General features: G+C 45.8%; 4 protein-coding genes and 1 non-coding gene across 8 annotated transcripts; 3 read left to right on the forward strand and 2 right to left on the reverse strand.

The window, feature by feature from the left end:
- Nucleotides 1-335: 335 nt before the first annotated feature.
- ankrd54 (ankyrin repeat domain 54) lies at nt 336-28,735 on the reverse strand. 2 transcript variants are annotated; one of them, XM_070861691.1, is made up of 8 exons: nt 28,600-28,735; nt 23,396-23,443; nt 21,898-21,996; nt 14,746-14,817; nt 11,340-11,387; nt 10,746-10,870; nt 3,099-3,206; nt 336-1,007 (listed from the first exon to the last, which is right to left on the reverse strand). In XM_070861691.1, exons 1-8 carry the CDS (start codon nt 28,628-28,630, stop codon nt 933-935), a joined length of 606 nt encoding a protein of 201 aa, XP_070717792.1. In that variant the 5' UTR covers nt 28,631-28,735; the 3' UTR covers nt 336-932. The 2 variants fall into 2 exon arrangements, with proteins under 2 accessions (XP_070717792.1, XP_070717791.1); XM_070861690.1 differs by lacking the exon at nt 28,600-28,735 and adding an exon at nt 28,334-28,552.
- Nucleotides 28,736-33,316: 4,581 nt separating this feature from the next.
- eif3s6ip (eukaryotic translation initiation factor 3, subunit 6 interacting protein) lies at nt 33,317-98,732 on the forward strand. Of its 2 annotated transcripts, XM_070861692.1 has the most exons (16): nt 33,317-33,475; nt 42,745-42,798; nt 54,781-54,823; nt 62,747-62,957; nt 67,262-67,341; nt 71,889-71,950; nt 72,606-72,675; nt 73,862-73,935; nt 75,212-75,383; nt 76,058-76,212; nt 84,787-84,957; nt 88,162-88,295; nt 92,947-93,120; nt 94,569-94,758; nt 96,358-96,438; nt 97,918-98,732. In XM_070861692.1, the coding sequence occupies exons 1-16, from the start codon at nt 33,443-33,445 to the stop codon at nt 97,951-97,953; spliced, it is 1,740 nt and encodes a 579-aa protein (XP_070717793.1). In that variant the 5' UTR covers nt 33,317-33,442; the 3' UTR covers nt 97,954-98,732. The 2 variants fall into 2 exon arrangements, with proteins under 2 accessions (XP_070717793.1, XP_070717794.1); XM_070861693.1 differs by lacking the exon at nt 42,745-42,798.
- A 4,734-nt stretch (nt 98,733-103,466) lies between these two features.
- LOC139230669 (U2 spliceosomal RNA) lies at nt 103,467-103,666 on the reverse strand. The gene has a single exon (XR_011587957.1). It is a non-coding gene; the product is annotated as a U2 spliceosomal RNA (small nuclear RNA).
- Nucleotides 103,667-112,550: 8,884 nt separating this feature from the next.
- On the forward strand, nt 112,551-122,274 carry LOC139229989 (mitochondrial ribosome and complex I assembly factor AltMIEF1-like). 2 transcript variants are annotated; one of them, XM_070861696.1, is made up of 3 exons: nt 112,558-112,631; nt 113,099-113,250; nt 121,991-122,274. In XM_070861696.1, exon 3 carries the CDS (start codon nt 122,062-122,064, stop codon nt 122,272-122,274), a length of 213 nt encoding a protein of 70 aa, XP_070717797.1. In that variant the 5' UTR covers nt 112,558-112,631; nt 113,099-113,250; nt 121,991-122,061. The 2 variants fall into 2 exon arrangements, with proteins under 2 accessions (XP_070717796.1, XP_070717797.1); XM_070861695.1 differs by lacking the exon at nt 113,099-113,250 and having other exon boundaries at nt 112,551-112,631.
- A 5,449-nt stretch (nt 122,275-127,723) lies between these two features.
- Nucleotides 127,724-134,381, forward strand: mief1 (mitochondrial elongation factor 1). The gene is made up of 4 exons (XM_070861694.1): nt 127,724-127,867; nt 128,662-128,845; nt 130,211-130,464; nt 132,342-134,381. Exons 1-4 carry the CDS (start codon nt 127,724-127,726, stop codon nt 133,146-133,148), a joined length of 1,389 nt encoding a protein of 462 aa, XP_070717795.1. The 3' UTR covers nt 133,149-134,381.
- The last annotated feature ends 9,441 nt before the right edge of the window (nt 134,382-143,822 follow it).

The raw sequence follows: 143,822 nt of genomic DNA on the forward strand, positions 1-143,822 counted from the left end.
TTGCTCAGTAAATAAACTGTTGTTTGACCTCATCGACCTGAAACATTACCTCTGTTTCTCACTTGCCACAGTGCTGCCTGACCTGCTAAGTCCCAGCAGTTTCTGGGTTTATTTCAGATTTATAGCATCCAGGTATCTTCTGTTCGTTGTTTGCTCAGTAAATAGACTTTGAGATTTAAAGTCCCGTCCTGCCTCCAGCTCACTGGCTGCCAGTACTTACTTTGCTCATTTAATTCCTCATGCTGTTCAGTACAGTAGCTGTTCCTTTTAAAAAAAACGAAATAAACCCGAGATTAAAGGGTCTGTTACAATCAGTTTCACCAAAACTATGTAACTCAGTTTCTTGCACTTTATTTCATACACTAAAATAGTACATCGAAAACCTATTTACCATCACGACGTTTAACATTCCTGTGATTGATCACTGCACATGTCACAAGTAGGGGGAGCAGACCGATTCTGAAAGTTAAATTCAAAGGTTGTTGGTTTGTTAGTCAAACCACTGCCACCGGCAATAAAATAAGAACGCTTGGAAACAAACAGTTCCTTCTGCTTTAATACAGTCATGATAAATTTCTTCACTGCATAGAAGGGGTCATACTTGGCCACGAAGGCTGCTAGTTTTGTTGAGGCTAGTCCACATTGTTACACATGAATAAAATTCTCACCACAGCCAACACTTGCTGCATTGTGGTGCTGGGATTCAAAGCTTGCTTCCATAAAGATTTCATCGATAGTTTTATTGCAATAAAACATTTGAATTCTGTTAAGTTTCCAAAACAAAAGATCACAAGCGGTTGGAGAAGATAAAATGGTCACCAATGCAGCTCTATAAAAATCAGGCATTCTTACATTGCTTTCACAAACATGGATTAGTTTTTACATCGATTCCTGTTGAATTCTGTCAGTGGCAGTGGTAGGACTGTGGCCAGCTACCTGTTACCCAGATTGTGTATTTGTAAGCTGAGTGTTGTGAAGCTGGAAAGCAGATCTGCAACTTCATCGACCTGCGAGGGGAACAGGGGGAGCAGTCAGACATTAGCAAATTACAAAGCAAGTCATTCAGACATAAAACCACAAAATTCTGCAAATACACAGCGTGTGAAGGAGAAAGAGAAGTTCACTGTTTTGGGGAGAAGCCATCATTTAGAACTACCTGAAACTTTTACATCAATAGTTTCAGCAGTGGCTCAGTGGGTAACCCCTTGTCTCTGGATCAGAAGGTTGTGGGTTCAAGTCCCACTCCAGGCCTCGAACACAAAAGTCTAGGCCAACACTCCCAGTGCAGTACTGAGGGAGTGCTGCACTGCCAGAGGTACCATATTTTGAATGAGACCCCATCTGCTCTCTCAGTTGGACGTAAAAGATCCAATGACACTATTTTGAAGGAGTAGGAGAGTTATTTCCGGTGTCCTGGCCAATATTTATCCCTCAACCAACATCACTAAAACAGATTATCTGGTTATTATCACACATTGCTGTTTGTGGGAGCTTGCTGTGCACAGATTTGCAGCCGCGTTTCCTACAGTACAACAGTGACCATACTTCAAAAGTACTTCACTGGCTATAAAGCACTTTGGAAAGTCCTGAGGTCGTGAAAGGCGCTATATAAATGCAAGTCTTTTAACAGCAAAGCACTGCAGAGTGCTGAAAATTTAAACAAAATCAGAAAGATTCTGGTAACAAACAGCAAGTCAGTCAGCATCTGTGGAGGAACCAGGCAAGTTTACGTGTTGGGCGCAGACCCTTACTTCAGAACACTATTCTTGCAAGCTGAAACAAATCGGGTCTACCAAGATGGTTCTATTTGGGGAAGGAAGAGGGGTTAGAAACTCCTGGGTTAGGGAACTGTGAAGTTGGAGGCAGTCAGCTGGGAATATCTCCAAAAGAGATGAGATCAGTCACAGTTTGGGAAATAATGGCTTGCTGTTTGGTAATGGTCCAGAGTTAGAAGTCATTGTCAGCGAGCTGGGGGTATAAACTGCCCCCTGCTCAACACGCTCCCGCCCCGTTTCGATGTTTTCTTACCGCAGCTGCGCTTCAGCTTGTCTCTTTTCACAAAATTGCGCTTTGGGTTTTTTTTTTGTTTTAATCTGGAAGTCGGTCACCCAAGAGGGGGTGCCAGGCTGCCAGCCGAACTCGAGGGCATATTTGTTGGGCCGACCTAAAAATAAACATGGCGGGAGTGGCAGTAGGCTCTCCCCTTTAAGGGGAGCCGCAGCGCTGCTGTAGAAGGCCACAGCCTCACTGGATCGCCGGGCGGGCCGAAGATTTTCGGAGGGGAATGTCGCTGTCGGGGGCGTTAGATCCAAGGTGCGCACGGTGATGACGCGCATACTTCGGATCGGCAGCGGTGGGGGGGGGGGGGGGGGTTGGGCGACGGAGATCGGGGCACCACCGGGAAAACTCAGGAGGGCAATTGGGCTATCAGCGGCCATTCCACTCCGCAGCCATGGCTGCCGATTTGCAGTGGTAACAGGCCTTAAGAAAAGGTGCAATTTAGGCCCCCTGGTGTTCAAAACCTTAACCTGCGGACCAATGTTCCTTCTAAGCTTCCTGCGTGCGGGGCCGTGGAATAATCTGCAAGGTAACGCACAGGCCGCTCCAACTGGATGGCGGCGATTTTAACCCTACTCGCTCAGTAGAAACTCGGCGGATGGGCAGTTAAAATCGCCCTGTCTCTTACCTGTCCAAAAGCTGCCATGATTGCAACATCTGCAATTTTAACCTGCTCTCCTGAGCAGGCAGCAAGGACAAGCGCCCGGAGCCAACAGGGTCCTTCTTTACATAGGAATGTTGCGGCCCGGTGACATCATTGAGACCCGACTGTAATTCTAACTCAGGCCTGAGCGGGGAATCCATCTGGCCAACATGACCTCAAAAGGCTAGAGGTGGCCACTCAACAAAATACTACCTCACCCCTCCTCCTTAGCCATCCTACACACGCTTCCCCTTACATCCGCATGTATTGAAATCAGTGCTATGGGAACTGGCCTGACACCTAGTCTTCTCAATAAGAACTAAAATCCATCTGTTTTCAGTCAGACTGTCCTTACTAATCGTTGCCTGCCTTTCAGAAAAATAATTTCGGGCCCTACCTGTTCTTTCGTGCTAGTCATCTGAAGTTTTGTACAAAGATCATCCAACTGCTCAGTTTCTTGATGGTTACCCAGTCTTTCTAAGTACTCACGCAGCATCTGAATGATCTGAAGAAAAGTAAAAGTAATATTTTAACACATTTAGACTCCCAATACTGAAAATGTAGCACTTGAGTGACTGTGGCCCACAGCAGGATGCAGCATTAAAGCAGCGAACATCCAGTTATTGTTGAAACACTCCCATCTGACACAAGGCACAAGATGGGTATGATTTTTTTGACTCGTTAATTACTGTACATACAGAACTCGGAACCCCCTACACACAGCTTAGTTGGTAAATGTGCCAGGCAGTATGGGAAATGAAAATAAGAAATTCCCAGGTAAAATTAGCTAGAATCCTGTTCTTCATTTCTATCCTGTGTATGTGATTAGGGTTAGAAACATAGAAAATAGGTGTCGGAGTAGGCCATTCAGCCCTTCGAGCCTGCACCACCATTCAATATAATCATGGCTGATCATGCATATCAGTACCCCATTCCTGCTTTCTCTCTGGGCTCAGTTATGGTGCTATCTCAAACAGAGTGACTGTATTGCATAGGGTTAATCACATAGGGTTAATTATGATATTTAGTCACTCGCAGTATGTCTCTGCTCCATGCTTTGTGGATTGTTGTTGCTATATAGAGAGAAAAAGTGACCTTGGGACGCACACCAGCTTGTTATGAGATGGTCCGCGGCTCGAGATCTCATGCTTTGTGGACAAGCACCTGGGGCCTTACAGATTAGGAGTTGGCCATAAGCCACATGCACCCATGTTTAGTTCAATAGTATGTTTATTTGGTAGTATAAAGGTACAGCACTGTCCCCTAGCTTTGAACTTCACCTTGGACCGTGATTCGCGAGCGGTGCCGGGACCCCCAATGCTCCAGACCAGCCGTCGCTGCGGAGTTCCCGACGGGCGGAAGGCCGTGAGCGTTGTTGCATCTTATCATACATTTTACGAAGAAAAGAGAAGTATTATTAATGTTTATTTTCTCTCAGTAAACGGTATCTTATACTTTACTTCATTTGTCTTGTCTCTTATTTAACATTCATCCAGATCCCGAACTCGTTTCTATTATTATTGATCCAAAACATTTTGGCGTCACGAACAGGATCTGGTAAAATGTTTAAGAGAAAAGACAAGAAGCAGTCTCCTCCTGCGGGAGAGAAGTATAGAATACCAGGGTGAGGCACAAGGGATGAGGGTTTTGGCTCTCTTGCCAAGGTGCTCGCCCGATTTGGACCCCCGCAACATTACGCCGTTATTGGACAGTACCCCACGCGGTACTGTCTCTCCTGGAGGAAGCAGGCTTCCTACAGGAGAAAAATAGTCTCCCACAAATGGGATGGATTTTGGAATTTTGGAAGGTTTTGGAAAGTCAAAACTCGACCCTGATTGAAGCGGTCCGCAGTGCACAAGAGCGGGTGGACAAGGTCAATGAACAATCAGAAACTTTAATATGCCGTCTGGCGACAGTACAAAATAAAAAAGCCAGACCATGAAAATTACAGATGGATTTGAAATATATCATTTGTACTGCACTGATTTGCTGCTTCATGTGGTTTGGACTTGCTCAATCAGACCCCAGTGGGTGTTTAAAAGCCAATGCAAAATCATGTGGGGAATGTATACAAGCTGGAAAAAAATGGAGGGGGGGGGGGGGGGGGGAAATGGGAGGAAATTAAAGGCCCTCCCCCATACAATCCGAGCACAGAAGCTAGACCCCTTATGACAAATAAGACGAAACAGCAAGATGGGGAACAGCCGGTAACCACTAGAGGGGTGCGTGACTTCACCACTAGTGAGTTACAAGAAGTAGGGTCCCGATTTCGTCAAAAACCCGGGGAATCATTGTCAGAATGGCTAACCCGGATTTGGGACCAGGGAGCATCAGGTGTAATACTTAACTCCGAAGAGTTATCAAAAATGGGGACTATGATTACAGACCACCATATCACAGCAGTGCTACGGAAAGTCCAGGGTACAAGTTCACTATGGGACATGGTTACTATAGGGGTCCGGCAAAAATATCCCTCTGCCGTTGATTGGGAAGGGGAGGTAAAATCTTGAAATACTATGGCGGAGGGTGCGATACAGTTGCGCAACATGGCAACACAGGGAGGAATATATCACCAACAATATGGGGGGCCAGATCAGGAGCTCTTTACGGCAGGAATGCGGAGCAGGCTGATGAAGAGTGGCCCTCCTATGATGAGGGGTGCGCTACTCGCATTATTGGAACCAGCCCAAGGGCAGCGGGTGGGGCACGCCTGCCTATTGTTAGGACAGTTAGAGGATGTAGAAGATCCCCTCAACTAGAGGTGTGGCCGGGATCCGGGAGCACTCCCTGTTAGAACCACATCAACCCAAGCTCCCGAGGATCGGAGGCCACACATTTCGATTACTTACCTGGCAGGGGAGTAACCATAATAAGCTTTGTTGAATGAAGAAAGACTTTGTGAATGTCTGTGAATGAAAGTACTTGTGTGATTTTTTGACTGCGGAATGAATTTTACATGTGTCTGAAAGCCTGTTTGGAAAGGTGGTGGAGCTGCCCGTTTGTTTTAGCTGCACCCAAGTTTTCAAACAGAGTGAAGGTTTTTTTAATCCTTTGTAGTGTTGTCCTGTATATGGGAAGTCTTCAGAAAGTGTGAACCTTACAGGGGAAACCATACAAGGGCTCTTGGGGCGGGTATCATTAGACATGCGGTGTCCCCCTACAATAGCCCTGTTTGGCCTGTGCAGAAACCCGACGAAAGTTGGAGGATGACTGGACTACTGACAACTGAACAAATTTGCCCCTCCCCAGGCAACCACAGTCCCAGATGTAGTACCTATAACAGAGTGGCTGTCTGAAGAAGGTGCAGAGTGGTATGCAGTAATCGACCTGGCCAATGAGACACACAAGGTCGGGCGAGCGCAGCAAAGCTCCATAGTGCGCTGGAAATGGTATATCACAGACAGAGCAAGTAAAGGAAAAGAAGGAATCACCCGATTACAAGAGCATGTGGCTGAATACCCACAAACAGCTGAGAGTGAACTTACGCAGTCGTCTGTCAGTTTAAACAAAGAGTCACCGATCTCCTGGGGCGTGTCTTTTGAACAGTTAACACCTGAAGAACGTAGCCATGCCTGGTTCATAGATGGCTCAGCGGTCTGGCGAAACGGCCTTCGGTGATGGCGAGCCGCTGCCTTCAATCCAAAAACCCAGACAATTGTGCATGATGAGGGTGTGGGAGGCTCCAGCCAGCTAGCAGAACTAACAGCTGTAGTCCTTGCGTTAGAAGAGGAACAGCAACAAGTACTGACTCATGGGCGGTAGCCAATGGCATGGCGAGCTGGATGCGAAACTGGCATGAAAATAACTGGCAAATACTTGGGAGTGGGAGAGGAGAGAGGGGGAGGAGAGGAGAGGGAGGGAGTGGGGGGAGAGGAGAGGGGAGGGAGGGGAGGGGGAGGGAGAGGAGAGGGGGGCAGAGGAGAGGGAGGGACGGGGGGGGGGGAAAAGAGAGGAGAGGGAGGGAAGAGAGGGGGGGGGGTGAAAGAGTGAGAGTGGGGAGAGGAAGGGAAAAGGTGTAGCATTTTCCCCTACAACGACAACCCAGTGCCCATATTAAGAGAGGGACTCAACCAGCACAAATATAGCAAGTTGATTATGTAGGACCTTTACCATTGCAACAACGGTTCCAATATTTGCTCACTGCTGTTGGTACCTATTCTGGACTTTTGATAGCTTATCCAGTGACTAAAGCGAATCAACAAAGTACGATTAAAAGGACTGGAGAATTTAATCACATACTAAGGTGAGCCAACAGAAGTACAGTCCGATAATGGGTCGCACTTCACACATCAAACAGTGCAACAGTGGGCGGTAGACAACGGGATCTATTGGATGTTTCACACACCTTACTATCCACAAGCTGCAGGATTAATAGAACGCATGAATGGACTACTTAAGCAACAGATTAAAATATTAACTCCCACTAACACATTGCAAGGGTGGTTAAAGGTCTTACCATAAGCAGTGCGCAATCTGAATCACCGACCATTACGGGGGGGGGGGGAACTCCCATAAGCCACATGTTAGGCAAAGTTAGTGTCCCTACTATTGAAAAAGAAAATCAGACTCGGGACACAGTTTGTGAAGGAGGAAAAGTGTGGGTGCAGTACCCCCAGAAACCCTTACAAGCAGCGGAAATCTTAGCGAAAGGAGAAGGAAATACTTATTGGGTGCTCCTGACTAGTCAAGATATTCCTTTCTGTGTTGACAAGGGTAAATTGACTAAACGGGGCTGAATTAACATACCTATGCTTCCTCTACAGGAATTCTGCCCAAAATGGCGACTTACCAACTCGTGCTGGCCAGTCTGTGTCTCGTTATCTGTGACTGTGCTACTTCCATCCTCAAACACAGCATGGGATGGCCAAATATGGTTGCGGTTAGCTAACACTGATCGGAAGCAAGACAATTACTAACCTTCCTGCCACTGCAGACCTAACTCGTTTAGCTCAATTTCTAAAAGCTAACACTGATCGTTGTTTTACTCGTCGCGTTATTACTCCTTGTGTGTATTCTTAGGTGTAGATTGCGGGCGTTGCTTGATGCATGTAATTGATGCATTACGCCTTCAACTTGATTATATTACTTAGAATGTCTAAATATCAAGGGTGGATTGTATTGTATAGGGTTAATCACATAGGGTTAATTATGATATTTAGTCACTTGCAGTGTGTCTCTGCTCCATGCTTCGTGGATTGTTGTTGCTATATAGAGAGAGAAAAAGCGACCTTGGGACGCACACCAGCTTGTTATGAGATGGTCCGCAGCTCGAGATCTCATGCTTTGTGGACAAGCACCTGGGGGCTTACAGATTAGGAGTTGGCCATAAGCCACATGCACCCATGTTTTGTTCAATAGTATGTTTATTTGATAGTATAAAGGTACAGCACTGTCCCGTAGCTCTTTGAACTTCACCTTGGACCGTGATTCGCAAGCGGTGCCGGGACCCCCAATGCTCCAGACCAGCCGTCGCTGTGGAGTTCCCGACGGGCTGAAGGCCGTTAGCGTTGTTGCATCTTATCATACTTCTCTTTTCTTCGTAAACTGTATTATTAATGTTTATTTTCTCTCAGTAAACGGTATCTTATACTTTACTTAATTTGTCTTGTCTCTTATTTAACATTTATCCAGATCCCGAACCTGGATCTATTATTATCGATCCAAAACAGTGACCTAGATGGGTGGGAAATGAGAGTGAGAAAGAAAGAAAAGGAGAGAGAGAGTGAGAAAGAGGGAGACTGACATGGGGGGCGGGGGTTGATGGAGAATCAAAGCATGAGCACGAGATGGGGGATAGAGAGACAATTTGAGAAAATGAAAGAGTCGCACACACGGAGGTTGGTAGAGAAACAGAGACAACAGAGGTTTGGCAAAGAGAGGGGAGGGAAAGCGAGAGAGAGACACACACACACACACACACACATACACACAAAAAGAGATGGAAGAGTGAGAGAAAGAGATGGTAGTTTGGGAAGAGGGGAAAGAGAGAGAACTTGGAGCGAGATTAGAGATACACGGGGAGGGAGAGGTGTTTACAGTGAGAGGATTATGGAACGTCCTCCTCTGTTTCGGTTGCTCCCAAAAGTTTGTCACCATCCTCCGCCTGCATGCCGTGACATGCAAGCCGTGATCCTGACCAATGGATCCACCACAAACTGGGGTCAAGCAAGGCTGCGTCATCGCACCAATGCTCTCTTCGATCTTCTTTGCTGCAATGCTACATCTCACCCTTAGCAAGCTCCCCACTGGAGTGGAGATAAATTATGGAACAGATGGGTATCTGTTCAACTTCCGCCACCTCCAGGCTAGATCCAAGGTCGTCCCATCCTCCGTCATTGAACTACAGTGTGCAGATGATGCTTGCGTCTGCGTACACTCGGAGGCCAAACTCCAAGCTATCGTCAACACCTTCACCGAGAGCATGGACCTTATGCTAAACGTCCATTAGACAAAGATTCTCTACCAACCTGATCCCATCACACAGCACTGCCCCCCCGATTATCAAAATTCACGACGAGGCCTTGGACAACGTGGATCACTTTCAGTACCTCGGGAGCCTACCGTCAGCAAGAGCAGACATCGACGACAAGGTCCATGGCCGCCTTCAGTGGCCAGCGCAGCCTTGGGTTGCCTGAGGAAGAGAGTGTTTGAAGACCAGGACCTCAAATCCGGCACCAAGCTCATGGTCTACAGGGCAGTAGTGATACCGCCCTCCTATATGGCTCAGAGACGTGGACCATATATAGGAGACACTTCAAAAAGCCGGAGAAGCGCTGCCTCCGCAAGATTCTGCAAATCCACTGGCTGGAAAGACGCTCCAACGGCAGTGTTCTCGCTCAAGCCAACATCCCCAGCATCGAAGCACTGACCGTGCTCGATCAGCTCCGTTGGGCGGGCCACATTGTCCGCATGCCCAACACGAGTCTCCCAAAGCAAGCGCTCTCCACGGAGCTTCGACACAGCAAGAGGAAATGCTTCATGGACACCCTCAAAGCCTCCTTGAAAAGTGCAACATCCCCACTGACTCCTGGGAATCCCTGGCCCATGGCCACCCAAAGTAGAGGGAGAGCATCCAGGAAGGCGCTGAGCACCTCGAGTCCCATCGTCAAGAACAAGCAGAAACAAAGCATAGACAGCGGAAGGAGCGTGATTCAACCCAGGCTCCCCGACCGCCCTTTCCTTCAACCACTGTCTGCCCCACCTGTGATAGAGTTTTTAGGTCCCTCACTGGACTCCTCAGTCAGAACTCACTCATAAAGTGGAAGTAAGTCATCTTTGACTCCGAGGGACTGCCTATGATGATGATGGAGCTCAGAGAGGGGCCATGAGAGCGCAGCGGAGGAGAAAGATGTGGGAATTGAGAGAATGAAAGAAACAAAGGGGAATTTGGGGTGGAGAAAGAGAGAAAATAAGGCTTGGAATAGGGAGGGGTCGAGACAGAGAGGGATTGAGAAAGAGAGACAGACACGAGACTGAGAAGGATTGAGAGAGACAGAAAGAGACAGAGAATGATTCAGAGACAGACAGAGAGGGATTGAAAAAGAGATACAGAGACAGAGAATGATCGAGAGAGACAGACAGTGACTGAGAGGGATTGGGAAAGAGAGGCAGACAGACAGAGAAGGGGAGATGATGGGTTGAGAGTGATTAGGTGGAGGTTATTTGACAGTGTATATGAGAGAGAGAGAGAGAGAGAGAGAGAGAGAGAGAGAGAGAGATACAGGAGAGAAAAGGGAACAAAGATATTGATAGATGGGAACTAAATTGTGGGGGGCGGGGGGGGTGTTGTATGAGATGAAAAAGGACAGGATATGTTGTGGTATGAACAATACATGATTGAAATACAACAATAGGGACAGAGTTTAAACTTTAGAATGGGGCTGAATTGTGTCTTGTTCAATTTCTCCCAGACTTCCTCTGGTCTGGCCCCTCATGTGCAACACCACGGGAATTAACTAGTTAAAAAAAAAATCAAGAGCATTAAATGATTTGAAAATGGAGTATTTAACCTGGAGCAGGCACCCCTGCTGGCTTTGTGCCTCACCTGCTTCACCTCCGACCGGAGAGCCTCCAGGCTCCGAGAATGTCCATCCTGGAGGATGTTCAGTTTCGATCGGGCAAGGTGCAGCGGAGTCCTTCCTGCTCGGTCAAGGGCATCCACCCTGGCACCTGAGGGGCACAAACAGTAAGATTCTAGTTAGCCTTGTCGCACTACCATTGCCGAGAATTTCTAGCTGGCCTGACACAACCTGTTGCTGTGACATTGTAGGAATCTCCCTGGCGGTTAGGCCATCAGAGGTAAGGATTTGCCTACTGCCCCCAGTCGATGGACTCACAAGTTATCATTTCAAAGAGAATCATTCTCACCACGAAGCAACCTTTGACTTCATTAATCGGAGTATCACAGAGTCAGGGCACAGAAGGAGGCCATTCAGCCCAATGTGCCAGTTAGAGCGGCAGAGGTCTAGGACCGGGAGCGAGTTGCCCGCTTGTCCATTTAGCCAAGGATGGTGTTGTAGTATGGAAAGATAGATTTACAAAATCTTGAAAAGACCCTTCTGAATCAAACCAATTTGTAACCTCCCCACAAACACACACTGTAATAATAAGCTATTAAAATACAGTAGTGAATACTCACCTCCTCTTAAGAGTGTAGTTATCACAGGTACATGATTCGTACAGGCAGCTGTGAATAAGGAACAGAATCAGATGCTTAATAATGTTAACGTTTACAACATAGAGAAGTGAAGGGCCAGGAACACCCTAATCCACACACGCGGAAGTCAATCAAACCACTGCCCAACTAATGATTTAGTCAACTCATCATAGACTAGGGATGGAACCTGTTGACACCATCTTGGTCCATATGGCTCAGAATCAGTACCACATTATTCTGTTTTATTCATTCTTTGGATGTAGGTGTCGCTGTTATCTCGAGTTGCCCAGAGTAGGCGACGATGGGATTCTTCTTGAACTGTTACAGTCCGTGTGGTGAAGGTACTCCCACAGCGCCTTTAGGGAGTTCCAGTATTTTGACCCAGCGACAATGAAGGAATGGCAATATATGTCCAAGTCAGCATCGTGTGTGACTTGGAGGAGAACTTGGAGGTGATGGTGTTCCCATGCATCTGCTGCCCTTGGTGGTCCTTCTAGGTGGTGGAGGGTGCAGCTCTAGGAGACGCTGCCAAAGAAGATTTGCCGATAGTACACACTGCAGTCACAGAACTTGAGTGATGGAGGTGGTGGATGTTTGGCTCGAGGATGAGGTGCTGAATGCTTTATCCGTGATAGTGTCGAGCTTCTTGAGTGTTGTTGCAGCTGCATTCATCCAGGCAAGTGGACAGTATTCCATTACACTCCAGACCCTGTAGACCCCTCATGCTCATGGTCTATAGGCCCTCCTATATGGATCTGAGGCATGGACGATGTATAGGAGGCACCTCAAATCGCTGGAGATATATCACCAAATGATGTCTCCGTAAGATCCTGCAAATCCCCTGAGAGAACAGTCGCACCAACATCAGTGTCCTCGACCAGGCTAACGTCCCCAGTACCGAAGCACTGACCACACTCGATCAGCTTCGCTGGGCAGGCCACATAGTTCGCATGCCAGATACGAGACTCCCTAAGCAAATGCTTTATGCGGAGCTCCTTCATGGTAAACAAGCCAAAGGAGGACAGCGGAAACGTTATAAGGACACCCTCAAAGCCTCCCTGATAAAGTGTGACATCACCACTGACACCTGGAAGACCCCGGCCGAAGATCGCCCGAGGTGGAGAAAGTGCATCCGGGAGGGCGTTGAGCTCTTCCGAGTCTCAACGCAAAGAGCATGAAGAGGCCAAGCGTAGGCACCGACTCCTTCCTGCGACGAATGTCTGTCCCACCTGTAACAGGATCTGTGGCTCTCGTATCGAACTGTTCAGCCATCAAAGAACTCAGTTTGGGAGTGGAAGCAAGTCCTCCTCAATTCCAAGGCATTTCCTCTGATGATGATGATGACACTCCAGACTTGTGCCCTGTCGGTGGTAGAGGGGCTTTGGATAGTCGGGAGGTGAGCCAGTTGCCGCAGAATACCCAATCTTTGAGCTGCTCTAGTAGCCACGGCATTTATGTAACTGGTCCAGTTGAACTTTGGTCAATGGTGACCCCACCCTCCCCAGATGTTAATGGTAAAGGACTCAATAATAGTTATGCCATTGAATGTCAAGGGTTTGGCGATGGTCAATGCCTGGCACTTGTGTGGCACGAATGTTACTTGCCATTTATCAGCCCAAGCCTGGTAGTTGTCCAGATCTTGCTGCAGTTGGTCATGGACTGCTTCATTATCTGGGGAGTTGCGAATGGAACTGAACGCAGTACAATAAACAACAAACAGCTCCACTTCTGACATGATGGAGAGAAGGTCATTAATGAAGCTGCTGAAGATAGTTGGGCTTAGGATGCTGCGCTGGGGCAGGGCTGAGATGATTGGCTTCTAACAACCACAATCATCTTCCATTGTGTGGCAGGCAGGCACTGGAGAGTTTTCTCCTGATTCCCACTGACTGTGGTACCAAGGAGTAGTAGTAAAACTGCATCATCAAATGCTGCCTTGATGTTCAGGGCAGCGACTCTCATCTCACCTCTGGAATTCAGGTCTTGTTTCTTGTTTCCACATTTGAACCAAGGCTGTAATGAGTTCTGGAACCAAGTGGTCCAGGCAGAACCCAAACTGAGCATTTGTGAGCAGGATATTGGTGAGTAACTACCTCTCGATAGCACTGTTGACAACTCCTTTCATCACTTTGCTGATCGTGGAGACCCGGCTTATAGGGCAGTAATTGTCCCGATTGAATTTGTCCTACTTTTTGCGGATAGGACATACCTGGGCAATTTTCCACATTGTCATATAGAGGCCAGTGTTGTTAATGTACTGGATTTGTCCAACTTTTTGTGGATAGGATTGTCATGTAGATGCCAGTGTTGTATATGTACTGGAACAACTTGGGCAGGGGTGCAACTAGTTCTGGAGCACAGGTCTTCAGCAATAAAGCCAGGATATTGTCTTTGCTGTGTCCAGTGCACTCAGCCATTTCCTAATGTCACAAGGAGTGAACTGAATTGACTGAAGACTGGCATCTGTGAAGGTGAGGACCTCAGAAGGAGGGCGAAAATGACCAACCACTCGGGGACTTCTAGTTGAAGGCGGTTGCAAATGCTTCAGCCTTGTCTTTTGCATTCAGGTGCTGTGCTCCGCTATCATGGAGAATGGGGATGTTTCGGGAGGCACCAATGGGTGTACATTGGTCATGTCCTGATTCGATGCCTAGGTCACAGCCGAGTGGTACATCCAGTTTTATTTTGTTGCTCTTTGTAGTGGTTTTTGATACAACTGAGTGGCTTGCTGGGCAACTTCAGAGAGCAGTCCAGAGTCAACTACATTATGTGATTCCAGTTCTAACACCATAGACTAGACTGGGTAAGGACTGTGGTTTCCTCCCCCAAAGGACCTAAAGTAGGGTACGGCAGTACAGTGGTCAAGTGTCTGGACTAGTAATCCAGTTGGGTTTTTAATGACAATACCATTTTTTTTTTTAATTTCCAGATAATTTACAAACTGAATTCATATTCTCAAACTGCGGTGGAGTGATGTGAACTCGAGTTCTCTGGATTACTAGTCCACTCACATGACCACTACATGCCGTACCTCTACATGACACATTTAGGCACCAATCAAATTGCGAAGTGGGAATAATATTTAAGTGCTAGTAACTGGCAGTCAGGCTGAAAGATGCACTGTTGAACATCCTGTACAGTAACAGTACCCTATTTAAGAGTCCAGCTACTTCCAAGCACATTTAAAATCCGATTTTCAACATAAATCATATAAAAATAGAGGAACATTTTTTTTTAAACCGGAAAATATTCTGAATGTGCAGAAAAAGAAAATGCAGTAGCTGGAGATCCTTAGCAATGCTAGTTAGTATCATTGGCTCCCCAACCACTCACAACACAAGCTCATTACCAGTTTCAGAAATTATCAATCTCCTGATCTCTACCGTACCCAGGTGCAATGCTGTGTTTCCCAGTCCATCCCTCTGGTTAGGGTCTGCTCCGTGATCCAACAACAACTGTACTATAGCGGGAAGAGAAAGCGAGGCCGTTAGGTTTCAGTCAGTTCCAAAAGGCGGCATCTTTAAACTGGAAATGAACAATGACTCCTCATTAGATCAGTTACCTTCTTACCCCCGATTAACTTTAGGCGGCATAGCACATATCAGGCGTTAAAATAACTGATAGAGAATTCAAGCTCTGCAGCCAGGCTGCATTTAGACAGGCTGTGAAAAAACACAGGCCACATTGCATTAAGTCATCAATCAACTTGACATTTTCGGACCTTGGGTAGCAAGCCAATTAAAACGTTAAAAGACTATTAATTGAGCCAATAAGGTCAAAGAAGGCGAGTTCTTTTCTGTAAATTGAACTCGGTATAAATACAGCCATTTTGACCATGTGGTTTCGGTAAGACAAAGGAACTGGCAATCAGCCAGCCGCTTGTTGCTCTCTGCCAAGATTAAAAAGTTAAAACTACCATCAAAGTTCCTATTTCATTGGAAATTAAGAGATCTAACAATTTTGGCGCTGCGAACAGGATCGCTGAGGAAAGAAACTGAATTTTGGACATCGGACCTACATATTGAGGTAAGGACACCTCTTTTTAAAACGTCCTCGGTCAAAAGTCTAAATTCGCCTCTCCTTCTACGCGATTCCGAAAGCCTCCAGTTTGCGAACCCTCCGGTTGGTAGTCGGCTCGAGGTCCCATAAACGTCTAAACTTCGGCGGTGTGTTAGTTAATTAATCACCGACTTATTGATCGGCTGGAAAGCTTACGACTCGAGACCCCAGTAAAGAAATTATGGCAGCAGGAGATAAGAGCAAAGAATTGCCTACAACTGTTAAAGGTGGGCAAGCACCACCTGCAGTTTCGCTAGATTTAATTCTCGAACAGTTGAAAGAATACATAGAGTAACAATTCAACTTATCTAAAACCTGTATTAAGATCGAACAAAAGTACGGAACCTCCAAAGGACAATGGTCCTTGGACGAGATTAAAAGGGTCTGGGGAAAAACGACCCGTATGAAAAATAAAGAGCGAACTAGATGGTCCGTCGCGGTTATGGGCCAGATTCGAAAGCGGAATGAAATTATAATGCGTTCCCAACATGATCGAGAACTGACCAGTATAAAGGATCAATTGCAAGCAGCTGCGACAGAAAAAGCTTGAACTTGAAAAGCTGGAAGCGGAAGTTAAAGATCTTAAAGGTGAAATTAAAGAATGGAAAAAATCATTAGGTCAAGAGACAGTAATAGGAAAAGGAAAATGTATTGATCAATTCCCAGGGTACCCATGTTTGGATAAATTAAAAGCGCAAACCCGAAGACACGACCGAGGAATAGATACGGATTCTGAATCCTCCTACAATACAGTGTCGGAGGATGACGAATTAGGGGTGCGCTTTGCCCCGTTTAAAAAAAGACGAGTTGTAGTCAAATCAGAAGAGACTGCGGATGAGGGCGGAACCAAAAAAACAAAGAGAAGGGTGTATGCAGAATACTTAGTTCATGCTCCGGCAGACCCAGCGAAAATTGATAAATGGTCCAAGGAATTGGCCAATGCAAAGAAAGGGGGAGTAAAAACGTGGGACCAGTTGGACCGCTTAAGAAATATATATCAACTTCATCCCTGGGACGGAGTGCAAATTTTGACCATAATGGTGCCAAAAACACAGGGAAGAAAATTGCACGACAAGGTAGATGAAGCTTTGGGGCAGAATGAGCAAGAATTAGACGCAGGATGGGAGGCGATTAAACACTGGCTGCAAGCCTTCAGTCCAGCTAATACAGACTGGGGAAAAATTGCAGCTTGCCGACAGAAGGAACAGAGGAGGTCCTGGAGTATGACGAGCGGTTTTGATGCACGTGGCTAGAACATTCGGGTATGAATAATACGGATGAGGAAATGGATGAACAAGTGTTTGGACCCCTGAAAGTAGCTTTCGTGGCAGGTCTAAAGCCAGAACTGTCCAAAATGCTTAAGGTAGTGTTACCGGACTGGGAAGGTAGAGGAACTACCTTTGCAGCATTGGTGGATCGATGTAACCAATTAGACCGGGATATGGGAACTAAAGTCCGAGTTGTACAGGCTATGGGATGGAAATCCCAGGATTCCGATAAACAGTTATTAGGAAAATTACCCGGAAAATGTCATTATTGTGGGAAAGAAGGTCACTGGGCCAAGACGTGCAAGGCAAAACAGAAAGGTCGTGGCTGGGGAAGAGGACGTAGCCAGGGATACAATTCAGCCAACAAGCCAGGCTTGTCACAAGATAACGACCTCATAGAAGCATTTAAGCGACTGACAATACAACAACAGAAGGAGTTACTTGGGATAGCAAAAAACGATTAGAGCCCACCCTGGCCCCCCTCCTCGCACTAATACAACAAAGGGGAGATGGGCTATATATAATAACTGTGAGGGTGGGCGATAAGGATGTGGACTGTCTTTTAGACACTGAGTGGAATTAACATGTTTACCCCTACAATATGGAGACTTTTTGCTGTTGGATGGTAGGGCACGTACAGCCTATGGAGTTGGGGGCCATAAAATGGAAATTAAAAGGACAACATCGGTACTTATAGGGCTGGGTCCACATGAATAAACCACACCAGTCTGGATAGGCCCAGCCCCCTTTTGGGAATGGACGTTCTAATCCAAGTAGATTCATCGTTGCATTTCGAGGATGGTCGGGTGACATGGTCAATTAGAACTTTGAAGAAAGAAGAATTGAAGGAACACCTGATATGGGCTAAAGATAAGAACGGCTGTGGCCTACTCCAGATGGAGCCTGCGTCATTTACAGGGACCAAGCCTCCATGTACTAAACAGTATCCCATCAGTCCAACTGCCATCGCGGGAATCTTCCCGGTTATTCAGCAATTGGAGAAATAAGGGGTGCTTATTAAAACGCATAGCTCCTCCAATAGCCCCGTGTGGCCGGTACAGAAATCTAATGAGACTTGGCGTTTGACTGTCGATTATAGGAAAGCTAACCAGTGTATTGATCAAAAAGCTCCTTTGGTCGCAGATCCCTCCACCATTTTTAATGCCCTCAAACCGGAACATAAATATTTCTCGGTTATAGATATGGCCAACGGATTTTGGTCGGTGCCTCTGGCACCGGAGGTTCGACAGTGGTTTGCTTTTACTGTCCAAGGACAACAGTATACTTGGACCCGGTTACCGCAGGGTTTCCACAACAGCCCTACGGTATTCCACATGGCTGTACAAAGCCATTTGCGAGAATTACCTCCCCTGTCATCCACAGTCATCCAATATGTAGACGATATCCTGCTAGCTTCAAACACGGAAGAACAGCATGAACAAGATTTACGAGCTTTGCTGGATCACCTTCGGCTGAAAGGACATAAAGCCAGCATCGACAAAGCACAAATATCCCAAGAAGAGGTTGTATACCTGGGACAAAAGATTTCACAAGGAAAGAGAGAACTTACCCAGGATAGAACTGCAGCCATTCGGGCTGCTAAAAAACCCACCACTATTCAGGAACTAAGGTCTTTTTTGGGGATTGTGTAACTTTAACAGAAATTGGATTGACTCCTTCACACAGCTTGCTCAGCCACTGAATGATATTTTAAAGGGGAAACGTGCCTCTAAAGAAGCCATCGCCCTCACTAAAGAACAGCAAGAGGCCTTCCTGAGTTTGAAAAAGGCTTTGTGTTCGGCACCGACTCTGGGAATCCCCGACAGTGGTAAGTCATTTACCCTGTTTGTCCATGAGAAAGAAGGATATATGACAGCTATACTGACACAAGAACAGGGGGGTCGGCAAAGACCTATTGGCTATTATTCGGCAAAACTGGATGCGGTAGCCTTCAGATGGGGAAGTTGTCTAAGGGCCATGGAAGCTACATGTCGAGCGGTAATGATCACTGCGGGTCTAGTCCTCGACCAAAAGCTGATTGTCAAGTGTCCCCACACCGTACACGCTTTGCTGTCTATGAATAGAATGTCTCAGGTGACGGCAGCAAGATGGACCCGCTGGACAGCAGTTTTGGAAGCTCCTAATCTCTATATCGTCCGGGCCAGCCCGCTTAATCCCGCAACTATGCTCCCGATGTCAGAATCGAGGGAGCAAGAGGGGGGAGAATGTGAAGAGCATGACTGCGTGGAGATTTTAAAAGAAACAGAAGAAGCAGCCTTAGCAGCAGAGGAGCCTCTGCACAACCCAGACCTCATCCTGTTTACAGGTGGTTCCTCCTTTGTTGACAATGGTACCAGAAAAGCAGGATGGGCAGTTGCAACCTTATATGAGGTAGTGGCAAAAGGATACGTCAGAGTTACGGGCCCTGTCAGAAGCATGTCGAATAGCAGAAGGACAGACGGCTAATGTCTACACAGATTCGCGTTATGCTTTTGGAGTCGCTCACGACTTTGGTATGTTATGGCGGAAAAGAGGATTCCTCACTGCTGCTGGTACACCTATCCGAAATGGAAAAGAAGTCCGAGACTTACTGGAGGCCATACAATTATTTCAGGAAGTGTCCATCCTGAAGTGTAAGGCCCATACCAAGGAAAATACCACAGAAGCACAGGGAAATGGCCTAGCCGACCAGGCAGCTAAAGATGCCGCCTCACAGGGCGTTCCTCCAGAAGAACCAACACAGATGTGCAGATTGAAAGCACTCAGGACTCTTGACACGAGACCTTCAAACAATGCAAGGCGAGTGCTCCCGAGAGGAAAAATGGACATGGATTGAGGCAGGAATTAAGCTATGCGAAGATGGTGTCTGGAGACAAAGAGTTGCCGGCAAGCCAGTCGCGCCACAAGCGCTTATGCCTTTTTTAGCCCAACAGATCCACTCGTGGGGATACTTGGCCTCACAACAGATGACGGCACGGTTCCAGAAAAGCTGGTGGGGTCGGGGATTTAAAAAACATGCCCCGCTGGTAACAGACCGCTGTGTGGTCTGCCAGAAAAATAATTCTGGACCCATCACGGTAATGCCCCAACTGAGGCCCACTGCCCCTGTCGGACCATTCCAGCATCTGTAGGTTGATTATATATCGCTTCCTTCATGCCAAGGATACACTAACATTCTTGTCATGGTCGACAGATTCTCTAGATGGGTAGAAGCTGTCCCAACTAAAAGAGCCACAGCTAATCACACTGCAAAGGTCTTGTGTAAGGATTACATTCCCCGATGGGGAGTCCAGAGTAGCATTGACTAAGATCAGTGAACACACTTCACAGGTGCTGTGTGCCAAGAAGTCTGTAGGTTACTGAACATTACGTGGGATTTACACTGTCCTTATCATCCACAATCATCAGGACAAGTAGAACGAATGAATCGAACTCTGAAACAACGGCTTGCCAAATATCACCAAGAAGGAACACCATGGCCCCAGGCACTACCAATAGTGCTATGTAGCATTAGGGCAACCCCGAACAGAACTACAGGTCTAAGCCTATTTGAAATTATAACAGGAAGACCCATGTCGCTGCCAGGAACTATCGATTTACGGAAAGCTGATGTTCACTTAATGAGTGACACTTTGTTATCATACTGTCAGAACTTAACCAATGCTATTAGTTCTGTTTCCCGACAGGTATCAGCAGCTTGGGGTAATCCACCCGAAGGAGGACACGACATCATCCCGGGAGTCTGGGTTTATGTGATAAAGTTGCATAAAGAACCTTTGGGTGCCAAGTGGGAGGGACCTTATCAAGTGTTATTGACCACCCAGGCAGCTGTTAAAGTCCAAGGAAAGAAAGCATGGATCCACGCTTCACACGTTAAACAAGCACCCGTAACTGAAGCTGAAATCTAATAAGGCAATTACTTTTTGTGAAAATGTATAAATTTACTGTATTATTGATTGTAGGTATTCTAGGCATAGGCCTACTTCTTACTAGCCGACCCTCTGCACCAAAAGGAAATAGTAGGGTAGCAAGGGAATTACATGTAAATACCTTTTATTTTTATATTGTTTATTTATGTTGATTAAATGTTGTTGCGACCAGGCGGCTGTAGCTGCTGTCCCGCAGGTGAGACACCTTGCAGGTCCCAGCAGACCGTCTGTACGTGGCACAGGGGTATGTTCTGCTCAAGGAAAGGTTGTTTACTGGTTGAATTAAGATATTGATTTGGATTAAATTGGAATAAGGTTAATTAACCTACTAAAACCAGACTTCCATTGTGGTCACGATGGAACTCGGGTTGGTGTAAATTTGTGTGGAAGCTACTAGTCCGGACATGTGGCGAAACACATCAACAAATTTTAGAAGGAAACTCTATTAACATGTATAAAATTATTTTGTAGAATGTTTAACCAGTGATATCTGAAGTTTTATGATTCAGTTTGTGAAAGAATCAAAGGGGGGATTGATAGAGAATTCAAGCTCTGCAGCCAGGCTGCATTTAGACAGGCTGTGAAAAAACACAGGCCACATTGCATTCAGTCATCAATCAACTTGACATTTTCGGACCTTGGGTAGCGAGCCAATTAAAACGTTAAAAGACTATTAATTGAGCCAATAAGGTCAAAGAAGGCGAGTTCTTTTCTGTAAATTGAACCCGGTATAAATACAGCCATTTTGACCATGTGGTTTCAATAAGACAAAGGAACTGGCAATCAGCCAGCCGCTTGTTGCTCTCTGCCAAGATTAAAAAGTTAAGACTACAATCGGAGTTCCTATTTCATTGGAAATTAAGAGATCTAACAATAACCATCAAGAAATAACTCAGCTACAATTTTTTTTTTAATTTAAAAAAAAAGACAACTGTGCATCACATAATAGCATTGATGACAACTACAGAGAATGTGGAAACCGAGGTCATCCTTTCCTCTAACCTATGGACAATGCGAAAGCAGAAAAGACAGTCGTATGGAGGAGGAGAAACGGGTACAATAAATATTTGGACCAAACAACTGCTTTGTCGCACTAGTATTAGAAGTACTGGGTATAACAATGTTGGCATTGTATTCGTGAAATATCGCAGTAGGTTACGAAGATACAAATACTCATGTCTTTTAATACAGGCCAAAAATATTTAATATTTATAAAAACATTTGCTGCTCCTTATTTGTGTGGCTAGCCAGATGTTAACTTTGCAGATAAAATGCCCTACTCACCGACTGAGCTGTTTCCATTACAAGAGGCGAAGTGAAGGGCAGTCCTGCCTTTGTCATCAGCTGCACATGGATCCGTGCCACCTTCAAGTAGTTGGCTCACTGAATGAAACAATAACGGCTACTTTACACTGAGATCAGACCAGGTCAAATCCATGACAAGCATTCTGTATGCATTTCGAACTCCCGTAATCCTCATCCCAATAATTTAAGATTACAGCTCGTCAACAAGGACTCAAAAGCTCCATTAGTTTGAAGTCTGTAACGTATTTGCTTCATGGGTTCATTGCTTAAGAATTCATAGCAACACATTGCTATTAAGAACTAGTTGGTTTATTAGCAACGTTTTAACAAATCACACTACACATTACCAGTTCATCCAGCAGGCTTACAACCCACCTGCCTCATCGTGGACCCCCCGAACCCAACTGGCTGGGGTTTTATTGAGTCTTGTGACTATCACGAGTCTGGCTAAGTCGCTCAGAGCTCAACACTATTTTGGTGAGAACTTTAAATCAAGCACCCCCGCCCCCCCCCCCCCCCCCCCGCTCTTTGTAAGGGCACTAGAACGCACAATGCCCAAATTAGCATGGGAACTTTACCAAATGAAATTAAAATGAGTGATAATGCATTCCAGTCCCTCCGGTGCCCACCTCTCGCAGAAGGCCGCGAGCGTACCAGTGGACACCGTATGCTCCATCTCCAGGGGACACCCTGGCTCGAAAGTAACCGCGGAAAAGAGGCAGCCAGTCGGGCTGAACGACCCCCTCGACCGCCCGCTGCCTGGACCGGTTAATTGGCTCTTTGGCCATGCCCAGGCGCAGTCCTACGAGGGGGCCTTCCGACTTGCCCGATCCCCTCCGCACAGGATGTCAACAGCTCTACAAATCTTTGAGCATACTCATAGGTGCAAACATTACAAAGTCCAAGAATTATTTTATGAGGAGAAAATATTCTTGTGCATAAAATGAAGGAGGCCAGCACATACAGGGCGGTCTGGAAGCCTTGGCTCTTGCCAATCTGCAGCGAAGCTCTCTGGGCTGAAGCACATGAGGTGCGTCCCCATGGGAGAAAGTGGGTCACATCAGGCAAATGGAAACTCAAGTTGTGTGGGAGGCTCAGTAATTTGGTTTGGAGGCTCAAGCATGGTGATGAGCTTGCACAAGCCAACTCTAGACTGAAGCCAAGGAGAGATTTTAAACTCAATGGACTGGGGACAGTGAGGACAAGGGTGATGACTGAGCAGGACATCATACAGGCAGCTGAGTTTCGGATGACCTAAGCAGAGGACAGGAGGCTGGCAAGAATTATGTTGGAAATCAAGTCTACAAAAGGAAAAAGTGTAGATAAAAGAAATCAGCAGAAAGTTCCATCATTTGTAATATAATGAATGGTACCAGATAGGATTGGTTCCCATTTCAGTCAATGGACCCAAAAGGACATCAATAGGCAAAGAATCAGCTGTATGAAGACACGGCACAGAAGACCAACCCAAACTTACCAATCTCGACCTCGTTCGCATTTGCAGCTTCTCGTAAACGCTTCTGAGCTGAAAATAAACAGAAATATTTGTAAAACACGAGCCATGAAAGAACAGTGACAGGCAGAGCCAGCGAAACAGCTCCAACTGGTAACAGTTAATATGAAGATAGCTGTTTATTTCTCCAGCCTTAGGAACATGCAAACTGCTCCTGATCGGTTCAGTTAACAGCCAGTGCACAAAATGGTTTCAAATGTAAGTGGCTCTGCGTCTATCCACTCCTGGTAATCTGGAATCCGTTGCATTTACATTGCAGGTTGATGTCATTGTACTGACAGAAGTGCACATGTACAAGTTGGCTTCAAAAGTATTAATTGTGGCTTTCACTTTCAGGACATGCATACATCATGATGAAGCTGATGCACAGTTTCCTGGCACTTGGCTCTGTCTTCATCAAGGTAGAGACCTTTTTCAGAAGGTTACCAAACTCCAATGCTATTAATATTTGTGCAGGGAAATCACTGCCTTGAGGTGGAATTGCATGCCTCAGGGGCAGTAACACCATCTCATTTCCATTCCAACACAGCAAGGAAAATGTTGCGATTTCACAGTGCGCGCTCGCATATATGGTGGACATCACAATCGAGTTTGGGGAATTGGTGGGACTGTACTAATGGCCTGAGATAAGCCATGAGCCAGATCATTAGAAATGGGGAGAAATTTGAGAAAAGCAGCCAATGACATTAACAAACCCATTTTCTATGTAGCGTTACGTAAAGGGATCCAACATAAAAAGAGGTCAGTGCCTATCACGAGAAGTAAGTCAGAAATTATGAGTTTTGAGTTTGGTAACCTTCAGAAAAAGGTCTCTACCTTCATGAAGACATAGCCAAGTGCCAGGAAACTGTGCATCAGCTTCATCATGATATGACTGCAAGCCTGCTGCCTCAGTGTGTGAAAAATTACTGATGGGGCGGGGGGAAATTATCTTCTATTTTGACGCACGATTCGGATGATATTTGGCAGCATTAAGTGCGTGCTGCATTACCCTTGGGCTGAGCCATTTAAACCAAGCACCGTTCCAATTGTTCACATGGATGCTAAAGATCCCATGTTTCAATGCAAAAACTAGGCAGGTCTCCCGATGCTCTGACCAACATTTCTCCCATAGGCAACACCATCAAAATAATTTACCTGCTCAGCCATCTCATTGCTATTTGTGGGACCTTGTTGTACAGAAATGGGTTGCTGTGTTTGCCTATGCTACACTTCAAAAAGTAATTCATTTGCTGTGAAGCGCTTTGGCACACCCTGGACGTGAAAATTGCTATTCAAATGTGAGGGCTTCTTCTTCCACATTGCTCTGGCACTGTCAGTAACACAGAAGAGTCACCAGCATCCAGGAGCTCCATCTATGTTTATGACATTAAACTGAGGCCCCGTCTGCCCTCTCTAAGGTGGACATAAAAGATCCCATGGCACTTTCCTGCTCTGCTTCAAAAATAGTGCCATGGGATCTTTAACTCCAGCCCTGACGGCAGACGGGGTTTAACGGCTCATCCAAAAGATGGCACCTCCAACATTGCAGCCCTCCATGAAGTGTCAGCCTGGATTACGTGTTCAAGCATCTTGAGTGGGGCTTGAACCCACAAACCTCCTGACCTCTGAGCCAAGGCTGACTTTCAGGTGAGGAGGGAATTAGAAACACCTCTCAACCCATCCCAACCTCATTCCAACCACCCACACTAAGCCATGTCAACCAGCCAAGCCAAGCCAAGCCACGCCAACCCAATCCAATGCTATCCATTAATAAAAGAAGATTATCTGGTCATTATCACATTGCTGTTTGTGGGAGCTTGCTGTGCACAAATTGGCTACGCATTTCCTACATTATAACAGTGACTTACTTCAAAAATTACTTCATTGTCTAATATTACTTTGGGATGTCCGGTGATCATGAAAGGCGCTATATAAATGACAGTCTTTTCCCCCCAATCCAATCACCCAACCCAATGCTATCCAATCCTATCCAGTCCAGTCCAATGCTATTCTATCAAGTCCAATCCAATGCCAGCCAATCCATTCCAGTCCAGTCCTATCCTGTCCAAGCCAAGCGAATATTATCCTGTCCAGTCCAATCCTATCCTGCCATCATCATCATAGGCGGTCCCTTGAATGAGGATGACTTGCTTCCACGTGAGTTCACAGATGTTTCAATGAAGGACCCGATGTTCCAGTCCTGAACTCCAATTGAAGGGTGGAAGATGCCTGTGCATGGATTTTTTAAATGTGTGGTCGTTGCACACCAGCCACCACACGGGCTTGACAGAGCTAGGCCTTTATCCAGTGGCAAGGGTTAATCAGGACGACTGGAGACCAGTTCTGCTGCACGGACCTAGTATGCGCACATATCGCAGTGTGGACTGGTTCCCCTATTCCCCCATTTACTGGTGCCCCTCTCCATCTCCCATTTACTGGTGCCCCTCCCCTAGCCCCTATTTACTGTGCCCTCCCCTATCCCCCTCCCCCATTTACTGGTGCCCCTCCCTATCCCTCATTTACTGGTGCCCCTCCCCTATTCCCCCCCCACCCCATTTAAACATAGAAAGTAGGTGCAGGAGTAGGCCATTCAGCACTTCGAGCCTGCACCACCATTCAATATGATCATAGCTGATCATGCAACTTCAGTGCCCCATTCCTGCTTTCTCTCCATACCCCTTGATCCCTTTAGCCATAAGGGCCACATCTAACTCCCTTTTGAATATATCTAATGAACTGGCCTCAACAATTTTCTGTGGTAGAGAATTACACAGGTTCACAATTCTCTGAGTGAAGAAGTTTCTCCTCATCTCGGTCCTAAATGGCTTACCCCTTATCCTTAGACTCTAGTTCTGGACTTCCCCAACATCGGGAACATTCTTCCTGCATTTAACCTGTCCAATCCCATAAGAATTTTATATGTTTCTATGAGATCCTCTCTCATTCTTCTAAATTCTAGTGAATATAAGCCCAATCGATCCAGTCTTTCTTCATATGTCAGTCCTGCCATCCCGGGAATCAGTCTCGTGAACCTTCGCTGCACTCCCTCAATAGCAAGAATGTCCTTCCTCAGATTAGGAGACCAAAACTACACACAATACTCAAAGGTGTGGTCTCACCAAGGCCCTGTACAACTGCAGTAAGACCTCCCTGCTCCTATACTCAAATCCCCTCGCTATGAAGGCCAGCATGCCATTTGCCTTCTTTACTGCCTGCTGTACCTGCATGCCTACCTTCAATGACTGTTGTACCGTGACACCCAGGTCTCGGTGCACCTCCCCTTTTTCTAATCTGTCACCATTCAGATTATAACCTGCCTTCGTGTTTTTGCCACCAAAGTGGATAACCTCACACTTATTCACATTATACTGCATCTGCCATGCAGTTGCCCATTCATCTAACTTGTCCAAGTCCCCCTGCAGCCTCCGAGCATCCTCTTCGCAGCTCGCACTGCCACCCAGCTTAGTATCATCTGCAAACTTGGAGATATTACATTCAATTCCTTCGTCTAAATCATTAATGTATATTGTAAATAGCTGGATCCCAGCACTGATCCCTGCAGCACCCCACTGCCTGCCATTCTGAAAAGGGCCAGTTTATTCCCACTCTTGGCTTCCTGTCTGCTAACCAGTTCTCTATCGACGTCAATACATTACCCCCAATACCATGTGCTTTGATTTTGCACACTAATCTCTTGTGTGGGACCTTGTCGAAAGCCTTCTGAAAGTCCAAATACACCACAGCCACTGGTTCTCCCTTATCCACTCTACTAGTTACATCCTCAAAAAACTCTAGAAGATTTGTCAAGCATGATTTCCCTTTAAAAATCCATGCTGACTTGGACCGATCCTGTCAGTGCTTTCCAAATGCGCTGCTATTACATCTTTAATAATTGATTCCAACATTTTCCCCACTACCAATGTCAGGCTAACTCTGTTTTCTCTCTCCCTTCTTTTTCAAAAAGTGGGGTTACATTAGCTACCCTCCAATCCATAGGAACTGAACCAGAGTTTAAGAATGTTGGAAAATGACTACCAATGCATCCACTATTTCCCAGGCCACTTCCTTCAGTACTCTGGGATGCAGACTATCATGCTCTGCGGATTTATTAGCCTTCAGTCCCTTCAATTTCCGTAACACCATTTCCTGACAAATAAGGATTTCCCTCAGTTTCCCCTTCTTACTAGACACTCTGTCCCCTAGTATTTTCGGGAGGTTATTCTTGTCTTCCTTAGTGCTACCCTCTCCCCCATCCCCCTATTTACTGGTGCCCTTCCCCTAATCCCCCCATTTACTGGTGCCCCTCCCCAATCCCCCCATTCCTGTACTAGCCAGGCAAATCATGTCCAGTTCAGTCCAATGCTAGCCAACCCAGTCCAATGCTAACCAGTCCAGTCCAATCCTGTCCATGCCAATGCTAGGCAATCCAGTCCAATCCAATGCTAGTCAACCCAGTCCAATGCTAACCAGTCCAATCCAATCCAAACCAATGCTCGGCAATTCAGTCCAATTCAATGCTAACCAATCCATTCCAATCCAACCCAGTCCAATGCTTGTCAACCCAGTACAATGCTAACCAATTCAGTCCAACCCAATCCAGTCCAATGATAGTCAACCTAGTCCAATGCTAACCAGTCCAGTTAAATCCAATCCAGTCCAATACTAGTCAACTCAGTCCAGTCCAATGCTAGCCAATCCAGTCCAATCCAACCCTGTCCAATTCAATCCAATCCAACCCTATCCAATCCTATCTTATCCAGTTCAATTTAATTCAATGATGCAATGCAAAACAATCCATGCAATGCAATCTAACCCAATCCTATCCAATCCATGCAATGGAGTCTAACCCAACATTATCCAATCCAATGTAACCCAACCCAATATAACCCAGCCCCCTCCCTCCCCAGCGGGCAGACTGACCGTGTGCCTCCTTGCCCAGCGGGCAGCTCTTGCGGTGGGCCTTGCCGTGACGCTTCAGCCGGTTGACGGACAGTTTGCCGGTCAGCTGGTCCCGCGGGCCGCCCGTGTCGCCGTGCCGCTGCCACATGAGCTGCAGGTAGCTGAGGGTGTCGGCGCGCTCGCGGCCCAGGCCCAGGCCGGCCAAGCGGAAGGCCGCGCCTGCCGTCCGCGGGTCCGCCGCCCCGGCCCCTGCCGCCGCCGCCGCCGCCGCCGCCGCCACCACGTACTCGCCCTCCGAGCTCGACCGGTCCGACACATTGTTGTCGTTGTCCTCGTCGTCCGAGCCGGCGCCGGCGACCGCCGAGCAGCTCATGGCGGCCTCACTCCGCGACCCCCGACACCATTTTGTTTTCACCCCCCCCTTCCCCTCTCAACTCAACACAACAAAACAGCAGCCCCGCTGATCGACATCCCGTCTGACCATTCGGAGCCTGCGGCGGCAGCCGGTGATGTCACCTCTATCCAATCACCGCTGCGAGCTCCAGGAAAGTGGGCGGGGTCCTTCGAACGGTCGTTAAGGCGGCCAAGACTTGGACTGATGACCAAAAAAAAAGGAAACTTGACCAGTTTTACATAAACACGACTCTGTCAGTCTTTATTTTATCACACTTGTATCCTACTGGGAGTTACGTTTCTCACTCCTCCCCCAAAAAGTTTTTTTTTCCAGATTGTCAAGCCCCTTCACACTCTTCATCATTATCCCCAGCATCATCATCATCCCCAGCATTGACCACGCTTGACCAACTCCGTTAGGCGGGCCACATTGTCCGCATGCCTGACACGAGACTCCCAAAGCAAACGCTCTACTCGGAACTCCAACGCGGCAAGCGAACCCCAGGTGGGCAGAGGAAACGTTTCAAGGACACCCTCAAAGCCTCCTTGATAAAGTGCAACATCCCCACTGGCACCTGGGAAACGTTGGCCCAAGAACACCCAAAGTGGAGGAAGAGCATCCGGGAGGGTGTTGAGCACCTCAAGTCTAGTCGCCGAGAGCATGCAGAAACCAAGCGCAGGCAGCGGAAGGAGCGTGCAGCAAACCAGGCTCCCCACCCACCATTTCCTTCAACCATTGTCTGCCCCACCTGTGACAAGAGACTAATTCCTGCATTGGACTACACAGCCACCAGAGAACTCATTTTTAGAGTGGAAACAAGTCTTCCTCGATTTTGAGGGACTGCCTATGATAATGACTATTTAAGAAAACCCCTGCATCAGGAGTAGTAGTGTATTTGCCCTTCAACCATAATGGGGTTGGGGTGATTCTCAGACCTGCATTTTTCTAATTTACATTGAGTTACATAGAATATACAGCACAGAAACAGGCAATTCGGTCCAGCCAGTCCATGCTGGCGTTTATGCTGCACTCGAGCCTCCGCCCGCTTATCTAACCTCCCCTTAAATGCATCTATGCTATTTGCTTCAGCCACTCCCTGTGGTAGTGAGTTCCACATTCTCACCACTCTCTGGGTAAAGAAGTTCCTTCTGAATTCCCTATTTGATTTCTTGGTGGCTATCTTGCATTGATGACCTCTAAGTTTTGCTCTTCCCAGCGGGTGGAAACATTCTGTATCCACTCTATCAAAATCTTCTCTATTAGGTCACCCCTTAACCTTTTTTCAATAGAAAAGAGACCCAGCCTGTTCCTCCTTTCTGATATGTATACCCTCATTTATGGTATCATCCTTGTAAATCTCTCTGCACCCTCTCCAATGCCTCTATATCCTTTTTATAATATGGCGACCAAAATTGTACGCAGTACTCCAAAGTGTGGTCTAACCAAGGTTCAATACAAGTTTAGCATAACTTCACTAATTTTCAATTCTATCCCTCTAGAAATAAACCCTAGTGCTTGGTTTGCTTTTTTAATGGCCTGTGTTGCTACTTTTAGCAATTTATGTATTTGTACTCAGTGATCCCTTTGCTCCTCTACCCCACCCAGACTCGCACCCTCCAAGTAATAAGTGACCTCCCTATTCTTCCTACCAAAATGTAATACCCCATATTTATCTGTGTTGAACTTCATTTGCCAATGATATGCCCATTCTGCAAGGTTATTAATGTCTTCCTGTAATTTGTTGCAGTCCTCCTCAGTATTGACTGTCTTCCACCGCATCATCTGCAAATTTAGAAATTATGTTTTTGATTCCAAAGTCTAAATCATTAATATAAATTATGAACAGTGACCCCAGCACTGATCCTTGTGGAACACCTTCTGCCACTCTGAATAGCTACCAAAGACTCTTTGCTTTCTGTCTTGGAAGGTTGTGGGTTCAAGTCCCACTCCAGCAACTTGAGTACATAAATCTAGGCTGACACTCCAGTGCAGTACTAAGGGAGTACAGCACTGTCAGAGGTGCCGACTTTCGGATGAGACGTTAAACCGAGACCCCGTATACTCTCTCAGGTGAACATAAAAGATCTCACAATGCTATTTTGAAGAAGAGCAGGGGAGTTATCCCCGGTGTCCTGGCCAATATTTATCCCTCAATCAACATAACCAAAACAGATTATCCAGTCATTCTCACATTGCTGTTTGCTGTGCAAGTTAGCTGCCGCGTTTCCTACATTACAACAACCGAGGCCTTTCCCCCACCCACTTCACACCACCATTGGGCTAGAGTCTAAGGCTACTTTCGTCCCACTTTGCGGATGTCCTTTTCTGCCCTGCCGCCTCCATCCTCTCGGCTGGATGTAAAAGATCCCACGGCGCTTTTTCGAAGAAGAGCAGGGGCGTTTTCCCCAGTGTCCTAGCTTGTTTTCTGCATGCTCTCGGCGTGCTCTGAGACTGAGGTGCTCAGCACCCTCCCAGATGCACTTCCTCCACTTAGGGCGGTCTTTGGCCAGGGACTCCCAGGTGTCGGTGGGGATGTTGCATTTTATCAAGGAGGCTTTGAGGGTGTCCTGGAAACATTTCCTCTGCCCATCTTGGGCTTGCTTGCCGTGTAAGAGTTCCGAGTAGAGCGCTTCCTTTGGGAGTCTTGTGTCAGGCATGCGAACAATGTGGCCTGCCCAATGGAGCTGGCAGAGTGTGGTCAGTGCTTCGATGCTGGGGATGTTGGCCTGATCGAGGACGCTAACGTTGGGGGCGTCTGTCCTCCCAGGCGATTTGCAGGATCTTGCGGAGACATCGTTGGTGGTTCTACTGTTGTAATGCAGGAAGTGCGGCAGTTAATTTGCACATAGGTCTCCCATTGGTCGAGGGGGTCATTCAGCCCAACTGCCTGCCTCACTTCCACGGCTATGTTTGCGCCCAGGTGTCCCTGGAGATGGAGCACGGGGTGTCCACCAGCAGACTCGTGGCCTTCCACGACCGGTGGGCACTGGAGGGACTGGATTGTATCATCACAATAGGGAATAAAATTTTAATTTGATTTGATAAGGTTCCTTTTAATTTTATGTTAATTTACAGTTGTTATTTGTTGTGCCTCTTTAAAAGGGGCGCCTGGTTGACTTTTAATTGACTATTGCCGACATGAAGAGTCAACAACCTCCCACAGACGGCAATGTGATAATGACCAGATAATCTGTTTTTTTTTAGTGGTGTTGGTTGAGGAATAAATATCGGCCAGGATACCAGGGGGAGAACTCCCCTACTCTTCTTCGAAACAGTGCCATTGGATCTTTTATATCCACCTTTTACATCTTTTTAGAGAGATGAAAATAAAAAGTATAATAGGGAGTGGAAAGTCAACTTCTTCACCCAGAGAGTGGTGAACCTGTGGAATTCTCTACCACAGAAAGTAGTTGAGGCCAATTCACTAAATGTATTCAAAAGGGAGTTAGATGAAGTCCTTACTACTAGGGGGATCAAGGGGTATGGCGAGAAAGCAGGAAGGGGGTACTGAAGATGCATGTTCAGCCATGAACTCATTGAATGGTGGTGCAGGCTAGAAGGGCCGAATGGCCTACTCCTGCACCTATTTTTCTATGTTTCTATGTTTCATGGAGTATAATTGTAAAAAAAATCTTTCACATTAAGACTACATTCTATTTTGCTGAATAGCGTGGTGGCTCCCGCCTGCGAGAGACCATCAGCGGCAGGTTGAGGCCATAAAAGGAGCATACCGCTGTAAGGTACAGCGCGAGCCGGTCCGGGAGGGCAACAGCTGTGAAGGAGACGACTGGGTTGGACGTCACCATAACCCAGGTCGGTGATTGGAGCGTGGGCAGGTACAGCTGGAACGGCGAGGTCGGGGCAAAGGAGCGGCGAGTGATCGTGGAGCGACGCGATCGGGGCCCAGGAGAGGCGTGAGTTCGGGGCCCAGAAGAGGCGAGGGTCCGGGGGCAGCACGGGTCAGCCCACATTGCGATAGTCGTGTGCACTCGGTTCATGCAGCAGAGCTAGTCTCCAGTTGTCTTGGTTAATCCTTGCCACTGCACCAAGACCTAGCTCTGTCAAGCCCGTGTGGTGGCTGGTGTGCCACGGACACCACAGGTTAAAAAAAAGTCCACGCACAGGCATCTTCCACCCTTCAATATGCAGATCGGTACCTGGAATATTAGGTCCTTCATTTAAACATGTGTAAACTTAGCCCTTTTTGGCGTGGTATTCGAGAGACTGCCTAAGAAGAAGACATTCCATTATGACTGCAGAGAAGTTAAACCGAGGCCCCATCTTCTCTCTCAGGTGGATGTAAAAGATTCCCTGGCACTATTACGAAGAAGAGCAGAGGAGTCACTCCAGTGTCCTGGTCACTATTTATCTCTCAACCAACATCACAAAAGCAGATTATCTGGTCATTATCACATTGATTTTTGTGGGGGCTTGCTGTGCACAAATTGGCTACTGTCCTTCCTGCATTACAACAGTGACTACACTTCAAAAGTGCTCCATTGGCTGAAAAGCACTTGGGGAGTGCCCCGAGGTCGCTATAGAAATGCAAGTTCTTGCTTTGAAGCAACTAGTACTTTTTGGGGCGGAACTGTTGTTTGGAGCTGGAGCTGGAGCTGGAGCGGCGCGGGGGAAGCTTTGTAGCGGGGCGCCAGGGGCCGGCGGGTTTATGGTCGCGTGTCTCTGAGGAAAATTCATTTTAAAATAAAATCTGAAGGAGAAAACTCGCTTCGCGGAAAATGTCGGCTTTCACGGAGGAATATACGGCGGAGGTGAGATAGTAGCGAGAGTCGGGTCATTCCTGATGCAGTGGTTATTCAGTGTCCCACACACATGGCTGCTGCGGCCTGAGGCCCAAAGAGCTCAATCCAACCAAACTCTTCATCTTGTCTTAATATTACTTTTAAATCTAATGTCTTACATTATATTTTAAAATAATATATTTAATTTAAATATTGCCTTTAAAATATATTTTTATATCTTTATCTTTAAATATCTTACTATATTAAATATATTAGTTTTAAATACGTTATCTTTAAATATATTAGCTTAAAATATATACGCTTAAAATATTGATATATTATCTTTGATATATTTATTGTCTTTAAAGTTCGAGGGGCCGAATGGCTTACTCCTGCCCCTAATGTTTATGTTCTTTATCTTTAAAGATATTAACTTTAAATATATTTGCTTCAAAAATAACAATATATTATCTTTTTATCTTATTAATATTGTCTTTAAAAATAATGTCTTTAAATATATTTTTAAGTATCTAAATCTTACTATATTATCATTGTCTTTAAATATATTGTCTTTAAGGCTTGAGGGGCTGAATGGCCTGCTCCTGCATCTAATTTTATGTTCTTCAACTTTAAAGATATTAGCTTTAAATATATTAGCTTCAAAAATAACGTAATATATTATCTTTATTTTATAAATATATTGTCTTTAAACTATATTTTTAAATATTGTCTAAATATATTATCTTTAAAAATGTGTTTATTTATTTTCCCTCGCACCAGAATCAAAGGAAAGGCGAAAAATATTCTGCTTCTTTCAAAAACAGTACTTTTTTTTAACGGTTTAGATTTCCAACATTTGCTTATCTGCAATTATTTATTTTAAAGTTTAATCATTGTACTGTATTTGATACCTAGACACTGGCGTTTTTCTGTTTTTTGTTTCTCTTCTCTCCCCTCTTCAGATTCGCAGTCTGTAAGCATCACTGTTGCTGGTGCAAAGTGGAGTTTAAGTTAGTTCCCAGAAAGTTCTTTATAAGTTTTTTTTAAATAATGTTCACCAAAGAGTTGAATTCTGCTTCTTATTCAACAGAGCAACATGGCAGTATAGAGTAAAAACAGAAAATGCAGGAAATACTTGGGCAGCATCTGTGGAGAGAGTTAACATTTCAGGTCGTTAACCTTTCGTCAGAACACACACTTCCAGTATTTTCTGTTTTTATTTCAGATTTCCAGAACCCACAGTATTTTTTGATTTTGTATGGCAGAATAAATTCTGCTTCAGAATGTACTTGTTGCATCACTGCACCTCTGCAAATGAAGAAAAGTAGGTGACACCTCTTTAAAGAGCGAGTTTGGGGAGTTCTCCCAGCATTTTATTCTTTTAGCCAGCGCTCATTGAACCAGATTTGCTAGAAACTGGGAAATCTGACTTGCCCGTACAACTTCTCCAGCACTTTCTGACCTTGTAGCAGTCCTCTGGTTCACGAGATGCGTCCTGGTAACTTGTATTTGGCTCATCATAGGCAGTACCTCGGAATCGAGGAAGACATGCTTCCACTCAGAATGAGTCCTTAGGTGGCTGAACAGTCCAATACGAGAGCCACAGTCCCTGCCACAGGTGGGACAGACAGACAGTCATTGAGGGTAAGGGAGGGTGGGACAGGTTTGCCGCATGTTCCATCCGCCGCCTGCGCTTGTTTTCTGCATGCACTCGCCGATGAGACTCGAGATGCCCAGCACCCTCCCGGTTGCACTTCCTCCACTCAAGGTGGTCTTTGGCCTGGGACTCCCAGGTGTCGGTGGGAATGTTGCACTTTATCAGGGAGGCTTTGAGGGTGTACTTGTAACATTTCCTCTGTCCACCCTTGGCATGAAGGAATTCCGAGTAGAGCACTTGCTTTGGGAGTCTTGTGTCTGGCATGCGAACAATATGGCGTGCCCAGCGGAGCTGATCAAGTGTGGTCAGTGCTTCAATGCTGGGGACGTTGACCTGGTCAAGGACACTAATGTTGGTGCGTCTTTGGCTGCAGCCTGTCATTATGCCACCTAATACTAAAAAGAAAATGTCCTGTAAACTTCAACTTCACATTTAATAACTTTCTTTTTACTTATTAGTAAAGATGGTTTAAAATCTGTTTGGATTAATAACGCTATTTGTTTAGTGCCGTGCAATGATTATATAGACTTGGTTTCCAATCTTGTAAACTGGGTCGGAACATTGTAAATTTAGAATTATTTTGGTAGATGCAAGTGGTGTAGTCTACAGCATTCATTCTAAAACCAATAAGATCTCTTAATTACATCGAATTTACAGCACCGAAATTGGCCCCACTGGTCTCTGTTGATGTTTGTACTCCACGGGAGCCCTTCCACCCCTCTTCATTTAATCCTATCAGCATATCCTTCTATTCCTTTCTCCGTCAGGTACTTATCTAGCTTCCCTTTAAATGCATCTATGCCATTTTTCTCAACTACTCCCCTCTGGCAGCAACTTCGGCATTCTAACCACTCTCTGGGTAAAGACATTTCTCCTGAATTCTTTATTCGGTTTATTAGTGACTATCTTGAATTTATGTTTATATTTGTACTACTGTGAATATTTGCTTACAAGCCCACAGTGAGAAATTCTTCATTTTACCAAAACCCTCCATGGGGATATGGTACTTTCTGCTGCTTCCGCCACTCATTTGTCTTCCCTGCAGTATTGTTCCAACATCCCTACAATACCTTTACAATGTCTCTCTTCTTCTACCTCATTCTATCCTATGACCTCAAAGCTTACCTCCCTCAATCTTTTCTCCCACAAGCTATAGGCTTTTAAAATCTAAAACTTGTCATCTTGCTTGTCTGACATCCAGTATTGGATGAGCAGAAATATCCTCCATCTGAAATGCTGGGAAGATGGAAGCCACTGCCTTCAGCCCCTGGCACAAACTCTGTTCTCTAGCCACCGAATCCATCTCTCTCCCTGGCCACTGTCTGACGCGGTGAACCAGACTGTTGTCAACTTTGGTGTTGTATTTGACCCCGAGATGAGCTTCCGACCATATATCCCCGTCATCACTAAGACTACCCCTTTCCATCTCCGGAACATCACTCGACTTCACCTCTGCCTTAGCTCATCTGCTGCTGAAACCCTCATCCCTGCCTTTGTTACCTCTAGACTGACTATTCTAACGCACTCCTGGCCGGCCTCCATGTTCTAACCACCATAAACTTGAGGTCAGCTAAAACTCTGCTGCCTATGTCCTAACTCGCACCAAGTCCCGTTCACCCATCACCCCTGTACTCGCTGACTTACATTGGCTCCCGGTTCAGCAACACCTCAATTTTAAAAGTCTCTTCCTTGTTTTCAAATCCCTCCACGGCATCACCCCTCCCTATCTCTCTAATCTCCTCCAGCTCCACAACCCTCTAAGATATCTGCACTCCTCTAATTCTGGCCTCTTGAGCAGCCTCGTTTTTTGTCGCTCCACCATTGGCGACCGTGCCTTCAGCTGCCGAGGCCCTAAGTTCTGGTATTCCCTCTCTAAAACTCTCTGCCTCTTTACCTCTCTTTCCTCCTTTTAAGGCGTTCCTTAAAACCTACCTTTCACCTACCATCTTATGTGGCTCGGTGTCAAATTTTGTTTGGTAACGCTCCTGTGAATCGCTGCTGGGTTACTACGTTATATAAATGCAAGTTGTTGTTGACCTGAATTATCTCAGCTGCTCCCCAACTCTCCAGTCTTGGTGTTCTGCACTGTGGGCCTTGGTCCGTCACTTAGGATTCTTTGGTACAATTGAGTTTTGGATGTAGGGCTCCTACAGCAGAGGAAAAAAAAAATCATGTCATGCTTTTCTGATCGACTTATCCACAGTCCCATCCTTCAGCAGAATCCACAAAAACCAATTACTAAGGTATTATATTGAATAGAGCTCTAGAACATCAGACTAATATAAAATGGCGGGGTAAACAAAATGATGCAAACAGAGAACACAAGAAAAAAAAACACTATTTTCAATTTTTACTGAGCAAGAATTTGGGAAATCAACTAATAAAATGGTATGCAAACAACTTCATCTCTCGGTCTTGTGCTGTTACTAGATATACATTCCCCGTTGAAGTGCCTTGATATTTCTAGCATCCACCATAACAAACGAATGGGACTTCTGTTTAATGGAATGGAACCTCTACTAATACACCGCCCCACCAGTAGTGCACTGGAGACTCCGGCTAGACCGAGTGTGAGGTTTGAAGCTCCAGAGGCCAGAGAACTATCAGCTAAGCTTAGCTGATACTGATGAGCACATCGTAGATAAATGTGTGGGAGTCAAGATCAGATGGACCTAGTAGTTGCATATTCCCATTAACTTCCTGCTTTGTTGTGCTATTCAGTGTTCTTGTATTTGAATGGATTTTTCCCCTCCTGACTCTTGACCACTCCAGGCACCCACTTACATAGAATGGACAGCACAGAAATGGCCATTTGGCCCAACTGGTTCATGCCGATTTTTATATTCCTAATGAGTTTTCTCCCACCCCTCTTCATCTCACCCAATCAGCAGAACCTTCTATTCCTTTGTCCCTTGAATGCATCTATGCTGTTCGCCTCAACTATTCCACATGGAAGCAAGTTCCACATTCTAAGCACTCTCTGGGTAAAGACATTTCTCCTGAATTCCCTATTAGATTTATCAATGACTATCTTGTATTTACAGCCCCTAGTTTTGGTCTCCTCCACAAGTGGAAACGACATCTTCTCTATATCTGCTCTATCAAAACCTTTTGATAATAAGAACATAAGAAATAGGAACAGTAGTAATCCATACAGGCCCTCGAGCCTGCTCCACCATTCAATAAGGTCATGGCTGATCTGCTCATGGACTCAGCTCCACTTCCCCGCCCGCTCCCCATAACCCCTTTTCCCCTTATCGTTTGAGAAACTGTCTACTTCTGTCTTAAATTTATTCAATGTCCCCACTTCTACAGCTCTCTGAGGCAGCGAAGAAATTTCTCCTCATCTCTGTTTTAAATTGGTAGCCCCTTATTCTGAGACTATGTCCCCTAGTTGTAGTCTCTTCCATCAGTGGGAACATCCTCTCAGCATCCACCTTATCAAGCCACCTCATAATCTTATGTTTCGATAAGATCACCTCTCATTCTTCTGAATTCTTATGAGTAGAGGCCCAACCTACTCAACCTTTCCTCCTAAGTCAACCCCCTCATCCTTGAAATCAGCCTAGTGAACCTTCTCTGAACTGCCTCCAAAGCAAGTACAGGCAATTCTCGATTATCTGGGTCCCTCAGGGATTGAGCTATTCCGGGTAAACTATTTTGCCGCTAGGTGCAGTGCATGTCTCAGAGCTGAAATTTGATGGTGATAGAACCAACCACGAAGACTTAGTTCATGTTATCATAGCGTGAACGTAATAAAATACGTGACAATGGATTCATATCGTCTCGAAATTATAAAGTGTCAGTTGCGAAGTGAGAAAGGAGTGCATGCCTGAGTCAATTTATGTGTGATTGACACTTGAGGTGATCGAGATATTCACGTGTGCGACAGTTTTTTAAAAAGCCGTTACAGCGGGTTCTCCGTAGATCCGTGTACGAATAATCTAGAGTTGCCTATATATCCTTTCATAAATATGGAAACCAATACTGCGCGCAGTATTCTAGGTGTGGCCTCACCAATACCTTATATAGTTGTAGCAAGACTTCCCTGCTTTTATACTCCATCCCCTTTGCAATAAAGGCCAAGATTCCATTGGCCTTCCTGATTACTTGCTGTACCTGCATACTAACCTTTTGTGTTTCATGCACAAATACCCCCAGGTCCCGCTGTACTGCGGCACTTTGCAGTCTTTCTCCATTTAAATAATAATTTGCTCTTTGATTTTTTTTTCTGCCAAAGTGCATGACCTCACATTCCGACATTATACTCCATCTGCCAAATTTTTGCCCACTCACTTAGCCTGTCTATGTCCTTTTGCAGATTTTTTGTGTCCTCCTCACGCATTGCTTTTCCTCCCATCTTTGTATCGTCAGCAAACTTGGCTACGTTACACTCTGTCCCTTCTTCTAAATCGTTAATATAGATTGTAAATAGTTGGGGTCCCAGCATTGATCCCTGCGGCACTCCACTAGTTACTGGTTGCCAACCAGAGAATGAACCATTTATCCCGATTTTCTGCTCTCTGTTGGTTAGCCAATCCTCTATCCATGCTAATATATTATCCCCAACCCAGTGAACCAACTCCAATCTTGTGCAGTAACCTTTTATGTTGCACCCTGTCAAATGCCTTCTGGAAGTCCAAATAGACCACATCCACTGGTTCCCCTTTATCCACCCTGTTCATTACATCCTCAAAGAACTCCAGCAAATTTGTCAAACATGACTTCCCCTTCATAAATCCATGCTAACTCTGCCTGACCGAATTTTGCTTTTCCATATGTCCTGCTACTGCTTCTTTAATAATGGACTCCCAACATTTTTCCAACCACAGATGTTAGGCTAACTGGTCTATAGTTTCCTGCTTTTTGTCTGCCTCCTTTTTTAAATAGGGGCGTTACATTTGCAGTTTTCCAATCTGAAAGACTTCTATCGGGTCATCCCTCAGCCATCAGACCCAGAGCCCAATTTCAAGCCATTTAAATATCACAACACTGGTGGAGCAGAGCGACAGCTGATAGGAATGTAGTGGTTGAAGTGAGAAAGGACTGAGAGAAAGTTATTTGTCGGGACCGGTTGACACAGATGAGAATTTTGGTGGCTACAAATCTTGGAGGAGGGCCATGGATTTTTTTTCTTTCTTTTTCGGGTGGAATTTTGGACGAAGATTGCCCTATATCTGGTATTTGATACAGGATTACAGAATCGTTGGCAGAGATGTGCTGTGTCTTTGGTCTTTGAAACCTGCAATGCCAACCAATAAGCAAAAAACAAACCTAAGTGATCTCCCTTTAAAGGGGCACAACTAATAAATAACTTGAAGACAAAAAAAACTTCTAAGTTTAAATTGTTAGTGTCCACCGGCTGTGGGAGGCCTCAAGTGTACCGGGAACACACCGCATACTAAGGGCCACCCAGGCAAGGCCAAGAATGCAGAAGAGAGGCAGGCAGCCAGAGCCACCAACTCCCTGGGCTGCACCCAACCTGGACCTGTAGATGGCCACCTTGGCCAGGAGCAGACCCACAGGCAGGTCCTCCGCACCAGTTGATCAGGAGCGTGGGATTGAAGTGGATCCAGAAGTTACGGAAGAGGTGCTCCAATCTCTCACATTGTGAAACCTGGAATGTAATTGAGGATATTTTCAGTAAAAACAAACGCCTTATCTGGGTGTGAGTTTTCTCTGGCCATACCTCTGCATTGAATCTACAGAAACAGGCCATTCAGCCCAACTGGTCTATGCCGGAGTTTATACTTCACATGAGCCTCCTCCCGTTCAAATAACCTCTTTCCACCCTGTACCCCTATCTTCTCTTCTGTCTAATGTATGCTTCAAGAGTCCCTTTAATTACATCTCTGCTATCGGCTTCGACCATTCTATGTGGCAGTGAGTTCTGCATTCTCACCACGCTGTGTAAAGAAAGTCCGTAAATTCTTTATTTGATGTGTTAATGGTGACCCTGTATTTATGCCCCATTGTCTGGACTTAGCCACAATTGGAAACAGTTTCTCCCCATCCACCTTATCGAACCCCTTCGTAATTTTAACGGCAAACATTTGACGGGTTTAGTTTGTGGTGCATTTGCCCAGGAGAGTTAAACGTACTGTTTGGCAAAAAGAGCGGTGGGTGTCAGTCCCATACGAAACACAATGACCAGTGGCTGTTTGACCAGTGCCCTCTACTGTATGTACTGGCTGGAATTATGCAGAAGACAGAAATTAACTTTAGGATCTTATCAAGCTAAAACTACATTTGAAGCAGTAATACTAATAGACAGCAAGCTGGAGGGAGGGCATCATGCACGACTGCTGTTCAGTAGAGGCCTTCCTCTTGGCTGAAGGTGCAGTGTTTCTTTTTATTTTAAATCCTTTTCTGATAGCTGTGTTGGGGTTTGATTCCAGAGGCACTGTCAGCCCTAGAGCATCTTGCCCTAGTGTCCATTCTTAACGTGTGAACCTAGACGATGAGGCTGCTTAATTCTAGGAACCATCGTAGCTGAGCCAAATCCTGTGCTTGTCTGATGTGGACATTTCAGTGGGCCACTGGATGTACCCACACTACAACAACAACAACTTGCATTTATGTAGTGCATTTAACCTAGCAAAACGTCCCAAGGTGCTTAAGAGCGAGATCAATAAAACTTTTTTGACCCCAAGCCACAGGAGGAGATATCAGGACAGATGATCAAAAGCACCGCCAAAGAGGTAGGTTTTAAGGAGCACCTTAAAGGAGGAGAGAGAAGCGGAGAGATTTATTCGGGAATTCCAGAGCTTCAAGCCTAGACAGCTGTAAGCGTGGCCACCAATGGTTGAGCGATTGAAATCGGAGGTGCACAAGAGGCCAGAATTGGAGGAGCGGAGAAATCTCGATGGCTTTAGGGCCGGAGGAAATTACAGAGACAGCGAGGGGTGAGGCCATGGTGGGATTTAAAAACCAGGGTGAGAATCTTAATATTGAGCTGTTGTTGGACCGTCTACGCCTGGTCGCTTGCGCAACCCCGATTTTTATCGCCTCTTAACTGTTTTGGCAGTGTGCGGGCCATTTAAAATACCGCGCATGCGCGATTTTTACATTGAAAAGCCGGCTGCACGGGGCCTCGAGAGCATCTAACAGCTACGCAGCTTGCAGGAAACATTGCCCATAATTGGCGGCCGTGCCTTCAGCTGCTTCGGCCCTAAGCGTTGGATTTTTTGCCCTAACCCTTTTTGCCTCTCCACCTTTCCCTTGTCTCTTAACTCGTTGCTTAAAACCTACCTCTTTCACCAAGCTTTTGGTCACCTCTCCTAATATCTCTATGTAGTTCGTTGCCAGCTTTTGTCTGATAACAATCCTGCGAAGCGCCTTGGGACATTTTACAGGCGCTTTATAAATGCAAGTTGTAGCCGCCCTAAAGCCAAATGCAATGGCTCCACTGCCACCTTGGCTAAGACAGCATGACTCCTCACCGACAAGGGTGAAACTCGAGACCTTTCTGGTTGATGCACCACACGGTACCCTTGCCTATTGAGGAATCAGGCGGGGTACCCTTTCTGTCTCTGAATTGATAACGGAAGCTCTCAGTTCCAGTCCCACAGTACGCTGCAGTAAACCAGCCATAATGTAATTGCAATGCCTTGTATGCACTGATAATTATTTTGTATTGCAGGCTGCAAAAGATGACAATACACATTCTAAAGGGGAAGGGAACACGAGTAGCAAAGTAAGACAGTTTCATTTTAATATTCAGTCATTTCTGTATTATTCTCTGGTAAGGTCTTATTAACGGCTGTTTGTCATGGTAGGTTTATTAAGGGGTCGGCCATTTTGGACTGAGATGAGGAGCAATGTCTTCACTCAGAGGGTTGTAAAGCTCATGGTGTACAGGGCTGTAGTAATACTCGCCCTCCTGTATGGATCAGAGGCATGGATGATGTACAAAAGATACCAGTCGCACGAGATATATTACCAACGATGTCTCCGCAAGATCCTGCAAATCCCCTGGGAGGACAGGTGCACCAACATCGTGTCCTTGCCCAGGCTAACATCCCCAGCATTGAAGTACTGACCACACTCTATCAGCTTCGCTGGGCAGGCCACATAGTTCGCATGCCAGACACGAGGCTCCCTAAGCAATTGCTCTATGCGGAGCTCCTTCACAGCAAACGAGCCAAGGTGGGCAGCGGAAACGTTAGAAGGACACCCTCAAAGCCTCCCTGATAAAGTGCGACATCGTCCCTGGCCGAAGACCGTCCTGGGTGGAGAAAGTGCATCCGGGAGTGCGTTGAGCTCTTCGAATCTCAACGCCGCGAGCGTGAATAGGTCAGGCGCAGCAGAAGGAGCGTGCGGCAAATCAGTCCCACCCACCCCCCTTCCCCGACGACTCTCTGTCCCACCTGTGACAGAGTCTGTGGCTCTCGCATTGGACTGTCAGCCACCAAAGGACTCACTTTAGGGATGGAAGCAAGTCTTCCTCGATTCCGAGGGACTGCCTATGATGATGATGTAAATCTTTGGAATTCTCTACCCCGGATGTTTATGGAAGCTCAGTCGTTGAGCATATTCAAAACCAGAGATCGATAGATTTTTGGATATTAAGGGAATCGAAGGATATGGGATAGTGTAGGCAAGTGGATTTGATCTTATTGAATGGTGGAGCAGGCTCGAGGGGCTATATGGCCTGATCCTATTTCTTATGTTTGAGAGGTTGAGTGGAACAGAAACATAGAAAAATAGGTGCAGGAATAGGCCATTCGGCCCTTCGAGCCTGCACCGCCATTCAATAAGATCATGGCTGATCATTCCTTCAGTACCCCTTTCCTGCTTTCTCTCCATACCCCTTGATCCCCTTAACCATAAGAGCCATATCTAACTCCCTCTTGAATATATCCAATGAACTGGCATCAACAACTCTCTGCGGCAGGGAATTCCACAGGTTAACAACTCTCTGAGTGAAGAAGTTTCTCCTCATCTCAGTCCTAAATGGCCTGCCCCTTATCCTAAGACTATGTCCCCTGGTTCTGGACTTCCCCAACATCGGGAACATTCTTCCCGCATCTAACCTGTCCAGTCCTGTCAGAATCTTATGTTTCTATGAGATCCCCTCTCATTCTTCTAATCTCCAGTGAATAAAGGCCCAGTTGATCCAGTCTCTCCTCATATGACAGCCCATCCATCCCTGGAATCAGTCTGGTGAACCTCGCTGCACTCCCTCGATAGCAAGAATGTCTTTACTCAGACTAGGAGACCAAAACTGAACACAATATTCCAGGTGAGGCCTTACTAAGGCCCTGTACAACTGCTGTAAGACCTCCCTGCTTCTATATTCAAATCTCCTAGCTATGAAGGCCAACAAACCATTTGCCGCCTTTATCGCCTGCTGTACCTGCGTGCCCACTTTCAGTGACTGATGAACCATGACACCCAGGTCTCGTTGCACTTCCCCTTTTCCTAGTCTGCTGCCATTCAGATAATAATCTGCCTTCGTGTTTTTGCCCCCAAAATGGATAACCTCAAATTTATCCACATTATACTGCATCTGCCATTTGCCCACTCACCTAACCTGTCCAAGTCACCCTGCAGCCTCTTGGCGTCCTCCTCACAGCTCACACCGCCACCCAGTTTAGTGTCATCTGCAAACTTGGAGATATTATACTCTATTCCTTCATCCAAATCGTTAATGTATATTGTAATGGGCCCATCCTTTCTGGAGTTTAGAAGAATGAGAGGTGATCTCATTGAAACATGTAAGATTCTGAGGGGGATTGATTAGATTGACGCTAAGAGGCTGATTCCCCCTTAGTGGAGATTCTAGAATTAGGGGTCGGCCATTTAGGACTGAGATGAGGAGGAATTTCTTCACTCAGAGGGTTGTCGCTGAGTATATTCAAGGCTGAGATTGAGATTTTTGGATATAACGATCGGATGGGAAAGTGGAGTTCGGGTCGAAGATCAGCCATGATCTTATTGAATGACGGAGCAGGCTTGAATGGCTTACTCTTGGTCCTATTTCTTACGTTCTTGGGTTTCACAACACTCAAATGCCTTTTATCCTGGTCTGTCATGTCACCATCATTCCTCATTGGATAAAATCGTCACTGAGCACTAATTTAATATTTCTGAAATTAATATGACAACTGGATAACTATTGAGGGAGTAACAGGCAGAAATTGTTAAGCGTCGTCCCAGACTTCTCCCCTCCCCCGGATTTCCGAATGTCCGTGCTGTCCGCCTGAATCGTGCATTGGGTCCCTTGACCACACTAAACACCTGTTCCAGTACCCTCCTCCCAGTAACTGAATTTAAATTCCCCAGCTGCCATGGTGGGATTTGAACTCGTGTCTCCGGATCATTCGTCCGATTCAGAGTGCAGTGTTAACCATTGTCACTTGGATGGATTATTTTTACATCATTTTATTTTTGCTGTGTTCATGATTGTGTTGCCTGAAAAATACATGCACCTGTCGTTTCTCCCTGAAGATAATTCGGGCGGTCCCGCACAGGCCGCTCACTAGCTCTTGTCACTGGAAAAGATCCTAAATTATTATATCTTAAATAAAGCAATGTAACGGAGTACTGTAGACGTGAATAAGTGTGACCTTAGTCTCTTTATTCTAACTCGAGTGTTCGTACAGCATGAGAGGCCTACTTACATACAGTGCTCCCAAGAAATGCTGGGGATCCCTTGGGATTCCCAACAGATACGCCCTCTGGTGGTGGTATAATGCGGTTACATAATGTTGCGTACATAACATCACTCTCTCCCAAAGTCAGTAGTACACTTGTTTACAGGGTGAGATGATCTGGGGCTTTCCAATCCCTAGTCGATCGTCTCGGTACAAATGCAGGAGCAGGTGAGTTGGTTGGGCTTTCGCTGGGCTGCTGGGTGTGATACATTCACAGAGCACAGCGCACACAGCTCCTAATATGGCAGGCAGCACTGTCGGAAGCCTCCGGAACAGCCTGGTTCTGTTTATTATTAACTCTGCAGTTGCAGTACACAATACGTCCACATCCACAGTGTGGCGCTACAAACATTACAAGCTTACAGACATTACACTTCTCCCTCCTTAATGAAGAAGTTATTATAACAAACATCATACATAACTTTCATTTTTATACATAACACAGGATATAGACTTTTTTTTCCATATTTACAAATGTAACTTTACCACTTGTTTTCTGTTTCGAAGAGGATACCTTCGCTCTCTAACAGAACCCCCCAAACATGGTGTCGATTTCACACTCGTTCGAGGCTCATCCCGAGGAATGTTTTCCTCCACGGAATTTTCTTGATTTTCTTTTGAACTCCCTCTAACTTCAAGCTCTTTGTTTCCCTGACTCGGACTCCGACTTTAATTCTGATTCTCTCCTGGATTTGTTTCCAGTACATTAGATTTAGGATTTGCTACTGGTATGTCAAAACTATCTGATGGAGTCAGAAATAATTGAATCATTCCCACCTTCAACTCCTTCCATGTCTGTAGGTAAAATATGATCAATATGAACAAACCTAACCTGTCCATTATCAAACATCTTTACCAAATATGCGCGGGGACCACATATCTTCACCACTCTTCCTAGTAATGGTTCTTCACTCTCACCACCTGGTTTAATTTCACACTTCTCTCTTTTACTCTACTTCTATCATGATTCTCTTTCTGTCTTAATTGTGTCTTTTCTACGGACTCTGCCAAATTTGGTTTTAACAACGAGAATCTGGTTCGTGGCTGTCATTGGAGAAACAACTCTGCTGGTGTTCTACCAGTAGTTGTATGAGGAGTATTTCGATATGTAATCAAAAAATTAGCCAATTTGTGATCCAATGACAACTGTCGTTTCCTTGGATTTGGATCTAACATTTATTTTATGAGGGCACGTTTTACAATTTGTACAGTGCGCTCTGCTGCACCATTCGAGGCAGGGTGGTACAGTGGAACCTTGGTATGTTTCACACCATTTTTGCTCGTGAACTGTGAAAATTCTTCTGAACGAAATTGTAGTCCATTATCCAAAGCAATTTCTTCTGGGAGGCAGAAAATAATTTTCGTAAAATGTCCAATGTTTTACTTGTTATTTTCCACATTGAATGGCTATCAATCACAATGAACAATTGTTGTCCTTCTAGCTCAGCAGATTCAATATGTAGCCTTTGCCATACCCTGTGAGGCCATTTCCATGGTTGTAATGGTACTGATGGTGGTTGCTTGCTTACCAATGGACATGTCATACACTGACTCACGATGTACTCTATATCTTTATCAAGACCTGGCCGTCATAAATAACTGCGTGCAAAACTCTTGGTCAAGCACATTCCCAGGTGCTAGTCATGGAGGTCTCCTAATAATTTGGACCTGAATTTATTTGGTATAACCACTCTTGCACCCCACATGTTACAATCTTTATCAACTGATAATTCATTCCTACGAATAAAGAATGGATGTGTATCTTTGTCTGTTACCTGGTTTGGCCATCCATTTGCAATTTACTCATACACCTTTGACATCACTGGGTCACGTTTGGTTGCTCTACCAATCTCTTCAGCTGTGACTGGCAGTTCATCAATGTATGGAAAATAAAACACTTCTTCCCTATCGGATGTAACTTGTGATGGGGAAGGCAATCTAGACATTGCATCAGCATTACTGTGATCAGTTGATCGTCTGCATTTAATATCACATGTATATGCTGACAAAATCAAAGCCCATCTCTGCATTCAGGCTGCAGCTAATGTTGGAACTGGGGACTTTGGATGGAGGATTGCTGTTCGGGGCTTATGGTCCGTAACGATGGTAAACTTACAACCATACAAGTATTTGTGAAACTTCTTGACCCCAAAAATTAATGCCAAAGCTTCCCTTTCAATTTGCCCATAATTACTCTCGCTGGAACTGAGAGTGCGTGAAGCAAAAGCAGTTGGTCTCTCCTCTCCACTTTGTGATACATGAGCGATCACTGCCCCAACTCCATACAGAGAGGCATCACATGCTAGCTTAATCTCCTTAGATATGTCATAGTGAACTAACATGGTGCTCTCTACCAATTTGCTTTTACACTCCTTGAATGCTGTATCGCATTCTTTTGACCACTTCTAATGGACCTGTTTTTTCAAAAGTTCATTCAGTGGATGTAATACTGTAGCCAAATTTGGTAGGAACTTCCCATAATAGTTCAAAAGACCCAAGAATGAACAAAGTTCAGTGACATTCCTGGGAGTGGGTGCATTTCTGATTGCATCCAGTTTTTCCTTGGTCGGATGTAAACCATCTTTGACTACTCTGTACCCTAAGTACTCCACTGAGTTTTTAATTAACTCACACTTATGAGCAGACACTCGTACTCTGTGCTTCTCTAGCCGTTTGAAGATTTAATTCAATATGTTATGAACTTGCCTATTTGGTGCTGAAGTTAGTAGGTCATCCAAATAACATACTACCCCTTCAGTACCTTGCAAAATCTGGTTCATCACCCCTTGGAATATGGCAGGGGCGGAAGACACTGCAAACTGTAGCCTATTAAATTGATATAGGCCTAAATGAGTATTTATAGTCAAACATGACTTGGACTCCTCATCGAGTTCAAGCTGTAAGTAGGCATTTGTAAGATCCAGTTTTGAGAAGTTCTGACCACCTGTCAGTGTTGTGAACAAATCTTCTATATTCGGCAATGTATTGGGGACAATACCCCCTGGAACCTGGTTTACGGTTACTTTATAATCGCCACACAATCTTACCTTACCATCGGACTTGGGTACAACAACAATGGGTGTGGCCCAATTACATCGATCAATCTTACAAATAATGTTCTCAGTCTCTAGTCTTTTGAGTTCTTGCTCAACTTTCTCCTTGAGTAAATATGGTATGGAACGTGGCTTGTAGTAAACCAATCCAGTGTCCTTCTGTACCCTGACACTCGCCTTGAAGCCTTGGATCGGACTGCCCGTTTCGCAGAACACCTTTGAATACTTCTTGATAACCTCATCCGTTGATGAAAATCTCGCTTCCACACGGAAAATCTCAGTCCAATCCAGCTTCAGTGATCTCAACCAATTTCTTCCTAGTAAGGCAGAAATTGTCTCCTTCCACTACTATTAGAGGGAAGTTCTGAAATTGATCCTTGTATTTGTGATACGACCTACCACAGGAATTTTCTCTCCCGAGTAGCCTCGCAGCTCTATCTTGGATTTCTCCAGTTGGAAATCACGCAATTTGTCGCGGTATAGTGACTCTGGTACTACACTCACGGAAGCACCCGTGTCAAGTTCCATTGGTATCTTGAATCCCGCAACATCTATGGATTTTGATGCTTTCCGAATCGCTGTCTGTTAACCTCGTGCTCCTGATGACGTGTAACAAACGTCCTGTTGTTGTTTTTCCATGCTATGTAGTCTCTTGGGATTTCTACTCGTAGCTTTGAACGCTGATTTACCCTTCAGTCGGCATGCCTTCGCAAGATGCCCAGTCTTTCTGCAGAAGAAACACTCTGCCTTGACATATGGACAACTTTGAGCAATGTGATGTCCCAAGCACCTATAGCACGACTTCGACGCCCTGTTAGAATTTCCAGTTTCTGAGACTTTGGGCCCTCACTGCCTTTTACTTTGAACCTGCAGGCGATTTACCTCGGTTGACTGACGACTGTAATTATTATGAAATTCTTGGGAATATTGTTCGGCCATGCCCATCGACCTCACTGTTTGACAAGCTTTCTCAAAAGTCAAGTCATCCGTCGTCAATAACTTCCTTCTGATCGCATCATTTGTCACCCCACAAACAAAACGATCCCGAAATACTCGGTTTTGAAAGTTTCCAAAATTACAGTGCATCGATAGCTTTTTTTAATGCTACGATGCAATCACTGATACTATCATCAATCTTTTGATTCCAAATCCCGAAACGATAGCTTTCAGCAATTTCTAACGATTTGGGGTTAGAGTGCTGCTCCAGCTTCGTTAAAATCTCTTTAAGCGTTGTGTCCTTTGGCTCGTCAGGCACAAGCAGATTTACCAGCGTTTCATACAATGCCAGACCTGCCTCCGATTAAAAAGATCGCTATCCTACGTTCCAACACCGTCTGGTTCTGGACTGCATTGTCTGGAACTTCGATTATGTTATTTGCAGTGAAATAAATTTCTAGCCGATCCACATACGCTTTAAAATGTTCCCGGTCATGTCTATATTCACCCAAATGTCCCATCATACCTCCCATTTTAATCTCTAGCTGTTCACACCGTGTGCTGTATTTCACCTCGGATTTTTGTAGCTTTTTCCAAAGACAGAAACTTCCAAAGTCTCTGTCGACTGGCTGAATCCTTCGCTAACAAAATTTAAGCTTTAAATCATCCGAAAAATTCCATCTCATCGCCAAATGTGATATATTCAGAGCACAGCACACACAGCTCCTAACATGGCAGGCAGCTCTGTCGGAAGCCTCCAGAACAGCCTGGTTCTGTTTATTATTAACTCTGCAGTTGCAGTACACAATACGTCCACATCCACAGTGTGGAGCTACAAACATTACAAGCTTACAGACATTACACTGGGGACGATGAGTTCAGCTTCGTGGTCAACCGTGATGCGGTTACCACGTGTGTGTGTCGGAGGGTCGAAGTTGATGGTGTCCTCTTCAGGTTGCTCGTGGCAGACTGTAAATCACAATTTGGTTTGGTCCAAATGCTTTCTGCAAGTTAGTCCCTTTGCGAGTTTGACCTGAAACACACTACTCCCTTCTTTGTCTATGACCGTGCCAGCAAGCCATTTGGGACCATGTCCATATTTGAGTACAAATACAGGGTCATTGACTTCAATATCGAGTGACAAATTTACACGATCATGGTACATGCTTTCTTGATGTCGCTTGCCCTCGACATGATCCTGGCGATCAGGGTGGACTAGAGAGAACCTTGTTTTGAACGTCCTTTTCATGAGCAGCTCGCCTGGGGAAACCCCAGTGAGCGAGTGGGGTCTGGTGCGGTAGCGGAGCAGGACTCTGAACAGGCGGGTCTGCAGGGAGCCTTCCGACACGCGTTTTCAAACGTTGCTTGATGGTTTGGACTGCCCGTTCTGCTGTTAGATGCGGGCTTGAACGAGGCAGATGTGATGTGCTTGATCCCATTGTGGGTCATGAATTCCTTGAATTCAGTGCTGACGAGGATATCAGGCAGGCCGTGCGTGGCAAACATGGCTCATAGGTTTTCGATGAAGGTAGTGGACGTGCTTACAGACATTATTACACGCACAATCCATTTTGAATAAGCATCCACAACAACCAAGAACATTTTGCCTAAGAACCGGCCAACAAAGTCAACATGGATCCTAGACCACGGTTTGGAGGGCCATGACCACAAACTTAACGGTGCCTCCCTGGGTGCATTGCTCAGTTGAGAGCAAGTGTTGCATTGGCGCACGCAAGACTCGAAATCTGAGTCAATGCTGGGCTACCACACATGGGATCTGGCTATAGCTTTCATCATTACTGTGCCTAGGTGGGTGCTGTGTAGGTCGCGTATGAACGTTTCCCTGCCTGCCTTGGGTAAATCCACGCGATTACCCCACAAAAGATAGTCCGCCTGTATGGACATTTCGTCTTTACGCCGTTGGAACAGCTTGATCTATTCCTGCATCTCCGCTGGAATGTTGGACCAGCTCCCATGGAGGACACAGTTTTTTTTTTACAAGGGACAGTAAAGGATCCTGGCTGGTCGACGTCCTGATCTGGCGGGCCCCATTGGGTGACTTTTCGTTTTCAAATGCATCCATCACTAAGAGCAAGTCTGCAGGCTGTGCCATTTCCACCCCGGTGGTGGGCAGTGGTAGCCGACTGAGGATGTCAGCGCAGTTCTCTGCCTGGCCTGTGGCGAATTACATCATTATATGCAGACAGCTTGAGCGTCCATCTTTGGATGCGAGCAGAGGCATTGGTATTGATACCTTTGCTCTCTGAGAATAGCGACATGAGCGGCTTGTGGTCAGTTTCTAACTCAAACTTTAGCCCAAACAGATACTGATGCATTTTTTTAACCCGTATACGCATGCGAGAGCTGATTTTTCAATCATGCTGTAGGCCCTTTCGGCCATGGACAAGCTCCTAGATTCATAAGCGACCGGGTTGCAATGTTCCCTATTCGTTCGCTTGTTGTAACACACATCCGACTCTGTACGAAGACTCATTGCAAGCTAGCACTAAACGTTTACATGGACTATATAAGATGAGCAGATTGTTGGAACATAACAGATTTCTGGCTTTTTCAAAAGCCATCTCTTGTGATTTCCCTCATACCCAGTCATTTCCCTTGCGTAGCAATGCATGTAGAGGTTCCAGCAAGGTGCTTAACCCGGGTAGGAAATTAACAAAATAATTGAGTCCCAGGAACGACTGCAGTTCCGACACGTTCTGTGGTCTCGGCGCGTTCTTGATGGCCTCCCGTCTTGGCGTCAGTGGGTCTGATGCCGTCTGCTACAATTCTTCTCCCTAAGAGCTTGACCTCTGGCGCCAGGAAAACACACTTCGAGCGTTTCAACCTGAGTCTCCCGTGATCTAGCCGACTTAAAACCTCCTCCAGGTTCTTCAGGTGTTCGATGGTGTCCCCACCTGTGATCAATATGTCATCCTGGAAAACCACGGCACGCGGAACCGACTTTAGTAGACTCTCCATGTTCCTTTGAAAAATCGCCGCGGCCAATCGAATCCCAAATGGGCATCTATTGTAGATAAACAGATCTTTGTGCGTGTTGATGCAGATGAGGCCTTTCGATGATTCTGCCAGCTCCTGCGTCATGTAGGCCGAGGTCAGGTCCAACTTGGTGAACGTCTTTCCTCCTGCCAGTGTCGCAAATAGGTCATCTGCCTTAGGTAGCGGTACTGTTCCTGCAGCAAAAAACGGTTAATCATTACTTTATAGTCCCCACAAATTCTGGCCGTGCCGTCGCCCTTGAGAATCGGAACAATCGGACTGGCCCACTCGTTGAACTCCACCGGCGCGATGGTGCCCTCTCGTTGTAGCCTGTCTAGCTCGATCTCCACTTTCTCTCGCATCATATATGGCACCGCCCTTGCCTTGTGGTGGATGGGTTGTGTACCGGGAACCAAGTGGATCTGCACCTTCGCCCCCGAGAAGCTTCCGATGCCTGGCTCAAACAACGATGGAATCTTGCTCAGAACCTGGGCACATGAGGGACGAAAGCGCTCGGATGTCATCCCAGTTCCAGCAGATTTTTCCCAGCCAGTTTCTGCCGAACAGTATGGGGCCATCTCCTTATACAATCCATAGTAGTCGTTTGTGCACTGCTCCATCATAGGAGACTTTTACTGCTGCGCTGCCAGTTACAGGGATGAGCTCTTTAGTGTAGCTTCTCAGCTGGTATGAATAAGGCTTGGGCCTTTGTGCATTGTTGCACCACAGCCTGTCGAAGGCCTTTTCGATCATGATGGACTGACTCGCACCCGTGTCCAGTTCCATGGATACTGGAATTCCATTCAGTTTGACTTTTAACAATTTTGTGGAGAAGGTGTGTAACCCGTACACTTCTGCCTCCTCAGTTTGAGTTTCTAGTTCAATTTGATCCGCCATGGATCGGTCTTCCTCTGCAACGTGGTGGTTTGCAGGGTTTGCAGCTCGTCTGAACATTTGCTGGAGGTGTCCCATTGTTCCACAGCCTTTGCACGCATAGTGTTTGAAACATAGAAAATAGGTGCAGGAGCAGGCCATTCAGCCCTTCTAGCCTTGAAGCGTCATTAATGGGCTCGATCACCTCCGCAGCGCCAACAAGGTGTCAATTGCCTCGCATTAACGCTTGATTGCGGACTCTGGGTCATCTGAGGTCCTGCAGCTGCAGGCATGTACGTTCTGCCATATGCATTCCTGCCTGAAAACGACCTTCCTTTGTGTACAGTACTTGCCAAAACATCTTTATGCTGCGAAATTTGTTTGGCGTTATTGCTGGTGGACATAAATTCCTGGGCTATCGTTATGGCTTGCTCAGGTTCGATATTTCAACAGTCGATAGTTTGCAAAGGATAACCTCATGGCCAATGCCAAGCGCAAAGAAGTCTCTTAGCATTTGCTCCAGGAATCCATCGATTTTGCAATGTCCTGCAAGGCGCCTTAGTTCGGCGACGTAGCTCGCCACTTCCTGGCCTTCAGACTGTTGATATGTGTAAAATCGATACCTTGCCATCAGAATGCTCTCCTTCGGATTTAGGTGCTCCTGGACCAGCGTACACAGTTCTTCATACAATTTGGTTGTTGGTTTCACCGGAGCAAGAAGATTCTTCATGAGGCAATAGGTTGTTGCCCCGCAGACAGTGAGGAGGATCGCCCTTCGCTTGGCAGTGTTCACACTCCCTTCCAACTTGTTGGCCATGAAGTATTGGTCGAGTCGCTCCACGAAGGCCTCCCAATCGTCCCCTTCTGAGAATTTCTCCTGAATGCCAACAGTTCTCTGTATTTTCGCGTGATGGTTCGTTATCTCGTCGCTAGTTGTTATATCTCAAATAAAGCAATGTAACTGAGTACTGTAAACGTGAGTAAGTGTGACCTTAGTTTCTTTTTTCTAACTCGAGTGTTGGTACAGCATGGCAGGCTTATATACAGTGCTCCCAAGGGATACTGGGATCCCTTGGGACTCCAACAGATACGCCCTCTGGTGGCGGTAGAATGCTGGTTACATAGTGTTGCATACATAACAATTTTCTCTCTTTTCCACAGTACGATCCGTATGCCTACAATGCCGATTACGACCTTCACACCGGTAAACCTTAAATTTTAATTTTTTATTTGGTGCTCTTGCTTTGGAATTATTGACTCCCCATGCTGTTCAAGTCTGCAGCCATCAGTGATTATATGTTTGAGCTGTAGAGAGGAGCTGAGCAAAACAGAGTCGAGCCTTCCTTACAGAGTGGGTGAGCTGTCCGTGAGCGCGTCACATTGGCCTCGATTTTAGGCGGGAGTAGAGGGGCGGGGTTGGCGGTACGTTGCGCGAGAGCCCCAAAGTAGGCAGTGTGGCGGGGGGGGGGGGAAGAACACGGAGGCCCAGCTGAAATTAACGGCCAGGCCCCATTTGCATAAATGTTTAAGGAGTCCTGGCTGATCATGGGCTCTCTGTGCTGGGAGGAGCCTGCAATTGGTGGGCCTCACTGACCTTAAATGTGAGTATTTGGAGGCCATGGCTGGCGCAGTCGGTGAGCACACCACCTGGTATAGTGCCAAGCCAGGTAGACTCAGACCATCCAATTATGCACAAGAGAGGGTACAGAGGAGATTTACAAGGATGTTGCCTGGACTGGAGAATTTTAGCTATGAGGAAAGATAGGATGGGCTGGGGATGTTTTCTTTGGATCAGAGGAGGCTGAGGGGAGACCTGATTGAGGTGTATAAAATTATGAGGGGCCTAGATAGAGTGGATAGGAAGGACCTGTTTCCCTTAGCAGATGGGTCAACAACAGGGGGCATTGATTTAAAGTAATTGGTAGGCAGTTTAGAGGGGATTTGAAGAGAAATGTTTTCACCCAGAGGGTGGTGGGGATCTGGAACTCACTGCCTGAAAGGGTGGTAGAGGCAGAAACCCTCACCACATTTAAAAAATATTCGGATATGCACTTGAATAAGGTACAAGAACTGGAAAATGGGATTAGGCTGGATAGGTCTTTTTCGGCCGGCATGGGCCAAAATGGCCTCCTTCCGTGCTGTAAATTTCCATGGCTCTATTCTGGGTTTGACATAGAAATTTAGAAACTAGGTGCAGGAGTAGGCCATTCGGCCCTTCGAGCCTGCACCGCCATTCAATGAGTTCATGGCTAAACATGCAACTTCAGTACCTCATTCCTGCTTTCTCGCCATACCCCTTGATCCCCCTAGTCGTAAGGACTTCATCTAACTCCTTTTTGAATATATTTAGTGAATTGGCGTCAACAGCTTTCTGTGGTGGAGAATTCCACAGGTTCACCACTCTCTGGGTGAAGAAGTCTCTCCTCATCTCGGTCCTAAATGGCTTACCCCTTATCCTTAGACTGTGACACCTGGTTCTGGACTTCCCCAACATTGGGAACATTCTTCCTGCATCTAACCTGTCTAAACCCGTCAGAATTTTAAAAGGTTCTATGAGGTCCCCTCTCATTCTTCTGAACTCCAGTGAATACAAGCCCAGTTGATCCAGTCTTTCTTGATAGGTCAGTCCCGCCATCCCGAGAATCAGACTGGTGAACCTTCGCTGCACTCCTTCAATAGCAAGAATGTCCTTCCTCAGGTTAGGAGACCAAAACTGTACACAATACTTCAGGTGTAGCCTCACCAAGGCCCTGTACAACTGTAGCAACACCTCCCTGCCCCTGTACTCAAATCCCCTCGCTGTGAAGGCCAACATGCCATTTGCTTTCTTAACTGCCTGCTGTACCTGCATGCCAACCTTCAATGACTGATGTACCATGACACCCGGGTCTCGTTGCACCTTCCCTTTTCCTAATCTGTCACCATTCAGATAATATTCTGTCTCTCTGTTTTTACAACCAAAGTGGATAACCTCACATTTCTCCACATTCTACTTCATCTGCCATGCATTTGCCCACTCACCTAACCTATCCAAGTCACTCTGCAGCCTCATAGCATCCTCCTCGCAGCTCACACTGCCACCCAACTTAGTGTCATCCGCAAATTTGGAGATACTACATTTGATCCTCTCGTCTAAATCATTGATGTACAATGTAAACAGCTGGGGCCCCAGCACAGAACCTTGCGGTACCCCACTAGTCACTGCCTGCCATTCTGAAAAGTACCCATTTTACTCCTACTCTTTGCTTCCTGTCTGCCAACCAGTTCTCAATCCACGTCAGCACACTACCCCCAATCCCATGTGCTTTAACTTTGTACATTAATCTCTTGTGTGGGACCTTGTCAAAAGCCTTCTGAAAGTCCAAACACACTACATCAACTGGTTCCCCCTTGTCCACTCTACTGGAAACATCCTCAAAAAATTCCAGAAGATTTGTCAAGCATGATTTCCCTTTCACAAATCCATGCTGACTTGGACCTATCATGTCACCTCTTTCCAAATGTCCTGGGGCATTGGAACAGGTTCTGAGGGAGGTGGGACCAGTACAAACCGGACGGTCTGCACCTGGGCAGGATCGGAACAAATGTCCGAGGGGGAGTGTTTGCTAGTGCTGTTGGGGAGGAGTTAAACTAATATGGCCGGGGGATGGGAACCAATGCAGGGAGACAGAGGGAAACAAAAAGGAGACAAAAGCAAAAGACAGAAAGGAGATGAGTAAAAGTGGAGGGCAGAGAAACCCAAGGCAAAAAACAAAAAGGACAACTGAATATAAAGGGGCTGTAGGAGGGGTCACAATTAAAAATCATGGTTTAAAAACTAGGATTAAAACACTACCTAAATGCACGCAGCATTCGAAATGAGTTGACGGCACAAATCATTACAAATGGGTATGATTTGGTGGCCATTACAGAAACGTGGTTGCAGGGTGGCCAAGACTGGGAATTAAACATATAGGGGTATCTGACAATTCGGAAAGATAGACAAGAAGGGAAAGGAGGTGGGGTAGCTCTGTTAATAAAGGATGATGTCAGGGCAGTTATGAGAGACGATATTGGCTCTAATGAACAAAATGTTGAATCATTGTGGGTGGAGATTAGAGATAGTAAGGGGAAAAAGTCACTGGTGGGTGTAGTTTATAGGCCCCCAAATAATAACTTCACGGTGGGGCGGGCAATAATCAAGGGAATAATGGAGGCACGTGAAAAAGGAACAGCAGTAGTCATGGGGGATTTTAACCTACATATCGATTGGTCAACTCAAATCGCACGGTGTAGCCTGAAGGAGTAATTTGTAGAATGCATACGGGATTGTTTCTTAGAACAGTATGTAACAGAACCTACAAGGGAGCAAGCTATCTTAGATCTGGTCCTGTGTAATGAGAGAGGAAAAATAAATGATCTCCTAGTAAAAGATCATCTCGGAATGAGTGATCACAGTATGGTTGAATTTGTAATACAGATTGAGGGTGAGGAAGTTGTGTCAGAAACGAGCGTACTATGCTTAAACAAAGGGGACTACAGTGGGATGAGGGCAGAGTTGGCTAAAGTAGACTGGAAACACAGACTAAACGGTGGCACAATTGAGGAACAGTGGAGGACTTTTAAGGAGCTCTTTCATAGTGCGCAACAAAAATATATTCCAGTGAAAAAGAAAGGCGGTAAGAGAAGGGATAACCAGCCGTGGATAACCAAGGAAATAAAGGAGAGTATCAAATCAAAGACCAATGCGTATAAGGTGGCCACGGTTAGTGGGAAGGTAGAGGATTGGGAAAATTTCAAACAACAGCAAGGAATGACTAAAAAAGCAATAAAGAAAGGAAAGATAGATTTCGACGGTAAACTTGCGCAAAACATTAAAAACAGATAGTAAAAGCTTTTACCGATTATATAAAACGGAAAAGAGTGACTAAAGTAAATGTTGGTCCCTTAGAAGATGAGAAGGGGGATTTAATAATGGGAAATGTGGAAATGGCTGAGACCTTAAACAATTATTTTGCTTCGGTCTTCACAGTGGAAGACACACAAACCATGCCAAAAATTGCTGGTCACGGGAATGTGGGAAGGGAGGACCTTGAGACAATCATTATCACTAGGGGGGTAGTGCTCGACAGGCTAATGGGACTCAAGGTAGACAAGTCCCCTGGTCCTGATGAAATGCATCCCAGGGTATTAAAAGAGATGGCGGAAGTTATAACCGATGCATTCGTTATAATCTACCAAAATTCTCTGGACTCTGGGGAGGTACCAGCGGATTGGAAAGCAGCTAATGTAACGCCTCTGTTTTTTAAAAAAAAAGGGGGCAGACAAAAGGCAGGTAACTATCGGCCGGTTAGTTTAACATCTGTAGTGGGGAAAATGCTTGAAACTATCATTAAGGAAGAAATAGCGGGACATCTAGATAGAAATAGTGCAATCAGGCAGATGCAGCATGGATTCATGAAGGGGAAATCATGTTTAACTAATTTACTAGAATTCTTTGAGGATATAACGAGCATGGTGGATAGAGGTGTACCGATGGATGTGGTGTATTTAGATTTTCAAAAGGCATTCGATAAGGTGCCACACAAAAGGTTACTGCAGAAGATAGAGGTACGCGGAGTCAGAGGAAATGTATCAGCATGGATAGAGAATTGGTTGGCGAACAGAAAGCAGAGAGTCGGGATAAATGGGTTCTTTTCGGGTTGGAAATCGGTGGTTAGTGATGTGCCACAGGGATCGGTACTGGGACCACAACTGTTTACAATATACATAGATGACCTGGAAGAGAGGACAGAGTGTAGTGTAACAAAATTTGCAGATGACACTAAGATTAGTGGGAAAGCGGGTTGTGTAGAGGACACAGAGAGGCTGCCAAGAGATTCGGATAGGTTAAGCGAATGGGCTAAGGTTTGGCAGATGGAATACAATGTCGGAAAGTGTGAGGTCATCCACCTGGGGGGGGGGGGGGGGGAGAAACAGTAAAAGGGAATATTATTTAAATGGGGAGAAATTACAACATGCTGAGGTGCAGAGGGAACTGGGGGTCCTTGTGCATGAATCCCAAAAAGTTAGTTTGCAGGTGCAGCAGGTAATCAGGAAGGCGAATGGAATGTTGGCCTTCATTGCGAGAGGGATGGAGTACAAAAGCAGGGAGGTCCTGCTGCAACTGTATAGGGTATTGTTAAGGCCGCACCTGGAGTACTGCGTGCAGTTTTGGTCACCTTACTCAAGGAAGAATATATTGGCTTTGGAGGGGGTACAGAGACGATTCACTAGGCTGATTCCGGAGATGAGGGGGTTACCTTATGATGATAGATTGAGTAGACTGGGTCTTTACTCCTTGGAGTTCAGAAGGATGAGGGGTGATCTTATAGAAACATTTAAAATCATGAAAGGAATCGACAAGATAGAGGTTGTTTCCACTGGTAGGGGAGACTAGAACTAGGGGGCACAGCCTCAAAATACGGGGGAGCCAATTTAAAACCGAGTTGAGAAGGAATTTCTTCTCCCAAAGGGTTGTGAATCTGGAATTCTCTGCCCAAGGAAGCAGTTGAGGCTAGCTCATTGAATGTATTCAAGTCACAGATAGATAGATTTTTAACCAATAAGGGAATTAAGGGTTACGGGGAGAGGGCGGGTAAGTGGAGCTGAGTCCACGGCCAGATCAGCCATGATCTTATTGAACGGCGGAGCAGGCTCAAGGGGCTAGATGGCCAACTCCTGTTCCTAATTCTTATGTTCTTATGACATCCTTAATAATTGATTCCATCATTTTACCCACTACCGATGTCAGGTTGACCGGTCTATAATTCCCTGTTTTCTCTCCCTCCTTTTTTAAAAAGTGGGGTTACATTGGCTACCCTCCACTCCATAGGAACTGATCCAGAGTCTATGGAATGTTGGAAAATGACTGTCAATGCATCCGCTATTTCCAAGGCCACCTCCTTAAGTACTCTGGGATGCAGACCATCAGGCCCTGGGGATTTATCGGCCTTCAATTCCATCAATTTTCCCGACTAATAAGGATTTCCCTCAGTTCCTCCTTCTTGCTAGACCCTCTGACCCCTTTTATATCCGGAAGGTTGTTTGTGTCCTCCTCAGTGAATACCGAACCAAAGTACTTGTTCAATTGGTCTGCCATTTATTTGTTCCCCGTTATGACTTCCCCTAATTCTGACTGCAGGGGACCTACGTTTGTCTTTACTAACCTTTTTCTCTTTATATATCTATAGAAGCTTTTGCAGTCCATTTTAATGTTCCCTGCAAGCTTCCTCTCGTACTCTATTTTCCCTGCCCTAATCAAACCCTTTGTCCTCCTCTGCTGAGTTCTAAATTTCTCCCAGTCCCTGGGTTCGCTGCTATTTCTGGCCAATTTGTATGCCACTTACTTGGCTTTAATACTATCCCTGATTTCCCTTGATAGCCACGGTTGAGCCACCTTCCCTTTTTTTATTTTTACGCCAGACAGGGATGTACAATTGTTGTAGTTCATCTATGTGGCCTCTAAATGTCTGCCATTGCCCATCCACTGTCAACCCCTTAAGTATCATTCGCCAATCTATCCTAGCCAATTCACGCCTCATACCTTCAAAGTTACCCTTCTTTAAGTTCTGGACCATGGTCTCTGAATTAACTGTTTCATTCTCCATCCTAATGTAGAATTCCACCATATTATGGTCACTCTTCCCCAAGGGGCCTCTTACAACGAGATTGCTGATTAATCCTCTCTCATTACACAACACCCAGTCTAAGATGGTCTCCCCCTAGTTGGTTCCTCGACATATTGGTCTAGAAAACGATCCCTTATGCCCTCCAGGAAATCCTCCTCCACCGCATTGCTAACAGTTAGGTTAGCCCAATCTATATGCATATTAAAGTCACCCATGATAACTGCTGCACCTTTATTGCATGCACCCCTAATTTCCTATTTGATGCCCTCCCCAACATCACTACTACTGTTTGGAGGTCTGTACACAACTCCCACTAGCGTTTTCTGCCCTTTGCTATTCAGTAGCTCCACCCATACCGATTCCACATCATCAAAGCTTAATGTCTTTCCTTACAGTTGCATTAATTTCCTCTTTAACCAGCAACGCCACCCCGCCTCCTTTTCCTTTCTGTCTATCCTTTCTAAATGTTGAATACCCTTGAATAATGAGTTCCCAGCCTTGGTCACCCTGGAGCCATGTCTCTGTGATGCCAACCATGTCGTATCCGTTAACTGCTATCTGTACAGTTAATTCGTCCACCTTATTCCGAATACACCTTGCATTGAGGCACAGAGCCTTCAAGTTTGTCTTTGTAACACATTTTGCTGCAAAGTGGCCCTTTTTGTTTTTTGCCTTGAGTTTCTCTGCCCTCCACTTTTACTCATCTCCTTTCTGTCTTTTGCTTCTGTCTCCATTTTGTTTCCCTCTGTCTCCCTGCATTCTGGTGTGTCTTGAGATCTTTACAATTAGCTTCAGCATTAAGGCTAGGTTATGAGGAATTCAGCCCCAGTGCTGACTCATGACCCCTTACTGCAAGTATGTGTATGGGGTGTGGACAACGCTCTGCTCAAACATCGTCTGGCTTAAAATAGCTCGTTTGGGTGAATTTCATTTTTTTCATTCATGGGGTGCAGGCATCACTGGCAAGGCCAGCATTTATTGCCCATCTCCAGCTGCCCTCGAGACGATGGTGGTGAGCTGCTGCAATCACCTGTGGTGACTTTGTTGTAGCGGTTTTGGTACAACTGAGTGGCTTGCTAGACCATTTCGGAGGGCAGTTAAGAGTTGCTGTGGGTCTGGAGTCATATATAGGCCAGACTAAAGACATATTTCCTTCCCTGAAGGCCATGTGTGAACCAGATGGGTTTTTACGACAATCCGTTAGTTACATAGTCACCATTACTGATACAAGCTTTTTATTCCAGATTTATTTAATTTAATTAACTGAATTTAAATTCCCCAGCTGCTGTGGTGGGATTTGAACTCATGTCTTCAGATCATTAGTCCAGGCCTCTGGATTACTAGTCCAGTAACATAACCACTATGCTACCATTCAAAGCTACCTCAATGTATTCAGCATCTTTTTAGGATGGCATAGGGGGGAAAGAACATGAGGAAGGGAATACAAGTATTTAAAAAGTTCTCTGTTACATTCTCAGGTGATCCCAAGCAGGACCTTGCTTATGAGCGGCAGTACGAACAGCAAACCTATCACGTGATCCCGGAAGTAATAAAAAACTTCATCCAATACTTCCATAAAACCGTTACCGACCTGATTGACCAGAAGGTCTACGAGTTACAGTCTAACCGTGTATCCAGTGATGTGATTGAGCAGAAACTTTATGAAATTCAGGATATCTATGAAAACAGGTACTGATAAAATACACGCTGTGTGCCAGTAAATGCAGGACTTAATGTTACGGCACATATAATCAATGTTCTCGTAAATTTTTGGGGGGCATGCGGCCCCTTTAAGGGGGAGCGCGGGCCATTCAAAATACCGCGTATGCATGATTTTTCCTATTTAGTAGCCGGTTGCGTGGGAGCTGCAGATGTTTGCACGGCCGCGCTGCTTAAAGGGAACATTGCATATAAGGTTTGTCAAACTGCTTTTATGCTAGGCTACATCTTTTTATTAAAAAACAGGCTCTGGTTTTCTGCCCATTGTTACTTTTGATTTTTGTAGGTGGGAACATCATTAACAGTGAGCAACCACCTCTTTTTAAAAGAAAAGTCCAGTTTTTCCTGGCTTATACCATTGTTATCCTTCTCCTTTGCTGAAATTGTTGACTTGCTCACTGGAGTAGAATTCTATGTGGCACAACCTCTGGTGCCTTGCCAAACTAGCTGTTAATGGGAGAGCCTTGATGGTGCATGTTAGCTGAGTCTTGAAAGAAAGAAAGAAAGACTTACATTTTATATAGCGCCATTCACAGCCAATGAAGTACTGTCACTGTTGCAATGTCGGAAACGCGCCAGCCAACTTGTGCACAGCAAGCTCCCACAAACAGCAAGGTGTTAAATGACCAGATAATCTGTTTTAGTGATGTTGATTGAGGGATAAATATTGGCCCCTGGGCACTGGGGATAACTCCCATGCTCTTGTTGTTGGCCTGTGGGGTTCCCTGCCATGGAGAGTTGTTGATGCTAGTTCATTGGATGTGTTCGGGAGGGAGTTGGATGTGGTCCTTGTGGCTGGGGGGGGAGGTGATCAGCCATGATCTTGTTGAATGGCGGTGCAGGCTCCAAGGGCCGAATGGCCTACTCCTGCACCTATTTTCTATGTTTCTTCTTCGAAATGGTTCTGTGGGATATTTAACGGCTCATCTGAAAGACGGCATCTCCAACAGTGCAGCGCTCCCTCAGCACTGCACTGGAATGTCAGCCTAGATTTTTGTGCTCAAGTCTCGAGTGGGACTTGAACTCACAACCTTCTGACTCGGAGGCTAGAGTACTACCCACTGAGCCACAGCTGACACTTAAAACATAAGAAATAAGAGCAGGAGTAGGCAATTTGACCCCTCGAGTCTGCTCCGCCATTCAATAAGATCATGACTGATCTGATCTTGGCCTCAACTCCACTTCCCTGCCCGCTCCCCATAACCCTTTATTCCCTTATTGTTCAAAAATATGTCTATCTCCACCTTAACTATATTCAGTAACCCAGCCTCAATAGCTGTCTCGGGTAGAGAATTCCAAAGATTCATGACCCTCAGAGAAGAAATTCTTTTTCATCTGTTTCAAATGTGTGCCCCCTTATTCTGAGACTGTGTCCCCTAGTTCTAGATTCCCCCATTAGGGGAAACATCCTCTCTGCATCTACCCTGTCAAGACCCCTCAGAATCTTGCATGTTTCAATAAGATCACCTCTCATTCTTCTAAACTCCAATGAGTAAAGGCCCAATCTGCTCCTCTTCATAAGGCAACCCTTAAGGCATCTTGGAATCAACCTAGTGAACCTTCTCTGAACTGCCTCCAATACAAGTATGTCCCTCCTTAAATAAGGATACCAAAACTATACGCAGTACTCTAGGTGTGGTCTCACCAACGTCCTGTACAGTTGTAGCAAGACAACTGTCGTCATCATGGGCAGTCCCTCGGGATCGAGGAGGATTTGCTTCCAACCTAGTGAGCTCTTTGATGGCTGAACAGTCCGATACGAGAGCCACAGACCCTGTTAATAGGTAGGACAGACATACGTTGAGGGAAGGGGTGGGTGGGGCTGGTTTGCCACGCTCTCCTGCGCTTGGCCTCTTCTTGCTCTTTGTGTTGAGACTCGAAGAGCTCAACGCCCTCCCGGATGGACTTTCTCCACCTCGGGCGGTCTTCGGCCAAGGTCTCCCAGGTGTCAGTGGTGATGTCGCACTTTACCAGCGAGGCTTTGAGGGTGTCCTTATAACGTTTCCGCTGTCCTCCTTTTGCTCGTTTACCATGAAGGAGCTCCGCATAAAGCATTTGCTTTGGGAGTCTCATGTCTAGTATGCGAACTATGTGGCCTGCCCAGCGAAGCTGATCGAGTGTGGTCAGTGCTTCAATACTGGGGATGTTAGCCTGGTCGAGGACACTGATGTTGGTGCACCTGTCCTCTTGTGGAGACATCGTTGGTGATATATCTCCAGCGACTTGAAGTGCCTTCTATACATTGTCCATGCCTCAGATCCGTACAGGAGGGTGGGTATTACTACAGCCCTGTAGACCATGAGTTTGGTGGTAAATTTGAGGGCCTGGTCTTCAAACACTCTTTTCCTCAGACGGCCGAAGGCTGCGCTGGCGCACTGGAGGCGATGCTGAATCTCCGCATCAATGTCTGCATTTGTTGATAAGAGGCTCCTGAGATATGGGAAATGGTCCACGTTGTCCAGGACCGTGCCGTGCCGTGGATCTTGATGATTGGAGGGCGGTGCTGTGCGGCAGTGACAGGCTGGTGGAGGACCTTTGTCTTACGGATGTTAAGCGTAAGGCCCATGCTTTCATATGCCTCAGTGAATACATTGACTATATCCTGTGTTCAGCCTCTGAATGTACACAGACGCAGGTGTCGTCCGCATACTGCAGCTCAACATCAGAGGTTGGGGTGATCTTGGATCTGACCTGGAGGCGGCGTAGGTTAAACAGCTTCCCACTGGTTCTGTAGTTTAGTTCCACTCCAGCAGGGAGCTTGTTGATTGTGAGGTGGAGCATGACGGCGAAGAAGATTGAGAAGAGGGTTGGAGCGATAACGCAGCCCTGTTTGACCCCGGTCCGGACGTGGATTGGGTCTGTAATGGATCCGTTGGTAAGGATCACGGCCTGCACGGCAACTGTACAACTTGAGACAATCCTGTCCTCATCCTGATGTCCACGTACCTGCACTTGCCAGCAGGGGTCACTATAGGAGGCAGGAATTGTAATGCTCCCGAGCAGCCCGAGATAAATTTAAAAACTGCACACATTGGGAAACAAACATGGCATCTTCCTGGTCTGATGGCTCAGATCCATCAGGAGGAGACAGGAACATGGCCCCCTGAGCTTATTCTACATCTCAATGACTTTGTTTTATGCCAAATAAATTTTGAAAATATGGCCAAAACAATATTCACCATAAGTGCTTGAACATGATTTATTACATCGCATTCTAACACCCTTGCGCCTTGCCTGTTTTCAAACTTGGCTACAATGTTCCCTGTAATTTTATTTTGGTACCTTTAACTGACATTTAATTTTTCGCACATGCGTAGTTATTTCTATTCAAAGCCGGTGATTGGCCGCTGTGTGGCCGCGCAGCTTAGCGGGAGCATTGCTTGCCGACATTATCTTTGCTGGAACGTGTGCATGTGTCAAATGAGGGCAGGATCTGGATCGACTGCGGTGCCTCAAACAGTCAAATCGCCTTCCGTCATCATCATAAGCAATCTCTTGAAATCGAGGAAGACTTGTTTCCACTCAACACATACATGGAGACTGACCTCTTGGGGAAAGCCACCAGAAGGTTTCCTGGTACCTTTGTTGGCATCATAACCCAGCAAGTGCCAGCAGCTTCCGGAGAGATTACATAGAATCTACAACACAGAAACGGGCCATTTGGCCCAGCTGGCCTTTATGCTTCACACGAGCCTCCTCCCAGCGATGTTTCTTCTAAACTGCGCGGGGCCATATAGTGATCTGCAAGCTGCGGCTCGCAGGCTATTCCATCTGAAGTACCATGTGCAGAAATTTAAAGGGACGCATTGAAATAAACAGGCTGCACACAAAAAAGACAATTTAAAGTGAACATTGCCTCCCATTCCTCTTCTTCTCACCCTATCAGCATATCCTTCTATTCTTTCCTCCCTCATGTACTTATCTAGCTTCCCCTTTAAATGCATCGACACTATTCGCTTCAACTACTCCATGTGGTAGCGAGTCTCACTTTCTTACCCTTCTTTGGGTAAAGAAATTTCTCCTGAATTCCCTATTGGATTTATTAGTGACTATCTTGTATTTATGAGAGGAGGAGAGAAAATCTGGAAGACAGAAAAGCTTTTTTACAAAAAATGTCTTGTCACTAAAGCACCCATCAATTCAACCAATAAGGTGCTTCATAATTCACTGGACATCGTGCCTGTGGTTTCAAAATGATTCAGTTGCATTGTGAAAACGTACTGAAACAGTTTGAGTAACATCTTTTAATTCTCCCTCTGTTTCTATTACCTCAGCTGGAACAAACTGACAGAAAGGTTCTTCAAAAACTCCTCCTGGCCAGAGGCAGAAGCTATTGCATCGATATGTCGGAATGGTACAGTTCTCAGCTTGTACATAATGTTCTTTGTTAATGTACTGGATCATGAACTCTTGCCCTGTATAAGTAGTAAAATTAGACTTGTAGTTTAAAAGTGTATTCGGTACATGTTTGCGTTGTTTTTTTTTGTTGATCAGCCAAATGTCTGGCATGCATGGGAACCCCTCGAAGTGCTCTGGAATCTCCAAACCCAATTGTTGGGAACGCCACACAAGTGGAGTTGAAACGGCTAAAGCCAGACACAAAGCACTGCTAAGTTTCCACTGTGTGTCCAGCTAGGATCACCCTCCAAAAATGTTCCCCCTAATTTTGTTTGGAGCTGCGTGGCCCCTTTAAAGCCATTCAAAATACAGCTTATGCATGGCTTTTGTATTGAAAATCAGGCTCTGCGGGTTCACTGGAGCATTACTGGAGCCGAGCAGCTTACAGAGAACATTGCCCCACACCCATCATCATCATAGGCAGTTCCTTGAACAAGGATGACTTGCTTTCACACCAAAAGGGATGAGTTCATATATGTTTCAATGGAGGACCCGATATTCCAATCGTGAACTCCAGGGGTGCAAGATGTCTGTGCGTGGATTTTTTTTTTAACGTGTGGTGACCGTTGTACATCAGCCACCACACGGGTTTGTCAGAGCTAGGCCTTTATCCATTGGCAAGGGTAAACCAGGACGACTGGAGACCTGCTCTGCTGCACGGGCCTAGTGCGCGCACACATCGCAGTGTGTGCTGCCACATGGCCCTCGGCTCTTCTGGGCTGGGCCCTGCAACCTCATTTGCTGCACCTCCGCCACGATCTGTCGCCGCTCCTCCACCACAAAACATTCGCTGCACTTCCGCCACGCTCTCATACCGCACCAAACATTTGCCGCACCTCTGCCACGATAACTCTCCGCTTATCTCTTGTCATATCTCGGCCACGATCGCTCATAGTTCCTCCGCCTCCATCATTCGCCGCACTTCCACCACGATCTCTTGCCGCTCATCCGCCCCGACCTTCCCGCTCCTCTGCTGTAACTGGGCCCCGCCGATGTTCCTGCCCACGCTCTCACCGGCAACCTGGGCCCTGATAACGTCACCTAGTCACCCACCTCGAAGGCGCCGCACACTTGGGACGACTCGCACTGGAAGTTGTAGTGGCATGCTTTTTATACTCCCGGCTTGTGGTGGTATCCTCTCGCAGGTCAGGGTGGCCCACACCCATTAGGACATTGACTTGCATGATTATCTGAAACAAATATTCACCGCACTTCCACCATAATCTCTCACTGTTCTTCCGCCATGATCTCTCGCTGCTGACCTCTCACCACTCTTCCGCCACGATCTCTCGCCGCTCCTCCATTGGGGAGAATCTTTTTTCCCCAATCACCCCCCCCCCCCTCCTGCCCCCCCCCCCCCCCCAAGTGGTAGGTTTGCCTGAGCAGTTCTCATAATTCTCTGGGCCAACTGTCATTGGGCACCATTGTGCAATACTGCAGACCTGCCTGGTTCAGCTCTCAATTACTAAGTTTGTCACAAAGAATCGGTTCTCTTTAAATCTCCCATCACAAAATGTGTTATCTTGGTCCTAAAAGACGCCCGCTTACTTCTACACACATATACCCCACCCTGAGACAAGATAGTCATCAGATTTGAGGTACACCAGGCTCACCACCATCTTCTCCAGGGCAATTAGGGATGGGCAATAAATGCTGGCCTTGCCAGTGATGCCCACATCCCACGAACGAATAAAAAAAAAATGGCGGTATAAATTCAACAAGTTGTGTCCAGTATCCAGGCGTGAAATGGGTGCAGCAATAACCAGTTCAGCTGCGCAGTGGCCCGTGCCTGATGTGCACCAGCATCAGGCCACTGCTAAACTGGTCGGGGTCTTTGTATTTTAGGCGGCCGTGACTTCTGCCTGAAATGAACAGACGCCTCGCTTCAATATTGAAAGGAGGCTCCTGCTCCTGCTTCCATTTCCAACCAGATGCCTAAATTAGTTTGCACTTCGCGAGCTGCGACCAGCATTTCTGGGTCTTGAACTGCCTAAGCAGCGATCCTTCGAGTACTTCTCTTGGATCCGTAAAACAATGGAAGGCATCTGACAGAGCACCCTCTTTCCCCCCCCCCCCCCCCCGCCGCTTTCTGATGACCTCCACCAGCCCCATCTTGCACAGGACTTAAATGAGGGCCCCCCCACGCGCGCACACAGGCAAGCTGTGTTGTGCCATCAGACTGGTGCCCGCAGCTCCCCCGGATTGTGATTGTGAAATCTGAGGGCAAATTTAGCCGGTCCTCGGGCCTCTCCAGCCTGGCATGCCGTTGCCGGTTCCGGGCGCTGACGAAGCTGGGCCTAATTGTCACGAGAATGCCCTGTGAAATGTTGTCATTTGAACAGAACCTTAATCTGTTAGTTACCTTTATGGGCGAGAAAAGATAAAATGTATAGATTTAAAAAGCCAATGGATCATTATTTTTAAATGTTTGTGCCAGTCCCTCTCTGATGAGATGCAACATAGAAAATAGGTGCAGGAGTAGGCCATTCAGCCCTTCGAGCCTGCACCACCATTCAATATGATCATGCAACTTCAGTATCCCATTCCTGCTTTCTCTCCATGCCCCTTGATCCATTTAGCCGCAAGGGCCTCATATAACTCCCTTTTGAATATATCTAACGAACTGGCCTCAACAACTTTCTGTGGTAGAGAATTCCACAGGTTCACAATTCTCTGAGTGAAGAAGTTTCTCCTCATCTCCGGTCCTAAATGGCTTACCCCTTATCCTTCGACTGTGACCCCTCATTCTGGACTTTCCCCAACATCGGGAGCATTCTTCCTGCATCTAACCTGTCCAATCCCGTCAGAATTTTATATGTTTCTATGAGCTCCCCTTTCATTCTTCTAAATTCCAGGGAATACAAGCATAGTCGATCCAGTCTTTCTTCATATGTCAGTCCTGCCATCCCGGGAATCCGTCTAGTGAACCTTTGCTGCACTCCCTCAATAGCAAGAATGTCCTTCCTCAGATTAGGAGACCAAAATCGTACACAATATTCAAGGTGTGGCCTCACCAAGGCCCTGTATAATTGCAGTAAAACCTCCCTGCTCCTATACTCAAATCCTCTCGCTATAAAGGCCAACGTGCCATTTACCACCTTCACCGCCAGCTGTACCTGCATGCCAACTTTCAATGACTGATGTACCATGACACCCAGGTCTTGTTGCACCTCCCCTTTTCCTAATCTGTCACCATTCAGATAATATTCTGCCTTCCTGTTTTTGCCCCCAAAGTGGATAACCTCACATTTATCTACATTATATTGCATCTGCCATGCATTTGTGCACTCACCTAACCTGTCCAAGTCACCCTGCAGCCTCTTGGCATCCACCTCACAGCTCACACTGCCACCCAGCTTAGTGTCATCTGCAAACTTGGAGATATTACATTCAATTCCGTTGTCTAAATTATTAATGTGTATTGTAAATAGCTGGGGTCTCAGCACTGAACCTTGCAGTATCCCACTAGTCACTGTTTGCCATTCTGAAAAGGACCTGTTTATTCCTACTCTTTGCTTCCTGTCTGCCAACCAATTCTCTATTCACGTAAATACGTTACCCCCAATACCATGTGTTTTAATTTAATCTCTTGTGTGGGAAAGTCCAAATATACCACATCCACTGGTTCTCCCTTATCCACTCTACTAGTTACATCCTATAAAAATTCTAGAAGATTTGTCAAGCATGATTTCCCTTTCAAATCCATGCTGACTTGGACCGATCCTGTCATTGCTTTCCAAATACGCTGCTATTTCATCCTTAATAATTGATTCCAACATTTTCCCCACCACTGATGTCAGATTAACCGGTCTATAATTACCCGCTTTCTCTCTCCCTCTCTTTTTAAAAAGTGGTGTTACATTAGCTACCCTCCAATCCATAGGAACTGATCCAGAGTCTATAGAATGTTGGAAAATGACCACTATTTCTAGGGCCACTTCCTTAAGTACTCTGGGATGCAGACTATCAGGCCTTGGGGATTTATCAGCCTACAATCCCATCAATTTATCTAACACAATTTCCTGACTAATAAGGATTTCCTTCAGTTCCTCCTCCTCGCTAGACCCTCGGTCCCCTAGTATTTCCGGAAGATTTTTTGTGTCTTCCTTAGTAAAGACAGAACCAAAATATTTGTTCAATTAGTCTGCCATTTCTTTGTTCCCCATTATAAATTCACCTGATTCTGACTACAAGGGACCTACGTTTGTCTTCACTAATCTTTTTCTCTTTACATATCTATAGAAGCTTTTGTAGTCAGTTTTTATGTTCCCTGCAAGCTTACTCTCACACTATTTTCCCTCTTCCAATTAAACCCTTAGTCCTCCTCTGCTGAATTCTAAATTTCTCCCAGTCCTCAGGTTTGCTGCTTTTTCTGCCTTTCCTTGGATTTAACACTATCCTTAGTTTCCCTTGTAATTGACACTTATTATGCTGAATGGCCTATTACTTCTGTGGGTACAAGTATTACCTGAGTGTATTCACCTCCCAAATGGTCTCTTCCAGATGCTGTGTTTCTTATTCTGTACAAGGAGCTCTACTACAGACACATTTATGCTAAAGTCAGCGTAAGTCTTAACCTCCACATTTAATTCATTTGTCGGACATTTTAACTATTAAACGTATAACATTTTACATGCTATTTTTAATCAGTTCTTGCAGACACGCAGTTTTGCCTTCTAGTTTCTCGTACCAGTGCTCATTAATTTAAAACATAAAGCAGTAACTTGGACCTTTGTTCCTGTGTGTTGGAAGTGGCACACAGACTTGCATTTTGCTTTTCAAAATTTTAAACGGGTGCACATATTCTATTCTATAAAAGTGAAATTGGATTAAAGACTTGTCATCACTCGTCGCACTCGTTGATTTATATAATGTACAGTATATTCCATTTCAGGCTTTTTTGGGCGATTTTAATTTTGATTCTAGCTTGGGTTTCTGTGAGTGCTCCGTATACTCCGATCCTGATGCCTAATGGTAGTTGCTCAGAAAAATCAGTGGTCAGGATGCCATTATCGCAGATTTATTGAGAGCTATCATTAATTATTGGGAATGCTGCAGTCAGTAGTTTGGTATCACATGGTCAAAAATGTTGTTGCACAGAGTTGAGTATTGATGGACTTTAAGCTTCTGTACAATTCCCAGGGTAAACTATACATTAAGCATAGTTTAGGGAACTCTGAGGTGTTCCTGTGATACTCAGTGATTCTCTTTGTTTCCTAGGGAGGACCTTCATTGGAGCAGAGGTTTGAATCTTACTACAATTACTGCAATCTGTTCAACTATATTCTCAGTAAGTACATTTGTTAGTGAACTTCATTATTTTGTTCCCATGTTCTTTTTCTCATCTCCCCACGTCCATCCGCTCCCACACCCCCTCCCAAACTCGGGAAGGGGGAAAGTTGGGGAATGCGATCATTATTACTGCGTGGTGATATTCGCTCGCATTATGGTAGAAGAGGGGGTGCACGAGGACCTGAAAGCACGAGCCTATTAACGTATGTAAAAGATTATTGCAGTGGGGCAGTGAATAGACATTAAAACAAATTGAAGGTGAACAGCGTCTGAGTTGTATTGTGACAGAGTCTATGCCCCTCCCTATCTCCGTAATCTCCTCCAGCCCCACAACCCCCCCCCCCCCCCGCCGCGATGTCTGCCCTCCTGAGCATCCCTGATAATTGCTCAACCATCAGTGGACGTGCCTTCTGTTGCCAAGGCCCCAAGCTCTGGAACTCCCTGCCTATATACCCCCGCCTCTACCTCTCTTTCCTCCTTCAAGACGCTTCTTAAAACATCTCTCTTTGACCAAGTTTTTGGTCACTTGTGCTCATTTCTACTTATGTAGCTCTGTGTCAAATTTTTATTGCATAATACTCCTGTGAAGCGCCTTGGGACCTTTCACTATATTAAAGGTGCTATATAAATACTTGTTGTTGAAGCATTAGCCAACATCTCGGCCCCTTCCAATATCAGCAGCCCCAATACCAATAACATAGAATGTGCAGCACAGAAAATTGCTATTCAGCCCAACAGGCCCATGCCAGTGTTTATGCTCCACACGAGCTTCCTCCCACCCTACTTCATCCAAGTGAGGTCTGATGATATGATTGGACATCATGGAAAAACCCAAAAATGCATGGCAGCTGAATTAAAGAAGCTATTGTGACAACGTGCTGAAGTATTCTGGGTTTCCAGTTATATTGACACGAACAGTAATTATTCAGAAATATTGTTACTTAACTGCACTCGGAATGTGAATCTTTGAGGGAGGAGCTCAACAAAAATGATTTGGGAACCTGAGGTAGAATAACCAGCTACCAAAAGATAGTTGGGGAAGAATAATTCTATAATGTATGACTTTTTTTTGATGAACAGTCTGAGGTCGCTGTGATTAAAAAAAATTGAGACTGAAGTGTTGAATTTTCAGATCTATAGATTCTACTCATTTTAAATCAATACAATCTTTATCGTCTCTTTAGATGCAGATGGCCCAGTTCCTCTAGAGCTCCCAAACCAGTGGCTGTGGGACATCATTGATGAGTTCATTTACCAGGTGACTCTCTGCCTTCCCTTTAGTCTGAGTCTCAACTGTGAGTGTTACTTTCCCGTTTCAGAGGGGCTTGCGTGTTTGCAGAACAGACTGGAGGGGCTGAATGGCTTACTTCTTGTTTCAGAGACTCAAACATAGGAAGAAGTGACAATTCAGTCTTGGCCTCTTACTGCCAGTTCTTATCTAGACCGTAGGAGCACGTCGTGGTGGGGTGGGGGGGGCGAGTAAGAAATCAGCAGGGAGGCTTATCCATTCTTGCAAGGTGCATGTTCTGTTTGCTGTCCTGTGCTCTAACCTTAATCTATGAGATCAAAATATAGAAACAAAGGGTCATTTTTAACACCATGAAGTGAGTCCAGATATAGAACTGAGTAATTTCAGTTTATTTGCAGATGCACCTTGCTCCTTTGCCATTGAACTATCCCAGTCGAACCTGGTGTTATGAAGAGAAGTGGCAAGACAACTGGGTTATTTAATCTATTTGCCCTAGGCTTTGTACTGGAACAAACCATGTTGTACACCATTTCCTTACGACCTGCAACAACAGCACTGGTGCAGTGTAAACGTGGGCCCAGTGAAAGAGCAGAATTGTTTTTTTAAATTCATTCGCAGGATCTGCGCGTCGCTAGCGAGGCCAGCATTTATTGTCCATCCCTAATTGCCCTTGAGAAGCTGCATTCGTGTGGTGAAGGTGTTCCCACAGTGCTGTTAGCGAGGAAGTTCCAGGATTTTGACCCAGCGACTGTGAAGGAACGGTGATGATATATTTCCAAATCGCGGTGGTGTGTGACTTGGAGGAGAACTTGCAGGTGATGGTGTTCCCATGCGCCTACTGCCCTTGTCCTTCTCGGCAGTAAAGGTCGCAGGTTTGGGAAGTGCTACCGAAGAAGCCTTGGTGAGTTGCTGCAGTGCATCTTGTAGCTGGTACACAATGCAGCCATGGTGCACCAATGGTGGAAAGAGCGAAGGTTTAAGGTGGTGGATGGGGTGCCGATCAAGCGGGCTGCTCTGACCTGGATGGTGTCGAGCTTCTTGGAGTGTTGTTGGGGCTGCACCCATCCAGACCTTTGAGCTGTGACCCAGCAGAGATTCAAATATTAGGAATAAGCCATGCATTTATTCGGAGTACAGATAGAAAGGTGCCTTTGCTCCGTTGCCCTGCAGCAATTTCCAGCCACCTCTATATTGCCACTCCCCAGAGATTTGACCCCAAATCTAGCCAATATTTTAGAGTACGATCCATCTTCCATTGTAAGCTTTTCTCCCTTTCTCCATACAGTTCCAGTCTTTCAGTCAGTACCGCTGCAAAACCGCTAAGAAGACTGAAGAGGAGATCGAATTCCTGCGGTCAAATCCCAAGATCTGGAATGTTCACAGTGTCCTCAATGTCCTGCATTCGCTGGTTGACAAATCCAGCATCAACCGGCAGCTGGAAGTGTACACCAGTGGAGGCAAGTGCGGCGATTCTGCATTCTGTAAAGTTCCTGGGGGGTTAATTTTCCATTGATGCTTCCCCCCCCCCCCACCCCCATTTACCGATTTGGGGCTGGTATCTCGGGAAATCTTGGTTAAATGTTTTTAGCTTTTCCTGCTAAATTTATTCTACACTGAAAGCTAATTTCTTTTGGCAGGTTGGCTTTGCGATGTGTGTTTAACGTAATTTTAAAACTTTTTTTTCTTTCACACGTAGACTAATTAGCATTCGAGAATGTTGGAGCACCTAGCTCTATTCCGAACCAAAATGTTACTTTACATTTTGCAGGCTCCTGATTGACTTGCTGCGCCTTTTCTGTTTTTAATTCAGATTTTAGACATTAGCCTTTTTCCATCAATTGTATGAGTCACACTTGCATACACATGATATCCCTATTTTTGTGAAAGAAAGACTTGTATTTACACACCACCTCACGACATCCCAAAGCGCTTTGCTGCCAGTGAAGTACTTTTTGAAGTGTAGTCACTGTTGTGAAGAAACACGGCGGCCAATTTGCGCACAGCAAGCTCCCACACACGGCAGTGTGGTAATGACCAGATCTTCTGTTTTTAGGTGTTGGTTAAAACTGACTGGTCTGGACACCTGCGTTCACTCTTGTATTAACATCTGCTACTGTGCATCTGGTTATAGGAGACCCCGAGAGTGTTGCTGGGGAGTACGGACGTCACTCCCTGTACAAGATGCTGGGATATTTCAGCTTGGTTGGGCTTCTGCGTCTCCACTCGCTCCTCGGCGATTACTACCAGGCCATCAAAGTACTCGAGAACATTGAACTCAACAAAAAGGTGCGTCCCACTGTGGCACGTTCGTGCTACTTAACTGAGATTAGATAGCGTGCCAACTTTTAACTCTAGGTTTGAATCACTTCAAAAGACTTGGATTTATATAGCGCCATTCACGACCACCGGATGTCTCAAAGTGCTTTACAGCCAATGAAGTACATTTGTAGTGTAGTCACTGTTGTAATGAGGGAAACACGGCAGCCAATTTGCGCACAGCAAGCTCCCAAAAACAGCAGTCTGATAATGACCAGATAACCTGTTTTTGGTGATTTTGGTTGAGGGATAAATATTGGCCAGGACACCGGGGATAACTCCCCTGCTCTTCTTCGAAATAGTGCCATGGCATCTTTTACATCCATCTGAGAGAGCAGACGGGGCCTCGGTTTAACGTCTCATCCGAAAGACGGCACCTCCGACAGTGCAGCGCTCCACTAGATTTATGTGCCTCAGCCACTGGAGTGGGACTTGAACCCACGACCTTCTGACTCTGAGGCGAGGGTGCTGCCCACTGAGCCACAGCTGACACCAGACACCAGAGGGAACATTGATTATAAGCCAAACATAAACATTGGGACTAGCCTCCTAGACTGCAAAGGTCTTTTCAAACTTTTGTCATCAGTCAAGAGTTTTCAATATTTTAATTAATTGAGGGGGTGAAAAGACAAAAGGAGTGTATAAATCAGCAATAACGTTTTTTAAATGAGTTTTATTTCCTTCAAGCTTTGTTTTTTTTCTGGCCTTGCTTAGGGAAACTTCAAAAGCCCTGTGCCTCCGCAACTGTTGCATGCTGAGAACTACGTTGTAAATTCTATGCGGAAAAGGCCTGGCCTCGATTTTGCTCCGTCCTGTTGCGAAACAGGTTGAGTTTGGAAACTCGCTGCATAAAAGTACTGGGAGGCAACAATTCCTGTTGCACCATCTTGGTGCACTCTCTCAAAGCCCAGACCTTGCCCACTGTTCTTGCTTTTTAGCATAACTTTTGCAGTTCCCTCAATAGCTCAGTGGGAGTACACCGTACATAGCTGAGCCCTCTTCTTTTGTATGTTAGTAGCAAATCAAATGTCAATATTGAAGTCGGATATCCAGGCCAAAGCTTCCAGTGTAACAGCGTGGATATCTTGTAGGCTGCCTGCGAATTTCCTCTTAGGGCAGTGCTCAGTGATGTGCTCCAGGGTCTGATTAGGAGCTCCACAGTCACATGATGGGGATGCTTTAATCTTCCATCCATAGAGAAGGTGGCAGCATCGGTTCTGAGGTGGTCACTGTTTGCGAGGCAGATTTGCTCCTTCAAGTGAGCCTTAAAGACCAGAAAAAAAGAAAGATTTGCATTTATATAGCTCCTTTCACGACCACCGGACGTCTCAAAGCACTTTACAACCAATGAAATACTTTTGAATTGTAGTCACTGTTGTAATGTAGAAAAAGCAGCAACCAATTTGCACACAAGCAGCAGTGTGATAACCAGATCTTTTTTTCTTGTTATGGTGATTGATATGTTACCAGGACACCAGGGATAATTCCCTGAAATAGTGCCATGGGATCTTTTACATACACCTGAGAGGGCAGACTGGTTTAACGTCTCATCCGAAAGACCGCATCTCTGACAGTGCAGCACTCCCTCAGCATTGCATTGGAGCTCCAGCCTAGATTTATATTCAAGTGAGCCCTAAAGGCCAGGAAGATCCTGGCTTTGATGCCCAGGCTATGCTGATTCAACTGTTGTAGTTGGGGGTGTTGTAGTTGCTGTCAGTACCTTACGGCCAGAGAGGGGAAGTTTTCCGGGGATACACTTTCTGATTACTGGCCAGTGACTCCTGTGTGGGCATTGGCTTGAGATCTGGCTCTACTGTGATCCCCTCCAAGGTTGAATAGCTACCAATACCCACTGTTGAGGGTCACAAATAATGGCCACTTGGGTGAGGTATGGAAAGGTGCCCATGGAGCCGCACCACATGAAGTACGTGTTGTCCGGATGAGAGGGCAGAAAGGTGGAGGATAAGTTGTTCTTGTTTGACTTGCAGTCTTTAGTGGAGCAATCGATGCTTACTACTGGATTTAGCAAATTTAGATGCATGGTGAAATGAAAAATAAGACTCCGTGAGTTATATTAACAACTTGGAAGAAAGGACCGAGTGTAACATAGGCAAGTTTGCTGACGATACAAAGTTTGGAGGAAAAGCAATGTGTGAAGAGGACACAGAAAATCTGCAAAAGGACATAGATAGGCTAAGTGAGTGGACAAAAATTTGGCAGATTGAGTATAATATTGGAAAGTTGAGGTCATGCACTTTGGCAGAAAAAAAAATCAAAGAGCAAGTTATTATTTAAATGGAGAAAGATTGCAAAGTGCTGCAGTACAGCAGGACCTGGGGTACTTGTGCATGAAACACAAAAGATTAGTATGCAGGTACAGCAAGTGATCAGGAAGGCCAATGGAATCTTGGCCTTTATTGCAAAGGGGACGGAGTATAAAAGCAGGGAAATCTGGCTACGGTTATACAGGGTATTGGTGAGGTTTTCCTACGCCTCAGTAAATATGTCGACTATGTCCTGGAGTTCAGCCTCTGAATGTGTGCAGACGCAGGCGTCATCCGCGTACTGTAGCTCGATAACAGAGGTTGGGGTGGTCTTGGATCTGGCCTGGAGGCGGCGAAGGTTGAATAGCTTCCCACTGGTTCTGTAGTTTAGTTCCACTCCAGCGGGAAACTTGTTGACTGTGAGGTGGAGCATGGCAGCGAGAAAGATTGAGAAGAGGGTTGGGGCAATGACGCAGTCCTGTTTGACCCCAGTCCAGACGTGGATTGGGTCTGTAATGGATCTGTTGGTAAGGATCACGGCCTGCATGTCGTCGTGGAGCAGGCGGAGGATGTTGTTACAAAGAAACATAGAAAATAGGTGCAGGAGTAGGCCATTCAGCCCTTCTAGCCTGCACCGCCATTCAATGAGTTCATGGCTGAACATGAAACTTCAGTACCCCCTTCCTGCTTTCTCGCGATCCCCCGAGTAGTAAGGACTTCATCTAACTCCCTTTTCAATATATTTAGTGAATTGGCCCCAACCACTTTCTGTGGCAGAGAATTCCACTCTCTGGGTGAAGAAGTCTCTCCTCATCTCGGTCCTAAATGGCTTAACCCTTGTCCTTAGACTGTGACCCCTGGTTCTGGACTTCCCCAACATTGGGAACATTCTTCCTGCATCTAACCTGTCTAAACCCGTCAGAATTTTAAACGTTTCTATGAGGTCCCCTCTCATTCTTCTGAACTCCAGCGAATACAAGCCCAGTTGATCCAGTCTTTCTTGATAGGTCAGTCCCGCCATCCTGGGAATCAGTCTGGTGAATCTTCGCTGCACTCCCTCAATAGCAAGAATGTCCTTCCTCAAGTTAGGAGACCAAAACTGTATACAATACTCCAGGTGTGGCCTCACCAAGGCCCTGTACAATTGTAGCAACACCTCCCTGCCCCTGTACTCAAATCCCCTCGCTATGAAGGCCAACATGCCATTTGCTTTCTTAACCGCCTGCTGTACCTGCATGCCAACCTTCAATGACTGATGTACCATGACACCCAGGTCTCGTTGCACCTTCCCTTTTCCTAATCTGTCACCATTCAGATAATAGTCTGTGTCTCTGTTTTTACCACCAAAGTGGATAACCTCACATTTATCCACATTATACTTCATCTGCCATGCATTTGCCCACTCACCTAACCTATCCAAGTCACTCTGCAGCCTCATAGCATCCTCCTCGCAGCTCACACTGCCACCCAACTTAGTGTCATCCGCAAATTTGGAGATACTACATTTAATCCCCTCTTCTAAATCATTAATGTACAATGTAAACAGCTGGGGCCCCAGCACAGAACCTTGCAGTACCCCACTAGTCACTGCCTGCCATTCTGAAAAGTACCCATTTACTCCTACTCTTTGCTTCCTGTCTGACAACCAGTTCTCAATCAATGTCAGCACACTACCCCCAATCCCATGTGCTTTAACTTTGCACATTAATCTCTTGTGTGGGACCTTGTCGAAAGCCTTCTGAAAGTCCAAATATACCACATCAACTAGTTCTCCTTTGTCCACTTTACTGGAAACATCCTCAAAAAATTCCAGAAGATTTGTCAAGCATGATTTCCCCTTCACAAATCCATGCTGACTTGGACCTATCATGTCACCATTTTCCAAATGCGCTGCTATGACATCCTTAATAATTGATTCCATCATTTTACCCACTACTGAGGTCAGGCTGACCGGTCTATAATTCCCTATTTTCTCTCTCCCTCCTTTTTTAAAAAGTGGGGTTACATTGGCTACCCTCCACTCCATAGGAACTGATCCAGAGTCAATGGAATGTTGGAAAATGACTGTCAATGCATCCGCTATTTCCAAGGCCACCTCCTTAAGTACTCTGGGATGCAGTCCATCAGGCCCTGGGGATTTATCGGCCTTCAATCCCATCAATTTCCCCAACACAATTTCCCGACTAATAAAGATTTCCCTCAGTTCTTCCTCCCTACTAGACCCTCTGACCCCTTTTATATCCGGAAGGTTGTTTGTGTCCTCCTCAGTGAATACTGAACCAAAGTACTTGTTCAATTGGTCTGCCATTTCTTTGTTCCCCGTTATGACTTCCCCTGATTCTGACTGCAGGGGACCTACGTTTGTCTTTACTAACCTTTTTCTCTTTACATACCTGTAGAAACTTTTGTAATCCACCTTAATGTTCCCTGCAAGCTTCTTCTCGTACTCCATTTTCCCTGCCCTAATCAAACCCTTTGTCCTCCTCTGCTGAGTTCTAAATTTTGGGGGCATCTGAAACTGAGGAGGACGCTCCAGTCTTTCGCGGAGCAATCAGTGCTTACTACTGGATTTTGTAGGTCAAAGGCCGCCATGTATAAGGGCTGGTGCTGCTCCCTGCATTTTTCCTGCAGCTGTCACGCTGCAAAGATCATGTCCGTTGTGCCCAGTAGGGATCGAAACCCACCAAACATCCGTAAGACAAAGGTCCTTCACCAGCCTGTCCTCGCCGCACAGCATTGCCCCCCCACCCCAGTCATCAAGATCCACGGCACGGCCTTGGACAACGTGGACCATTTACCATACCTCAGGAGCCTTTTATCAACAAAAGCAGACATTGATAAGATTCAACCCTGCCTCCAGTGCGCCAGCGCAGCCTATGGCCGCCTGAGGAAAAGAGCATTCGAAGACTAGGCAAGCTCACGGTCCACAGGACTGTAGTAATACCCGCCCTCCTGTATGGCTGAGACATGGGCCTTCCGGATATAAAAGGGGTCAGAGGGTCTAGTAAGGAAGAGGAACTGAGGGAAATCTTTATTAGTCGGGAAATTGTGTTGGGGAAATTGATGGGATTGAAGGCCGATAAATCCCCAGGGCCTGATGGACTGCATCCTAGAGTACTTAAGGAGGTGGCCTTGGAAATAGCGGATGCATTGACAGTCATTTTCCAACATTCCATTGACTCTGGATCAGTTCCTATGGAGTGGAGGGTAGCCAATGTAACCCCACTTTTTAAAAAAGGAGGGAGAGAGAAAACAGGGAATTATAGACCGGTCAGCCTGACCTCAGTAGTGGGTAAAGTGATGGAATCAATTATTAAGGATGTCATAGCAGTGCATCTGGAAAATGGTGACATGATAGGTCCAAGTCAGCATGGATTTGTGAAAGGGAAATCATGCTTGACAAATCTTCTGGAATTTTTTGAGGATGTTTCCAGTAAAGTGGACAAGGGAGAACCAGTTGATGTGGTATATTTGGACTTTCAGAAGGCTTTCGACAAGGTCCCACACAAGAGATTAATGTGCAAAGTTAAAGCACATGGGATTGGGGGTAGTGTGCTGACGTGGATTGAGAACTGGTTGTCAGACAGGAAGCAAAGAGTAGGAGTAAACGGGTACTTTTCAGAATGGCAGGCAGTGACTAGTGGAGTGCCGCAAGGTTCTGTGCTGGGGCCCCAGCTGTTTACATTGTACATTAATGATTTAGACGAGGGGATTAAATGCAGTATCTCCAAATTTGCGGATGATACTAAGTTGGGTGGCAGTGTGAGCTGCGAGGAGGATGCTATTAGGCTGCAGAGTGACTTGGATAGGTTAGGTGAGTGGGCAAATGCATGGCAGATGAAGTATAATGTGGATAAATGTGAGGTTATCCACTTTGGTGGTAAAAACAGAGAGACAGACTATTATCTGAATGGTGACAGATTAGGAAAAGGGAAGGTGCAACGAGACCTGGGTGTCATGGTACATCAGTCATTGAAGGTTGGCATGCAGGTACAGCAGGCGGTTAAGAAAGCAAATGGCATGTTGGCCTTCATAGCGAGGGGATTTGAATACAGGGGCAGGGAGGTGTTGCTACAGTTGTACAGGGCCTTGGTGAGGCCACACCTGGAGTATTGTGTACAGTTTTGGTCTCCTAACTTGAGGAAGGACATTCTTGCTATTGAGGGAGTGCAGCGAAGGTTCACCAGACTGATTCCCGGGATGGCGGGACTGACCTATCAAGAAAGATTGGATCAATTGGGATTGTATTCACTGGAGTTCAGAAGAATGAGAGGGGACCTCATAGAAACGTTTAAAATTCTGACGGGTTTAGACAGGTTAGATGCAGAAAGAATGTTCCCAATGTTGGGGAAGTCCAGAACCAGGGGTCACAGTCTGAGGATAAGGGGTAAGCCATTTAGGACCGAGATGAGGAGAAACTTCTTCACCCAGAGAGTGGTGAACCTGTGGAATTCTCTACCACAGAAAGTAGTTGAGGCCAATTCACTAAATATATTCAAAAGGGAGTTAGATGAAGTCCTTACTACTCGGGGGATCAAGGGTTATGGCGAGAAAGCAGGAAGGGGGTACTGAAGTTTCATGTTCAGCCATGAACTCATTGAATGGCGGTACAGGCTAGAAGGGCTGAATGGCCTGCTCCTGCACCTATTTTCTATGTGCAGAAGACACCTCAAGTTGCTGGAGAAATGCCTCCGCAAGATCCTACAAATCCCCTAGGAGGACAGACGCACCAACACCAGTGTCCTCATCCAGGCCAACATCCCCAGCATTGAAGCACTGATCACACTTGATCAGCTCCGCTGGTCAGGCCACATTGTCCGCATTCCAGACACGAGACTCCCAAAGCAAGCGCTTTACTCGAAACTCCTTCATGGAAAATGAGCCAAAGGTGGACAGAGGAAACGTTACAAGGACACCCTCAAAGCTTCCCTGATAAAGTGCGACATCCCCACCGACACCTGGGAGTCTCTGGCCAAAGACCGCCCTAAGTGGAGGAAGTGCATCTGGGAGGGCGCTGAGCGCCTCGAGTCTCATCGCCGACTGCATGCAGAAGACAAGCGCAGGCAATGGAAAAAACGTGCGGCAAATCTGTCCCACCCTCCCTTCCCCTCAACAGCTGTCCGTCCCACCTATGACACGGACTGTGGCTCTCATATTGGACTGTTCAGCCACCTAAGGATTCATTCTAAGAGTGGAAGCAAGTCTTCCTCGATTCCGAGGGGCTGCCTATGATTGATTGATTGGTTGAGGCCACACCTGGAATACTGTGTACAGTTTTGGTTTCCATATTTACGAAAGGACATACTTGCTTTGGAGGAGTTCAGAGAAGGTTCACTAGGTTGATTCTGGAGATGAGGGGGTTGACTTACGAGGAAAAGTTAATTGGAATTTAGAAGAGCGGTGATCTTATCGAAACGTATCAGATTATGAGGGGGTTTGACAAGGTGGATGCAGAGAGGATGTTTCCACTGATGGGGGGAGACTAGAACTAGGGGTCATAATCTTAGAATAAGGGGCTGCCCATTTAAAACTGAGATGAGGAGAAATGTCTTCTCTGAGGGTTGTAAATCTGTGGAATTCGCTGCCTCAGAGAGCAGTGGAAGCTGGGACATTGAATAAATTTAAGACAGATCGACAGTTTCTTAACCAATAAAGGATTAAGAGATTATGGGGAAGCGGGCAGGGAAGTTGAGCTGAGCTCATGATCGGATCAGCCATGTTCGTATTAAATGGCGGAGCAGGCTCGAGGGGTCGTATGGCCTACTCCTGCTCCTATTTCTTATGTTCTTATTAAATGCATTTGGCTGTCAGATCAAATATTGTCTTTCCAAGTCAGTCCAGCATTTAATTGCAAGCACTCACTCGTCAGCATTTCCCCCCAGGTTTTACTTGCTCTTGAAATATGGTTCATCTCAACCGTGAGGGAGAGTAGCAGAATACTCCAATCACTCTTCTATAGATTTCACAACGTCTGATGTACTGGTAACTCCTCTCTCATGCTGGTTACTGAAAACTTTCCAACTGCTGTCTCGTGCTTCCCGCACTGATCTTGTAATGATTACAACTCTCCAGTTCCTAGTTGTTGAACCTAATTCATCTGCTGTCCCCTCATCATCCCAGACAAAGTAATTCACTGAGGCTGGTAGATCTACAGAGACCGTACAAAACTTGGTCTTCACAGGGAGAGTTAAATGTTGGATTTCTACGCCTGTGTGCCTGGTTGTGGGAGTTGGATTCCTTGTTCTAAACCTGCTTTGTGTTGTGTCCAATTCCATTGCAGAGCATGTACTCCCGGGTGCCAGAGTGTCAGGTCACGACCTATTATTATGTGGGCTTTGCCTACCTGATGATGCGACGTTACCAGGATTCGATCCGTGTGTTTGCCAACATACTGCTGTATATTCAGAGAACCAAGAACATGTTTCAGCGCTCGACCTACAAATACGAAATGGTAAACCCAAAAGAAAAACAATGTTTATGGGGCTTTGTATATACGATCTACTCCTCTTCATTTGAAGTTGTTTAATTTAAAAATGTTTGCACAAGAAAGTGCCTCCAGGGCTGTTTTTTATTTAAATTAAATTATTAAACTACTGGATAATTAAAAAATTTTTTCAATCAGCAAAATTACTTTGAATTAGCACGAGTAAATGGTGTTTTTTCTTCTCCAGTTTCTCACTGCCTTTCCTGACACTTCCGATTCTTAATGGTTCCCCCAGCTCACAAGAACCCTCCTGCCTCACCGAAATGACCATTTTGTATGTGTAAGCTGAGCCAGTGAGTGTCAACCAGTCAGGAAGGGCATCAGCCAAGCTCAAACTTGTTCTTACTCCAGTGTCCATAGGTGATGACCTTCCAGCAGGAATCACTGGGTAGCGATTGAAAGACTTGCATTTCTATAGCGCCTTTCACGACCTCAGGACGTCCCAAAGCGCTTTACACCCAATTATGTATTTTTGGAGTGTAGTCACTGTTGTAATGTAGGAAACGTGGCAGCCAATTTGCGCACAGCAAGCTCCCGCAAACAGCAATGTGATAATGACCAGATCTGTTTCAGTGATGTTGGTTGAGGACTTAATATTAGTTAAGACACCGGGTAGAACTCCCTGCTCTTCTTCCAAATAGTGCCTTGGAATCTTTTACGTCCATCTAAAAGATGGCACCTCCAACAGCTCCCTCAGTACTGCACTGGGAGTGTCGGCCTAGATTTGGTTTTGTGCTCAAGTCTCTGGAGTGGGACCTATAAAATCCTAGAATGCTTACAGTACGGACCATGGAGTCCGTGCCGGCTCTCTGCACGAGCACCTCCGCTAGTCCCACTCCCCCGCTCTTTCCCCGTATCCCTGAAATTTTTTTTCTTACAGCTACTTATCCAATTCCCTTTTGAAAGCCACGATTGAATCTGCCTCCACCACCCTTTCAGGCCGTGCATTCCAGATCCTAACCACTCGCTGCGTAAAAAAAGTTTTTCCTCATGTCCCCTTTGGTTCTTCTGCCAATCGCCTTAAATCTGCGTCCTCTGGTTCTCGACTCTTCTGCCAATGGGAACAGTTTCTCTCTATCTACTCTATCCAGACCCTTCATGATTTTGAACACCTCGATCAAATCTCTCAATCTTCTCTGCTCCACGGAGAACAACCTCAGTTTCTCCAGTCTATCCAGGTAACTGAAGTCCCTCATCCCTGAAACCATTCTCATAAACCTTTTCTGCGCCCTCTCTAAGGCCTTCACATCCTTCCTAAAGTGTGGCGCCCTGAATTGGACACAATACTCCGGTTGAGGCCAAACCAGTGTTTTATAAAGGTTCATCATAATTTGCACACTTTTGTACTCTACCTTCATTCATGAAGCCCGGGAAGCTTTTTGAACTGCTTTCTCAACCTGCCCTGCTACCTTCAACGATTTGTACACATATACCCCTAGGTGTCTCTGTTTAGGATTGTACTCTTTAGTTTATATTTCCCCTCATTCTTTTGACTAAAATGTATCTATCACTTTGCATCTTTCTGCGTTAAATTTCATCTGCCATGTGTCTGCCCATTCCACCAGCCTGTCTATCTTCTCTTGAAGTCTTTCACTATCCTCCTCACTGTTCACTATACTTCCAAGTTTTGTGTCTTCTGCACATTTTGAAATTGTGCCCTGTACATCCATGTCCAAGTCTTTAATATATATCTAGAAAAGCAGTGGTCCTAGAACCAACCCCCAGGGGAACACCACTTGTACCTTCCTCCAGTCCGAAAAACAACCCTTCGTCGCTACTCTGTTTCCTATCACTTAGCCAATTTTGTATCCATACTGCCACTGTCCATTTTATTCCATGGGCTTTAACTTTGCTGGCAAGCCTAATTGCCTCTTTGTCCAATTCCTTTTAGAAATCTATGTACACCACATCAACCCCATTGCCCTCATCAACCCTCTCTGTTACCTTATCAAAAAACTCGATCAAGTTGGTTAAACATGATTTGCCTTTCACAAATCCATGCTGGCTTTCCTTAATTAATTTTGTCCCTGATTATTGTTTCTAAAAGCTTCCCCCCTACCCAGGTTAAACTGACTGGCCTGTAATGCTGGGTTTATCTTTACATCCTTTTTTGAACAAGCTTGTAACATTTGCAATTCTCCAATCCTCTGGTACCACCTGTGTTTGTCAGGAGGATTGGAAAATTATGGCCAGTATCTCTGCTATTTCTTCCTTCACTTTCCTCTGCGTCCTAGGTTGCATCCCATCCGATCCTGGTGATTTATCTACTTTAAATATAGCCAGCCTTTCTAGTATCTCGGCTTTATCAATTTTTATCCCATCCAGTGTCCCCTCTGCCACCTCCTTCCTTGCTAAAGACCGATGCAAAGTACTAATTTAGTAGCTCAGCCATGCCCTCTACCTTCATGCATAGCTCTCCTTTTTGGTCCCTAATCGACCCCACCCCTCCTCTTACTACCCATTTACCCCACAACCTTCTGGCTCCGAGGCGAGAGTGCTACTTACTGAGCAGCACCATGGCAGATTTCCCTCCTTCCCTTCCCACTGCCCCATCCCAGACAAGGGAACTCTGGCCAGATATATATCCTGCCCTATCACCAGGGACTGGACCTGCTTTCCTGTCTAAGTACCACAGCAGATGATGCATTTGTCCGCTAAGCCATTCAAGCTGGCCCCAAACCCGCTTAATGCATTGCGTGTGTATACAGTGGAATCTTGTTTTATACAGTAGGGGGTAGAGACGGACAGAAACGTTGCATCTATAGCTGTGTATGGCTACTAACTTAAGACTTGGTATCATCTTGCTTGCCTGCATTCGAATTGCATAAATAGTGTGTCATTCTGAGCTTATTGCTGATGTCCAGAAGGCAGCTGTTTTGGTCCAACTTGTGTGAGAATCTTCAGTGGCGTTTCGAGTATTTATGTTGAGTTTATTCCTAGGATTTGCTGCAGGGTCTTCTCTTGGCCAGCTGTGGAGATTGTGGAGACTGAATTGAAATCACATCCGAGTCACACGTGTTAAACAGAAATACATGTCGGTTTTCCAAACTGTTGTGTGGAATAGACCACAAATCAGGATAACGTTGGAGAGGAAATTAAAATCCCATTTTCTTTCTCTTCTTCCTCCCCCCCCCCACCCCCCCCGGCCCCTTTTTAAAAATCCTTCTGTAGATAAACAAACAGAATGAGCAGATGCACAGTCTGCTGGCCATCGCCCTGACCCTGTACCCGATGAGGATCGACGAGAGTATCCACACCCAGCTGCGGGAAAAGTATGGAGACAAAATGCTGCGCATGCAGAAGGGGTAGGTCTGCTCTTCCCTCTGCCGTCCATCTCTTTTGCAATTGTTCGGTTATGACGCATTGTCCTACATTACAAAAAGCACGCTGAGGGGACATTTAATTGAGGTGTATAAAATTATGAGGGACCGAGATAGCATGGATAGGAAGGACCTAGATCCCGTAGCAGAGGGGTCAACCAGGGGACATAGATTCAAAGTATTTGGTAGGAGATTTAGGGGGGAGCTGAGAACTTTTTTCACCCAGAGGGTGGTGGGGGTCTGGAACTCACTGCCTGAAAGGGTGGTAGAGGCAGAAACCCTCACCACATTTAAAAAGTACTTGGATATGCACTTGAAGTGCCGTAACCTACAGGGCTACGGACCAAGAGCTGGAAAGTGGGATTAGGCTGGATAGCTCTTTGTTGGGCGGCACAGACACAATGGGCTGAATGGTCTCCTTCCGTGCTGTAAATTTCTGTGTTTCATAAAAACATAGAAAATAGATGCAGGAGCAGGCTATTCGGCCCTTCGAGCTTGCACCAACATTCAATATGATCATGCAACTTCAGTATCCCACCCCTGCCTTCTCTCCATACCCCCTGATCCCTTTAGCCGTAAGGGCCACATCTAACTCCATTTTGAATATATCCAACGAACTGGACTCAACAACTTTCTGTGGTAGAGAATTCCACAGGTTCACAATTCTCTGGGTGAAAAAGTTTCTCCTCATCTTGGTCCTATATGGCTTACCCCTTATCCTTAGACTGTGACCCCTGGTCCTGGACTTTCCCAACATCGGGAACATTTTTCCTGCATCTAACCTGCATTTCTATAGCGCCAGTAATGTAGCAAAACGTCCCAAGGTGCTTCACAGGAGCGTTGTCAATCATGTTATCCTGTTTTTTTTAAACAGGTGATTTTAGTGACGTGTTTTGACCTCTGCTGTTTGCAGAATAATTAAATTAATTTTAGATCAGAACTTCTGCTGATAAAAGTGGTTAGTTTTCAAATCTTTGAACTCTGAGCCCATTTAATCAATGATTCAGCAACTCAACAATCGAAACAATGGAAGACCCCTAATGGCAATGTTGGCTCGCTTTCTGCAACATGCTGCTTTCTGTTGGAAGCTTGTGGGCTGACTATTCAGCTGATGATTTCAGAGATAATTGTACACTTTCTGCTTGGATCAGGATTTTGTATTCAAGTGTTCCTGCTTGCATCAGGAGTTCTGTGTAAAAGGATTCGGCAGCAGGTGGTTGGGTACATTCAAAATCTGCACTTAAATATGTGGTTGCTTCAACCTTATTCTGTTCATTTACCTAAAGGAAACGTAGCCTTTGCCCAAAATTGGATTTTCTTTAATGAGACTAAAATTAGGAGAAGACTATTAAAGACTAAAATTCAAGATAAAGGTACAAGGCTATAGCAGCACTGGTCAGAAGTTCTGGAACAGATGTTGACAACCTCTGCTGTCAATTCAAGCCCAGTTTGTTATTTCCCAGGAATACTTAGTCCTCAGTTACTCGAAAGGTGATGTCCCAGTTTAATTGAATTTTGAAAAATTCTGCAACGGCTACTGTAATGTATTTGCTTCACGGGTTCTTTGCTTAAGAATTCATAGCAACATATTGCTATTAAAAACTAGTTGGTTTATTAACAAAGGTTTAACAATCACACGACACTTTACCAGTTCATCCACTAGGCTCACAACCACCTGCCTCATCGTGGATTCCCTGAATCCAACTGGCTGGGGTTTTATTGAGTCTTGTGAGCACCACGTGACTGGCTAAGCCACTCACAATGCAACAGCTCTACAAACCTGCGAAAACCTGTGAGCATACATTACAGCTACAATCAATGGGAAAGTAAAGCCTAAAATTTAGGAACAAGAATCTTGATTAAAATTATATTTATGGAAATGGCTTGACTTTCTAAACTTTCCATCAGGCTCCGTAATTCTGAAACTAATATACTGGTAGCCCCTTTCCTGATAAGAATTTACCCAGTTTTTTTTTGTTAAACCCTTCCATAGTTTTCTGTTCCACCACCCCTGCAGGCAATGTGCTCCAAAATGTTATCATCTTGTTATAATAAAACTGTTGATTAAATTTCCTATTTTCTCTTGACAGCATAAATATGGCATGCTCGTCTGAGAGTCAGAAGGTTGTGGGTTCAAGTCCCACTCCAGGGACTTGAGCATAAAATTCCAGGCTGACGCTCCCAGTGCAGTGCAGTCTTTCGGATGGACATAAAAGATCCCATGGCACTATTGTCCTGGCCAATATTTATCCCTCAATCAACAAAAAAAACATTATCTGGTCATTATCACATTGATGTTTGTTGGAGCTTGCTGCCGCGTTGCCCACATTACAACAGTGATGACACCACAAAAGTACTTCATTGGCTGTAAAGTGCTTTGAGATGCTCGGTGGTTGTAAAAGGTGCTATTTAATTGCAAGTCTTTCTTTCTTCCCCTCCCGCATAAAATCTGCACCTTGCTTGCAGTACAGACCAGAATTGGGAATGGTGTTCCAGATATAATTTCAACATTACTTCCTTTATAACTCACACCTCTGTTTATATATCTCATTACTTTAATTGCTTTCTCACCACCTGTGAACATTGAACCGATATTTTTAACAACCTATCCGGTAAATGCCCCGGACCTCTTCCTGCCCTGTTGCCTCAAGCCCACTGTAATTTAATATGTAACCCGCAGCCTTGCTGCTTCTACCTAATCTCATGACTTTATATGTAACCGTGTTGAACTTCATCTGCCAGCTCTCTGCCGACCTCTCCGGATCGCCCTGGATTACTGTTAACATCGTTGGCCACTACATCCAATTCAGAGTTATCTGCAAACACTGGACAATATACCCTTGTGGAACTCCACTGCAATGTTCCTTATAAGCTGCACTTTGTTCCGGACAGCCTGTTTCTTGTAAAGCGCGGTCCCTTTAAATTCCTGCGCATGAGCGTTATTTGTAACGTAAAGGTCGGTGAGCGGACTGCGCGGGACCTTTCAGATTACTGCACGTTCAATTAATTTGGTTCAAGTGCTCCTCATACTGAACACCAGTGTCTGCAGAGCAGGAGAGGTCTTCGATGACCACATTGAATTCATTCAGGACAGCAGCAAATTCATCCTCATTCCAAGCGCGCACCTTAGCAGGAGCATTGCTCCACTGGTAACCAGTTTCCACTCTGACAGCTCCCCATATTGCAGCTGCCCTTGTTTATATTTGGCACACTGATTGTGAATGTGTTATATGGAACAGGCAAATGCTGTCCCCAACCCATTGAAGAGTGCAGAAGAAGGATTTACAACTCCGTGTCTGTGACATCTCCTTACTAAAGCAATCCAAAACTAATTCTACTGCTCTGCTCTCTCTCCATATCATCTTCCTCCGTATCAGATGCTTATCTACTTTTTCTTTTAAAAATGCAATGTTCTTTGCCTCAACTATGTTCCAGCTGAGCTGTGTTCTACATTCCAGGGAGATTGAAGCATTCGTGGTGCAACATTGCCACCTACTGGTGTAGTAGCACACTGCACACAAGGATCATGAAAAGCTCAGAATTGATGGGTTCAGAGTAAATCATCGGAGGTTGCTTAGAAACAGTTCTTCGAGATGTATAAATAGGATTGCTTTCAGTTGTTTGACATTTTTGCATTGAGAACTCTACTGCATTGGTTAGTGGTTCGAAGTCTCTGACGGCTTGCCTACTTGTAAACATGTAAACAAATGGGGCTAGAAATGCGTTTTAAAATAAAAACACAAAATGCTCGAAACACTCAGCGGATCAGGCGACATCTGTGGAGAGAGAAACTGAGTTAATGTTTCAGGTCGGTGACCTTTCATCACCATGGGCAATATTTACAATGCAAAAGCCGGTGAGCGGCTTAGTAAGGAGGCGCACAGATACTGAGACATATGGCCCCCTTCTGCACTCCAACTTCAGTGGTTCTTACGAAAGCTCAACGACCTGAACGTTAACTCTGTTTCTCTCTCCACAGATGCTGCCTGACCCGCTGAGTATTTCCATCATTTTCACTGTTTCTATTTCAGATTTCCAGCATCAGCAGAATTTTGCTTTTGTTTCTAGAATTGAGTTTGCTGGGTAAGAAGACGACTTGCATTTATATAGCGCCTTTCACGACCAGTGGACGTCTCAAAGTGCTTTTCAGCCAATTAAGTACTTTTGGAGTGTGGTCACTGTTGTAAGGTGGGTACAGGGACCAGTCCCAGCCGCAGACCGGGTAGGCCCTTCGCTCTGTATTACTGAACACCTTGTGGCTTCACTTGACTGCTGTTTAAGAAAAGAGGTATTTCAGTAGACTCCCGCAAGTCCCTGTCGTAATGAAATTCTAAGGTGGTGAAACATAACTGCTATTGTGGTGCTGCATCAGTGCTCAAAATAACGTGTGTATGTGGTATTAAGTGTTCCAGCTGAAACCATGATCTTATTGAATGGCGGAGCAGGCTCGAGGGGCCAAATGGCCTACTCCTGCTCCTATTTCTTATGTTCTTATGAAACTATAACATGTCCTTTCTCCTTGAACTGCTGTGCTTTTCCAATGCTTTGTTTAGATGACGGCCTCCCAATTTTCTCTCTGCTTATAACCTTGCCCTTCCCCCCCCTCCTCCCCCCCCCCCCCCCCCCACCGATACAGAGAGATGCAGATTTTCGAGGAGCTATTCAGTTTTGCCTGCCCCAAGTTCCTGTCGCCAGTGGTGCCAAATTATGAGTCTGTCCATCCCAACTACCACAAGGAGCCCTTCCTGCAGCAGCTGAAAGTGTTCATGGATGAGGTGCAGCAGCAGTCCGTACTGTCCACCATCCGTAGGTATGTAAGCGCCGAGTATAACCGGAGCAGCAGAAGCCAGACCCTTTCATCCACTCGTGCATTTGTTATAAAGTACAACAAAAATCCCGTGGCAAGTTACTTCAGGCTGACTTGTCCCTGTAGAACCATTCCCCAGCAAAGAGTAGAGGCTTTTTAAGGAGAGGAGCGATGGGAAAGAAATGAGCAAGCAACAGTTGGTAGGATCACAGGTCACACACCGATACCCAAAGGTTCTTGGGAGTTATAAGGCATTTTATTAAGGGAGCGGTAGTTCAAATATAGTCACAAACACAACACACAATCAGGATAGACATATGACCGTGACAAGTAGCTGGTATTGGTCCCGATCAGACAGGCGGCTGGTGGCACAAACAGTTCTTATCTTCACTGTCTGCCCGGAAAAGCCCTCTAGGTCTTTCTTTGATTCTCTTTTTAGGGGTGGGCGTGGTGTAGGATATGGACAGGACCATTTAACCCATGATATGTCGGGTTCTTTGTCTCAACTCTTGAGTGAAACCCTCCGCTTCCCATCCTCCCAGGGTTAGAGTCAGACAGGCCATTCTTGGCCTTCAGATGTGTGGAGCTGCCTGTTATCAGTGATTGATGTTCACGCTGTTCAAGTCGTGTTAGCTATTGTACCAGGGAGTGAATCCGTCAATTTCTTACAATTCACAATTTCTTACAATCGAAGCAATGGGGTATGGTAGCATAATGGTTATGTTGTGGGACTAGTAATCCAGAAGCCTGGACTAATGATCCGGAGACGTGAGTTCACATCTCACCACAGCAGGAATTTAAATGCAGTTAATTCAATAAATCTGGAGGGTTTTTTGTTTAAACCCATCTGGTTCACTAATGTCCTTTTGGGGAAGGAAATCTGCCATCCTCACCCGGTCTGGCCTATATGTGACTCTGGACCCACAGCAATGTGGTTGACTCTGAACTGCCCTCAGAAATAGCCTGGATGATGTATGTACTGTTGATGTACCATTGATAGTATGTATGGAATGTAGAGTCAACGATTCAAGACATGATTTTGTATGAGTACTGCAATGGTTCAAGGCGGTGGCTCACCACCAACTTCTTGAGGGCAATTAGGGACAGCGATATATATATAATATATGTGTGCAGCCCAAGTCCAGAGTCGGATCAGCATTGAAATCTCGGAGTGGGACTTGACAACCTCCTGCCACGGGAAAGAGATCCATCAATTGCGTCAAGGTGACCTTGCAGGGGATTTGACAGCCCGAGACACACAGAAGCAGAGATTGATGGATAATTACTGGGGTGGGGGGGGTGGGGGGGGGGGAAATTGCATTAGTTGGGGGTTCAGTTACTAACCACCTGAAGATGTGCTCCATTTAATACATGTCACGGGTTTTGCGGCTAATATAAATACACGCCAATCGCTCTTGCCGTTGATTTGGTTGCCTTCCCTACCCTTGCAGTTTCCTGAAGCTGTACACCACAATGCCTGTGGTGAAGCTGGCGGGATTTCTGGACATGACCGAGCAGGAGTTCCGCATCAACCTCTTGGTCTTCAAGCACAAGATGAAGAACCTGGTCTGGACCAGCGGGATCTCGGCCCTGGACGGCGAGTTTCAGTCTGCCTCTGAGGTTGACTTCTACATCGATAAGGTGGGTTTTGGGCTCTGGAAGAGCACCTTTTATTCTACCAGTGGCCAATATTTATCCCTAATCAGCATCACAAAACAGTTCATCTGGTCATTATCACATTGCTGTTTGTGGGAGCTTGCTGTGCGCAAATTGGCTGCTGCGTTTCATTTCCCACATTACAACAGTGACTACACTTCAAAAAGTACTGCATTGGCTGTAAAGCGCTTTGGGACGGCCGGAGATAAATTATTTTCTATGAGTGACCCTAGGGTATGAGCAATGTTCCCTCTTAAATTTTTTTTTCCCCGTGCCTGGTCCATTCAACTGTTTCTGGCATTACGGTTTCCTCCCTGTTGAAGAAGTGAGCAGCCTGCACAGGACCTCCAGACCGCTGTGCGGTCGCATCTTCGCAGGAACTGTTGGACTGCTTTGTTACTCTTTCATTTCGTTGCCTTAAACGTCAGATTACACACACACTCAGTTGTAGTAATGGCAGGATGAGGGCTTTATTTAAAACTTCATACTATACTCAAACCAGTATGAAAGTTACTGAGACATACACTTCACAAAACCAGTGTATGTTCCCTGCTTGAGAAACACATGTCAATTCTAGTGTCTCTGCTAAAACCGTCTTCTCTCACAACTCATACAAAATCATGTCTTGAATCGTTGACTCTACATTCCATACATACTATCAATGGTACATCAGCAGTACATACATCATTATCATCATAGGCAGTCCCTCGACCGAGCATGACTTACTTCCACAAGAGTTCACAGATGTTTCAATGAAGGACCCGATGTTCCAGTCCTGAACTCCAGTTGAAGGGGTGGAAGATGCCCGTGCGTGGATTTTTTTAACATCTGGTGACTGTTGCACACCAGCCACCACACGGGCTTGTCAGAGCTAGGCCTTTATCCAGTGGCGAGGGTTAACCAGGACGACTGGAGACCTGCTCTGCTGCACGGACCCAGTGTGCACACATACCTCAGTGCGGGATGGCCCTGGCTGCCCTCGGCTCTTCTGGGCTCCGTACCCTCATTTGCCGCTCCTCCGCCACGATCTCTCGCCGCTTCTCCGCCACAAAAACACTCGCCGAACCTCCGCCACGATCTCCTGCCACACCTCCGCACCAAACATTCGCCTTAACAAACAGACAATGTAAACTAAACGACCAGCTGCCCATTGTCCTGAAATCAGGTCTTATTACCGCAATCGACTGTTGCCATGAATTACTGTAAACACACAGGTGGTCAGATTGACACATTTGAACGGGTGAATGACTCTCGCAGTGTCTAGCATCCTGTTTCTGTGGAGACATCCCCTGCTTTGGTCCAAACTTCAATACACTTCATGCTTATCAGAAAAATTGCTTTAACTCTTACCCCGGGTGTCATCTCAGACTGCGCCATAAAGCGATGTATTTGGAAAATAGGGGCTTTCGCTCCCATCGGGACGTTTGAGCGTGAGGCCAGTTGTGGCCCTGGCTGACTTGAGACAGACTGGGGATTGAAGCCCGGCCTTTCCAGTGGATGTAGTAAAGCACCAAGACCGTGCCTTTGCCTACAGTAGAAGGATTTGCATTTTTGTTTAAAATCTGTTTCCTCTGTTGATTCCAGGACATGATCCACATCGCAGACACCAAAGTGGCTCGGAGATACGGCGACTTCTTCATCAGGCAGATTCACAAATTCGAAGAAGTGAGGATGAGCATTTTATTTTACGTAACCCATCTTCACTCACTGACTTCATTAAGCTCTTTCTAGGTCAGATATTCCCACCAGTGGAACGTGGACTTATCATGTCTGTGTTCCTGAATCTCCGGCTGTTTAAATGGGCTTTATTTTTTTTTTTAACTGCTCCAAAAGTGTGTAACTGCATTAAAATTAGAAGTTGTACAAATCGGGAAGGCCTAATTTTACCACAAGGTGAGATTCATTGACCTGTGTAATATGAGGGTGCAGTGATAATTGAAGAGTGGCTCTCTCGGGCCACCCTTCAGTGGGATTGCCAGGCGAGTGGGCTGGATGCTTTTCCGGGGAGTGAGTTGGGGGTGAAATCTGACTGAAGTTGGATACTCTCTTCACAGGCCTTCAATAGACAACAGATATCAAAATGTTTGAAGTGGCACTCGTTTAGTAAACCATTGGTAATGTGTTAAAAGATTGTTCACTGGTGCAGAAACCTTTATTCTGTGTCGTTCATTTTATCTTTCTATTCTGGTGAATTTTTCTTGTCCAACACTGCTGGAGGTTGGACAACCTATCCAGGTACAGCGCAGGCCAGCTGCACAGCGAAGCTCCCTTTATTTGACTGCAGTTAACTGCCCCCGCCTCAAAGAACTCCTTTCGTAAGAACGCAAGAAGTAGCAGCAGGAGTCGGCCATTCGGCCCCTCGAGCCTGTTCCGCCATTCAATAAGATCATGGCTGATCTTCCACCTCAACGCCACTTTCCCGCCCAATCCCCAAATCCGTGAAGTTTTCCTATTTTCTCCACCTGTTTAGCCCCGTGATTGAAGATTCCCCATTTGGCCCAGCTTGTGAGCAGTGGAGCTGGCGTCCAATGGGTTTGGGTTGAGAGCCCAAATTCCACGTAGGCGTCCCAACAAACAGCAGAGAGAGAGTGAGGGTTTCATCCTCCAGAGAGAACTTTCGAAGACCATCCAGAAATGGAGGTGTTTGGGAAAATTATTGTTATATATTTGATGTCATCGCAAAGTGTTAACAGTATAACGAGAAAGAAAGCCAGTTATTTCATGCTGGTACTTTCTTTCCTGGAGCTAGAATTTTAGCAGCTCCCATCAATCTGAAAATGTCCCTCACCAACCCCAATTGACCCAAGATGTTGGCGTCTGCAACAGGTAGAATTTGTTGCAATAAGCTCTACTTTAACAGCAGATTAATAAACTGCATTATATGTAACTCTCACTGTTGTAACGCCAATGTGTCAGGAGGAGACCTGCTAGTGATAGACTTGCCTCATAAGTAATAGCAGGAGTCGGCCATTTGGCCCTTCGAGCCTGCTCCGTCATTCAATAAGATCTTGGCTGCTCTTCTACCTCAACTCCACCTTCTCGCACCACCCCCATATCCCTTAATTCCCCTAGAGTCCAAAAATGGATCGACCTCTTGTCTTGTCATCAGGCCAAAATATTTACAAGTTTATTTTTGTTTTGCAGCTGAACAGAAGCTTGAAGAAAATCACTCCGCGGTAATGGAGCGTCTGTTCCCACAGCAGCGAAGGACCAACCAAGAAAGTTGTTGCTTCCCAGAGCACGGTGATCAGCGGTTGCCGTGCACGTTACTGTCCTGTAACTGGGGCTTTTAGTATCCCGATGGCCTGGTGTGTCGCTTGGTTGTAGGTGGTCCAAAGATCAATTTTAAGGACATCGCAGTTCAAAACCTACTTGGGACCACTTACACTCTGGTAACCAAATCTGTTGCCGGCTGCTTTGTTTTATAATATATACAGCGCACATTTTCAGCCTACCTCGTGCTCACTGAACTGATGCAGACCATTTATAAGGAATGCCTCAACACTGAAGATGGAAAAATTGTTAATCTTCTGCGTCAATTGATGTTGGCACCTCCAAAAACAAAATGGCGGGGAGTTCACCAGGCTGTATGTATTGTAAAATAATAATTGGATACTATTTTTTTTCGGTTGTTGATGCAATTCCAATTTGAAAAAGCATCTGGACATATACTCTTCCCCTGGTGTTCTGTGTAAAAGGAGATAATGCAGAGACGCATTGAAGGGTGTTGCAGACCCCGTCTCTCTCAATGCATTTTCGTGAAGATTGGGAATCCCCACCCAATGGACTGAAGGGTCAGTGTCCAGTTAATTTGGACAACTGGTCACATGATGATTGGGTCGACCCGATACCTGCCCTTGCCTCTGTAACCCACCTATGACTAATTTCATGTCTATTGACATTCTGGATATTAAATATAACACCCAAGTCTTTCAATAAAAATGAGTGTTCTTGCTGTCTCCAGCTACTTGTTGCCTTTTATTCAAGAATATTGTTAACGGCCTGAATACTGTGTATTGCTGATTGTTGGGTGCAACCCAGAATAAGTATCAAAACCATTCCAGCCAATGTTTGTATAAAAGAGAGTCTGGAAGTCTGAAATAATAGAAAACACGCAACAGGTCTGTAATCATCAGAATTAAACAATAAGTACTTGGAATGGGTTAATTAAAAAAAGGTCTATGTGAGCTCCGGGGCAGGTTTCGAATGCCTGAAGGAGTCGGAGAGTATTGGTCCTGATTTCTTTCTCTGGACAAATACTGGCACAGACCAGTTGGGTCGAATGGCGTTTTGCAGTGCTGTAAATTCACTGTAATTCTCCACAGTGTCAGCTCTTGGGTGGACGTAAACGGTCCTATAGCTATTTCGAAGAAGAGCAGGGGAGTTATCCCCGGATCCTGAGGCCAATATTTATCCCTCAATCAATATCACTCAAACAGATTACATAATGACCAGATAATCTTCTTATGTTCTTATCACATTGCTGTTTGTGGGAGCTTGCTGTGCACAAATTAGCTGCCGCGTTTCCCACATTACAACAGTGACTGCACGCCAAAAGTACTTCATTGTCTGACTGTAAAGCGCTGTGAGATGTCCAGTGATTGTGAAAAGTGCTATATAAATGCAAGTCTTTCTATGAGGCCTGAAGCCCTCGGTGTCCTAACTCAGCAGTATCTCCGTGGATACATTGAAATATCTGGCCGGGCCTTCTAGCTGTTGATGCCGCTCTTTTCCGCCACTAGGGTGAGAAGTCGGGCTGTGCCAGAACTGTATTTCCCAATGACCGTACGAAGAACAAGCGGAGGCCCTTCAGCCTCTGGAGCCTGTTCCGGCATTCAATTAAATCATAGCTGATCTGTATCCCTACTCCGATAACCCACTTCTGCTCCATTTTCACCGTTGCCCATATCGAGCAAAAATCTATCTCCGTTTGAAAGTTTCAATTGCCCCAGCATCCACAGCTTTTTGGGGATAGAGAGTTCCAGATTTCTACTACCCATTTGTGTGAAGAAGGTGCTTCCTGATTTCACTCTTGATTGGTCTCAATCTTCTATACTTGAGGGAATACAAATTAGTGGGAGATCTGGGTCAGTAAAGCCACTTCTGGGACATGGGAAACTAGAAGAGTCTGAAAGATGGATGCCAAAAATAGTAAAGAAAACCATACGGTGGGATTTAGTGATTCAAAGTTCTTTATAGATGACAAATTATGAGGACAGGAGAAGAGATCCTATTTATGTTTTGCAAAGAGATTGCCATATTATAAAAAGGATATAGGGGCACTGGAGAGGGTGCAGGGAAGATTACAAGGATGGTACCAGAAATGCGAGGGTATACATATCGGGAAAGGATGAACAGGCTGGGTCTCTTTTCTCTTGGGGGAAAAAAAGAAGGCTGAGGGGTGATCTAATAGAGGTCTTTAAAATAATGAAAGGTTTTGATAGGGTGGATGAAAAGCATAGAGGCCATCAATATAAGATAGTCACCAAGAAATCCAATAGGGAATTCAGAAGAAAATTCTTTACCCAAAGAGTAGTGAGAATATGGAACTTGCTACCACAGGGAGTGGTTAAAGCGACTAGTATCAATGCATTTAAGGGGAGGCTAGATAAGCATACGAGGGAGAAGGGAATAGAGGGTTATGCTGATAGATTTAGATGAGGAAAGACGGGAGGAGGCTCGAGTGGAGCATAAATGCCGGCATGGACTGGTTGGGCCGAATGGCCTGTTTTTGTGCCATCATCATCATCATAGGCAATCCTTCGATATGAGGATGACTTGTTTCCATGCCGAAAATGGATGAAGTGTTTCAATCATATTCTGGATCCTGAACTACATCCTGAAGTGTGGAAGATTCTTGTATATAAATCAGACATTGTCAGCTGCTAATTTTATGACAGCAAAACTTATATCCTGTATTTCACATCCACAGGATATCCCAAAGCTTTTTGCAACAAAATGCTGGAAGCACTCAGCAGGTCAGACAGCATCTGCATAGAGAAAAATAGTTAATGTTTCAGGTCAATGACCTTTCCTGGAGATGTAACAATTTCTTTACTTGTCCCATCACCATTCCCTTTTACCTTGCATCATCATCCTTTTTATCATTTAATCTCTCCTGCCGCCCACCCCTTCACAGACCTTCCCTTTTGTTCTTTCCTCCCCTCCCCCTTTCCCTGCTTCTGTACTTGCTTAAAACCTGTTACAGCTCTAACTTTTTACAGGTCTGCCAAAAGGTCATTGGCCCGAAAGATTAACTATTTCTCTCCACAGAATACTGCCTGATCTGCGTATTTCCATCATTTTCTGGTATTTCAGTTTCCCGATATCCGCAGTATTTTGCTGCGCTGTCAGAGGTGCAGTCTTTCGGATGAGACATTAAACCGAGGCCCCGTCTGCTCTCTCAGGTGAATGTAAAAGATCCCATGGGACTATTTTGAAGAAGGGCAGGGGTGTTATCCCTGGTGTCCTTGACAATATCCCTCAATCAAATAACAAAAACAGACTATCTGGTCATTATCACACTGCTGTGTGTGGGAGCTTGCTATGCACAGATTGGCTGCTGCGTTTCCCACATTACAACAGTGACTACACTCCAAAAGTACTTCATTGGCTGTAAAGTGCTTTGAGTCATCTGGAAAGTTGCTATACAAATGCAAGTCTTTTAAGTACTTTTGAAATGTAGTTACATCTCTGAGGATAAGGTAGCCATTTTAAAAAAAAGATTACTTTGAATGACATTGATGGCAGTAAGAACTTTATCATGAGCCATCACTGACAGTAGGATTACTGTAAAGTGCATGTGTAAAATTGTAATGCTATATCCTCAAACTCTGGAAAAATTCCCAGCAGCAAAATTATAGATTGTTTTCCTTCCAAACTTGGCTTGTGTGTGGGCTGTATGACACGCAGATAAATTACTACTGTCAGGCAATGTGTGCATAGCAAGATCCAACAGACAGCAATGAAATGAATGAACAGTTGATCTTTTAGTAGTGTTAGTTGAGGGATAAATGCTGGCCAAGGTCACCGGAGGAATCCCCTGCTCTTCAAATAAGGGCTGTAGAGTCATTTGCGTTCGACTGAGAGCAGATGGGGCCTCATTTCAATATTGCAGACATTGCCACATCTCCCTTGGTTATTACATTGAAATTACTTAACGCTGTCGCTGGCTGCATTCATCATACTTGCTGTGACGAGAAATTGCAGTTCAGCGATACTCTTTAATGCCGTGCGATACAGTTCTGGTGTGTTTAAATTGTTAGAGCTGTGACCGGCATGAATTTATCTTTTGTGTTGTGCGGCCCACACACAACCCAAGTCTGGAAGGGAAAGAAAAATCTATAAGTTTACTTCTGGGAATTTTTCACAGTTCGAAGGTGGTGTATAACAATTTCACACACGTATCATTGCCCTTTACAGAAATCCGACTGACCTTGATGGCTCATAAATTCCTAACCCACCACCATCAATCTGATTCAAAGTAATCTATCTTTTTAAATTACTGTCTTGTCCTCAGAGGTGTGATCTTGCCATCTCAAATATACTGACCAGACTGTAACTTTGTAATTGTGGCAGTTAGTGAATCACAGATGGGAGTTTTAAAGATTTTTAAATAATTCAAACGGTGTATAAAGCCATGGCCTAGTCTGTAAATCCTGCTTAGTGCACTCAGCTACACGAAGCAGAAGGCTGGGCAGCAACTGGGGACGCTACAATGGTATTGACGTCCTTGGTTGGAGGAAGGTGGGGGGGGTGGGGGAGAAAGTCAGCCAAGATTCCCTCGACTGAACGCTGGCCAGTGGCCCCCACTGAATAAGAAAGACTTGCATTTGTATAGCGTCTTTCACAACAACTGGACGTCCCAAATCGCTTTACAGCCAAATAAATACCTTTTTGAAGTGTAGTGATTGTTGTATTGATCTGTTGCATTGTAATTTATCTGCTTGACACACAGCCCCCACACAAGCCAAGTTTGGAAAGAAAAAAAATCTATATTTTTACTTAACATAAAAAAAAATTATCTCGTCATTATCGCATTGCTGTTTGTGAGAGCGTAAATTGACTGCTGCGTTTCCCACATTACAACAGTGACGACACTTCAAAAAGTATTTCATTGGCTGTAAAGTGCTTTGAGACCTCCGATGGTCATGGAAGGCACGATATAAATACATCATTGTATTGCAGGAAATGCAGCAGCCACTTTGCGCACAGCAAGCTCCCATCTCTATTTTAGTGATGTTGATTGAGAGATAAATATTGGCCAGGACTCCGGGGAGAACTCCTCTGCTCTTCTTCGAAATAATGCCATAGAGTCATTTACTTCCACCTGAGAGAGCAGACTTGGATTGGGCCTTGGATTAACGTCTCGTCTGAAAGGCGGCACCTCCGACAGTGCAGCACTCCCTCAGCACTGCACTGGGAGTGTCAGCCTAGATTTATGTGCTTGAGTTCCTGCATTGGGACTTGAACCCACAACCTTCTGACTCTGAGACGCGAGTGCTGCCCACTGAGCCACGGCTGACATATGTGCCTGAGTGTAGACATTGGGATCAGCTGTGATTTTTTAAAAAATGTTTTATTCGTTGCCAATCTTTCCAATTCTTTGTCAGATCATAAACACCAAAGGTCACCTTGGGCCCATTCAAGGATCACTCTGCGCCAATGTTTTTGCTCTTAGCCAAAAGACCTAGAGCCCAAGCACCGTTCCTGGAAGTACTGCAATACCAGGTTCGTGCCATGGAGGTGGACTGGGCAGGCCCCCACCCACCTCCTATTTCCAAAAAGCATAGGAGAACCACCTTCCTGATCCAGGGAGAACCACTTTCTGGTCATGGTTACTCCCCTGTCAGGTCAGTTACGCATGATTTTAGCCAAAAGGCCGAGAAGCGATCCCCACACATACTGAATAGTCATGGAGCCAGGATACCTGAGCGCAGTTGGTGCCAGTGGTACTGTACCCTAGAGTCATTACTTTAAGAAGAGAATCTAGCATAAGAGTCCATGACATAAATACATAATGCCTTGAGCCTTTTTAGTTTCTTGTTACTCTCCCAGAAAATTTCAAACTCCACAGGATCTTTTCCATGTGTCATCAACTCGCATCCAACAAGACACAGAATTCTGGGAAGACGGATCACATTCTTCAAACCCCCTTTACACCCACACCTGATTTCACGGAAAGCTCAATCCATGCATTACAAGGGACATCGTTGGAGTGGATGAAATCTGCAAGTCACGACACTCACTATTCATTTCATACCCAATAAACCTGTTAACAATCCGTGACACACGCACTATACCCCATCGATGGCAGGGTGGGAGTGAGGGACTTTGGCTGGGGGAGGCAGCCCTTGTGCTGGGGTAAGGGACTTCAGCTGGAACTTGAGAGGCTTTTACTGGGTTGATGGAGATCTATCTTCTCTGGCTTCTGAAGTCTGAGTCATGGACTCTTATGCTAGATTCTCCCATTCTTTCCTTAAAGTAATGACTCTAGGGTACAGTACCACTGGCACCAACTGCGCTCAGGTATCCTGGCTCCATGACTATTCAGTATGTGTGGGGATCGAGGAGGTGGGTGGGGGGCTTGACCCATCCACCTCCATGACACGAACCTGGTATTGCAGTACTTCCAGGAACGGTGCTTGGGCTCTAGGCCTTTTGGCTAAGAGCATTAGCGCAGGGTGATCCTTGATGTGTGCAAGGTGACCTCTGGCGTTTGTGATCTGACAAAGAATTGGAAAGATTGGCAACGAATAAATAAATTTAAAAAAATTTAAAATTAAAAAAAATTACACTTTGCAAAGTCAGTCAGAACTTGGGCTGGGCGGTTCCAGTTACACATTCCAGAGAAACTTTAAGGTGTGGCTTATCCTCCAAGGGGAACCAATCAGCAATTGGTCATGTGATAATGGAGAGCCAATCAGAGACAATGCAGCCATTTTGGTAGTACAAATAAGCGCATCCTTACCTTTAATCCTTTGAGCACTGTGTACACTAATAGAAAGCACAGCAACTAATATGTTTTTCGGCAGTAATATTGTAAGCTGTAGTTCATGGGGTTGAGTGATATAGTGGAAATTCCCTCCGTAAACCTCTCCGCCTCTCTACCTCTCTTTCCCCCTTTAAGACGCTCCTTAAAATTTACGTCTTTGACCTAGCTTTTGTTCACCTGTCCTAATATCTCCTTATGTGGCCCGGTGTCAAATTTTGTCTGATATCGCTCCTTGGGGCATTTTACTCTGTGAAAGGTGCTATATAAATGTAAGTCTTTCTTTTTCTAAAGCGCCTTTCATGATCACCGGATGTCTCAAAGCGCTTTACAGCCAATGAAGTACTTTTGAAGTGTAGTCACTGTTGTAATGTAGGAAACGCGGCAGCCAATTTGCGCACAGCAAGCTCCCACAAACAGTAATGCGCTAATGACCAGATAATCTGTTTTTATGATGTTGATTGAGGTATAAATATTGACCACGCCACCAGGAATAACTCCCCTGCTCTTTTCAGAAAAACCCAACTGGTTCACTAATGTCTGCCTTCCTTACAGTGCTGACTTTGTCGCAGCAGCTTGGTACAACTGAACGGCTTGCTAGGCCATTTAAGAGTCAACCACATTGCTGTGGGTAGACCGGGTAAGGACGGCAGATTTCCTTCCCGAAAGGACATTAGTGAACCAGATGGGTTTTAACGACAATGGTAGTTTCGTGGTCACCTTTATTGATACTAGCTTTTTATTCCAGATTTATTTAATTAACTGAATTTAAATTCCCCAGCTGCCATGCTGGAATTTCAACTTGCGTCTCCAGATTATTGGTCCATTAACATAACCACTATGCCACCGTTCTCATTGGGGTTTCCAAGCCTACTGCTTGCACTTTGGCTTCCGTGCTGCACCTGAACTCTCACGTGGGTGGTGAGCATGTTTCCGTTAAGCTGCGTGGCTGCACAGCGGTCTGGGGGTCCCGTGCAGACTGCTCACCAACTTTTACACGGGAGAAACTGTGCGGGAATTTGAATGGACCGCACAGCAAGTTAAAGGTGCCATGCATGAAAAAAAAATGAGAGGGAACATTGGTCACTTGTTCTTCCTAAGCATGCTACACTTACCACAAGTCATGTCTCAAATTACACATATGCTGCAAACCACAATGCTATTTTCTGAATTTACTAGGTAAATTCCCCTGTTTCCCTCTCCTCCCCATAGGCCATTCCCCTATCTCCCCTAGTCCCATACCATCTCGGTTTAACATCTCATCTGAAAGAAGGCACCTCTGACTGTGCAGCACTCCCTCAGTACTGCACTGGGAGTGTCAGCCGAGATTGTGTGCTCAAGTCTCTAGAGTGGAACTTGAACTCACAACCTTCTGACTCAGAGGTGATGGGAACTTTTACACCCAGAGGGTAGTGGGGGTCTGGAACTCACTGCCTGAAAGGGTGGTAGAGGCAGCAATCCTCATAGCATTTTAAAAATATTTGGATATGCATTTGAAGTGCCGTAACCTACAAGGCTATAGACCAAAAGCTGGAAAGTGGGATTAGGCTGGATTGTGCTTTGTCAACCGGCACGGATATGATGGGCCAGCCTCGTTCTGTGCTATACATTTCTATGATTCTATGTGAGAGCATGACCCATGGTGGACATCATGCATTCCCACTCCAGGGCCACATGGGCACGAATGAGACCACGAAAGAGAGGCAGGCGATCCAAATGGTTATGATCTGCAATGCACTGCCTGAAAGGGTGGTGGAGGCCGATTCAATTGTGGCTTTGAAAAGGAAATTGGATAAGTACCTGAAGGGAAGAAATTTGCAGGGATATGGGGAAAGGACAAGGGGAGTGGGACTAGCTGAAGTGCTCTTGCAGAGAGCCGGCACGGGCTCGAAGGGCCGAATGGCCTTCTTCTGTGCTGTAACCGTTCTATGATTCTATGATTCTAACCCCCATGGGATAGGGACACCCCCCCCCCCCCCCCATTCTTGGGCATGTGCTGCTCATTGAAAGCATAAGAGCAAGAGAAGGCTATACTGCCCCTCGAGCTTGCTCCACCATCTAATAAGATCATAACCGCCCTGGGTGGAGAAAGTGCATCCGGGAAGGCATTGAGCTCTTCGAATCTCAACGCTGCGAGCGTGAAGAGGTCAGGCGCAGGCAGCGGAAGGAGCATGTGGTAAATCAGTGGCACCCCACCCTCCCCTTCCCCCAACGAATGTCTGTCCCACCTGTGACAGAGACTGTGGCTCTCGTATTGGACTGTTCAGCCACCAAAGAACTCACTTTAGGAGTGGAAGCAAGTCTTCCTCGATTCTGAGGGACTGCCTATGATGATGATGGCTGATCTTCAACCTCAACTCCTCTTTCCTGCCATATCCCCATATCCCTTAATTCCTCTGGAGTCCAAAAATCTATCTATCTCAATGACTAAGCAGCCACAGTCCTTTGGGGGAGAGAATTTCAAAGATTCACAACCCTCTGAGTGAAGAAATTTCTCCTCATCTCAAACTTAAATGGCTGATCCTTTATCCTGAGACTATGCCCACTAGTTCTAGACTCTCCAGCCAAGGGAAGCAACCTCTCTGTATCTACTCTGTCAATCCCCCTTGGAATCTTATATGTTTCAATGAGATCACTGCTCATTCTTCTACACTCCAGAGAGTTTAGTCTCATTCACCTCAATGTCTCCTCAAGAGTGTCAGCCGTGGTTCAGTTGGGAGTACTGTCACCTCTGAGCCAAAAGATTGTGGGTTCAATCCAGAGACTTGAGCACATAAATAAATCAAGGCTGACACTCTAGTGCAGTACTGAGCACTGTTGGAGGTGCCGTCTTTCGGATGAGACATTAAACCAAGACCGTCTCTGCCCTCTCCAGTTGACCGAGGTCATCGCTCCAACCCTCTTCTCAATCTTCCTTGCCGCCATGCTCCACCTCACAGTCAACAAGCTCCCCACTGGAGTGGAACTAAACTACAGAACCAGTGGAAAGCTGTTTAACCTATGCCGCCTCCAGGCCAGGTCCAAGATCACCCCAACCTCTGACGTTGAGCTACAATACGCGGACGACGGCTGCGTCTGCGCACATTCTGAGGCTGAACTCCAGAACATAGTCGATGTATTTACTGAGGCATATGAAAGCATGGGCCTTACGCTAAACATCTGTAAGACAAAGGTCCTCCACCAGCCTGTCCTCGCCGCACAGCTCTGCCCCTCAGTCATCAAGATCCACGGCGCGGCCCTCAACAATGTGGACCATTTCCCATACCTCGGGTGTCTCTTATCAATGGATGCGGAGATTCAACACCGCCTCCAGTGCGCCAGTGCAGCCTTCGGCCATCTGAGGAAAAGAGTGTTCGAAGACCAGGCCCTCAAATCTACCACCAAGCTCATGGTCTACAGGGCTGTAGTAATACCCGCCCTTCTGTATGGCTCAGAGGCATGGACTTTGTGCAGAAGACACCTCAAGTCGCTGGAGATATATCACCAACGATGTTTCTGCAAGATCCTGAAAATCCCCTGGGAGGACAGACGCACCAACATCAGTGTCCTCATCCAGGCTAACATCCTCAGCATTGAAGCACTGACCACACTCGATCAGATTCGCTGGGCAGGCCACATAGTTTGCACACCAGACACGAGACTCCCAAAGCAAGTGCTCAAGGCGGAGCTCCTTCACGGCAATTGAACCAAAAGTGGGCAGTGGAAATGTTACAAAAACACCCTCAAAGCCTCCCTGATAAAGTGCGACCTCATCACTGATACCTGCGAGTCCCTGGCCAAAGACCGCCCCAAGTGGAAAAAATGCATTCGGGCACTTCGAGTTTCAACGCTGAGAGCCTGAAGAGGTCAAGCGCAGGCAGCGGAAGCAGTGTGCGTCAAACCAGTCCCACCCACCCCTTCTCTCGGCAACTGTCGGTCCCACCTGTGACAGAGTCTGTGGTTCTCGTATTGGACTGTTCTGCCACCAAAGAACTCACTTCAGGAGTGGAAGCAAGTCTTCCTTGATTCTGAGGAACTGCCTATGCTGATGATGATGATGATGAAAATATCCCATGACACTATTTGGAATAAGAACTAAAGGACATAAGAAATAAGAGCAGGAGTAGGCCATATGGCCCCTCGGGCCAGCTCCGCCATTTTATATGATCTTGGCTGATCCAATCATGGACTCAGGTCCACTTCCCTGCCCGCTCCCCATAACCCCTTATTCCCTTATCGGTTAAGAGACTGTCTATCTCTGTCTTAAATTTATTCAATGTCCCAGCTTCCACAGATCTCTGAGGCAGCGAATTCCACAGATTTACAACCCTCTGAGAAAAGAAATTTCTCCTCATCTCAGTTTTAAGATGGCCCCTTAATAAGGCAGCCCCTTATTCTAAGATTATGCCCCCTAGTTCTAGTCTCCCCCATCAGTGGAGACATCCTCTCTGCATCCACCTTGTCAAGCCCCCTCATAATCTTATACATTTCGATAAGATCACCTCTCATTCTTCTGAATTCCAATGAGTAGAGGCCCAACCTACTCAACATTTCCTCATAGGTCAACTCCCTCATCTCCGGAATCAACCTAGTGAACCTTCTCTGAACTGCCTCCAAAGGAAGTATATCCTTTCGTAAATATGGAAACCAAAACTGCACACAGTACTCCAGGTGTGGCCTCACCAATACCTTATATAAGGTAGACTTCCCTGCTTGTAGCAAGACTTCCCTGTTTTTATACTCCATCCCCTTTGCAACAAAGGCCAAGATTCCATTGGCCTTCCTGATCACTTGCTGTACCTGCACACTATCCTTTTGTGTTTCATGCACAAGTACCCCCAGGTCCCGCTGTACTGCAGAACTTTGCAATCTTTTTCCATTTAAATGATAACTTGTTCTTTGATTTTTTTTCTGCCAAAGCGCATGACCTCACACTTTCCAACATTAAAGTCCATCTGCCAAATTTTTGCCCACTCACTTAGCCTGTCTATGTCCTTTTGCAGATTTTTTGTGTCTTCCTCCCATCTTTGTATCATCAGCAAACTTTGCTACGTTACACTCGGTCCCTTCTTCGAAGTCGTTAATATAGATTGTAAATAGTTGGGGTCCCAGCACCGATCCCTGCGGCATCCCACTAGTTACTGATTGCCAACCCGAGAATGAACCTTTATCCCGACTCTCTGTTTTCTGTTCGTTAGCCAATCGTCTATCCATGCTAAGATATTACCCCCAGTCCCGTGAACTTTTATCTTGTGCAGTAACCTTTTATGTGGCACCTTGTCAAATGCCTTCTGGAAGTGCAAATACACCACATCCACTGGTTCCTCTTTATTCACCCTGTTCGTTACATCCTCAAAGAATTCCAGCAAATTTGTCAAACATGATTTCCCCGTCATAAATCCATGCTGACTCTGCCTGACCGAATTTTGCTTTTCCAAATGTCCTGCTACTGCTTCTTTAATAATGGACTTCAACATTTTCTCAACCACAGATGTTAGGCTAACTGCTCTATAGTTTCTTGCTTTTTGTCTGTCTCCTTTTTTTAATATGGGCGTTACATTTGCAGTTTTCCAATCTGTTGGGACCTCCCCAGAATCTTGTAACCACCAATGTATCCACAATCCTTGTCGCTACTTCTCTTAAGACCCTAGGATGCAAGCCATCGGGTCCAGGGGTTTTATCTGCCTTTAGTCCCATTATCTTACTGAGTATCACCTCCTTCGTGATTGTGATTGTGTTAAGTTCCTCCCCCCTATAGCCCCTTGACTATCCACTGTTGGGATATTGTTAGAGTTCTCTACTGTAAAGACTGATACAAAATATGTGTTCAGAGTTTCTGCCATCTTCATGTTCCCCATTACTAACTCCCCGATCTTGTCCTCCAAGGGACCAACATTTACTCTAGCCACTCTTTTTCTTTTTATATACCTGTAGAAACTCTTACTATCTGTTTTTATATTTTGTGCTAGTTTACTTTCATAGTCTATCTTCCCTTTCTTAATCATTTTTTGTAGTCATTCTTTGCTGGCTTTTAAAAGCTTCCCAATCTTCTGTCCTCTCACTAGTTTTAGCCACTTTGTATGATCTTGTTTTTAATTGGACACCGTCCTTTATTTCTTTAGTTAGCCACGGATGGCTATCTTTTCTTTTACACCCTTTCCTCCTCACTGGAATATATTTTTCTTGAGAGTTGTGAAATATCTCCTTAAATGTACACCACTGTTCATCAACCGTCCTACACTTGAATCTATTTCCCAGTCCACTTTAGCCAACTCTGCCCTCATACCTTCATAGTCTCCTTTATTTAAGCTTAGTACGCTGTTGAGAGATCCAACTTTCTCACCCTCCATCTGAATTTGAAATTAAATCATACTATGATCACTCATTGCAAGGGGATCCTTTACTAGGTCATTGTTTATTAATCCTGTCTCATTACACAGGACCAGATCTAAGATAGCCTGCCCCATGGTTGGTTCAATTACATACTGCTCAAGGAACCCATCCCTTTTGCACTGTGTGAACTCTTCCTCAAGGCTACCCAGACTAATTTGACTTGTCCAATCAATATGGAGGTTAAAATCACCCATGATTATTGCTGTTACCTTTTTACAAGCCCTCAATATGGTTTATGCTCCGACCAACAAAGTTGCTGCTGTTAGGGGGCCTATAGACTTCGTCCACCAGTGACTTTTCCCCTTATTATTCCTTATCTCCACCCAAACTGTTTGAATATCCTGATCACTTGAGCCAATATCATTTCTCACTGTTGCAGTAATTCCATCCTTTATCAATAGAGCTACCCCACCTCCTTTTCCTTTCTGTTGTCCTTCCAGATTGTCAAATACACCTAAATATTTAATTAACAGTCCTAGTCACCTTGCATCCACATCTCTGAAATGGCTATCAGTTCATACCCATTTGTCTCTATTTGTGCCGTCAACTCATCTATTTTGTTATAAATGCTACGTGCATTTAGACAAAGTGCCTTTAAATTTGTTTTCTTTTACCCTTTTTTCCTGATTGTTTCCTCACTCCTTCAAACTCATTTTCTTTATTTTTGCTTTCTAATTCCAGCTTTACTCCCCTCCCTACTGAATCGATTTTCAAGTTCCCATAAGAGCAGGGTAAGTTATCCCCGGTGTCCTGGGGCCAATATTTATCCCTCAAACAACATCACTAAAAAACAAATGATCCCATCATCATCATCATATTGCTGTTTGTGGGAGCTTGCTGCCACGTTTGGTACATTACAACAGTGACTATCTTTCAAAAAGTACTTCATTGGCTGTAAAGAGCTTTGGGATGTCCGGTGGGGAAAAAGGGAAATAGACTTGCATTCATATAGCGCCTTTCATGACCACCGGACGTCCCAAAGAGCTTTACAGAGATAAAACATAGAAACATAGAAAATAGGTGCAGGAGTAGGCCATTCGGCCCTTCGAGCCTGCACCACCATTCAATAAGATCATGGCTGATCATTCACTAAATACCCCATTCCTGCTTTCTCTCCATACCCCTTGATCCCTTTAGCCGTAAGGGTACTTTTGTGAAGTGTAGTCACTGCTGTAATGTAGGTGGTCGTGGAAGCCACTATAGAAATGCAAGTCTTTCTTTCATAGGACAACCCAAGGTTCAGAATAGTGAACCTTTGTTGCAATGACTCTGAGGCAAATATGTCCTTCTTCAGGTGAGTGCTCCAGGTGTGGCCTGACCAATGCCCCTTGAAGGCTCGCTTTGATTGACAGCCACGCCTGGCCCCGCCCCGCCCTGGCAGCCAGTGACGTAATGACGTGCGGCGTGACCCGGAATGGATGGCGGGGCGTGGGCGCCATCTTGTTCGTCGTTCCCGAGAAGGAGGGAGCGGAGTTAGTGCCGGGCGAGAGACAAGGTGACCGACATTAACCCTGCGGCTTTGTATTGGGTCCGTGGAAATCCGAGGGGGATCACCTGAGAACGTCACTGCGTTGAAAATGTTTGAGAAATAAATCGGAGGAAGTCGGGTTTTTCTGCCGCGTCCGTAGCGCTTGGCCCGATTGGGGGGTGGGGTGGGTGATTGGCAGGCGTCGCGGCCAATCATAAGGCCGCATTGCGGAACAGGGATCCAATTAGCGGCGGGGTGGGGTGGGACTTCCGGTGGCTGAGCCAGATTCTGGGGAACTTTAATGGCCTGTTTTTTTAATTGAAGTTTAATCCATTTAAAAAGCACATGAGAGCAGCCATTCCTTATGCAATTCTGACTGCTGGTGTTTGTCACACCCTGCGTTAGTTAGTTTACAGAACCTGTGTTGGCATGTTATTAAAATCCAGAGGGGAAAGAAAAGTCTTAAATTCAGATTTTGATTTTTTTTTTAAAAGAGCACACACATGCTTGAAATCAGACAGTGGAAAATGTCACAGCCAGTCAGTCAGCCTCTGTGGAGAGAAAGAACAGGTTAACGTTTTGGGTCTAACCTTGTGTCAAACTAAACTCCTTCGCTGGACAAGGGCAGAGATTAAATAAGCCGTAGGTAAGGTTTGTATTCAGTCAGAATCTTGAGTTGCTGTCTGTTCTGCAAGGCGTCAGATGTTTTTATTGCTAATGTATCGGTACCTTTATATATCTGTTGGTGGCTGATCATCAGAATATTCTGTGTAGCTAACAGCATTAGAAGTAAATACTGTATCCGTTAATTTGGATTTAAAAACATCTCATCCTATTTTATTATGCAGACTAGGGGGGAGATGGAGGGAGAAAACAGTAAGACTGCTTCTGTGGGAATGCCAAAACTGGATCATATTGTGGGAGTTTCCCTCTTGAAGCTGGTATGGGTTTAGCCATTTATCGTCCGATCTGGCTGGGCCACATAAAGCACTAATGGGTTCTGCTCTCCTCTGCCAAAACTGCTCACTATTACAGGATCATCCTGAACACCCGCTTCTCATTTCCACTCGAAAAAGGTTTCTTACACCTCTTCCTCCCCATCCCTCATCCCAACAAGTGTGAAGAGCTCATGGACTTTTTTGTTACTTAAGATCGAGACCATCCGTTCAGTTGCCTCTAGCTTCCTTTCCCTCCCCTTGCCCACCCAACTAAACTTCCCTGTAGATTCCCCAAGTCCCTGCACTCATCTTTCTCTTGTATCTCCCATGATGCAATCTCTGAGCATATCTTGTCCATGAGACATACCTCGACCCTATTTTCAAACTGCTGACCGCCCAATTTTCTTTCAGGGTTCCCATGTTAGTTGATATTGTTAGCGGCTCTCTCGCCTTTCAAATCTGCCGTCATCATCTCCCTCCTCAAAAAACCCACCTTTGGCCCCTCTGTCCTTGCAAACTATTTCCCCAATCTCCCTTTCCTCCGCAAAGCCCTTGATCGTACTGTCGCTCCTAACTCCCTGCCCATCTTTCCCAGAATTGTTTGAATCAGGTTTTCGCCCCTGCCACAGTACCTAACCAGCTCTTATCAAAGTCACAAATTACTTCCACTGTGACCATGATAAACTATCACTCCTTGTAATTCTTGACCCACCTGCAGCAGTTTGACACTGTTAACAATACCTTCCTCCAACTCCTCTCCTGTTGTCCAGTTGGGTGGGACTGCACTCTTCTGGTTCCATTCTTATCTATCTAATCATAGCCAGAGAATCGCCTGCAACAGCTTCCCTTCCTGTTCCTGCATCGTTAGCTCTGGTGTCCCCCAAGGATCTATCCTTGGCCCCCTCCTAATTCTCATCTACATGCTTCCCCTCTGCGACATCATCCAAAAACACATCAGGTTCCACATGTATGCTGATGAATGAGTCGGGATAAATGGGTCCTTTTTGGGTTGGAAATCAGTGGTTATTGGTGTGCCACAGGGATCGGTGCTGGGACCACAACTGTTTACAATATATGTAGATGACCTGGAAGAGGGGACAGAGTGTAGTGTAACAAAATTTGCAGATGACACAAAGATTAGTGGGAAAGTGGGTTGTGTAGAGGACACAGAGAGGCTGCAGAGATTTAGATAGGTTAAGCGAATGGGCTAAGGTTTGGGAGATGGAATACAATGTCGGAAAATGTGAGGTCATCCACCTTGGGGAAAAAAACAGTAAAAGGGAATATTATTTGAATGGGGAGAAATTACAACATGCTGCGGTGCAGAGGGACCATGAAACTCTTTTGAGTTAACCTGCAAAAACATAAAACATTAAAACCATGCCACCCGACCTGGGTGACACAGCAGACATTTTCAAGGCCCCTTTTTTTTTGGGTTTTTGGTTTTTTTTTTGGGGCGCTAAAATCAAATTTTCAGAGGGACCATGAATCCCAAAAAGTTAGTTTGCAGGTGCAGCAGGTAATCAGGAAGGCGAATGGAATGTTGGCCTTCATTACGAGAGGGATGGGGTACAAAAGCAGGGAGGTCCTGCTGCAACTGTACAGGGTATTGGTGAGGCCGCACCTGGAGTACTGCGTGCAGTTTTGGTCACCTTACTTAAGGAAGGATATACTAGCTTTGGAAGGGGTACAGAGACGATTCAGTAGGCTGATTCCGGAGATGAGGGGGTTATCTTATGATGATAAATTGAGTAGGCTGGGTCTTTACTCGTTGGAGTTCAGAAGAATGATAGAAACATTTAAAATAATGAAAAGGATAGACAAGATAGAGGCAGAGAGCTTGTTTCCACTGGTCAGGGAGACTAGAACTAGGGGGCACAGCCTCAAAATATGGGGGAGCCAATTTAAAACCGAGTTGAGAAGGAATTTCTTTTCCCAGAGGGTTGTGAATCTGTGGAATTCTCTGCCCAGGGAAGCAGTTGAGGCTAGCTCATTGAATGTATTCAAATCACAGATAGATAGATTTTTAACCAATAAGGGAATAAAGGGTTATGGGGAGCGGGCTGGTAAGTGGCCAGATCAGCCATGATCTTGTTGAGTTGCGGAGCAGGCTCAAGGGGCTAGATGGCCTACTCCTGTTCCTAATTCTTATGTTCTTATGATATCTAACTCTGCCTCACCACCACCTCTCTCGACCCTGCCACTGAATCTGATTTGTCACGGTGCTTGTCTGACAGCCGGTATTGGAAGAGCAGAAATTTCCTCCAATTAATTATTGGCAAGACTGAAGCCATTGTCTTTGGACCCCGCCACAAATTCTGTTCCCTAGCTACCGACTTTATCCCTTTTGCTGGCCACTGTCCGAGGCTGGGCGAGATTGTTCACATTTGTTTTGGCATTGCATTTGACCCTGAGCTGAGCTTCCAACCGCATATCCTCATTTTGGAAAGACATGGATTAATCAAGGACAGTCAGCCTGGATTTGTTACGGGAAGGTCGTGTGACTAACTTGATTGAATTTTTTGAGGGATGTAACCAGGAAGGTCGATGATTGCAGTGCGTATGATGTAGTGTATATGGATTTTAGCAAAGCATTTGATAAGGTCCCACATGGCAAGCTGGTCACAAAAGTAAAATCCCATGTGATCCAGGGCAAAGTGGCAAGTTGGATCCAAAATTGGCTCAGAGGCAGGAAGCAAAGAGTAATGGTTGATGGGTGTTTTTGTGACTGGAAGATGTATGCAGTGGGGTTCTGCAGAGCTCAGTGCTGGGTCCCTTCCTTTTTGTGGTATACAGATATATCAATGACTTACACTTGAATGTTGGGGGTATGATTAAGAAGTTTGCAAATGACACTAAAATAGGCTGTGTGGTTGATAATAAAGAAGAAAGCTGCGGATTGCAGGAAGATAACAATGTACTGGTCAGGTGGGCGGAACGGTGGCAAATGGAATTCAGTCTGGATAAGTGTGCTGCCCTTGGTCCCGAACTCGCGCTTCTTCGATCACGTCCCTCTACAGTTTCTCATCACTTCTGCTGTAGCTGCCCACGCTCCAATCACCGACCTGGACCTTGCTGACGGCATTCTTCGCTGACGTTGCCCTCCTGTACCAGCTCGCGCTGTACCTTGCAGTAGTACAGCTCCATGCTGCTCCCAGGGCCGCACGCCGCTCCTTTTATGGCCCCGACCTGCCGCTGATGGACCTGCGAGAAACCATCAGGGAGGTCTAACAAGGCAAGGGAATACACATTAAATTCAAAAGTGTAGAGGAACAAAGGGACCTTGGAGTGCAGATCCACAGATCCCTAAAGGTAGCAGGACAGGTAGATAAGGTGGTTAAGAAAGCATATGGAATACTTGCATTTATTAGTCGAGGCATGGAATACAAGAGCAAGGAGATTATGGTTGAACTGTATAAAACGCTGGTTTGGCCACAGCTGGGGTACTGTGTGCAGTTCTGGTCACATTTCAGGAAAGATGTGATTGCACTGGAAAGGGTGCAAAGGAAATTTACAAGAATGTTGCCTGGACTGGAGAATTTTGGCTATGAGGAAAGATTTCAGATGCTGGGGTTGTTTTCTTTGGAACAGAGGAGGCTAAGGGGAGACCTGATTGAGGTGTATGAAATTATGAGGGGCCTGGGTAGAGTGGATAGGAAGGACCTATTTCCCTTGGCAGAGGGGTCAACAACCGGGGGGCATAGATTTAAAATAATTGGGGGGAGGTTTAGAGGAGATATGAGGGGAAATTTCTTCACCCAGAAGGTGGTGGGGGTCTGGGTCTGGAACTCACTGCCTGAAAGGATGGTAGAGGCAGAAACCCTCACCACATTTAAAAAATACTTGGATGTGCATTTGAAGTGCCGTAGCTTCCAGGGCTATGGACCAAGAGCTGGGAAGTGGGATTAGGCTGGATGGCTCTTGGTCGGCTGGCGTGGTCACAATGGGCCGAAATATCCTCCTTCCTATTGTGTCTGTAAGCACTCTAGTAATGACTTCATGGGGCAATGTATTGTACTTGAACTGTGGTGACCTTAGTCCATTTATTACAGCTCCTGAGTGAGGGTACTGCATGATGAGCTCCCTTTTTTATACCTGGTTACCTGTCGTGTACAGGTGACCCCTGGGTCTCCACCAGTTGCACCCTCTGGTGGTACAAGCATAGTGTATACAGTGTGAAGGTACATCCAGTAGTCTGATGTGACTGTACATTGAGTGTACAGGGAGTATACTTATACATACACAACATCACTCTCCCCTAAGTCTTGTGCCACTGGCCTTTGCATTATGTGCTCTGGCCCTAGACTTGAGTGCCCAAAGCCCTTGCACCTTGTCTATACACATATACATATACATATACATATATATATTTATTACACAACACTTCCGTGATGTAAATTTCTATGAATCTATGATATCCTCTCCATAACACTGCTCGTTTTCGCCCCTGCCTCAGGTCTTCTGATGCTGTAACCCTCATAATCTGCATTTGTTACCTCAAGACTTGACTATTCCAATGCTCCCCTGGCCGGCCTCCCCTCTTGCACATTCTGTAAATTTGAGCTCATCCAAAACTCTGCTGCCACTATCCTAACTCGTACCATGTCCCGTTCACCCATCGCAACTGTGCTCGCTGAACTACATTGGCTCCCGGTCCGACAACGCCTTGATTTTAAAACTCTCGTCCTTTCAAATCCCTCCATGGCCTCGCCCCTCCCTATCTCGGTACTTCTCCAGCCCTACTACCCTCCATTATCTCTGCGTTCCTCTATTTCTAGCCTCATGCGCCTCCCCGATTATCTTCGCCCCACCATCGGTGGCCATGCCTTCAGCTGCCTGGGCCTTAAGCTCCGGAATTCCTTCCCTAAACCTCTCCGCTTCGCTACCTCTCCTTCAAGACGCTCCTTAAAGCCAACCTCTTTGACCAAACATTGGGTCACCTGTCCTAATATCTCCTTGTATGGCTTTGGTGTCAAATTGTGTTTGATCACTCCTGTGAAGTGCCTTGGGTTGTTTTACTCTGTTAAAGGCGCTATATAAATGCAAGTTGTTGATCATTCCATCCAGTACCATAGCTAAAATGTGATTTTGCTTATCTTGGCTGTTTATAGAGGCTAGCTGGATATGAAGGCTAGTGGAGGCTTGGATTCCAACTTGTTGCTTTTGAGTAGGAGTCTTCTCTTCTGCTGTTGTCGTCTCTGCCGTAAAAGAGCAGTTTAACTTGATTCAGTGCAGGGCTGTGACAGGATGGCCCGGTAGTGGGTACTTGGGTCACGTGTGGTGTGCTACAACTGATTAAAGCAGGTTGCATTTAATGTTACTGTAATGTAATGCAGTAGAAACGAATTTCAGGAGGGTTGGGAAAAATCTGCATCAGGCTACTGCACAAAATGAGGGAGATTGTCAAGAAAAGCACTGAGTCACGCACATGATTGACTGTGGGATAATGGCTCGATTGAAGTACATTAGATTGGATCAGTATTCTGATGTTTTTATCTTGAGTGCCTTTTTTTTTATATTCATTCATGGGATGTGGGCATCGCTAGCAAGGCCAGTATTTATTGCCCCTTGAGAAGGTGGTGGTGAGCTGCTGCCTTGAACTGCTGTAGTCCGTGTGGTGAAGATGCTGCCACAGTGCTGTTGGGGAAGGGGTTCCAGGATTTTGACCCAGTGACGATGGGGAGCGGCCGATATATTTCCAAGACAGGACGGTGTGTGACTTGGAGGGGAACTTTGAGGTGATGGTGTTCCCATGCGTCTGCTGCCCCTGGCCTAGATGGGAGGGGTCGTGGGTTTGGGAGGTGCTGTCGAAAAAGCTTTGGTGAGTTGCTGCAGTGCATCTGGTAGATGGTACACACTAGCCACGGTGTGCCGGTGGTGGAGGGAATTAATGTTTAAGGTGGTGGATGGGGTGCCAATCAAGCGGGCTGCTTTGTCCTGGATGATGTCGAGCTTCTTGAGTGTTGTTGGAGCTGCACTCATCCAGGCAAGTGGCGAGTATTCCATCACACTCCTGACTTGTGCCTTGTAGATGGTGGAAAGGCTTTGGGGAGTCAGGAGGTGAGTCACTCGCCGCAGAATACCCAGCCTCTGACCTGCTCTTGTTGCCACAGTATTTATGGCCGGTCCAGTTAAGTTTCTGGTCAATGGTGACCCCCCCCCCCCCGCAGGATGTTGATGGTGGGAGATTCGGCGATGGTAATGCCGTTGAATGTCAAAGGGTGATAGACGCTCACTTGTTGGTTTTTTTTGATTATGCAACAGGTCCATTAGGACGTGAAATAAGGAACGATAGCTCAGTCTGACTTCCTCCCTCAGTCCCCAGGAATGGACTCCCATCACATCTGTAGTTGCTGGCATAAGGTCTATGGCCCTGAAATCCCGGTCCTCTGCTTCCCGCGGGCGCACGACAGAAAATGGTTAAAAGCATCCGCACCTACCTTTTCCTGCTGTACCTACCTTTTCCTGCTGTGCCTACCAGCGATCCCGGTCCTGAGGCCTCCTCTCCCTGCGCATTGACACGCGTGCACGTCTGGACGGACGTATGCTGGAGTCACATGGCACTGCGCAGTCAATCCAGATAAAGTATTTTCTCATTCATAATAATGGGAACTCCGTAAGTAGGAGTACTCATTATTATGGTTAACACCCCCTCCCCCTAAACACCCAAACACAAATTTAAAAAAAATAGAAAAAATACATCATATATTTAAGATGAATTTAAATTAAAGTTAATAAATGTCTCAGGAAAAAAAATATTTTTCTGATTTTAAATTTTTAAAAAGTTTTTTAATTATGGTTTAAAGTAAACTTACCTTAATGGGCAAGGTTTTTAACATTAAAATGTATTTTAAAATTTTTATTTTTATATGTTTTTGTATGTTTTAAAGCTCTTACGCTGGTAAAAGTAGGCTATGCGCTTTTACCAGGCGCAAGAGTTTTCAGGACATTTGCTGGGCAAGAGATGGGCAAATACTGCAATCTTGCCCATGCGAATGTCCTGGCTGTGGGGATACAGAGGATCTGTCAAGCTTGAGCTTGACAGATCGGAAAGGCCGGTTTTTAGCGCATGCCAAAAAACGACTTTTGCGATGCCTTCCCGGGTCCGTGCACGCGCCGTACTGAAGCCGGAGAAGCCGGAATTTCTGCCCCATCATCTGAAACACTGCTGCCACCTGACACAAGACCACCATGTACTCCAAACACTCTCTGCTTTTAAAAAAATGAGGAAGAATGCCGAGCTGTGAAATTCCTGAAGTTATGTTCAGTGCAGAGGGAGAAAGGTGAGGAGAAAGATGTGATTCTATTAATGACGTTTGTATTGAGCTTGGTTTGAACAGCGTGGAAAAGGTTTAGAGTATAAGAGAAAATTACTGCAATTATATAGAGCTTTGGTGAGGCTACACCAGGAGTACTGTGTACAGTTTTGGTCTCCTTACCTCAGGAAGGATATAATTGCCTTCGTGGGAACTCAATGAAGGTTCACTGAACTGATTCCTGGGGTGAGGGGATTATCCCAGGAGGAGGGATTGAGTAGACTAGGCCGATATTCTCTCGTGTTTAGAAGAATGAGAGGTGATCTTTCTTAAGGGGCTTGACCAGGTAGATTCTGAGAGGATGTTTCTCCTGGCTATGGAATCGAGAACCAGGGGTCACAGTCTCAGAATAAGGGGTCGACCATTTAAGACTGAGATGAGGAAAATTTCTTCACTTAAGGATTGTGAATCTTTGGAATTCTCTACCCCAGTGGGTTATGGATGCTCAGCTGTTGAGTATATTCAAGAGATCGAAAGTTTTTTGAATATTAAGGGAACCAAGGGGCATGGGGCAGAGCAGGATGGTGAAGTTGAGGTAGAAGATGAACCATGATCTTATCGAATGCCAGAGCAGACTTGAAGGGCCTACTCCTGTTCCTATTTCTTATGAAAGCCAGAGATGGGAAAAGTCAAGAGTGGAAATGGGATTAATTGACTGCTACCTGTCCTGTTTTCTCTTACCTGCCCCACCCTATCTTGTTCAATCCTTTTAAAGGACTTGCCTATCTTTTCCTTTGAAGGTATGCACCTTTTCTTTTTCCAATGCTGCTGGATATGCTGTATAGCTCCAGTGGGACCAAAACTAAGGGCCATAAATATAAGATGGTCACCAATAAATCCAATAGGAATTCAGGAAAAACTTCTTTACCCAGAGACTGGTGAGAATGTGGAACTCGCTACCAAAGGGAGGGGTGGACACATAGCATAGGTGCCTTTAAGGGGAAGCTAGATAAACACATGAGGGAGAAAGGAATAGAGGGATATGCTGATAGGGTGAGATTAAGAAGAGTGGGAGGAGGCTCGTGTTGAGCATAAACACCAGCAGAGACCAGTTGGGCCCAATGGCCTGTTTCGTGCTGTCATTTCTAGATAATTGTTGTGGAGAATCAACTTTTCTCTTTTTTTCCCTCAGGTATGGCAAAAATGATCTTTCCGTACTGATTGGAGAACGGTGCCAATCTTCCTTGGTCGATCCGTCTTGTCATGGCGACCTGGTCACGTGCGGCTGTGCTGAATCTTTACCGAGCTCTCCTGCACGAGGGCCGCAATCTCCAGTACACTGACCGAGAGTACTACTACACGTTCATCAAGCGGGAGTTCAGAAAGAACCAGCACCTCACTAGGGAGGAAGACAAACTTCAGCAACTGGAGAAAGGCTTCTACTTTCTGAAGAGCAAGCTCGGAGGCCTGGTTTAATCTCCAGTTGAAACAGAACGTCTGTGTTCAACTTTCTAGGTGTGTTTTTTTTTTAATCATTACATAAGAGCGTACGAAATAGGAGCTGGAGTCGGCCATTTGGCCCCTCAAGCCTGCTCCGCCATTCAATAAGATCATGGCCGATCTTCGACTTCAACTCCACTTTCCTGCCCTATCCCCATATCCCTTGATCCCTTAATATTCCAAAATCTAGCGATCTCTGTCTTGAATATACTCAAAGATTGAGCCTCGACAACCCTCTGGGGTAGAGAATTCCTAAGATTCACCACCCTCTGAGTGAAGAAGCTTCTCCTCATCTCAGCCCTAAATGGCCAAACTCTTATTCTGAGATTGTGACCGCTGGTTCTCGACTTCTCATCCAGGGGAAATGCTAGAGAATATAGGCCTAGTCTACTCAATCTCTCCTCATAGGACAATCCACCCCATATCAGGAATCAGTCTGGTGAACCTTTGCTGCACTCCCTCTATGACCAGTATATCCTTCCTTAGTGCATCATTCTTGTGCACTGTTAAAATCTTTAGGTTCAGAGCTCCTCGAGGTCACTGTCGGTAAATGGATTGCCCGCAGTGTAAGACCTGGAGACCAGGAAGTTCCACATTTCATCGGGCATGAGTGGAAGGTTTGGGTGGGGGGTGGGGGGGGCGCAGGGTGTTCACGGTCAGGAGTGAGGGTTTCGGCGGGCAGTGGGGGGGTGTTCATCAGGCAGGAGTGGGATGTTCGGCAGTGAGAGCGGTGGGGAGGGTTCAGCGATTTGGTGGGGGGGTTTGCAGCCAGGGGTGGGGGGGAGGTTCAGTGGGCAGTGGGGGAGGTTCTATGGTTAACCACATGGTTAACTTTCCCTTCCTCCCTGGATTCTGAGATCCCTCCCAGACAGTTTCCCTTCCTGATCTCTGTTGTGTGACTCCAGATAGAAAATCTACGTGACATTAATGAGGAGAGCATTGTGCTAGGCTGTATTGCCATATGTGGAGTGATTCAGGAGGATGTGGATGAACAGAGAGATCTCGGAGTTGAAACATACAATTATCAGAGTGCAGGTGTAAACATAAAAAGGCCAACAACGTCTTGAGTTTAATATCTAGTACGTAGAGCACAAAACCAGAGCAGTAATTGGGCCTGGTATTGGAGGGCTTGTGCAGCCACCTCAGCAAATCAAAAGCAAAGTACTGCAGATGCTGGAATCTGAAATAAAAACAGAAAATGCTGGAAATCTCAGCGGGTCAGGCAGCATCTGTGGAGAGAAAATCAGAGTTAACATTTCAGGTCGACCCCCTTCGTCAGAATGTTCAAAAAGAACAGATCTTAAAGAGCACTGAAAGGGGGAGGGGAAGAACGAACAAACGGGAAGGCCTGTGATAGGGTGGAAGGCAGGAGAGATTGGAGAGACAAAAGGAATGATGGGCCGAGTTGAAATGGTAATGACAGAAGTTAGAAAAAGGTTAGTTGAGATAGGGTGTGAATGGCGGAATAATGACCAGCTGCCATTGGAGACAAAGAGAGAAAAAAACATAAGATCGGGGCAGGGGGAAGGGGAGCCAAAAATGGGCAGAGGTTATGTTTGGAAATTGTTGAACTCGATGTCGAGTCCAGAAGGCTGTAAAGTGCCTAAACGAAAGATGAGGTGTTGTTCCTCGAGCTTGCATTGAGCTTTATTGGAACAGTGTAGGAGACCGAGTTCGGAGTGGGAGTGGAGCAGGAGATTAAAGTGACAGGCGACCGGAAGCTCAGGGTCATGCTTACGGACTGAACGGAGGTGCTCTGCAAATCGATCACCCAATCTGCGTTTGGTCTCCCCAATGTAAAGGAGACCACATCATGAGCAGCGAATACAGTATACTAAATTGCAAGAAGTACAAGTAAATCGCTGTTCTCAGCAAACAGCCCTCGTCGGAGAGGAGGCAGCAAGGGAAATTATTTTGTCTTTTCACTTTAGAAAAAAATCTGTAGGTTAGAAACTTACCTACTGGTAGGAGCACTGACCAGTGTGGAACTGAGCCAAGCTGATTGGAAAGGTCAGAGGTTTGACCCCTGAACTAACTGATCTTAACTGAGGCAACTGTAGTCTCATGGGGGAAGTCAGCATGGGTTTCTGCCGCAGGTTTGGCCAGCTCCCGTGGAAGTGTACACGAGTGTGATTCAGCACCTCCAGGAAAAAATAAGGCTGGAGTAAAGAAAAGATCTGATGGGGAACAAAACGTTAAGCCGCCTTCTGTTGAAAGAAAAAATAGGAACAAATAATCTTCGCGCAGTGCTGACTTTGGCTGGGAGTAGTTTGCGTATTTTTTTACCATAGTTTCTCCATGTTCCAGTCAGCATCTTGTAAGGCTTCTCAAGTTCTATAAGCTTATGATAAACTTTTTATGCATTCCTGACAAATTAATAGATCTTAGAGATGGCTCACTTTTTTGGCCACAACCATGACTACACTTCAGAAGTACTTTATTGGCTGTAAAGTAAAGCTCTCCTTAGAGCAGAGAAAGCTCCAATCAATGTGAAGGTTTTGGAGAGAGTACAGAAGAGATTTACTAAAATGGTTCCAGGGATGAGGGATTACAGTGATGTGGATAGACTGGAGAAGCTGGGTTGTTCTCCTTGGAACAGAGAAGGCTAAGAGATTTGATAGAGATGTTTAAGATCATAAAGGGTTTAAAACACACTCGATCAGCTTCGCTGGGCAGGCCACATAATTCGCATGCCAGACACGAGACTTCCAAAGCAAGTGCTCTATGCGGAGCTCCTTCATGGCAAACAAGCCAAAGGTGGGCAGCGGAAGGGTTACAAGGACACCCTCAAAGTCTCCCTGATAAAGTGCGACATCCCTACTGACACCTGGGAGTCCTTGGCCAAAGACCGCCCTAAGTGGAGGAAGTGCATCCAGGAGGGCGCTGAGCACCTCGAGTCTCAACGCCGAGAGCATGCAGAGACCAAGCGCAGGCAGCGGAAGGAGCGTGCGGCAAACCAGTCCCACCCACCCTTTCCCTCGACAACTATCTGTCCCACCTGTGACAGAGTCTGTGGCTCTCGTGTTGGACCGTTCAGCCACCCGAGAACTCATTTCAAGAGTGGAAGCAAGTCTTCCTCGATTCCGAGGGACTGCCTATGATGATGACGATGAGATGAGTAAATAAAGCGAAATTGTTTCCAGTGGCTGAAGGGTCGATAACCAGAGGGCACAGATTTAAGGTGATTGGCAAAAGAACCAGACCTCAAGAGAAACTTTTTAATGCAACGAGTGGTTAGGATTTGGAAGACTGCCTGACAGGGTGGTGGATACAGAGTCAATAATGGCTTTCAAAAGGGAATTGAATAAATACTTGAAAGAGGAAAAAATTGCAGGCATATGGGGAAAGAGCGGGGGAGTGGGACTGACTGGACTGCTCTTCAAAACTCGATGGGCCGAATGGTCTCCTGTGCTGTACTCGTCTGTGATTCGAAATAATTTTAGTGATTGCGTGGAGCATTTTGAATACTTTCACGTGATCATCATAGGCAGTCACTCGGTATTGAGGAAGACTTGCTTCCACTCTTAACATGCATTCTTAGGTGGCTGTACAGTCCAATACGAGAACCAGTCTCTGTCACAGGTGGGACAGATAGTCGTTGAGGGAAGGAGTGGTTGGGACTGGTTTGCCTCACGCTCTTTCCGCTAAGTTCCCGGGCAACTATGGCGGTGCGGCATTCCGGCCTGTTGCTGTTGGGGTTGTCCATGAGGGCCCTGACATTCCAGGTCCCGAACTTCATGTTAGAAAAGTGGAAGATGCCTGTGCGCGAGTTCTTTTAATGTGGAGTGGCCGTTACACACCGGCAGCTGAGCACGGTCTTGATCCAGTGGCAAGGGGGTCCAAGACGACTGGAGACCAGACACTGCTATATAGGCCAAATTGCCTACAGCGAGATGCTGGCCGCAGGCTTGGTGCTGAGTAGGGTCCTTGATGGTTTTATAAGAGGATCAGTGGCCCACTGGGGTTCAGAGTGGGAGGGCAGGAGGGTCACAGCCAATATAAGGTGCTAAAGAAATGCAAGTATTTATAACTATATTTCTAATTCCATTATTTGTTTTGTGTGTTAACTGGATAATTTTTTTTGCAGTGCTTCTTTTCAGACACTGGCTCACCCTTTTCTCTTTCCCTGCCTAAAGTAGTGATTAATCCTGGGGCAAAGTTCCACAGGTGCAGACAGCCATGTTGTACCTCCCCTAATGCCCCATGCACAAGCAGCCTATTCAACCATCAGAGCCATGCTCATTCCCATACAAAATTCTTCCACATCCTTTGAATTCTTTGAAACATACAACATATAAAACAGGGCTTGACAGGGTAAATGCAGGGAGGATGTTTCCTCTGGATGAGGAGTCTAGAACTAGGGGGTGGGGGGGGTGTCACAATCTCAGAATAAGGGGTCAGCCATTTAGGACTGAGATGAGGAGAAACTTCTTTACTCAAAGGGTGGTGAATCTTTGGAAATCTCTACCTCAGAGGGCTGTGGAGGCTCAATCTTTGAGTATATTCAAGAGAGAGATCGATAGATTTTTGGGTATTGAGAATCACGGGATATGGGGGGTAGTGCAGGAAAGTGGAGTTGAGGTTAAAAATCAGCCATGATCTCATTGAATGGCGGAGCAGGCTTGAAGGGCCGAATAGCCTACTCCTTCTAATATGTTCTTTCCAGCAGGATCAATGTGCTGTAAACAAGCACAGGAACATTGCCTGTTTGTTTCCTGGCTCATGAATGCTGAATGCAGGAGTAGGCCATTCAGCTCCTCGAGCCTGTTCCACCATTCAATTAGATTACGGCTGCTCTGTACTCCGCGACCCACCTTGTTTCCATAACCCTTGGTAACTTTGCCTAACAAAAATATTAATGATCTCGAGCTGTAAAATTTTCAATTGACTCCCAGCCTCAACAGAGACCAAATGTAGCCAGCTACCTTGGGTGGGGAAAGAGAGCAAAGGCACTTCATAACAAGGGCGGAGGGAAGCATTTAAGTCAGTTTATGCGATGCTTATTTCCATTCTGACGGGGACTGAAAAAGGCTTCAGGAGAGGATGAGCAGGTTGGCAGATTAGGCGGATGCAGTTTGATGTGGAGAAGCGTGAGGTAATACGTTTTGAGAGGACAAACAAGTACTGGGAGTATTCACTCTGGAAAGACGCAGAAGGGTGTGAAGGAACCAAAGACCTAGGTGTTTAATGATATTGCCTGAAAGTGCGATTACAGCCAGATGAAGTCATTTTAAAAAAAAAAAAGACCCAATAATATTTTTGTGGTTTTATAAATAGGGGCGTAGAACACAATAGTAAAGCAGTAATAACACTGTGTAACGTAATGGTTAAACCACAGTAAGAGTCGTGTGTGCAATTTTGGGTGCTCCATTATAGAAATTACATTACATTAATTATTTTTCATTCTAGGTATACTCTTTTCAAAATGGCTGGCACGGGAGAAGGAAAAAACAAGAAAGGGGACAATGGGATTGGAAATGCCATTGATTTTGTCCTCTCGAATGCCAGGCTGGTGCTAGGTGTTGGTGGAGCTGCTATGTTGGGCATTGCAACGTTGGCTGTTAAGAGGGTACTCATTTTCTTACTGCATTTGTCTGTACTGCGCCCCTCCTCCATCTCCACATTTTCCTTCTCTAACCAGGTTTGCAAGTTCCAATACGGAGACTGGTCTCAACACCTAGCACCCTACGTAAACTTAGCTTGTCCAAAACTCTGCTGCCCGTGTCCTAACTCGCACCAAGTCCCGCTCACCCATCAACCCTGTGCTCGCTGACCTACATTGGCTCCCGGTTCAGCAACGCCTCGATTTAAAAATTCTGATCCTTGTTTTCAAATCCATCCATGTCCTCGTTCCGCCCTATCTCTGCAATCTCCTTTGGCCCTACAACCCTCCGAGATCTCAACGCTCCTCCAGTTTTGGCCTCTTGTGCATCCACGATTTTCATCGCTCTACCATTGACGGCCGTGCCTTCAACTGCTGAGAACTAAGCTCTGGAATTCCCTCCCCAAACCTTTTCGCCTCCTTTAAGACGCTCCTTAAAACCTACCTTTTTGACCAAGCTTTTGCTCAATTGTCATAATCTCCTTACGTGGCCTATTGTCAAATATTTATTTGATAACACTCCTGTGCAACACCTTGGGACATTTTACTATGGTAAAGGCACTATATAAATTCTATTTGTCTCCTTGGGTTGAAAAATGCAGTAAGGATATCTCCTACCAGACAAGAGATAGTAAAATTGCTTAACTGGGAGAATTTATCTTACTCGCCATATGCTGATGTCTTTAACTGCTGTTACATGTGTTGCTCCAAGCTTCTCGTGACCGGTATTTTATTGTTGAATCTATATCTTTATCTTTCAGATGTATGACAGAGCGATCAGTGCCCCAAGTAGCCCCAGCAAGATGGACTTGAGGTCTGGGAAGCAGAGCTGGGAGGAGCCCAGCTGGATTGGGTCATCGCCGCGTTTATTAACCAGGGATATGAAAATGAATGTTAGTAGATCTCTACAGACTCTGCCCACCGATTCTGCAAGCTTTGAAGCAGGTAAGCTGTCAGCTAGAGTATGTGGTTGGCTTCATATACAGCATATATACCAGGTGGTGAATCTTTGGAATTCTCTACCCCAGAGGGCTGTGTATGCTCAGTCGTTAAATATATTCAAGACAGAGGTCGATACATTTTTGGGATTTAAGGGATATGGGGATAGTGCGGGAAGGTGGAGTTGAGGTAGAAGATCAGCCATGATCTTGTTGAATGGTGGAGCAGGCTCGAAGGGCCAAATATATCCTTATGCTCTTATTTCTTATGTCATTTCTTCAACCTCCTCCTTTGTTGGCCTCCCATTATCCTCTCTCCATACACTTCGATTTGTTTAAAATCCTCCTGTGTCCCGTTCTGCATGAAGTCCTGTTGGCACAGCAATCCCTCCTCGTTAATCTACGGTGGTTAACTGTCCCAATACAGATTGGATTTTAAATTCTCATCCTCCTCTTCTAATCCCTGCAATACTAAACCCCACCATAACCTTTGCTTCAGCCTTGCTTCCCCCACCTCGCCTTTGTCCTCTAATTCTGACCTTCAGTCTTCTCCCCCCACCCTCTCTTTCACACCATAGTTGATTGCAAAGCCAGTTGTCTTGCCCCAGATTTATGGGGCCTAAACCTGGCTGTGCAACCGCTGCATTGTGGTTGTATATAACGTACAATTTAGAGTCAAGTGTGACTTGAATGTTAGGTTTTATATTGCTCGTCTCTGCCCTTGCCTCAGCTCATCCGCTGCTGAAGCCCTCGTCCTCGTTACTCAGCTTTGTTACCTCTCGACTTGACTATTCCAACGCACTCCTGGCTGACCTCCCACATTCTACTGTCCGTAAACTAAAGGTGATCTAAAACTCGGCTGTCCGTGTCCTAACTCGCACCGAGTCCCGCTCGCCCATCACCCCCTGTGCTCGCTGACCAACATTGGCTCCCGGTTAAGCAACACCTCGATTTAAAAATTCTCATCCTTATTTTCAAATCCCTCCATGGCCTCGCCCCTCCTATCTCTGTAATCTCCTCCAGCCCCACAATACCCCGAGATCTCTGCGCTCCTCTAATTTTGCCCTCTTGAGCATCCCTGAATATAATCACTCAACCATTGGTGGCCGTGATTTCTGTTGCCTGGGTCCCAAGCTCCTGAACTCCCTGCCTAAGCTTCTCCGCCTCTCTACCTCTCTTTCCTCCTTCAATACGCTCCTTGCAACCTACCTTTTTGACCAAGCTTTTGGTCACTTGCGCTAATTTCTACATATGCGGCTCGGTGTCAAATTGTTTTTCTCATAATACTCCTGTGAAGCGCCGTGGGACGTTACACTACGTTAAAGGCGCTATATAAATGAGTTGCATTTAATCATTTTGTGTCTCGATACAGGTATCTCCAAAGGTGCTAGTCCTAGTAAGAAGACCCAAATGGATTTGAAGAAAGCTCGACTCCGCTTGTCCATGCAAGATAAACTTTTTATGTATTATCGTAAGCACGTCGTCATCCCAGGGGCGGAGATGAGCCGAGCCAAGCAGGCTGCCATGGACATCTGCACAGAGCTGCGAAATTTTATCCATGCCAAGCTTCCCGATATGCCTCTCCGGGATATGTACCTCAGTGGCAGTCTGTACGACGATCTGCAGGTTTGGGTTTAATCTAATTCCATTGAGTTGCACCAGTCAGATCTGCGAGCAGACCGTTTCTCCACGTACTCCATTGCGGAATGGCATGTAGCCTGGAGAGCAGCATGAATAAGCAGAAAGGAAGTAATTTTATAATGGGAGGGGCGTGATGGTTTAACTGATTTCCTGACTCCCAAGTAGAAGGTCGGTTCAAGTCACAATAATGGTGGGTGTCCCGTTAATTCTTTCTTGGGCCATTCGATAAGAGTCTGGCCCAGGCTTTCCGATTGTCATGCCAACGGTAAAAGAAATAACTTGCATTTATATAGCAGCTTTCACTACCTCCGGATGCCCCAAAGCGTTTTACAGCCAATTAAGTACTTTTTGCAGAGTAGTCACTGTTGTAGGAAACATGGCAACCAATTTGTGCACAGCAATGTCCCACAAACAGCAATGTAATAATGACCAGGTAATGATGTTGGCTAAGGGGTAATTATTGGCCACGACACCAGGGGGGAGCGGGAGCTTCTCTGATCATCTTCGAAATAGTGCCATGGGATCTTTTACGTCCACCTGAGTGGATAGAGGGGCCTCAATTTAACGTCTCAACCAAAAGAAGGCACTTCTGACAGTGCAGCACTCCCTCAGCACTGGATTGTGCGCTCGAGTCTCTGAAGTGGTGCTTGAACCAGAGGCAAGAGTGCTACCAACTGAGCCACAGCTGACACCTTTGGCTATTGAAAATTTAAATTGAAGGCGTGCAAATATCAAGTTGAAGCTATGCCAAGAGTGCCAGACAATTTGGCTGTGATGTGATAGCGAATTGTGTCGCATGTATTGGGTTCTTTTCTGTCCCTCCTCCCAAATATTTTATTAACTTGCTGAGAAATCCAGATAAAAGATAGCGTTGGGCAGTACCAGAGGTGAGAAGAATGGAAACTAGCCGAGATAAATGAGCAAATGATATTGGGTGATGCCAGGCTTAACCACTAAATGCTAAGGAATAAATACAGGGCCTAGTTTATTCATGTAAAGGATTTATAGTGTGTAATCATCATCATAGGCAGTCCCTCGAAATCTAGGAAGACTTGCTTCCACTCTAAAAGTGAGTTCTTAGGTGGCTGTACAGTCCAATGTGGGAATTACAGTCTCTAACAGGTGGGACAGACAGTGGTTAAAGGAAAGGGTGGGTGGGGAGTTTGGTTTGCCGCACGCTCCTTCCGCTGTGTCTGCGCTTGTTTTCTGCATGCTCTCGGCGACGAGACTCGAGGTGCCCAGCGCCCTCCCGGATGCTAAATAATAAACAAATGCCGGCGCTAATTCTATAATCCAGCCATTGAGCACAGGATAAAATGTGTGCCAATTGGAAATCTCTCCACAGCACTGGAAAGGGGAGGGAAAGAGCCCTACGCAGTGTACGTGCATCGTTGGATAATGCAGAGGGCGGGTTACATTAGCCCATGTAACAAAAACGTGCTCGGCACTGTCACAGTGTGGAAAGTACAACAGCTGCTGTTCATCATGGCAAAATGGCATTCATCCGAAAGGCACAGGCATTCTGTTGTAGATTTAATTCCGCTTGGATTCATTGGAATCATTTATTTTTAGAATTGGGAATTCCTGTCTGTCAGATTCCTATCCCATTGCGCTCCTGCAGATTTGCCCCATATCATCTGGCTTCTTGAGTTCTGATTTCGGATCATATGAAGGGGGTGTTTAAAGGCAAGGGAGGAACATTCAATGAATGCCATTAGTAGTGGTTTGTATTTTGGGTAACTTGGGTTTTTTATTGTCTTTGGTTTATGGTACTCACGTTAATGTGTTACGAAAATGCTTGTCTTGATAAAATGGCTTCTGGCAGTAATACCAATCGAGTTTAATTGTGCCTGACTCTTTAGGTGGTCACTGCAGATCATATTCAGCTGATCGTCCCGTTGATCCTGGAAAAGAACCTCTGGGCTTCAATCCCAGGGGAGGAGACCATCATGAACATCCCTGGATTCTGGCTGGTCCGCAGGGAAAACCTGGAGTACTTCCCCCGTGCCAGCAGCTACTGGGACCGCTGCATCGTGGGTGGCTACCTCTCGCCGAAAGTCGTGATCGAGACGTTTGACAAGGCCTTGTCTGGGACCATCAACTGGCCGGCCATCGGCAGCATCCTGGACCTCATCATCCGGCCCGTGGTCCCTTCGGAGACGCTGACGTTGGAGGTCCAGTACGACACGAGCAAAAAGCTGTTTATTGACTTCCTGCCGCTGATTGTGATGGAGGAGACCATGCTGATCGCCAAGCCCCACCGGGACAGGCGCTACGAGAACATGTGGCGGCAAAGCTTCCGAACTGCCGAGACGGCCAAGCTGCGGACCCTGGACGAGGGGGATGACGGCTGCCGTTGCTGCTGCCTCAAGATCCTGAAGGCCATCTGCAAGTCCAGTCCCGTCCTCAACAAGCTGACAGCCAGCCAGCTGACCAACGTGATCCTCCACGGCTGCGTGAAGGGATCGGACTGGTCGCCGGATATGTTGGCGGATAAATTCCTGCTGGTTCTCCGAGAACTGATAAACTACTTGGAGCAGGGCTTCTTGCCGTGCAGTTTAGATACCAAAGTCAACCTGTTTATGGAACTTGCAGAAGAAGAAATAGATGAATTAGGCTACATGCTGTACTGTTCCTTATCTGAACCGGAGACATTGTTAAATACATGAATTAGGTTTGTGGTAGGCACACTGAAGAGGTTCGTACTTTGCTAGTTGTCAGGGTTCACCAAATGACAGAGTTATTAGAGTGCTGCTGTTAACCATTTAATGACCCTATTGACCAGGTGACTTTATTTCTGCATTTCCTGAACTTGTAATCGTGATCGGAAGTTGCATGAAAGGGGAAACCAGGTGATCTTGTGGGAAGGACTTTCAATGTTATTTACAATTTATTTAAAAAAATAAGCAGTTGGGCTCGGGCTGAATGCTATATTGTCCTTTAGTCAACCACATGTGGAAAATATGTTCACATTTCCCGTTAGCACTCAAAATGTAACGGTTCAAAATAAATGTCAATTTGAAAGGCTTGGAGGGAAACTTTCAAAATTGTAGCTGTCAATAAAGTCAATTTGAAGGAGGCCCAGTCATATTCTACTGGCTTTATGTTTAACAACCAATGCATTTCCAGAATTGTCACCGAGGGTGCAAATGTGGGCACAAAACTCAGTGGAAAGCTGCAAACTGAGAGCTTTAAAAAACAATCGAGCAGATATTCATGGTAGCAACTTTGCCTTCCACTTAATTTGACTGAGTGAGTGCAATGTCCTTTAAACAACAGTAACTTGCATTTATATAGCGCCTTTAATATAGTAAAACATCCCAAGGAGCTTCACAGGAGCGTTATCAGACACAATTTGACACCAAGCCACATAGAGATATTCGGGCAGATGACCAAAAGCTTGGTCAAAGAGGTAGGTTTTAGGCGGTGACTTAAAAGAGGAGGGAGAGAGGTAGAGAGATTTAGCGAGGGAATTCCAGAGCTTAAAGCCTCGACCGCTGAAGGCATGGCCGCCGATGGTGGAGCGATTGAAATCAGGGATGCTCAAGAGGCCAGAATTGGAGGAGCGCGGAGATCATGGAGGGTTGTGGGGCTGGAAGAGGTTACAGGGATGGGGAGGGGTGAGGCCTGGGAGGGATGTGAAAACAAGGATGAGAATTTTCACTCTGGCATCTCTCTTGAATGTAAGGAGGTGAATCTTTCCACTGTTGAGTTATCTCGTGAGCATTAACCAGCCCTGATTGCAGGAAAATTGCAGTTCCTTGCCAAGTTAGCCATTCACAGCAAAATGAACAAGTAACAGTGGAGCCAATGGTTAAAATTTACTTTGATAAGTGCAGCTCAATTAAAACTTATACAAAATATAATACTGCATGGAGAATAAACAGACCAGTTGGGCTGAATGGCCTGTTTGTGCTGTAAATTCTATATAAAATGGAAAAATTATTGGGGTATGCAATAGTTTTTTTTTGTTAAACTCAAAAGGAGATTTAATTTATCACGATGTTTTGGGTAAGGTTTATAGTTCATACTGAGCTAAGTGTCCATGACAGCAGAAAGTTTGTTGTCTTGCTTAACCCTTAAATGGTTTTCCAGCCCAGAATGACTTGTAGATCCAATTGGCTACATCAGCAGACCATTCAAATAGAAATCGTAGCCTTGCACGCACATTAATCAACCAACCCGCATGTGGTTCTGGTGAGGGGATCCCACCCAAACCTATCTTTCGCATTCAGATGCTGCCAGAGCTGCCGTACGCCTCAAACTGCAACATCCCCGCCGACTCCTGGGAATCCCTGGCCCAAGACTGCTCAAAGTGAAGGAAGAGCATCCAGGAGGGCGCTGAGCACCTCTGTCTCATTGGCAAAAACAAGTATATACAGCGGAAGGAGCGTGCGTCAACCCAGGCTTCCCAAACACCCTTTCCTTCAACCACAGTGTGCCCCACTTGTGACAGCGACGGTAGATCCTGCATTGGACTCTTCAGTCACCTGAGAACCTGCTTTTAGAGTGGAAGCAAGTCATCCTCGACTCCGAGGGACTGCCTATGACGATGATGTTGCACGCTTCCCACCCTTTTTTTATTTTAATGTGTGTAGAAAGGTTTCCATTAGTGAGATCACGAGTAGCGCAGTGCTTTTCTCCAGAGAGTTAAATTCCTACTCAGTATGATGTCCCTGCCAGGCAGCTTTCTGCAGAAAATGACCTCTTCAGTGTCCAATTAAATCAGCTTTAACTGCACGAAAATATGGACAAATGAACTCTGGCAGCAATCACTACACAAGCGTTCTTTTTATAATTACGCTACAGTTCTGACGGTTTATCTCGAGGTGGGGCGGTCCCAGGTATCTCGTCGTCTATCAGGTAGCCTCGTTAAATCTATCCATCTATTACACCGTTTCACAATAGCGACTCGAGATCTCGGGCTTGCGATTTGGTATTTTTTTTGGTAATACGGTTTGTTGTTTCGTATGATGGAAAAAGCTTAAGATGCGATGTCTAGTTTGGCTATCCATATGCTGCCCCCCCCCCCCCCCCGAGGTGCTGAGTGTAGGAATGAGGTGCCTCCCGCAACAGATCTCCGCAGACAGGTTGATGTGGTGCGTTGCATGGCCTGGGACTCGTGGCCACAGTCACACTTCGGGTCGTCCCTCATCTCCCACCTGTGGAGCAGGTAGCTGCACCATCTGTGCTCTCTGGGGATTTGGTTGAGCGCTGTCCACTGTCTTCGAGGGAGGTCGAAGCCAGGGACCTCTGCTGTTTGGGTCAGTGATGTTATGGTAACAGTGCTAACTCCTGTCAATCTGCCAGGTCCTCAAAATTCTAACAGGAAAACCAGCAAATAAGAAATGATAGGCGCAAATGGAAGTGAGTTGTCTGAGTTTCGAGAGCTGGAGTGCAAAATATCCTGATTTAATACCCAGCTATCAAGACTCTCTATATTCAGGTTCTTTATAATAAGTCTGAGCTCATATTGACAGCTAAAAAGGGGATTTTTATGGACACACTGGAACTTTTAGTTGTTTATGGGATGTGGGCGTCGCTGGCAAGGCCAGCATTTATTGCCCATCCCTAATTGCCCTTGAGAAGGTGGTGGTGAACCGCCTGATTGAACCGCTGCAGGTGAAGGTACTCCCACAGTGCTGTTAGGGCAGGAGTTCCAGGATTTTGACCCAGTGACATCATAGTGAGTAGGAATTTAACATTCAGGGGAAAAGCAATGCGCTACTCATGATTTCACTAGCGGAAACCTTTCTACGCATGACATTAAAACAAAAAAAGGGTGGGAGGCATACATCAAGGAACAGCCGATATATTTCCAAGTCAGAATGGTGTGGAACTTGGAGGTGGTGGTACTCCTGTGCGCCTGCTGCCTTTGTCCTTCTAGGTGGTGGAGCTCGTAGGTTTGCGAGGTGCTGTCGAAGAAGTCTTTGCAAGTTGCTGCAGTGCATCTGCTCTATAATATAATAGTATTTGGTTCTTTATCAGTTTTCCTGTTAGTGTTTGTAATATGTTGCCCTTTTTTTGGTGCTTCCCTCGTGCCTCTTTTGGCCTCCTTAGTGTGTGCCCTATAGGCGCCAGGTTCGATCATAGGCCTGTGCTCAAGTTGCTGATCTCGGTAGAATTAGCCCCAACATCCCTCGGATGGGAAGGGAACTGACCAGCCAGGGTTTTCTTCTCTGACCTCCATCTGGTGACTCACATTGGTGAGTGCATGTGTAATGAGGACAGACTCGGCTCCTCTGTGATACACCCCCCCCCCCCCCATATGAACATATATAGAACCTTGGTTATCATCATCATAGACATTCCCTCGAAATCGAGGAAGACTTGCTTCCACTCAAAGTCAGTTCTCAGGTGACTGTACAGTCGAATACGGGAATTACAGTCTCTGTCACAGGACAGACAGTGGTTGAAGGAAAGGGTGGGTGGGGAATCTGATTTGTCGCACGCTCCTTTCGCTGTCTGCGCTTGGTTTCTGCATGCTCTCGATGACTGGACTCTAGGTGGTCAGCGCCCTCCCGGATGCTCTTCCTCCACTTAGGGTGGTCTTGGGCAAGGGATTCCCAGGTGCCGGTGGGGATGTTGCACTTTATCAAGGAGGCTTTGAGGGTGTCCTTGAAACGTTTCCTCTGCCCACCTGGGACTCGCTAGCCGTGTCGGAGTTCCGAGTAGAGCGCTTGCTTTGGGAATCTCGTGTCAGGAATGCAGATGATGTGGCCTGCCCAACGGAGCTGGTCAGGTGTGGTCTGCTTGGTTAGACCACACTTGGTGTGCTGTGCTCAGTTGTGGTTTCCGTATTACAAAAATGATAGAGGCACTGCACTGGAGAAGATGCAAGATTTATAAGGATGATACCAGAACTGAGAGGTTATAACTACCAGGGAAGATTGAACAGGCTGGGGCTCTTCTCTAGAAGAGAGAAAACTGAGGGGTGACCTGATAGAGGTCTTTAAGATTATGAATAGGATTTGATAGGATAGACGTAGAGAAGATGTTTCCACTTGTGAGGGAATCCAAAACAAGAGTTTATAAATGTAAGATAGGGAATTCAGGAGTAACTTCTTTACCCAGAGAGTAGTCAGAATGTAGCACTTGCTACAACAGAGAGTTGTTGAGGCAAAAAAGCATATATTATTTTAAGAGGAAGCTGGATAAATACATGTGAAAGAAAGGAATAGAAGGATTTTTAAAAATTCATTCACGGGATGTGAGCATCGCTGGCTTGGCCAGCATTTATTGCCCATCCCTAATTGTCCTCGAGAAGGTGGTGGTAACCCACCGTTTTGAAGGCGGTTTCTTGAACCTCTGCACTTTTTCGTAGCGGACAACTGAGTGGCTTGCTAGAGGGGCAGTTAAGCGTCAGCCACATTGCTGTGGGTCTGGAGTCACATGTAGGCCAGAGCGGGTAAGGGAGGCAGCAGGTTTCCTTCCCTGACATTAGCGAACCAGATGGGTTTTACAACATTCATGGTCACCATTACCAATGCTAGCTTTTAAAAAAAATTCTACTCAATTTAAATTCCCCCAGCTTCCGTGGTGGGATTTGAACTCGTGGCTCTGGATCATTAGTCCAGGCTTCTGGATTACTAGTCCGGTAACATAACCTCTACACTACCATACCCAGTAATCTTCCCTATCAACACTTTGAAGATGACCCCTTCGAATTCTATAGTTGTGTACAATAATGATGTATCAGAATATGATATTCTGCACGACTTAGATAATTATCATATGTAATGGTACATAGAAACATAGAAAATAGGTGCAGGAGTAGGCCATTCGGCCCTTCTAGCCTGCACCGCCATTCAATGAGTTCATGGCTGAACATTCAACTTCAGTACCCCATTCCTGCTTTCTCGCCATACCCCTTGATCCCCCTAGTAGTAAGGACCTCATCTAACTCCTTTTTGAATATATTTAGTGAATTGGCCTCAACAACTTTCTGTGGTAGAGAATTCCACAGGTTCACCACTCTCTGGGTGAAGAAGTTCCTCCGCATCTCGGTCCTAAATGGCTTACCCCTTATCCTTAGACCTCTGGTTCTGGACTTCCCCAACATTGGGAACATTCTTCCTGCATCTAACCTGTCTAACCCCGTCAGAATTTTAAATGTTTCTATGAGGTCCCCTCTCATTCTTCTGAACTCCAGTGAATACAAGCCCAGTTGATCCAGTCTTTCTTGATAGGTCAGTCCCGCCATCCCGGGAATCAGTCTGGTGAATCTTCGCTGCACTCCCTCAATAGCAAGAATGTCCTTCCTCAGGTTAGGAGACCAAAACTGTACACAATACTCCAGGTGTGGCCTCACCAATGCCCTGTACAACTGTAGCAACACCTCCCTGCCCCTGTACTCCAATCCCCTTGCTATGAAGGCCAACATGCCATTTGCTTTCTTAACCGCCTGCTGTGCCAGTGTAAAACCTGCATAATTCATTGTAATCAAAATAGTCATGTGGCAAAATATATACCAGGGAAGGATTTTGTCCCTGATTTTTAAAGTGGAGAACAATTGCTGTGTAATTATATTTTATATTAATCTCTAGCCAAAGATGACTAACGAACAAAACTCATAGGGCTGTCCAGATAACTCCAGCTCTCCATCCAAAGAATAATTGATGGGAGGAAAATATTAAATATGAGGAAAAGCTCATTGGCTAAATTACACTAACAGGTACTTAATGAGTTTCCTTTTAAGCAGTCCCTGTAAAACACTGATTACAAGCAATGGGTTTTTTATTTTTGCATTTGGACCTAATTATGTCACAACTTCTACTTTACATCACTGGAAAAAAAAAGATTGTTTTGGCAAGTGACTAACTGTACCTGATAGTAATGGGCTACAATGAACTGATTGGTGATGGAGTATTACTACGTTAAAGGTGCTATATAAATAAAAGTTTATTAGTATTACGTTTGTAACACACATATTTGGCAAAGAAAGAAAGACTTGCATTTCTACCACATCTTTCACAAACACAGGATGTCCCAAAGCGCTTTACAAGTACTTTTTGAAGTGATGTCACTGTTGTAATGTAGGAAAAGCGGCAGCCAATTTGCACACAGCAAGCTCCCACAAACAATGAGATCATGATCAGATCATCTGGTTTAGTGATGTTGGTTGCAGGGTAACTATTGGCCAGGACACCGGGGATAACTCCCTTGCTGCTCTTCAAATACTGGCCGTGGGATCTTTTGCGTCCACCTGAGAGAGCAGATGGGGCCTCGGTTTAACGTCTCATCCAAAAGACGACACCTCCAACAGTGCAGCTCTCTCTCAGTACTGCACTGGAGTGTTAGCCTTGCTTTTTGTCTCTGGAGTGGGACTTGAACCCACGACCTTCTGACTTAGAGGCAAGGGTGCTACCTACTGAGCCATGGCTGGCATGGTTTAATGTATAATGTTTTGTCATTGCAATGTAATAAATAAAAGATATACAATAAGTTGATCAGCATATGAACTTTCTGATGTGTATGTAACATGTGAGATGTTGCCATCTGTTCTACAAACCCAGTGCTGGTTAATAAATGTGAGTGTAACTCTGGCATAGAAAAGATGGGAAATCTGATTCTGATTTTGTTTCGGTCTGGTTCAGGTTCCCATTCTTTGAATTGAAAAATAGGGAAGTTATGCTCAACCTGTTCGACCACACTTCGAGTACTGCGTACAGTTCTAGTCGCCATATTATAAAAAGGATATAGAGGCACTGGAGAGGGTGCAGAGAAGATTTACAAGGATAATACCAGAAATGCAAGGGTATACATATCAGAAAAGGATGAACAGTCTGGGTCTCTTTCCTCTTGGGGAAAAAAAAAGGCTGAGGGGTGACCTCATAGAGGTCTTTAAAATTATGAAAGGTTTTGATAGAGTGAATACAGAGAGAATATTTCCACTTGTGGGGAAGAGCATAACTGGAGTCACCAAGAAATCAAATAGGGAATTCAGAAGAAACTTCTTTACCCAGAGAGTGGTGAGAATGTGGAACTCGCTACCACAGGGAGCGGATGAAGCGAATAGTATAAATGCATTTAAGGGGAGGCTAGACAAGCATATGAGGGAAAGGGAATAGAGGGTTATGCTGATAGATTTAGATGAGGACAGGAGGAGGCGCGAGTGGAGCATAAACGCCGACGTGGACTGGTTGGGCCGAATGGCCTGTTTCCGTGCCGTACATCACCGCAAGATCCTGAAAATCCCCAAGGAGGACAGATGCACCAACGTTGGCGTCCTCGACCAGGCCAACATCCCTAGCATTGAAGCACTGACCACACTTGATCAGCTCTGCTGGGCAGGCCACATTGTTCGAATGCCAGACATGAGACTCCAAAAGCAAGCGCTCCTTCAAGGCAAAGGAGCCAAAGACGGGCAGAGGAAATGTTACAAAGACACCTTCAAAGCCTCCACCGACACCTGGAGTCCCTAGCCAAAGACTGCCCTAAGTGGAGGAAGTGCATCGGGGAGGGCACTAAGCAACTCGAGTCTCATCGCCGAGAGTATGCAGAAATCAAGTGCAAGCAGTGGAAAGAGCGTGCGGCAAACCAACCCCACCCACCCTTTCCCTCAACGACTATCTGTCTCACCTCTGATTGAGACTGTTCAGGCACCTAAGGACTCATTTTTAGAGTGGATGCAAATCTTCCTCGATTCCGATGGACTGCCGATGATGATGATGATGATGATAATACTACTGTTGCAGTGCAAAAACTTTGAACTAGAAAAGTTTTGCTCAAACCTTTGAATTATGTATACTTTTATTGGACTCTATGTTAAATCGGAGAACCACTGTTGGTACGTTCATCATCATAGGCAGTCCCTCAAAATCGAGGAAGACTTGCTTCTACTCTAAAAGTGAGTTCTGAGGTGACTGTACAGTCCAATACAGGAATTACAGTCTCTGTCACAGGTGGGATAGATAGCGGTTGAAAGAACGGGTGGGTGGGTGGGGAGTCTGGTTTGCCGCACGCTCCTTCCGATGCCTGCGTTTGGTTTCTGCATGCTCTCGCCGATGAGACTCGAGGTGCTCAGCGCCCTCCCCGATGCACTTCCTCCACTTAGGGCGGTCTTTGTCCAGGGACTCCCAGGTGGCGATGGGGATGTTGCACTTTATCAAGGAGGCTTTGAGGGTGTTCTTGAAATGTTTTCTCTGCCCACCTGGAGCTCGCTTTCCATGTAGGAGTCTCGAGTAGAACGCTTGCTTTTGGAGTCTCGTGTTGGGCATGTGGACAATGTGGACCACCCAACGGAGCTGGTTGAGTGTGGTCAGTGCTTCGATGTTGGCCTGATCGAGAACACTGACATTGGTGCGCCTATCCTCCCTGTGGATTTGCAGGATCTTGCGGAGGCAGCGCTGGTGGTACTTCTCCAGCGCTTTGAGGTATCTACTGTATATGGTCCACGTCTCTGAGCCATACAGGAGGGCGGTTATATTGACCTATAGACCATAAGCTTGGTGCCAGATTTGAGGTCTTGGTCTTCAAACACACTCTTTCTCAGGCAACCAAAGGCTGCGCTGGCACACTGGAGGCGGTGTTGGACCTCGTCGTTGATGTCTGCCCTTGTTGATAGTAGGCTCCCGAGGTATGGAAAATGGTCCATATTGTCCAAGGCCGCGCCATGGATTTTGATGACCAGGGAGACAGTGCTGTGTGGCGGAGTCAGGTTGGTGGTGGACCTTTGTCTTACGGATGTTTAGTGTAAGGCCCATGCTTTCGTATGCCTCGGTGAAGATGTTGATGATGGCTTGGAGTTCGGCCTTTGAATGTGTGCAGATGCAAGCGTTGTCCGTGTGCTGTAGTTTGATGACTGAGGACGGGATGACCTTGGATCTAGCCTGGAGGCGATGAAGGTTGAACAGATTCCCATTGGTTCTATAGTTTAGTGCCACTCCAGAGAGGAGCTTGTTGAGAGTGAGATGGAGCATTGCAGCAAGGAAGATGGAGAAGAGAGTTGGCGCGATGACGTAGCCCTGCTTGACCCTGGTCCGGATGTGGATTGGGTCCGTGGTGGATCCGTTAGTCAGGATCATGGCTTGCATGTCGTCGCGGAGCAGGCGGAGGATGGTGACAAACTTTTGGGGGCAGCCAAAACGGAGGAGGAGGCTCCCTCACGGTTGACAGTGTCAAAGGCTATTAACTGTCGAATCATGCAGGTAGGTCCTTGTGTCTCTAATAAAAAGCATTTCAGAATTAGCTTCAACCACTGACCAATTAGCCATTCTGACCATTGTAAAGTATAAAAATCTTGATAGATGCATCATTCAGCTGTGTGTCTGAATTTCTGAAAAGGATAATGGCTGCACGACACTGAAAAACACCCAACACAGCAATTATAGAAAGCAAGACTAGCATTTATATAGCTCCTTTCACAACCTTAGGATGCCCCAAAACCCTTTACAGCCAATGAAGTACTTTTGAAGTGTAGTTATTGTTGTAATGTGAGGGACACAGCAGCCAATTTGTGCACAGCAAGCTCCCACTAACAGCAACGTGATAAGATGATCTGATTTTTAGTGATGGTTGAGGATAACTATGGGCCAAGACACCGGGATAATCCCCCAGCTATTGTAAATAGTGCCATGGGATCTTTTACGTCCACCTGAGAGAGCAGATGGGGCTTCGGTTTAATGATTCTTTTGAAAGACGCCACCTCTGACAGTGCAGCACTCCCTCAGCCTAGATTTTTGTGCTCAAGTCCCACTCCAGGGTGGGACTTGAACCCACAACCTGTAGATCAGCCATGATCTTATTGAATGGTGGAGTAGCTTGAGGGGCCAAATGGCGGCCAAATTGCTATTTCTGACTCTGAGGCGAGTGTGCTACCCACGGAGCCACAGCTGACTTGCCCACACTGACACACAGGTAAAGAAGTTTCATGGAATCATAGAATAGTGCAGCATGGAAGGATGCCACTTGGCTCAGTGGCTCTTTCGAAGAGCGATCCAGTTAGTCCCACTTCCCCGCTCTTTCCCCGCATCCATGCAATTTTTCTCCTTCAACTATTTATCCAATTCCTTTTTGAAAGCTACTATTGAATCTGTATCCACCACCCTATCAGGCAGTGAATTCCAAATCCTAACCACTCGTTGCGTAAAAATGGTTTCCCCTTCTGTCGCCTCTAGTTCTTTTGCCAATCAACTTAAATCTATGCCCTCTGGTTATTGATATTCAGTCATTGGAAGCAGTTTCTCTTTATTTACTCTATCTAAACCCATCAACACCTCTATCACATCTCCTCTTAGCCTTCTCTGCTCCAAGGAGAACAACCCCAGCTCTCCAGCCTGTAATCCCTCATCCCTGGAACCATTTTGTAAAGTTGCCCAGCAGTTTAAAGTCACCATTCCAAT

This window comes from Pristiophorus japonicus, chromosome 19, assembly GCF_044704955.1.
Source record: "Pristiophorus japonicus isolate sPriJap1 chromosome 19, sPriJap1.hap1, whole genome shotgun sequence".
NCBI lineage: Eukaryota > Metazoa > Chordata > Chondrichthyes > Pristiophoridae > Pristiophorus > Pristiophorus japonicus.

Bases quoted from the DNA above. Each gene is read 5' to 3' on its own strand.
- LOC139229989 (XM_070861695.1), top strand. From the start codon at position 122,062: ATGGCGACCTGGTCACGTGCGGCTGTGCTGAATCTTTACCGAGCTCTC.
- ankrd54 (XM_070861690.1), bottom strand. From the start codon at position 28,460: ATGTGGCAGCGGCACGGCGACACGGGCGGCCCGCGGGACCAGCTGACC. The intron at 23,444-28,333 runs GTCAGTCTGCCC...GTTTATTTTCAG, and splicing joins GCTGGGCAAGGAGGCACACG to CTCAGAAGCGTTTACGAGAA. The intron at 11,388-14,745 runs GTACGGTAGAGA...CCTTATTCACAG, and splicing joins AAACACAGCATTGCACCTGG to CTGCCTGTACGAATCATGTA.
- eif3s6ip (XM_070861692.1), top strand. From the start codon at position 33,443: ATGTCGGCTTTCACGGAGGAATATACGGCGGAG. The intron at 72,676-73,861 runs GTAAGTACATTT...TCGTCTCTTTAG, and splicing joins TCTGTTCAACTATATTCTCA to ATGCAGATGGCCCAGTTCCT. The intron at 76,213-84,786 runs GTGCGTCCCACT...ATTCCATTGCAG, and splicing joins ACATTGAACTCAACAAAAAG to AGCATGTACTCCCGGGTGCC.
- mief1 (XM_070861694.1), top strand. From the start codon at position 127,724: ATGGCTGGCACGGGAGAAGGAAAAAACAAGAAAGGGGACAATGGGATT. The intron at 127,868-128,661 runs GTACTCATTTTC...TTTATCTTTCAG, and splicing joins CAACGTTGGCTGTTAAGAGG to ATGTATGACAGAGCGATCAG. The intron at 130,465-132,341 runs GTTTGGGTTTAA...CTGACTCTTTAG, and splicing joins GTCTGTACGACGATCTGCAG to GTGGTCACTGCAGATCATAT.